The sequence below is a fragment of the Spermophilus citellus genome (genome assembly GCF_964194105.1).
Source record: "Spermophilus citellus genome assembly, chromosome: 3".
NCBI classification, from domain to species: Eukaryota; Metazoa; Chordata; class Mammalia; order Rodentia; family Sciuridae; genus Spermophilus; species Spermophilus citellus.
This window is the reverse complement of record NC_138184.1, coordinates 77196234-77329325: the sequence shown is the minus strand read 5'-3', so window position 1 is coordinate 77329325 and position 133092 is coordinate 77196234. Positions and strand designations below refer to the sequence as shown.

At 50.5% G+C, this 133092-nt stretch overlaps 3 protein-coding genes across 6 annotated transcripts; 1 reads left to right on the top strand and 2 right to left on the bottom strand.

The window, feature by feature from the left end:
* Positions 1 to 12033: 12033 nt before the first annotated feature.
* On the bottom strand, positions 12034 to 64757 carry UBE3B (ubiquitin protein ligase E3B). 4 transcript variants are annotated; one of them, XM_081286285.1, is made up of 29 exons: positions 64585 to 64730; positions 62295 to 62383; positions 61647 to 61742; positions 60196 to 60377; positions 59928 to 60048; positions 58693 to 58752; positions 58181 to 58285; positions 56795 to 56891; positions 55221 to 55306; positions 53917 to 53999; positions 50573 to 50678; positions 50169 to 50289; positions 49059 to 49236; positions 47340 to 47503; positions 46073 to 46240; positions 40025 to 40196; positions 38214 to 38332; positions 37463 to 37577; positions 36577 to 36676; positions 30568 to 30687; positions 25498 to 25674; positions 25288 to 25398; positions 22984 to 23121; positions 22666 to 22731; positions 21231 to 21289; positions 18739 to 18921; positions 18223 to 18334; positions 15009 to 15101; positions 12034 to 14030 (listed from the first exon to the last, which is right to left on the bottom strand). In XM_081286285.1, exons 4-29 carry the CDS (start codon positions 60354 to 60356, stop codon positions 13839 to 13841), a joined length of 3207 nt encoding a protein of 1068 aa, XP_081142411.1. In that variant the 5' UTR covers positions 60357 to 60377; positions 61647 to 61742; positions 62295 to 62383; positions 64585 to 64730; the 3' UTR covers positions 12034 to 13838. The 4 variants fall into 4 exon arrangements, with proteins under 4 accessions (XP_081142411.1, XP_081142409.1, XP_081142410.1 ...); XM_081286283.1 differs by lacking the exon at positions 62295 to 62383 and having other exon boundaries at positions 64600 to 64757; XM_081286284.1 differs by lacking the exon at positions 62295 to 62383 and having other exon boundaries at positions 64585 to 64741.
* Positions 64758 to 65036: 279 nt separating this feature from the next.
* On the top strand, positions 65037 to 91441 carry KCTD10 (potassium channel tetramerization domain containing 10). Its single transcript, XM_081287211.1, has 7 exons — positions 65037 to 65120; positions 70734 to 70947; positions 79122 to 79291; positions 82486 to 82572; positions 82876 to 82928; positions 84439 to 84634; positions 89021 to 91441. Exons 1-7 carry the CDS (start codon positions 65118 to 65120, stop codon positions 89243 to 89245), a joined length of 948 nt encoding a protein of 315 aa, XP_081143337.1. The 5' UTR covers positions 65037 to 65117; the 3' UTR covers positions 89246 to 91441.
* Positions 91442 to 92278: 837 nt separating this feature from the next.
* On the bottom strand, positions 92279 to 130669 carry MYO1H (myosin IH; the record flags this gene model as incomplete). Its single annotated transcript, XM_081283379.1, has 31 exons — positions 130514 to 130669; positions 128097 to 128212; positions 126721 to 126919; positions 125776 to 125856; positions 123342 to 123521; positions 119947 to 120045; positions 119070 to 119183; positions 118706 to 118777; positions 118020 to 118139; positions 116458 to 116525; positions 115806 to 115911; positions 115442 to 115522; positions 113272 to 113363; positions 111415 to 111509; positions 108216 to 108262; positions 106171 to 106251; positions 105596 to 105701; positions 104781 to 104898; positions 103113 to 103226; positions 101735 to 101811; positions 100075 to 100143; positions 98826 to 98910; positions 97999 to 98158; positions 97243 to 97326; positions 96474 to 96567; positions 96217 to 96272; positions 95345 to 95480; positions 94955 to 95025; positions 94741 to 94838; positions 93169 to 93268; positions 92279 to 92302 (listed from the first exon to the last, which is right to left on the bottom strand). Exons 1-31 carry the CDS (start codon positions 130637 to 130639, stop codon positions 92279 to 92281), a joined length of 3069 nt encoding a protein of 1022 aa, XP_081139505.1. The 5' UTR covers positions 130640 to 130669.
* Positions 130670 to 133092: the final 2423 nt, after the last annotated feature.

The following is a 133092-nucleotide window of genomic DNA, read 5'->3' as shown; positions in this document are numbered from 1 at the left end:
CAAGTTCAAGGCCAGCCTTGGCAACTTAGCGAGACCCTGTCTCAAAGTAAGAATCAGGGCTGGGGCTGCAGCTCAGTGATAGAGCGCCTGCAGGTTCAACCCCCAATACAGAAAAAAAAATATACACATATATATATAATTTATGTATATACGAATTGCATGAAAACTCACCTTGATCACCAAGTGTCTTCGTGCTCCCATAGTGTGCACCCCAAAAAGTGCCTCGCCCACCCTGCCACATCCAGCCAAGCTCCCTGGAACCTGGTATCATTCTGGAGAGGAACAAGGACGCCAGCCAACCTGGCAGAGGGTCTGCCACGTGCTGAGCCCCCAGCGAGTGCCCCACCCCTGCGGTCTCCTGAGCCTCACTGCCCCCCGAGGGAGGCAATCTAGGGGCTCTGTTTGGCAGGTGGGGGACAGGCTCCGAGAGCCAGCCTTGGACACGGTGTCGAGCCCCCCAGCCCGGCGCCTTGCTCCTGCCGGCCGCCCCTTGACAGTCCCCTTCATCACGCCCTGGGCTGCAGTGAGCAGGGCCAGGTGCTAATAGATCCTGCTGTCCCATCGCTCAGCCTGGTTTCCCTTAACTGATATTTCATGGCCATTGTTAATGTGCGCTCTTCACTGAGTGATTTCCACAGCCCCAACTTGTAACACTTCCCCATGACAAACGTCCCCAGCTCCGAATCCCTCGTCCGTTGCAATGTCACCCTCGCCTCCTCCCGACACCTCCCGACAGCCCCTCCAGTTTTATGATCGCTCTGTCCCAGCGATCACTACTGAACCTTTAAGGATCCAGACCCATTTCAAGTTTAATTGAATAAAATTCCTTGTATAATAAATTCCACAGGAACGCTACATAAATCTGGGCCTGGAAGGATTTGTGGCTCGTCCCTCCCCCATGACGGGGACCTGAGCATCTCGCTGGCAATAGAGGGCCCTCGCTGTCCTGTCTTGATCAGCCAAGGAAGCGAGTCCCCTTCACCGTCCGGTGGGAGTGTTGCTGCCCGTGCTTTGATCTGTTGCTTTTCTTCTCTGACAGCCCCTCGCGGAAGATGGTACTTCAGGCCAAGGAGAGCAAGGGATGGGCAGGCTGGGGACCAGGAATGCAGGGGATGTCCCTTGTGTTCCATCCGCTCCTCAGAATCAGAGTTTCCAAAGTTGTCATTCATGTGTCACCTTTTTTTGGATGGGGGACTACCAGGGATTGAACTCAGGGCACTCGACCACTGAGCCCCACCCCCAGCCCTATTTTGTATTTTATTTAGAGACAGGGTCTCACTGAGTTGCTTAGAGCCTCACTGTTGCTGAGGCTGGCTCTGAACTCACAATCCTCCTGCCTCAGCCTCCTGGGCTACTGGGATGACAGGTATGCACCATCCGGCCTGGCTGTTTGTCACCTTTTGAATTCCAACAAAACTCCCTCACACTCTCCCTAGATAGAAGCACACACATGCTCGCACATTTTCATACCCATTCCTGGAGTCCCCAGGTAAAGTAACCCAGGCCATGGGAGCATGGTGGCACTTGCCTGTAGTCCTGGCTGCTTGGGAAGCTGAGGCAGGAGAATCTCTTGACCCCAGGATTTGACCCCAAACTGGACAACACAGCAAGACCCTGTCTCCAAAACAAACAGTGAAACAGCCCGCGACACCCTCTTCAGGAACTTGGTGGAGATTCATGGGCCGCCTTCTCCAGCAGCCTCCTGGAGGGACTGACGGAGCCCAGCCCTGAAGGGTGAGAAGAGGAGCACTTGGGCCCGGCAGGGAGAGACCTCTGACGCTTGCAGAACTGTGGGGGCAGCGAGCGACCCGCTTGGCCTCGTCCTAGTTCCATGATTCTGGGCCAGGCACTCCGTCTTCCTCACTTGTCTCTCCACCTGTAGAACAAGAATGATGGCATCCACCGTCACCCAGGGATCACTGCGAGAATTTAATGAGGTAGTATTTACCAGGACTTAGCAGCTCCCTGGCAGACATTAGCACTGATGGTCACAGAGTCCACTTGGCCCCTTCCATGGGTCACCTGGAGCAACTCGTTGGCCACCCATCTTCTACACTCGGGAATGATGACGTCAACTTCCAGGGCTGGGTTTGGGGCTCAGTGGCAGAGTGCTTGCCTAGCATGTTGCCTAGCCCTGGGTTTGATTCTCAGCACCACCAATAAATAAATAAAATAAAGGCCCATTGACACCTAAAAAAATTATTTTAAAATTGTCCACCTCCAAAGGTTCAGGAAATAAGTCCATGGGTCTGGCACAAGGTAGCAGCTCAAAAAAATTAGAAAGCTATTGGCGTTGAGTTGTGTCTTACACTTTTCTGAGCAACGCTGCCCCCATTTAATGGACGGAGAAACTGAGGCCTGAAGAGAGGAACTTGATAGGTAAATATCAGTAATAACCTCAGATTGAGCCCTGATTATGTCCAAGTATCTGATCGAGGACGTCACACCCCATGGTTGGTTGGATTTCCTCGAGGACAGCCAGCCTTTGAGTCAGTGCCCGGTACTTTCAGACACGACGTTCATTCACCAACTGCAGCTCATTCCAGACCCCCCTCCTCTCCCTCCTCCTCTTCCTCTCCCTCCTCCTTTTCCTTCTCCTCTCCCTCCTCCTCTTTCTTCTCCTCCTTTCCCTCCTCCTCCTCTCTCCTCCTCTCCCTCCTCCTCTCTCCTCCTCTCCCTCCTCCTCCTCCTCCTCTCCCTCTTCCTCTCCCTCCTCCTCTCCCTCCTCCTCCTCCCCCTCCTCCTCCCCTTCTCCTCCTCCCTCCTCCTCCTCTCCCTCCTCCTCCCCTCCTCCTCCTCTCCCTCCTCCTCCTCTCCCTCCTCCTCCTCCTCCTCCTCTCCCTCCTCCTCCCCTCCTCCTCCTCTCCCTCCTCCTCCTCTCCCTCCTCCTCCCCTCCTCCTCCCCTCCTCCTCCTCTCCCTCCTCCTCCCCTCCTCCTCCTCTCCCTCCTCCTCCTCCCCCTCCTCCTCTCCCTCCTCCTCCTCCTCCTCCTCCTCCTCCTCCTCTCCCTCCCCTCCCTTTTCTTCCTCTCCCCTTCCTCTCCTTCTTCATTTTTTAAGTTGTGGCATTGCTATGCTGCCCAGGCTGGCCATCAACCCTTGGGCTCCATCGATCCTCCAGCCTCAGCCTCCCCAGCAGTTGGGACCACAGGGTCACACGGCCACCCCTGGCAGAGCTGGGTTATGTGTCTTATTCCTCAGAGTTCTGCATGGCCATGTACAATCATCCTTCCTTTGAGGGGCAGGGAAACTGAGGCTTTCCCAAAGCCACATATCCACTGGGTGATGACAATGGTTGTGACGATGTCATCGTAGACCAGTGGCAGTTTTGGAGCTCTTCTGACACACAGAGCTTTTAACCCCCCGACCACAGCAAACCCTGACAGCCATCCCCCGGCACGTCCTCCCCACGACAGCCCCCTCAAGTGGACATCAGCATCTTTGTGTCCCAAATTCAGAATCTGAGGCACAGAGACATGGCACTTTGGCTATTGCCACACAGCAAGAAAGAGGCCAAACTTGGGGACCAGGAGAGACCCCCAGTGCCAGGAGGGCCTGGTGGAGAGATGAGAAGCAAGTGCCAGTTCCTGGTGGCGAGGGGGTGAGGGCACCCTGGGAGCTGCCTGAATAAACAGCACAAAGACATCCGGCTGGTTCAGGACGCTGGGGGCACAAGGTGACCTGTCCCGACCAGCCCCACCAAACAGCTCCCAGCGGCTGCTCCCAAGGCCCGGTCGTGGGCCGCCATCGCTGGCCATCTGCACTGCCCACGTCCCTCCCCGGCTGGCAGGGGCCTGTATTTGCGATCACCTTGGAAGGGTCGGGCAGACATATGTTGCTAAGGGTCGTTTATTCTTGTTTATAAAATTTATGGCTTAGCCTCCATTACCCACTGTCGAAACGGGAAGGATCGGCCCCAAAGCCTCTTGCCGCATGACTGCCTCAGACGTGGGACATCTGTCAACTCCGTGGGAGCTGTACGGGGGAATGAGCGTCACCATAACTCAGAGCTGGTGTCCCACCACGGGGCCTGCAGGAGTGACAGCCTGTCGGGCCGTGGGAGGCACGAGGGTGGGGCTGCGGGTGACCCGTCCAGGTGGCCTGCCCCAGCCAGGCCACTGACATTCAGAGTTGGGGAGGGGGAGAGGAACTTGATTTCCATGGCCTCGGGTCCAGATGCAGGACCCCAGCAGCAGGAGAGAGGTCTGAGCCTGCGGCTCTCCACCTGATGACTCCGGGGAGACAGAATCGCGGGCCCTCGCGTCTGGTTGAGTGGGACGGAGACGGGCACCGAGCCCGGGAGGGCGATTTGGCAACATGACTGAAAGACCCAGAAATGTGCGGGAGAATTCATGAAGGAAAGCCCTGAATAAGGACAAGGAAACATCAGCAGCCACTGGAGACGGTGGTGCCGGCAGGTGACGCTATGGGAGAGTGGCCCCAGCCCTGAAGTGCAGAAGAACGGTGACAAATGATCTAAGCATCATCCAGATCCTGGGAGAGAAATATGGAAACACAGAAACATCTCCAGGGTCCTTTCCAGATGTTAACGACACTCACCTCTAAGGGATGTGACTATGGGGGATTTTAGCCTGTTTCAGTTTTTCTGAAGTTTTTAAGTTTTCTACTATGAAATTAGGTTAGATTTGAGAAGGACTTACCTGTGTAATAAACACAAGTAAGTGTTTATTACACAGGTAAGTCCTTCATCGTCCTCCCTGGGATGACTGGAGACATAAGAGGAGCCCCTGGAAGATAGAGTCCCCCAGGCTCCCCACCTCTGCCCAATGGACGGGGGACCCTCCAGGAGCCAGAGCCAGGGGACTGACTGTCCAAAGTTGGAAGGCTGGAGAGCAGCTCTGTGCCCGCTGCAAGGGAGACAGCTGGCACCTGGCCTCCACCCCAGGGCAACAGAGGAGGGAAGGGAAATGACCCTGGAGGAGCCCCAGGGAGCGGTCACACCAGCTTCTCGGCAAACTGCGCAGTGCCCGCCCCGCCCTCCGCCTTCTGTGGGCGGCGCTCCTCCACCCACCCGTGGCTTGAGAGTAGGCGGCAAACTGTCCTATTAATTCTGACGTGGACTTTCATCCTGCAGGGTCATCATGAGGTCCCCAGACACAGAGGCACCCTGAAGGCAGACTATGGGCCCAACGTGCTGCAATCAGCATGTGGCAGAACCAGCACTCCAGCCGGGCTTCTCTATCAAAATCCAGCTTCCTATGACCCAGTTATTTCACTCCTTGGCATGTACCCAAAGGACTTAAAATCAGCATACTAAAGTGACACGGTCACAACAACGTTCATAGAAGCTTAATTCACAATATTTAAGCAATGGAATCAACCTAGGTGCCCTTCAACCGATGAAGAGATGAAGAAAACGTGGTATTTATACACAGTGGAATATTACTCAGCCATAAAGAAAAATGGAATTATGGCATTTGCTGGTAAATGAATGGAACGGAAGACTATCATGCTAAGTGAAACAACCCAAGTCCAAAAAACCAAAGGCCAAATGTTCTTTCTGACATGTGGATGCTGACCCACAATAGTGAGGAAGAAAGGGAAGATGGGAGGTTCACGGGATTGGGACAGAGGGGGATGGGGGGAAAGGAGGGGAGATGGGAATAGGAAAGACAACAGAATGAATCGAACATAACTTTCCATGTTCATATATGAACACATGACCTGGGAAACTCCACATCCTGTGCAACCACAAGAACAGGAAGTTAGACTCTAGGTACATATGATATGTCAAAAATGCATTCTACCATCATGTAGAACTAAAAAGAAAAAAAAAATAGATTTAACCGCCCCCCCCCCCCCCCAGCTTCCTGTCTCTTCTGTTCTGCTGGGAGCAGGGAAGGGCTTATCCCAGGAAGGAAAGAGACACCGATTCCAACTGAAAAAGCCCCAGGCTGGGCCTGATGTCACAGGAGGGAGGCTGGTGACCCAGTGGTAATGCCTGCCACGGCCTCGGAGGGAGGAACTGGAGTAAGTGGCGAGCTCTCGACATTTCAGCAAAGCCCTACTGATTTTGAGGGAGGGGAGACTCCCGAGGGAGACGCGGGGTACTCCAGACTGCCCTCCAAGCTCACCCCTAAAAATGGCCCTCCCAGCCCGAGGCTCCCCAAAAGCGCCAACTAGCAACAGAGCAATTTCTCAGCGGTCTGAGGTGCCACATCAGGGCCATCGATCTCTGAGAGCCAAACACTTATAGATCTGACTAATTAATGAGGCGCCTGATGAGCTCACCATCATAATTCAATATCTGAGTCACACTCTACAGGAAAGCATGCAAATCCAAGACTCGAGCCACTGGGACATGGCGTGCTGTCCCCCGCTGCACCCCCCCCCCCGCACCTCCATCCAGCCTCTGCCCTCTCAGTCTCCTCCCTGGGTAGCCATTCCAGAAGCTGCCTCCCTCTGGCTGCTTTGACACCGCCCCTAGGGTGCTTCCCTTGAGGTGGCAGCATTTTGGGGGACTTTTTTCCAGGGGGACATTTTTGGGTTTACAGTTTATAATGCCCTCCAGTCAAAGACCACCAAAGAAACCCCGGACGGGTGCAGTGGTGCAGGCCTGTCATCCCAGAAACTTCGGAGGCTGAGGCAGGAGGATCGTGAGTTCAAAGCCAGCCTCAGCAACTTAGTGAGGCCCCAAGCAACTCAGGGAGACCCTGTCTCTAAATAAAATATAAAAAAGGGCTGAGGATGGGGCTCAGTGGTTGAGCTCTTGGGTTCAATCCCCTGTACCAAAATAAATAAAATAAAATAAATAGATATAAAAAAAGAAAAGAAAAACCTGGTAGGTGAAGAGTCATAGTATTTTTTTCCAGAAAACACACACGTCAAGGGGAACTATGGGGCGTTAGGAAGAGGCTGTAAGAAAGGACTTGAAGATTTTGACACATGTGGGTGACTTGGGAGGGCTCAGGGAGGCTCTGGGTTGGACGGTGTCAGGGAGCAGGGCTAATCCCAGGGCAGGTGCCCAACAGTATTTACAGAATGAATGTGAAAGAATGGTACAGGGCTCAGGGCAGAGCTTGCCTCGCATGTGTGAGACCTGGGTTCGATTCTCAGCACCACATATAAATAATGAGTAAAATACAGATTCAACATCAAAAAAAAAAAAAAAAAAAAGAATGGCCTCAGTTCCCAGCCTCGGCTCCTCTCTTCCTGGGTTCTCTCTGAAGACTCCTGGGTGCGCTGAGGGAGAACAGGTCACTGGTTGTCCTGAGCCCAGCTTCTGCCTCTGCTCCCCAGGGTCCCTGGCGTCCCTCTGCCTATGGCCTGGACTCCAGCCCTTGTCTGCCCATACATTTCTTTTCTGAGGGGCTGAGCTGCCGGCAGCCAGGGACCCCATCTGAACAGAAGGCCCTCGTGGAGGTTTAGGGTGCAAGCGTCCAAAAATCCAGCTTAATAGTTTGAGCCCCTCCTGGTGCACATGGTGAGCTTCCGGGACAGGCTACCCAGCCCGTTCACCAGAGACCACTGTTCTAGCAACCATGAGGGAAGGCCGGGACTCAGGCCACTGAGCAGTGGCACATGCACTGTCACTGTTATGGTGCCTGGGGGCTGAGGGACAAGGCATTCGTAGAGGAGACCCCTGTGGTATCCCCTTCAACGAACCGTGTTCCCATGTGCAGCAGAGAAGTCGGAGTCTGCAGTGGACTCCGACCGTGTCCCTCCTGGGTCCCTGTTCCTCCCGGCACCCGCTGAGCTTTACAGGGTGGGCGGGAGGGGTGCAGCAGAGAAAGGGGGTCCTGTGCTCAGGCACATCCCAAGTCCAACTCGGCCTTGCAGCTGAGTAACTGGGGACCACGGCTCCTCTGCCACCTTTCCTGGTTTCACAGGACATGGGAGACCAGAGCTCTGGGGTCCTTGGCAAGTCCTTTGAGATCCTGTGGGAACCATTGGCGTAATGCGGGTCGCCAGCAGCCCTCCCGAGGGCCGCTGGGTTGGGGGTGCGCTGCAGATCCGTGGGCTCCAGACAAGGGAGAGAGCAGCCCGGGCTGTGCCCCAGCTGGCCCTTGCCTAGAAGGCCCGTCACCTCTGTGTGCACTCAGCAGACACCAGGTGGGGGGTCTCAGTGGAGCAGCCCGGGGTTTGGACCCAGGCTTCACCATTCACTGACTCTGGGATCCCTGACGACAGATGCCATCCCTGGTGCCCACAGTGTTCGCGGCCCTGGCAGCCAGCACGGCCTGGGATGGGGAGGCCTCCATGTTCATTTTGTGGATGACTGAAGGCGAGCCTGGGCTCCCTGGGCTGGCTCCTGGATGGAACTCTTGCCAGCTGTCCAGCCCATCTGGCACCATCTGTGACATGACACAGCCATCAGCAGGCGGCACACCAAGCCCTTGAGTGCCCCACACAGGGTGCTGCTCCCTCCTCAGGGCAGGGTCCTGGGTGGACAGGACAGGTCAAGGCTGGCCATGGGGCAGCATTTATTGGGCCAGGATGGTGAGGCTGACGCTCAGGTGTGGTGGCTCACGCCTGTAATCCCAGCAGGAAAGCGTCACAGCGTGTCTTCCCCCCCCAACTCTAGACGCGCCCGCCTGTCCAGGGGGACCGCTCTCTGCCTGTTTCCATTGACTTCTAAAGTCCAGCTTGGAGAGGGCACCCCAGATTCCCCAACATCCAGCACAGACCCTTCCCCAAGGCAGTGAACTCAGAGTGAGGGATGAAAACTTGCGATCCTCTGGCCTCAGCCTCCCGAGTGACCAGGATGACAGATGTATGCTGTGCACCTGGCCAGTAGAGACCCTTGTTCACCTTTCCTCAGACGAGGAGCCTGGCTGAGTCCACAGAGACATCTCCACCACTACCCCATGCTGTGCAGTAGCGGACAGGTGCTGTTACCAAGTACTGAGGAAATAAGGCTCTGGGAGTTAGAAACTGTCCCAGGGTCACTCAGTTGAACTGAGCCAGTTTATGATGCCACATTCAGGGTTTATCCCCGGTTCCTGAATAACCAGCCAGAATGCCGGGCCACCCTTGGTTCTCCAAGTGTGGCTGTGCGCAGCAGCACCGAGCCTGTCACATGTGGATTCCAGTGAGCCGGGGTCGCCCTGTGACTCGGGTGCACTTGGGTGTTTGAGCAACACTGCCCCAAACACCCCAGAGAGGGGGACTGGGGGCTTGGCCATACTGGGAAGAGGAGGACTGTCCCATGAGCTTGGGCAGGCCATGTTCTGCACCAGTGTGACACAACCCCAGGACTCCAAGCTCCCAGCAGATGGGCCTCTGGGGGCAGAGTCACTGCCTGTCCCCCACACTTCCTCCAGGACCTCTGGTCACGGGGAGGCAGTGAGTGAGGTCCCTTTTTGGTCGTGAGGCTTGAGTTGCAAAGATGGTGGCCTTGGAGAGATCCTCAGGGACAAAGAACCAGAGAGAAGCAGGAAGGGCTCTTGTGGCCAGAGAGGAGCCACCCACCTTGCCCTTGGTGGCCCTCAGGCTCCGCCCATCCGCGCTTCCTGACTGGCTTCCAAGAGCGACCCCAGTGCCTTCTCCCCTCTGCCATCCAGCCTGGGGGTCCTGGTCCTGGCACTGCACAAGCTCTGGTGACGCCGACCTCCTGACAGGCTGGCCGGGGGTGCTGCAGGAGGGTCGGCTCCTGAACGGGCGGAGCGCGGCCTCAGAACAGCCTCCTTCACACACCGAGGCCTGGAGGCCAAGGCACCCATTTCCAGCACATGGAGGTTTGAAGAGTGTCTTCCTTTCTTCCGTGTCCACTTCCCTCGCCCAGAAAGCACCAGCCTTAAAAAGGGGCCCTCAGAGAAGGCGGCCTGCCGCGGCCTGCTCACAGATCTGGGACAGGGACATTTGTGGATCTGGAGCAGAACTCTCAGCAGTGGCGCTCAAGCCTCTGCCTCCTCCATCGCCACCTTGGAGCACGGGGTTTCTGGCGTGGTCACTGGGGGATGGTCCTGCTGCCTTGGTGGGAGGTCTGTCAACTGCCCCAGGACCCTGCTCCCCTCCCGAGGACCCCGGGACCACTGGCTGCCAGGGGCTTGGAGAAGCATGAAGGAGAGGTGCTGGGAGCTCAGGGCACAGCAGGGCTAAGGCACAAGGGACCCACAAACCTGGGGTTGAGTGGAGCTCGGCAGAAGCTCCCCAGGACGTCCTGCTGTCCCACCAAGGCATGGGAAAAACAAAGCAGAGAGGATGTCTATTTGGCCCCTGTGATGACAGTACTGGTGACAGTATTGGCAACTACGATCACTGGCGGCCTACCAATAGCACAGCTGGGGCTTCTCGGCCCTTTCCTACTGTCACAGCATGGCCGCATGGTGGCTGCCACTGGGCCTGCTCATGGGAGAGGAAAGGGCAGCGCAAGGAGCAGGGCCTGCCCAGGAGCCAGCTGCGGGTGCTCCAGATGCCCTGCTCCGAGGCCTGCGCACCCGAACCCTCAGCGGGTGCTCTGGAGCCAGAGCGTGCTGTTACGCACACGTCTTAACAAATATCAGCTCAGACGAGGACAACATGGAAACCACTTCATTCTGACCCCTGCTCCAAGGGCTGGGAAGCAGGGGGTCCAGCCTGAGCCTCAGCTCAGCATGTCAATCTAACCCGAGGGTGTGGGGGGCAGCAGTGAGGCGCCCCAGGGCCACACGAGCCTGCATCGGGCCGAAGCGCCCCTGCTTATGTGTCCACTCAGATGATGCTGTGGGCAGTGCAGGGAGGGGTGTGACGTCCCTCCGTCCTCATGAATCCCAAGGAGACATCACAGAGGACTTTCTCCACTGCTCTGCTGTGGCTGGGGTAGCGACGAGAGCTGCCCTGGAGGCGTGGTCAGAGCCTGATGGACAGGGCCACGGCAGCCCGGGCCTCCTGAAGGAAGAAGGGGCAGGAAGACTGTCCTGGAGACGCTCGTCTGGCCCAGGAACTGAGTTGGGCAGTCTTACATTTACCTGATCAAACTCCAGCGCTCCTGATCAGGCCCAAGATATAAGGAAACAGCACTGAGCTGGGCTTGCAGGTCGTGGGACCAGGAGTAGGGAGGAGGTCTGCACCTCTCTGACTCTAGGCCCAGTGCACGGAATGAACTATTTTCTAGAGTCTCTCAGTCATTCTGGAGTTTGAAGAGTGACTTAAGTTTTTAGGTGAATTTAAGAAGTTTTAAGAAGTTCCAGGAAGTAATCCTGAGACCTAAGGGTGCCCTGGATTTATGCATTAACCAAGCTCCCAGAGTGCCTACCCGCTCGCCCACACGGCCACCTCAGGCCACAGCAGGGCCAGCGGTTCTCAAACTGTGTTCTGCCTGGCTGCTGGGAGGCACTACAGTCCTGTCAGCATACTGAGACAAAACCCCACTCATTTTCCCCAGTTAGGAAGACAAACTTCCTCTTTGCAGAGATGGCTTACAAGGGAAGCCCCAGTATCATAGAAAAGAGGTGGGTTTTCAACTGGAAGCTGCTGCCGTGTCGGGGGCTCTGCAGCCGCTTCCTACCAGGTGCTGATGTTCTGTGGGAGAACACTCCTTGGGGAGGGCGGCGCCTGCCTCTCAAGGCCCTACCCGGGTGTTCAGTCCTGAGGTGCTCCCCGGCCAGGGAGGGCAGAAAGAACTCGCTGGGATCCAGAGCGGGGTGAGGGGAAGAGCCACCCAAACAGAGTCAGGAAAGCCACAGGTTAGAACAGGCTCCTTGGGCTGAGCGCGGGCGGCGCAGGGGAGGGCAGCGAGCGCGGGCCTGGCTGGGCAGCTCCCAGGAGCGGCTGCCAAATCTCAGCCCGCCTGCACCTGAGGTGTCTGGACTTTTTTTCAACAAGCATTTCAGCTTTTGTAAGTTTCTGTCACTGCAAGGACACATACCCAGTCCAGGGGTGATGGTGGCCTTCGGGAAGGAGGCAGAGGAACAGGCCCTGAGGGTGCTCCTCTGCACGGGTCACCTCCGCTAGCAGAACTGGAGGTAGGCAGGACAAGGGGCCAACGCTCCTACCAGGCGTCTTCCCGTCATGTGGGATGTCTGTGCTTCCGGGGCCCAGCGACCCTCTTGAGCCAACCAGGCACCCAGCTACATAAAAAGCACAACAGGCATCATGTGCTCAAGTACAAATTTAATAAAGCCTCTGACATGTCTTAATAAGTTACCTACAAAAACAAAAACCCACAACATTTTAGAGCCATCAAGAGCCATCAAGGTGCCAGTGACACCAGCTATAAAAGTAGACTCAGTGTTTTAGATAGTGCAATGTCCCAGCTGCTGAGGAGGAACGTTTAAGTGGAACCACCAAATACCCTCCTCGTCACACAAACAGGTGAAGTTGACATTGGTGCTTATGGACCACTCTTCAAGCCCCCACTCTGGTTCTCAGTGCAAACAAGATGGGCCCCGTCTCCCTGGGCAGGCGACACGCCACCCAGCACCTCCACACACAGGGCACAGCTCCGAAGGCATCAGGTCCACAGGAACAGAGATCACCAACTAGTCTTAAGCCATGATGACAATTTGTGTCTTAAAATTCCTCACCACCTTTTCACCAAAGTGAAGCACACACCGTCCCCCAGAAGCCCGGGGCTCCTGCAGGCCTGATGCAGCACCTGCGGAAGCCCTTGGGGCGGGCAGGCGCTGGGGAGAAGGCCGCGCCTGCTTTGCTACCAATGTGCAGGAAGGCGCTGAGCGGGTCGACACTAAACCAGCGCCTGGAGCAGAGGGCCCGGGTGCTCCTGGCTTCTACTCTGGCTTCAACTGGGTGGTTGGGACGCAAGAGGAACGTGAGGAGGTGGGAGGGTGGGTGGCTGTCACCACAGACCACTCCCAGGGCCTCGGCCTCAATTCCCTGGATCTGGAGAAAGTTCTTGGGATAAAGGGGAGAGGCAGGCAGAGGAGCACAGCAGCTGGAAGAGGAAATGAAGTAAGAAAATGAAATGGAAATAGAAAGGAAACAGGGAAGTCCACACAGAGGCGGAGAAGAGGTAAGTGATGTCCTCGCCTCCCGAGCCCTCAGTGCACAGGCTGCGCTCCCTGCCGAGGACGAGGGGCGGCAGGACCCAGATGCTCAGGAGCAAAGCCACTGCCCCTGCGGATGGGAGGAGTCCCTCAGGCCAGGGTGTGCTTCCTCATTAGGTAACAAGTGGGGGAAGAAGCCATGGACCTCTGGGCCAAGAAGGCCATGTGACAGCCCTGGGTGCCGGAACGAAGCAGCTCTCAGGGCCAGTGGGCTCTCTCCCAAGCCAGGATGCCAGGTGAATGCATAGGACAGGAGCCTGCCAGCGAGGCTCCCTGACAGCGGCCTGCTGAGGACTCCCGGGAAGGCTGCGCGGGCGTGTGGCTTCAGCTGGGAGTTGGGAGCACCTGGACTCCCGGTGCTCTGGGCCTCCTGGGGCAGCAGCTGGGCCCAGGCGCCTGGGCAGAGACTCTGTGGGGTGCATAGAGGCTTGGCAAGGCCTTACCTGAGTAGGGTTCCCAGAAAGGAAGGAGAGGATCTCCTGTGTAGGGGCGTCGTGTGCTCAGACCCATGAAACCACTCCAGACTCAGTTCCTGGGGCTGCTCCACATGCAGCTCACTCAGAGGGTTAAGAGGGGAAAGACTCCAAAGAGACCAAACTACCAAAAAGAAGCCCCTTTGCAATCGTCAGGCCTGGGCCTCAGGCCCCTGGAAAGTAGGAAAGAGGACCCACATAGGCAGAATCGGGAGGTTTATTCTCCACACCCCCTTCTCCTTGGCATTGCCGAGAGCGCTGGTAGCATCGCCCTGTGCGTCTAGAGTTCTTGAGGCCACAGGGGAGCCTCATGGCTATAGAGGGTTTGGGGGCCGATGTCACCTGATGTGTTGCTCCTGTTCCCAGGGCGTGCTGCCTCCAGGAGCCCGAGACGGCAGGAGGGCAGGGCCGGGTGGGAGCTAGGAAAGCTCAAAGCCCGTGTTCATGCTGATGGCGTAGCGCAGCTTCTCCCGGAGGACGCTCTTCTTGCTGTAGTTGGGCAGCTTGAGCAGGTTGAAGCAGGTGGAGGAGGTGGGCAGGCGGCCCCCGGGCTCCCGCTTGCGGATAGTGAAGAAGCCCCGAAGGACACTGCCCAGGGTGTCTCCAGTGTCCTGTAAGCACACACCATAGTCCTGGGTCGAGAGGCACCTGGCAGGGCCCATAGCAGGGAGGGGACCTGGGTAGTCCCCAAGTACTGGGGTAGAAATGGGTGCTGTCCTCTGGGCGGGAAAACACTGCCCTAGGTCAAGCCCCAAACTCAGGACAACCGAGTTGAGAGGCCGAGGATCTGGAGGCAGGCCCATTCCCCAGGGCTCCAGGGGAATCCTTCTGAGTTAGCTCTCAGAAATGGGCCCTCTGCTGCCGGCCGATGACCACTTAGCCAATTTTCAAAGAGCAGAACACTGGACAATTACTCTAGGGAGCAGAACATTTCTGAATGCAGACTGACATCTCCTGCCTGGCCTCACCAGGACTGTGGCCCATGGCAGACGAGAACGTGCGTCAGTTTTCCCTTACGTATGCAGGCTGAGGACTGCATCTGTCCTACATGAAGAAGGGACAGGTGCTCAGACTGTGCATGAGGAGAAGCGGCCACACCCAGAGGCCACGGGGCTTTTTTGGAATGGGATCCCATTAGACACACACAGTGGGCAGACTCACAACACAGAGCAGCTGACCCCAGGCCACTTGCCCAGATACATATGGCCAGCAGGCAGAGGATCCGGTGTGCTAGCCTGTATCTGTCCATGTCCTGAGCATCCGTCCTCACCCACACTGCCCCTCAGACACGGAGCCCTGGCCAGACCAGCAGCCACTAAAAACAGCACATCCCCACCTCCACCCAGGTGCCCATCACCAAGGAAGGGAGAGAAAGGACTTCCAGACGGTTGGGTCCCACTGCAGCCTAGGTCTGCGGGCGCCCTCTGGCCCTCAGGCCAGGAGACCTGTGAAACCTCACCAGCTCCCAGGAGCCCAGCCGTCACCTTGCTGATGTGCACAGCAGGGGAGGGCCCCACACAGCGAACACAGCAGACCAGAGGGAGGTCAGGGAGCACCGCCCCAGACCGCTCTTTCCCCTGTTGCGGTACCTGATCATCCGACACTTCTACGCAGCGGATGGAGAACGGGGGCTTGAGGTAGGCAAATCCCAGGAGCGGGGGTCTGGAGCAGCTGGTCACAAACTGCAAGAGAAGCCGGGGTCAGCGGGCACAGGAGCACCTGCTCCCAGTCACCTGGGCACGTGCACCCTCTTGGTCACTGCATCACTGACCACTGTTGAACCAGGGGAGGGGTGACAGGGTGCTGCTCTCTGGGATGAAAGCACATGAAATCCTCCTCACCAGACAGCACTGGGAGGACAGGTGACTAAGGGGAGCTTAGGAACAGCGCCAACTCCCACTCAGGAAACTGGTGTGACATCCCCAGGAGGCAGGGCTCAAAGAAGATTGTCATGCAGCCAGGAACAGAATGGTGACCGACACCCTTCCTTAGACCATACAATGGCAGCACTGAGAAGGGCCAGGCTGAAACTGATGGTGCTCCGTGGGTGCCCCCGAGTTGGGGCCTCTGAGCTGGGCACAGGGAGCCTGGTGTGAGTGGTACCAGTGCTTTACTCAATGGCACTCAATGGACACCCTCAGTGTCCTGCTGGGTTCTCAGCCACACGAGGAGACCGTGGGCTGCTCACCTGAATGCTCTGGCCTGCTGGCATGCACAGTGATCTGAGTGGGGCTCCTGCGGTCCCCCTCCAAGACACTCATCTGCTCTTAGCACACTAGGAAGGACCATGACTCTGGAGCCAGCAAGGCTGAGGAGCAAACAGGGTACCCGGCACTGGCTGTGGGCCCTGCGGAGGGCAGCCATACTTCCCTCCACAGCCCGGACTCCAGGCATTCTCCAGACAGCAGCGCCTGTGTTAGAGCCCCAACCGCGCTGGCTCCTGTCTGGACAGATGCATCAGAACAACCTGGAAGTCCGTGAGGGAACTGGCCCCTCCTTAATTCAACAGTGACCAAAATGCTATTTTCTAGAGGATACAGGCGTAGGCTACTTATGACACCAAGCCTGGCTCCAAAATTCAGTGGCCACTTTGGAGTTTGGGTCTTATAAATATGACCACTTAAACAACGTAATGCAGGGTTGTGAGATTCCTGAGATCATGCAAAGACAGTTTTAGTATGCCATACTTCAAATAGTTAAAGGTCTTGAATATATTTCTATTCTGATTTATCTATAAAACTACCACAGCAGCTGCTGCTGCTCGTATGTGGACTGCATTGCTGTGCTTCCCTGCTGTCTCCCCATGCTGTCCCAGGCACTCCCAACACAACCTCATCCCCTCACTCCAGGGATACTGCACTTCCAGAATGCAGGTGGTCCTGTGCTAAGGATGAGGGACACACAGCATCCGCACATCCAGCCAGGGGGCTCAGCACTGCTGCCTGCTGCAAGCTGGGGCTGGCTGCCATAGGAAGGCCCTGGTATTCGGCTCTAACAACGTTAAAAGACGCACAGTCAGGGCTGGGGATGTGGCTCAAGCGGTAGCGCGCTCGCCCGGCATGCGTGCGGCCCGGGTTCGATCCTCAGCACCACATACCAACAAAGATGTTGTGTCCGCCAATAACTAAAAAATAAATATTAAAAATTTAAAAAAAAAAAAAAAAAAAAAAAAAAAAAAAAAAAGACGCACAGTCAGCCGGGCACGGTGGTGCACAAGTGTGATCCCTGTGACTCAGGAGGCTGGGGTATGAATTCAAGGCCAGCCTGGGCATCTTAGAAGTTGTTTCAAAATAAAAAAAAAAAAAAAGGGTGGGAGTATAGCTCATCAGTAAAACACGGCTGGTCTCAATTCCAAGTACAAAAAAAAAAAAAAAAAAAGAGAGAGAAGCAAAACGCAGAGTCCCATCATTGCAGAGTGCAAGTCCCGTTTCCCCCACCTGGCTCTGCAGCCTGTGTGCAGTCCCTGCGAGGGAGGCTCACACGCAACCAGGAGTGCGGGTCTGGTGACAGGCTACTCAAATGCACACTCATGCCCACAGTGTGGGCCAGCGACTGTACAGCAAAGAGCCCCCAGCTGTCCTCTCCCCAGAAGAGGCAGGGCATGAAGCCCTGCACACCGGAAGCCAAAGCATGGGAACGTGAGCCAAAGCTCCCAGAGTCAACTTCTGGATTCATGTCCCCCTTCTGTCTGGAGTCCCTGAATGAGAATGGAGTGAGTGGGAAGGTCTCGGCAGGAATGAACTTTCCCTGAAACGGACCGACCAAGGAGAAGGAAAACCAGCAGCCATTTGAGTTGGTGGCGACAGTGCCACAAGCCTTACCAATGGGGCCACACAAGACTGTCTGAGAGGGGCTGGGGTTGTGGAACACTTGCCTAGTATGTGTGAGGCACTGGGTTCAATTCTCAGCACCTCATATAAACAAATAGATAAATAAAGGTCCATCAATAACTAATAAAAATATTAAAAACAAAAGGCTGACTGAGACCCAAATGAGGAAAATATTTCAAGGCACTTAATTTACTGCCAGAGTCTGGCAAGGTGTTCACAGTATGCTGCCAGACAGAAACACAGGAAGCCAAACAATGACTCCGTTTTCATAAAAACATACATACATAACACAGAACAAGTCTGTGTGCCACCCAGTGTTCTAAAGCACCTACACTCAGCGGATGTCAGTTACCAAAACACAGTGCGGTGGGTCTGGAGGGAACACTGTGAGCATTCACAACATTCACAGGCACCAGAGCAGGGAACTGGCCAAGGTCAGTCCCTCTGTTTGCAAAATATATACTGATACCAGACTGAGGAGAGTGTTCCCTGGGGACACCGAGTGTGTTGCATGTACATGTTTCACTACTGAGAAGAAGGGGACAAAGAGGTCGTCCTGGGGAGGCAGGAATGTAGACCATTTAAAATCCTACATTACTGGACTGTTCAGGACTGTAGGGCTTTTTAAACATCCCTTGTCCGTCTTTCCTTAAGGTAACAATCGTCATTTACTTCTACACTGAAAGGAAAAAGGAAAAATGATGTCAGCGAGGCCAGCTGACAGGTGAAGGGAAGAGGGAGCCCTGAGCCCAGAAGGCACATTGGTGGCCCGTGCAGGGACTGTTCCACAGGCCTCGACTCTAAACCCCTCTCTGGCTACTGCTTGGTAGGCTGCCTGGGGAAAGGAGGAGCTGGTGACATGAGGTCCTCCTAAAATCCCACCTGTTCCAGTATAAATTGGTATCAGCTGCCCTGGGCTTATGAGACTATCCATGCCCCCAGGAATAATAAAATACAGGTAATAATAAAGTACCTTCAAAAACATGGCTCTCTCCTCAGGTGTGAAATCAGAGGCCAGAATATCCCAGAGCCAGATGATGACCCTGTGACTTCCATGAAAGCCACCGTAGTACACCGTGTGCTTCCTGAAAACAACCAGAGAGGGCTCAGCAGCACGAGGTCGGCACCATCAACACAGGCAGGCGGGGCAACGCAGGCGAGTGGCACAGCCGCACAGCAAGCCTCGGCAGAGCACAAGTTCACGCCTCGGTGACCCCAGCTCCCTGGAAGCTCGACGGGCACAGAGAAGCCCTGAAGCCCAGTGGAAGCCACCTGAGATCCCAGGACACCATGCTCCAGAGCTCCGGAAAGCCCAGTACCTGGGCAGACACGTGGGTGGGCTTTCCTCCAAAGCGGCCCCGCCAGTGCAGGGAAGAGGCGGCGGTGTGGCAAGGGGCTCTGGAATTCTCTCCAAGAGGAACCCAGTGAAGGAACTGCTTGCCTTCTAGAAGGCCTAAGAATTTCAGCTTTCCCTCCCCACCACCCTTACTTTAAATCTTCCAGATCAATCTCTGCGTTGTCACCGGAGATGAGACGCTGCAGCTCAGGGGTAGAGAACATCCGGATCCACTCGGGTTTGATAATGGAACGGAAACCACTAATGAGGGCGGCTGTCTGGTTTTTGATTTGGGTGTGCATTCGAAAGTGTGCCATCAGATGGATGTAACTAATTCTGTTAACAAGGAAGAGAAAAGAACGGGAATTAGAGGACATGGCAGGCTGTAATCAATGCACTCAAGGATGAGTCTGGTCATTTCTGAACCATCTTACAAAACACAAATAACACCAGAGCATTCCTCCAGACCAGTAACAGTGACAACCATGGTGACAGTTCTCCTGAACAGTACACTCTGTGCCACTCTGAGTGCACCCAAGGGCATGCTCCCATTCACTCACCCTGAGGCCCCTCCCACTACATCAGGAATTGAAGTGAGATTCTCACAGGTAAGAAGAGGGTCCTTTTGTACCAAAGGTACTTTTAGGACTTCTATTTAATTTCAGCCTCCTGGACACAACCAATTATGATATGATTAAGTCCTGCAACAAACCTTAAAGTAGAGAAAAACGGTTTCATGTTGAAACCTTAGTGCAAACTTGCTGATCCGGCCCAAGAGTCTAAAGTCTTGAGAAGGCAGACCCGCAGGACACTTCCCACAGATGCAGTCAAGTTACACCTCAGTTCAACCTGGAAATCAGAGCAACTGCCCAGCTGAGGGGGTCTCACGGGTTGGCGTTTATGAACACCTGGTCTCATCCAGCACCGCAGGGGGTGATCTGAGCAGGCTGAATGTACTCCAACTCCAACAAGCTGGCTGGCACCAGTGACTCAGGGCTTAAAGAACATGAATCCAGCCCAACTATGACTCTCACAAATTTCAAGTAAGCATAGTTCAAATAAATTGGTTTTGCCCCATCATGCTCAGGTGTGAGACAATAACATTGAAAACATTCCTATTTTAAAAAATCTGGTAGCACACCTGAACATTCACACATTAAAATATGAGTCTTCCTATCACTGCCACTCCTCCCAGGCAGTCTGTGAAGCAGACTACTGATACTGTTTCAGTTTCTGGGGCGGGTGAGGGCAGGAGCATGGGAGACTTCAACACCCAGTAAGTGAGCAGGGGAAGTTTCTGGTCAGTCTGCAGGACTGACTTAGGCTTCAGGCTTAGAACACAGGAGTTGGTGAAATGAGTTTCACGTTAGGCTTCACAGCAAGGGAGGAGTCTCACTCCAACTCAGCCTGCACAGACCTACCTTCTTGGCCAGCGTCTGCACGCCACGGTGTACACACAGCTCAAACCATCATCCCTATGCTATGGCTCCCAGCAAAGGTGGCCCCCTGGGGGGCCACACCCCAACCCATACCATGTGACCATGGCTGTCACTGACAAGTCTTTCTTTTCAGCCAGACATTCTGGAAGCTGTTGTAGGCAGACATTTCTCAGATAGCCCTCTCAAGAAATGGTTACAGGTGGCGTGCAGGCAGGACCAGGACCCCCTGCTCTTGGTGACGCTCCAGTCTGGTCCAGTCTCCTCCCCAGGGAAGTCCCTTCAACCTGGGCTCTTGGTTCTTTCAAAGTTTTCAAACTGGTGCCCCATGGCCAAGCGGCAAAGCTGGTGTATTTCAATCATGATGAATCAGGAGTCTGTTCTTCTGACTATTCTGACAGTTGAGATAAAAAATTCCCCAAACATGCAGACTGACGGAAGCACCTAATCTGAGAGAACAGGATGCTTGGGAACACTGGGCTGTAACAGCCATCTGATCCAGATGACTCACCAGGTGGGACTGAGCCCTCACCTGTCACTGAAGAGACTCATGCCCAGATTAACAGTTCAATCCCAGCTGAGATGGCACGAAGACTGACAAGAGGGCCAACTGGCAGGTCATTATTTAATTAGGCAAGAACAGGGCTGGGTGGACGAGAGTGCACTGAGGGGTTTTGCTTCTAGGGACCCAAAGGTTTGACATTTCTGACAGATTCCTAAAAAGCACGTTATCTGAGACAACAGCTGCGGGGCCTCAGCTCTCCCTCGGTTCCCCATGTCTGTGTCTGCTGCATCTGAATTCATCACTGCGTCTTCTCAAGAACAGCATTTTCTACAACTGTCACAGGCTGTCATTCCTGTGTGAGCTGTCTCTCCAAGGTATCCCTGCCTCTGTGCACTCCAGGTTCAGGAGCGTGTGCCTCAGAACTCATCTGACTGCACCCAGGGTCACCATCACACTCCCACCAATGCCATGGCCTGGGTGCCTCTGACCTTAGAAGAGCTACCGCAAAAAATAAATCACCAATTCTTATTTTGCAAATCAAATTTAATACAATTCTGGCCTATGAACTGTAACCAGTAAATTCCATTATGATATTTATGGCCTCCTTCTACTTCAATCTATCTTAATAAATTCTCATGTAAGCCCAGAGAGCCAGAATGAAGTCTTTTCAAGTGGTGACCTTAAAATCTAATTGCTATACTCACTTATTTTCATTTGTAACAGGAATGGTCTTCCCTCCAGGAATCAGTTCATGGCAAACAAGCTGGGGAGAAGATGGAGTAATTACTAGAGAGAATTCTAATGTGGAAGTAAAGCTGAAAGGGCCCGACACCAAAGTCCATAATAATGATGGAATTAAGATGGTATGTGTTTGGTAGCGATCATTTCTCACAAAACCTTCAGGCTAAACATCAACTGCACAGGCAATATAAAAGAGTTCTTCTCGTCTGATCTTTCAATATTTGCATGAAGGCTGCGGCATGTCACAGAAGAAAACCTGGTGGGCCCCGGCAGGATGTTAAATAAATGTTGGTAAACCATACTTGGGAATACTGTGCAGCTATTAAAAACTATGGGGAGTGTATATTTATTGAAAAGGGACAAACAGACGGTATGCCAGTATACATGGTGTGAAAAAATACTCATATATATGCCCATGGGAAAAAGTCCAGGGGGGGGACACAGGCCTGCAGGGAGCCCCTCCAGGCTCTGTGTTCTAGGTGGTTCTTATCTTCATGTTCATATTACAGTTGAATTTCTTGGTCACGTTTCACCTGTTTCCCACGGAGGGTTTTAGGGAACACCCTGACTGAAAGCCAGCTGGGAGAATCATTCTGTTAGACAGCAACTTCTTTCTTTCAAAGCAGAGTTCAGTGGTCAAGTGACTGTGGGGACTGGAGGCCCACACACAGAACCAGGGTTCCGGTCTCCCAGGCTCCTCAGACCCTTGCTCAGCAGCATGCTCAGAGCCTCTGCGGGGAGGGTGGGCATGCAGGCTCCCACAGTCCAGTCAGGATTCATGTTTGGTAGATGATAATTTTGCAAGATAAGCAAAATATGGCTCAGGGACATGAAGTGACCTCTCTGAGGTGACACAAGCCTCAAGTCCAAGAAGCCAGCTCTACACTAACTAGCTCATGGTGTGTCTCCAGAGCAGCCCTCAGACCTTGTGCACAAAGAGCCTCACAGGTGTCTCCCCTGGACACTACTGGAATGGGCAGAGGACACTCCAGAGACAAGCCAAAAGGAGCGTCTGTGGCAGGAACAAGCCCACTGCCACGATTTCCTCTTCCTCTTGATGAATGCAAACAAGGACAGGGCTGCTCCTGGAGACACTTCTTTGGTGGCATCTCCCAGCTTCAGGTCATAAAGCTCCCTTTGCAATGGCCAGTCCTCAACGTGGAAAAGCAACATTAAGTGTGGGGACCTCCTCAAGGGATGAGCACACAAGGTCCACATGGAAGTAAAGGGGGAGCCTTCCCACCTGACCAGGTGGGAGAAGGGATGTGGGAGGGGACAAGAGACCAGCTAATGGGCAGACCTTGGTTCCTGGATGTCTTTCTGAGGGAAACACAAGCTGGGCGGGTCTCAGGAAGCCCATGGAGGGCAGGAAGGAGGCCAGTCAGGAAGGTAACCTACCTGACCCATGACGTCCTCATCATAGGATAGTGTTAGGCCCAGGTCAGCGATGTCCCCATCATAGCGCTAAGGGAACAGAGAAGGGGTGATGTTAGAGTCAAGGAGACCTATGCCTCTCGAAGAGTTCCAGGAGCCTTCCCTGAGGTGCTGCTAGGGCAACATTAACAACCAGCTGGGAGCGAGGGCCACTCATCACCCCTTGAGACAGGGTGCCAGAAGAGGAAGTGGGGCCCCCAGCAGTTACAGGGAGAGACCATGACGTCAGGGTGAGGCTGAGCCCTGGGAGCTTGGCTCAGTCACCAGCCATTCTGCACCAACCTTAATAGAGGTGAGGTTTTTATAGAACTCTGAGTCCAGAGAGGGAAGTTCATCCACGGAGCTGTAGAAGATGCTATGGTGGTGCCCGAGCAGCTGGCTCAGGAAGAAGGAGGCGAAGGGCACATCGACCACGATTCCCTGTGGGACAAAAGACATGAAACTTGTGACTTCACTATCCAGGATTCTGGCTCAGTGACCAGACTACAGCATCTCTAGGTCCCACCTCAGTCTTCAACTGGAGAGCTATGCCTCTCCATCATTTAACAAACACAGCTGAGGGCCCCTGGGGACTTCGAGTGCAGACTTTGAAGCCATACAGCCCAGGGATGAGATCCCAGCTCGGCCATGCCAGGCCAGTGTGTCGGCTTTCTCACTGTGAATGGGCTCAGAGTAAGTCTCTCAGTACAGGACTGAAGCACAGCCTCAACCTCTGCCAGGCTCTCTGCAGCTACAGGACAGAGCTGGGCTGTGGGCACAGGCAGAGGGCACAGAGACAGGCTCTCAGACGCTGGCAGGGAAGCTTCCAGGAAGAGGAGATTCTAAGTTAGGACTAGAGGAGCGCCAGGCCCTCGTGTGAGGCCACAGGCACGCCGTGTGGGTTTATCTGGTCACAGCCCTGCCTGGGGGGAGGGCAGGCGAGCCACGAGGCCAGACAGGAAGGCCCTGTAAGCTCACTGCCATCTGTGTTCTATCTCTAAGGCTCCAAGCAGGGAAGTGACAGGTTTGCACTTCACGTGGGAAATGGACTGGAGGAGGACAGGAGGCAGGGACACAGCTGGGCAGCCACTGTATAATGTCACAAGAAACGTGTACAGAATGAACTCTGACAAAGGCTGAAAGGAATGGAGAGAGGCATGTGGACTGCAGAGATTCAGAAGGTAGGGTCACTAAGATTGTGACAATGACCTGATGAGATCTAACTGATCTCATCACTGCTGTGACTGTCAGAGGGAAGGGAGAAGGCGACAGAGGTGAGGCCTGGGAAATGGGGAGGCTGCTCAGAAAAGGCAGAGGCCAAGCTTCTTGGCTAGCCTGGGTTAGCTACAAGCAAAGTCATGGCATGTGCCCAGGTGGCCTCTAATGTCTGTTTTTAAGATGGGAAGCCACTGAGTAACTGCTCCCATTTTGCAGACAAGGAATAAGAGGCAAAGAAAACCCAGGCCACCCCCCAGCACAGGGCAGGAGGACTGGATGGTGTCTGCACAGGGACTCAGATGGCTGGGGTCTGGGACCACAGAGGTGTTCAAGGAGAGAGGGGGAACAGAGGCACGGAGTCAGAGCAGTTTCCCCATGAGGCCTCCCTCCCGCAACTTGCCCAGCTGTCGAGGGTGGTGGTCTAGAGTCACGGGGGAGATGGGGCAGCTCACGTCTTTGTGCCACACCAAGCTCCCCAGGGCCAGGGCTTGTGATGAGGCCAAAAAGACTGGCTGCTGCTGAATTATCCTCCCTCCTGGGGAGCAGGTCTCTCAAAGCCTAGAGAAAGCTGAAGAAAGTCCAGCCTCTCCCGACTTGTTGTCAACAGATGGGGATCAGGAGCTGTGCGGGGGCCTCCCCTGAAGCCAGCAGAAGCCACCACGGCCCTTACCCCAGGGGCCTGAGCAGCAGAAACTCAGGATTCCTCTCAATGATAAAGGGGCCAGGGTAGGGTGCTGGCGCTGAAGGAGGGGAGGGCTTCACCTATGCTAACTCACTACAGAGGGCCCCAATCCTGCGACCACAGGCACACCCAGCCTTCTCACTCAAGCCTGCAGGCCAACTCCAGGAGCCTTGGGTGGCTCTGCAGTACTTGCTCAAATCATAAAAGATTTAAAAACTGGGCTGGAGGTGTCGCTCGGCAGTAGGGAGTAATCACTAGCATGCAAGGTCCTGGGTTCCATCCCCAGCACCACAAAACCAAAACCAAAAAACTATCAAAGCCCATAAAATGCTGCTTTCCTACAACACAGACCAAGCTTCCCAGGGCAGTCGGGCTCGGCACATCACCCCTCACACCTCAGGGAACGGAGCTGGCCTGGGTCAAATTCTACTCCTACCACCATCTGGACAAGGGCTTCTCAAGCCTCAGTTCTCTCATCCTTCAATAAAGAGGACGCAGAGCACAACACAGGGCTGCTGAGGATTCGAAGAGACAACACATGCAGAAACCCAGCATTTATGTCAACCCCCTGGTTCCTGCCCCTTTCCTGGAATCCGCCCTGATGACAGGCTGTTCCCATAGCCGGGCTGACAACATGGATGTACGTGAAGCCCCCGTCCTCTCACACCTCGTTTCCCATGCTGCCTCCCACTCCCTACTGTGCCTACCTCATACACAGCCTTCCCCAGCATCTTCCCCACGAACTCGAAGAGCTGCAGGTAATTCTCGTGAATATAGGATGTGGGCGAGGGGTACAGCCTCTCATCCCCACTGGTGGTCTGTTAAGCAAAAGGACAGGGGGTGCAGAGGTCAGTGCCCTGTTCTCATTTCTCATCCCAGGTCTGGCTGCTGCCAACCCCACCTGCAGCCCCAGCCACCTTGAACAGATTAAGTGCTGGGTCAAACACCCTCTTGATGATCTCTTCCAAGAACTCCTTGAAAACGCCATCCTGATCGATCCCAGCCTCGTCCACCCCGAGGTCGTTGACGAACTTCACGCGGATCACGCCCTTCATGGCATGCTGGGAGAGCTGCCGGAGCTGCTCATAGCCATCCTGCCAAGACAGAACCGTGGCCCTTAGGAACCCATGGCTTGCTGCACAGTTCAGGGCTCCTCCCCCCTGCAGGAAGCTTTCCCGGTGGAACTGCAGGACACGGGAAGAACGGTCCTCGCTGGCTTTTGAATGAGAGCCTGCTAAAAGGAAAGATCTATTAGGAGGATGTGATGGCTTTGCTCTCTGGCCAGGGGAGACTGCCCTCAAGAGGATACGCAGCAGCCAGACAGGGGATTAGACAAAATGAGTCATGACAAGCTCTTGGCCATTAGACAAAGGATGAAAAAACTGGGACAAGATAGTTCTCTCTTTCCTTTTAATGCTAAGAGTATCTTTTAGTTCATGGGCAAAAAATCTAAACTTATGAAACACTATAAAATGAAAAATGCAGTTCCCACGTCGCTCAGCTCTGGTGCTTTTCCTGAGATCACACAGGACCTTGTGAATCTTGCTGAGGAATCAAGGTTATATCCTGAGGGCAACTGGGGTGGTGGTGGGGGGCAAAGAATTTAGTCAGGAAGAAACAAGGCTGAGCCAGGTGCAGCAATGCACGCCTGTAATCCCAGCAGCTCAGGTGGCTGAGGAAGGGGACTGCAAGTACAGAGTCAGCCTCAGCAACTCAGTGAGGCCCTAAGCAACTCGGTGAAACCCTGTCTCAAAATGAAAAAGAAAAAATCAAAAGGGCTGGGGATGTGGTTCAGTGGGAAAGCACCGCTGGATTCAATCCCCAGAACCAACTTGAGAGAGAGAGAGAGAGAGAGAGAGACAGAGAGAGAGAGAGAGAGAGAGAGAGAGAGAGAGAGAGAGACACAGACACACACAATGGTTTTCTGTTTAGAAAGATCTACTGGCAGCAGAGCAGGCAGATGGCAGAGGACAAGGTGGGAGGCAGAGACAAGGGTACAGGAAAGCTGCTGGGCATCAGCGAGGGCAGGGGCTGTGGGGAGAAGCGCCAGCACATCTCTGCCTTGCGGTCAGCTCCCTCAACACACAGGCACCTGCTGGGTGTAGCTCAGTGGTAAAGTGCGGCTTAGCACTTGCATGGCCCTGGGTTTTATCCCCAGGACCAGGAAAAAACCAACCAACCAAAAAAAAAAAAAAAAAGCCGTCACTCAGTCACTTAGCCCATATCCCTCATCCAGAACTCAGCAAGTGTGGCCCCAGGACAGAGTTTCAGAGTTCTCCTACTGGGCTATTTTGTTTTCTCTCTCTCTGGATTCTCACCTGTTGAGGTCGTCCCAGCTTTTAACTCGGTCATTCAGTGAATTCCTCGTATCAGAGCACTGAGGTTTTTATTTCAAAGAAGTGTTTATAAAAATTAGGGAACAGGACAGAGGACAGGGCCCGGGAAGGAGACGCCCAGCACAAGAGGACCCATCATCAGAGTGAAGCTGATGTCTTTACATACTGTCACACAATGAGTTACAAGTCAACCTTAACATGCTCCTGAGGCCACGCCACAGTCACTGCTGTAGACATGTCCCACGCTTTCCTGACATTTGTACAGACCATCTCCACAGCACCCAGCCATCCACCCATCTATCAGTCTGCTCACCTGGTCACAATGCAAAAGAGCAATCTGCTAGAATGGCAAGACTTGTTCTGCGGAACCCTTGGTGCCTTCCTGCCATACTCATTTAGAGATCCAAAGGACTGCCCTATATGTGTCCCAAATCCTATCAGGGGTCCTAGGCTCCAAAGTGTGAGTCAGGAAGAAATTACCTCTTAAGTCCCAACGGTCACCAGTAGGAACAGGAACACAGTTTTATGCACGCATACTTGAAAAGTACTTTCTATGCATATAAAGTCTGAGAACCATTAAGGTAGATGAAAAAAAGGGGGAACTAGGACGGCGCCGTGAGGCTGCAGCAGCACCGTGTCCACCTTGACAGCTGCGCCCTGCAGTGAATGAAGGAGGTGGGGAGACTCCAACATGGTCCCGGGGAGTGGCGGGGTCTTTCCATTCTGCTTTAAAGCCAGCTTCCTAACTGAACCTTCGTCAGCAGGTGTGTGCAGGGCCACAAGGACTGACCAGGATGGTACCGGGAGGCCTTCGCCTTCTGCACGTGGCTGTGCTCTGAGAACATCTGCTGGATCCAGACCTCAGGCTTGCTTCGTGAGCCCCGCATTAGCCACTCCTTCCAAAAAGCTTAGCCTGGTGCTTGCCTAGTGCAGGTGAGGCCCTGGGTTCAATCCTCAGAACCAAGTAAAAATAAATAAATAAAATAAAGGTATAAAAAATAAGGGTTGGGGATGTGGCTCAGTGGCAAAGTGTCCCTGGGTTCAATACCCAGTACAAAAAAAAAAAAAAAAAAAAAAAAGAAAGAAAAGGAAAAGCTGTAGAGAGGAATTCACAGCCTCCTCCTCTGGAACAGTTCTGCCTTTCAGGAACTGGTGTGTTTGTGCGAGGTGACACATATGCCTCCCGGGGAGATGAGGGGAGCCTGGTGCTCCTCTCTCCACTGCATCTCAATGGGCAGATGCAGAAAACACTGAGCTGGGAAAGGGAGACCTGGTTCCCGGGCCTGGCTCTGTCACTGATTCCCAAATGACCTTGACTGAGAATCTCAATTTCTCTGGCCTCATTTCTGTCTTTGACAGAGGAAGGGGAAAGGTTGGAGGAGTCTGTGTGAGGTTCTCCAGTTCTGAAATCCCAGCGCTCCAGCCCAGGCTCACTCTGTGGGGAGCTTCCTGCGGGTCCTGGACTAACCCTGGACACCTCTCAGGTGGCTGTCCACAGTCTCTGGAGGAAGAGGCGGATAAAAGCTCAGAACAGCGTGAGTCTGACAGCAGCCTCCTGATGCCCCCTTGTGTCTGTATCAAGTAAGGTCCACTGGGCGCTCATATGCTAATAACCAAGCTAGCACACCAGGAAAACGACGGGGTGACCGAATAAACACTCCTCTCCTTTCGTAACTGGACTTCATGACAAAATATGATCTCATGGAAAGGAAAGAGAAAAAGGACCGTGCCTAGAACTAAGATAGCCTTTCTCTTCTGGTCCCTCTGAGGGGCGTATTTTAAGAAGTGGGTCTTGCAAAACCAGGATGCCGAGTGAATTCCTACGAGCCAGGAGGCTCGAGCAGAGAACTGAAGAACTCATCCCTCTCAGGAGACACTAGTCTCACTTAACTCCTCCAGGGGTGGGTGCTGGCCACAATTGACTGGGCATGACGGGTGGTGGGCCTGAGTCTTCTACAGCCAGGGGAGCCGCATCTGGGTCTGACAAAGAAGTGCTGGAGAAGGGAGTTTTGTAGCATGACAAGGTTGCTTCTTCAAGCCAAAGCAGAGGCAGAAAACTGGTGGCCACAGGCCGAGTTCAGTGGGAAACATCTGTTCTTCTGAGCCCCCTGTAGAATCTAATCAGTTCACAGCATAAGAGATCTGAGGGTCACAAATGAAACCCTGAATTTTGGTCTCAAAACTTCAGAGCATTCTGGAGCCCACACCTCCATGTGGTGAGCCAGGAAGGCTGGAGCAGAGAGGGCCTCTGTGGGGAGAGGTACCTGCTCCCACTTGCCCACCCATGTCTACTGCTCCCTGACACTAAGCTGGATGAAACTTGTCACTGGGGGGGCGGGGGGGTGTTTTCCTTAGGTAGAGGTGCTCAGAGTGAGAGGTCATATTTTAGAAAAAATGGGAGTGAAAATGGAGGGTATTTCCATTTGTTCAGCATGCAAACAAAACACTCCTGGGATGAGACGCCCGTGGCCAGCTCTGCTCATGCACAGGATCTATACAGGGTCCCTGTGGGCACTTAAGTTCCTTATCTCTACTTTTAAGAATGTTAAGAACATCAACTGTTTGACACCCACTGCCTTTTCTAACCACTCCTGGTGTCAATCATCAGCGGTCAGGGAGCTAAAGTAGGCCTGCCCGTAAGGAGTGACACAAATGTGGTGCAAACGCACTGCTGGAGGAAATAAAGACATGGGAGGAAGGGCTGCTGTTTGACGCCATGTGCTGGTGGCTGGCTATGTGGCCTGGCTGTGGTGGGACCCCTTGACTGTCTCACTCTGGCAGAACATGCAAATGAGGAACTGCGGCCAGAGTGTGATAAAAGTCTGCAGAGCAAACAGCAAATAAATCAAGCCAAGCCCTCCTGGGAATGGAGACTGGCAGTTCAGCCATCAGTGCCCTTGCTGGCAGGACCAGCACACACAGGCAGGATGCACACATGCGACCCAGGGGAGGGTGAGCTCCGACAGCACAGCTGTGACGGGGAGGCCTACTGACCACGACAGTGCTCCAGCAGTCTGCAGTCAGTGTTAAGAGTCCTGTTTTGCAGGGCATATTTCTTTGTGACAGGCTTCCACAGGCCTTGCCACTCACATCCTAACAAATCATCATATAATTTCCTGACACACAGGTAAAGTACTTGAGGACAGAGTACCAGGCTCTAAATTATATGAAGTCTCTGCTTAACTCTGGAGTTCAGAGTTAAGGACTAAGGAGGGCAACGATGCTTCTACAAAGACCCCCAACTCTGTGTGGCTCAGTGGGTGTGTCACAGCCTCTCCCCCTCTGCTGCATTCACAGGTAGTGGCCTGGGCACTGTACCTGCTGGGATGATGAAGTCTGAGGATGGTGGGGTGGTCGCTGCAGCTGAGATCTGTCCTCATTTCAGAGACACCAGGAGTCTGATGCTCTAGCTAGAGACCCTCACAGGGACCCTCACTATGGGTCCCCAGCCCTGAGGACATGTTTAATTGAGCAGCTGTTCTGAGCAGTCAACAGGAGAAACGACCCCTTTCCCACTCTTGGAGTCTTGATTTCAGAGCCACGAGACCAAGAAGTGATCACAACAGTTCTGAGGCAGTCGGCCATCCACCCGAAACCCTCTTTGATGGGAGCACACTTCCGTGATCAGCCTCTGCAGGACTCGCCACTCACCTCCAACATCCGGGAACGACGGATAGTTATGTGAGTGACGTGGGGGGAGGCAGAGCTGGTTTCCACAAGCCCCAGTTTCTCTTTCTCCTTAGTAACCATGTTTCGGAACAGGAGAACTCTCTGAAATGAGCAAAGGTGAGACCAGAAAAAGAATCAACAACTAATGTTTCCATAAAAACCACTCCACAAAATTACTGAAATTTAAGTCACACAAAATTCAACCAGAATGGGATGGCTTGGTGTGTGCTGCTGGTCAGGGGAGTCCTGTGAGATAGGAAATGTCCCCGATAGCACTTTTGGGAATTAGAAATATGGCAGAACTTGGGCCAAGGGAGGAGTGGTGTGTCTAATGCTGTAGTCCAGAGAGGAGCAGAGCAGGAGAAGATTATTCTCCTGCAGTCAATAATCCACAGCAGGAATCTGGCGGCAGAACAAGTGAGAGGCTGCTTTCTACAGCCACACCTGCCTCAGAGGAAATCAATACTATGAATTTAAAACACAGCAACAATTCAAAGACAATTTTTCCTACTGTCAGAATGTAAAAAATGATCCTTCAGTAAAAGGTCCCTTGCCCACTGCCTGCCTCCTCTGTGCCCTCAAGCACACAGCACTGCCCCACCAGTAATATTTCTCAATTATCACTTAACTAGAACCCTTTCTCCTCAGCCTGATGATTGTGATGAGCCCCTTTATTGTATTTTTCCCCCTAGTACTGGGGACAGAACCCAGGAGCATTCTATCACTGAGCCACATCCCCATCCCTTCTTATTTTCTATTTCAAGACAGGGTCTAGCTATTGCTGAGACTGGCTTGGAACTTGTGATCTTCCGGCCTTAGCTCCTTGAGTCACTGGGATTATAGGTGGGCACCACTGTGCCCAGCTTACTGTATTTTTTGCTTTAAAGAAACAGGATCTCACTATGTTGGCTAAACTACTTGAACTTCTGGGCTCAATCAATCCTGTCTCTCAGCCTCTCAAGTAGCTGGGACCACAGGCACCCTCCACTGTGCCTGGCAATGAGCCCCTTCAGAACAGCATAATTCATGACAGCATTCACCTGCAGTCAGCTGATTGGATATACACACCAATCACAGTGGGTTTTTCCTTGTTATTTCCTCCCTTCCCCCCGCCCCTGTCTCTCTCTCTCTCTCTCTCTCTTTCTTCACCAGGGATTCAAGACAGGATCCCCACCCCTTTTAATTTTTTTTTAATTTTATTTTGAGACACCATCTCAATAAGATGGTTAGGGACTAAATTACTGAGGCTGGTGTCAAACTTGCAATTCTCCTGCCTCAGCCTCCTCAGTTGCTAGGATTACAGGTATACACCAGCACACCTGGCTTCACACCTGCTTTTTTAATAATTTGGAATTTCCCTAAAAATCTGGAGTTCAGTAAATATAAAAAAGAACACAAAAAATTGTAACAATGGTACAGGATCCACCAGGGGGAGGTTAGTTTGTGTTATTCAACCCTTTTATTAATGCTAGAAAATTATAAACAGAGTTATTAACAGAAAGAGCAGCTGCCACGGGCAGCACAGGATGGGAGGCACGCGGGGGTGGGGTGGGGCTGCCGTTCACCCTGGCACCCTGGGTTTAGAAATAAGGACCGAAGTGCTCTGAGCAGCACCAAAAGCCTTAAGGGCTACAGGGCCCATAGAAGGGAAAAACCCAGTGAGGGGGGCCCTCGATATGGCCAAAGAACATGCCCACCTCTCCCTTCTGTGGTGGAGCTGCTGTGGGACTTTCTATAACAGGTTCTGAGGTCATATGGAGTCATGTGGTTTGTGACACACTGCTTCCAGTGACCTGAATCTCCAGCATGACCACCTGAACAGGGGCTCTTCCACGGAACATGAGGTGAAAATGCGGGTCTCCTCCAGTCAAACCAGTGTGGCCCACGGCATGACTCAACACTAAGCCCGCCACATCAGTAGTGGCCTCTGGAGTTCCTTCCACCTGGGAAGCTCTCGATTTCCTCAGGGTGTGGAAGGAGGCCTGAGGCACCCTTATCCAGCTTCAAGGGGCTGGGAGGCCTCGGAATCCTCGGCAGACATCTGGGTAGACACCACCCCCATTTTGCAGATGAGGGTGTGGACTCAACCAAGGTCATATGGCTGGGGAGCCAGATTCAAATCCAGAGCTCACTCACAGACCACCACCCCACACAGCCTGGCCCCCCACCTCACTTAGGTTTTCTGGGCTAAAACAAGAAGGCAAAGTCTCACATACCAGTTGGGAGATGAGTCACAGGTAAATAGGTGAAAGCAAGACGGTGAGGACAGAGAGTGAAATGCTGGGGGTGAGCAAGGCAGAGCTGAGTCTTTGAAAAATGTTAAGGGAAACAGCAAGTCACCCACTGGAGTAAGAACAAGAAAGAGGGAGGGGTGCAGTGTCAAAGGGCGATGGCACAATGGCAAAGCTGAGATCCTGCTTCCCTCCTGGGCACCCCAGCAAGACCATGTCAGTGGCAGAGGGCAGCCTACACTCCCAAGTCAAGTGGGAAGTGAGGCTGCAGATGGGAGGAGACAGCAGGAGAGCCCTCGCCACTCGGAACACAGCACGCCTGACCCTCCCAGGACTGTAGGACAGGGACCAGGAGATGAGGAAGGGTCCTGTCCTCCCAAGGAGGAAAATTTTTTTTCCATTTTTTTATTGGTATGTTGTAATTATACATAATAGTTGTGCATTATTATTATTATTTAAAAAATTATTTTTTAGTTGTAGGTGGACACAATACCTTTATTTTTTTTATTCATTTCTATGTGGTGCTGAGGATCGAACCCAGGGCCTCGCAGCTGCCAGGTGAGCGCTCTATGGCTGAGCCCCAGCCCAGCCCAGCGCATTATTATTTCATCAGTACATTATTATTATATCTAATAATCACTGTTACGTATTTGTACATACACTATGTATATAGTTCAAGGTAGCTTTAATTTCAACATCTAGTTACACTACATTCTCCTGCTGTCTCCTCCCATCTGCAGCCTCACTTCCCACTTGATTTTGGGAGTATAGGCTGCAAATAAAACATCATGTTATATGCATGACACAACAATATAATATGGTCAATATCATTCCCCAGTATTTCTCCTTTCCCTTCAAAGGGAGGAAACTTTAGGAGCCACGGACAGATAACCTTAATGATGACCTTAAGCAAAATTCCCCCCCCCCCCAAAAAAAAGTCAGCATATGGCTTGGACTCACAAGTCACTCCAGCTCACCTCAGCGTTCCCACACTAGGTTGTTCACGGCACCCCTAGGATGGCAGTATTTTTTTTTTTTGGCCCTCCTAGACCAAAAATGCCTACTAGACCAGTTCATTAGGTAGTTAGGTGCTAACAACTTAAAAAGTATTTCTATTCTAAGAAATTAGTAGTTGTATTTTAAAAATGCACATAAATTGAAATATAAAACATTTTTATCTCATTCTGAAAACCTAACTTTGCAAATATGACATCATGGAAAAGAATGTAGTGTGACTGAATGTTGAAATCATAAGCTACCTTGAACTAGTAGTTCACGGGTGTTCCACTGCATTCCCGAATACTTAACACATCCTTAGGTAACTCCAGTGCCCCAGCACACCGTCTGTGGACATAGACATGCAGCAAGAAGACTCCAGTCTATGCAATACGCAATGCCAGGATCAAAGCCTGAGTTCACAGACACAGGGACAAGCTGAGGTGCTGTGTTTTAAATCAGCCACCACCAACCAGGAGATGAGAGGTCAGAGACTGCTTTAAATGAGGAACAGCTGGAGCAGCTAAAGCCACTAGGAAAACAGAGGACTCAGAAGCAGGACCTGTGTGCAAATCTCAAGAGATTTATTCCACAGATTAAAGATGCCACCCCTGCGGGTGGTTCAGAGACCAAGAGTAGAAGTTAGAAGTAGATCAGCTTCAGATGAGGGAGACTGTCCCATCACTTGGAAGAGTACAGCCACAGAATGGTCTGCAGGGCTGTGCCTTCCCTATGGGAGACAGGCTCAGGGGTCCTGCTGAGGGATTCCCTCAAGGAAGGTCCCTCATTCCTGAGAGTCTGTCAGGTGCAATAAGAATTTTAACAGCCACACTGTTTGCACATCACTGCCTGAGGGGAATGAATAGCAACCACAGACATTAAAGTCAAGGTCAAAACGGTATGGGGGGGGGGGTGTTGTGGTTTAAGTGGTAGAGCGCTTGCCTAGCACGCCTGGGGCACTGGGTTCGATCTTCAGCACCCATCGCATAAAAATAAAATAAAGATAGAACTAGAACTAAAGGATAAATATTTTAAAAATTAAATAAATAAAAACAGGGCTGGAGTTGTGGCTTAGTGGTAGAGCGCTCACCTAGCATGTGCAAGGGCCTAGGTTCGATCCTCAGCACCACATAAAAATAAATAAACAAAATTGCCGCCGCCTGGCTGGGCACAAATCACAAGCCACTCAAGCAGGAACAAACTTTATTTCTGAACTCCATCAGCACACTCCCCGGGAACTCCCCTGAACGCCACCCGGCTCCTCCAGGAACACACCACACACCAACCGGAACTCCCTCCACCAGAACTTCACCAACCAACTCGAACTCTCCAGGAATCCCCCAGAGCGCAACCGCGAACTCTGCAATCCCCGCGAGAGCTCAACGGGAACTCTGCGAGAACTCAAAAGTACTGGCAAAATCCTAGGTGCCATTCCAACTCGGCTGTGGCTCTCAACACAAAATAAAGGTATTGTGTACAACTAAAAAATAAATATTAAAAAACAAATAACAACAGTATCAGAGCAGTGAGAATTAAGTATCTCTGAATTCTGAGATTTAATATACAAAAATGGGATTTATGCTCTCTAAAAATATGTCTATTTTAAAAGAAAGAATCAAAAAAAGGGGTAAGAAAAGAAAGGTACCTCTGGACTCTGAGGAGTCTCTCCTGAGACAGGCACAGTATTGTCACCCACCAGCAGTATTGCTGAATGCCAGCTCCTTCCCAGGGATTCGAGCCACGTTTCCCATACGGCCTGGAAGCTCTTGCCAAGGTACGCAAGCTTTCCCAATTCTCTCTTGTCCCCTGGAGTGACACCACACTCTCCTGGATCCCTGTTTCCTCAGATTCCTCCTTCTCTCCTCTCAAGACCTATCTGATTCCCTACCTGCCTTTCCACACTGCAAGCTCAGGCGGGAAAGCTTTCTCCAACTCAGGCCTACCTCCTGAGTGCCAGAGCCATCAGGAGCCACAGCCACATGCACCCACTCACTCAGAACTGAATGCACCACCATATCCCAGACCTGCCCTCACCTGTTTCTCCCTCAGGGAGCAGCCCACCCAAGCACCAAGCACCAAGCTTTAGGCACCAAGCCAGAGCTCAAGAGTATCTCCATTTCTCCTTTCCTTGCTCTCTGAATGTAATCAGGCTCCAAGGTCTTAGGTGCTGGCTCCTTAAAAGTCTCTTGCCTTGGTCATCTATCTACTCTGGAGGCCTCTCTCTAATGCAGGCCAGCTGGCTTTAATGTCCTCTACCTCCAGTCACCTCTCTAGCTCTGTCTTGGCACCTTCTAAGCTTAAAACCCTGCAATGACGTTGGCTAAAATCTAAGCTCCTAGCCTCGGTTTACAAGGCCCTTCCTGCTCTAACTCCTGTTAACTCCTCAGCTGTTTCTTGACTTCTTCCAGCCAGACCAGCTGTTTGGCTTCTCTCTCACCCTGGACCTTTAAGTCCTGTCCACTTCTGTCTTGGAGCCCTCTCTAATCCCTTCCCCTTACTGAGAGGAGTCAGGTTCCTATGCCTGGGCTCCCATGGCACCTAGCCCCGTGGCACACATCCCACTCCACCTAAATGCCACTTCACGTTGCCTTCTCCACCCGGCACCCTCAGCACTTGGTGTAACCTGCCACAGAGAAAGAAATGCCATCGCTGCACTTGCAAAATCAGCCACCTCACTCCGGCGTTCCGCACCGCTATAACAACGAGGGAGTCAGGGACCACGCGGGACAGCAACACACCAGGAGCCCAGCTGAGGGCAACTCACGTTTTTGTGAGGAATGACATGTGGGATGTACTGCAGGATCAACTGTGCCCGTTTTCGGTCCTTATCGAGTTCTTGGAAGAGTACACTAGGCTTGAGATCCCTTAAGAAGAAAGACAGGTCTGGGGTTATGAAAACCGTACACTAGTGCAGGGTTCACAAACCACAGCATGCAGGCCAAGCTGGCTGCCTGCCTTTGTAAAGTTCTGTGGGAGCAGCACGTACTGCCTATGGCTGCCTCATGCTACAAGAGCAGAGGTAGTGGCTACAACAGAGACCTGAGTCCACAGGGCCTAGAGCCATTTGTCCCTCTATGCCAAAGTCTGCGAAGCTTTGCTCTAGTACCAGAGCTGCAATGGTAACCTAAAAGTTGATGCATCCCTGATAAAAATGTGGACATGCTCTTAAGTTTAGGTGCTGCTGGAGGACTGCTGCCTCGCACCCTCCCCCATCCAAACCCTCAAAGCACTTTTTACCACCCCATTGTTCAGGGCAGCTGAAGACCCTCTCGTCCCAGTCTGAATAAGAAACAGCGGCCGAATGTGATCTGGCTTTGTTGCCATTAATTAACTGACCCTCCTGGTGTAACAGAAGTGGCTGCTGGGATGCGTCCCAACAGGAGCTTTACAGAACAGCAGCTCTTTCCACAGATGAATGGCCAACACGGAGGAGAAAGAAAAGGCCCTCCATCCTGGAACAGGAGTGGCAAGTGCTCGGGCACCTGCTGTGTGTATGTTGTGTGTGTGTGTGTGTGTGTGTGTGAGAGAGAGAGACAGACTGTGAGACAGACAGACATGGCGGGGGGAGAGAAGGAGGGAGAGACTGAGACAGACAGACAGAAATGGAGGCCCCTGGCTGCCGTGAGCCTCCCCCGCCCCATGGTGCTCACTTTCGCAGCCAGTGGTCCTCAGGCGCGAAGCGGCGGCGACAGTCCCGCTCATAGAGCACCATCAGCCACCCATGCACAGACTGGAACAGCTCCAAGGTCTCGCCCTTGGCGTTCTCTGCAGGGCAACAAACAGGAGAGTCACACTCGCAGGAGAAGGGTCAGAGCTGGAGGACCTGGAGGACGGCTTGTTTCCTGCGGTCCCCAGCAAACCCTGACCTCTCTTGCTCTGAATTTCTATAGAATGAAAGGAATAAAAAGGTCCCTGGGAAGGTCCTAAGTGTCTGCAGGGCCTTGGTGTCTCAGACCCTCATGCTGGCTCTCACTAGTCACTGTCCAAAGGTCCTTTGCACTGAACACCTGGGAACACCACAGGAGGGGGCGCTCATCTGCAGTGTGAACTGGCACGCATTGCTTATGCTTCCTCTCTTAAAGAGGTCTTAGTAAGAGAGAAAACTTCCAGTTATGTGAACAAATTGGGTCTTTTGGAGTGCTACTGGGGAATGAACCTGGGATGCTCTATCACTAAGCCACACCCCCAGTCCTTTTTATTTTTTGAGATAGGGTCTCGCTATATTTCTGAGGCTGGCATCAAACTTGTGGTCTTCCTGCCTCAGCCTCGCAAGTTGCTGGGTTTACAGGTGTGAGCTACCATGCCTGGCTTAAATGTGAATTTTTATTAACTTTGGTACATAATAGAAAAGCCTCCCTGGGAGCAGCCTCAATAAAATGTTGGCGAGCACCTCCACCTTACCTACAATTCCATCCCAGATCATCTTAAACACGAAGGAATTCAGGAAAGAGGAGATGGTGACCAGCTCTTCTAGTTTGAATGAAATTTGTTCTTCATAAACTTCAATGTCATCAAGGATCCTAAATCAGACAAAATTATTTAGAATTTCCCACAGAGAAAGGGAAAGAAATAAGATCTTTCTGACAATACAATCAGGTTAAGAAATAAGTTCTAACTTTCAGAGATACTTCCTGTAAAGTTAAAATGATCTAATATCTAAGATGGGCTTCAAAGACACTGGAAGAGGAGGACAGGGAGGGGTTCGGATGAAGCAAAACTGGCCATGAGCTAAAGCTGGTGATGGCCACGAGAGTTCGTTATTGCTTCTACTTTCTATTTATTTGAAATTGTCTATACGAAAAAGATAAAATACAATTAAAGGGGGGAAAAAAAGCCCCACTCTTGCAGTTTTTCTTTCTTACAAGGAACTGGCTGTGACACTTCCTTCTTTCAAGCCTAAATTCCTGCCTCAATGTGCCAAATTCCTGTCTGATATGAAGGGCTCTTGACTGAGTGTCTGTTCCTCCTCAGGAAGGCTGCAGAGCTTCATTCCACATTGAGGACAGACACTAGTGGTACTTACTAAGTATACGTGAGTGAAAGAATGTTTGAAAGAATAAATGGATGAATGAACACGAGACACAGTTCTAAAAGAAAATTTACTAAAACCACTCCATGCACCTTCAGAATGTGACTTACTTATCAGATTACCCTGTACTCAGTGACTAACCATTAAGGGTGTCTTTCCTGGTCCTTACAGATACTGCTCTCACCTCCACCTGCTCACTCAGCCTCCTCACGTTGCCCAAACTGCCACTTACGAGTCCCCTAACCCTTCCTGCTATGGTCTTCTAGGCTGAACTTCATTGCTTGAGGTCCAGTCTATATTAAATTAAGAGAACGTGGGATTAGAGGAATGCCAAGGACACCAGGAGACACAAAAGCCCAAACAGTCAAGGAACTGGATGAGCCTCTTATTAGTTCTCCACTCACATCTAGTGCTGTACTACCTGACACTCCTTTTCTCATTTGCTCTTTCAGATTGCTAATAGTATCTCCATGCTCCTAGCGAGGCTCACAGAGGTTAGGCAACCTTCCCAGAGCTAGTTAGGTAACAATGACAACAATATCAGCCAACACACACTGAGCTTCTCCTCTGTGCCAGGGACTGTGTGATGCACTTGGCATTGATTACCTCTAAATCCTCACTGAAATGCCTACATGTATACATGAGGAAAATGAGTAGCAGAGAGATTGAATTCCTTGCTCCCTTGCCCAGGGTATCCTAGTAAATTGCTGAGCCAGATTTTGCTCCCTGGTTGACTCTGGAATTTTCCATTAATCTAACTAGTATAGTAAATAAACAGTGGAGCTATGATTTGAACCCATCTCCAGGAGACCCCAGAGTTCACACTTGGGGGTCCCACCCAGTTGTCCTGAAAGGATGAGAACTAACAACTGCTGCACACCCCATGCATGCTGCCTGCTTTGTCAATGTTTTGTTGTTTACATTTTTTTTGGTGTGTTCTTGCTGTGTCATCTAGGTGGTCTTGACCTCCTGGGCTCAAGTGATTCTCCTGCCTCAGCCTCCCAAATAGCTGTCACTACAGTCATATGCCCCCATGCCTGGCTCTTGTCTAATGCTTATACTGACCCTGCCACATAGGCCCAGATGTATGCAGTGATCCTATCAGCAGTTCCTTGCCTCCTGACATTGTAGTTTGGTGTCCTGAATCCTAGGAAAGTATTCCGCCCCCCAGCAGTCAACCTACGTGATGAGGTGCCGGGAACAGTCACAGAACAGCATCAGCATGGCCAAGAGCTGCTTGGACTCTTCAGTGTCATTGTTCAGGCATTCCAAGAAGAGCTTTAACCCTCCGTGGGGCCCCAGCTCACAGATAAACGCCCACAGTTTGGGCAGCAGGTCATCAAGGTAAGTGAGACCTGGAAAAGGATAGAGAAACCCAAGCTTCAGGTGGGGGCTCCATCTGGTCTGTTATTTCTCCTTCCATTGGGAAAAGGAAACACTTAAGCTATTAGTGAACATTTACTGTGCATGAGAAGAAGGTGCAATCAGGAAAGCGGTGTCACCCTGAGAATCACAATGATAGTAACAGCCAACGTTTAATGGTGCTTCCTGAGTGCAGATAACAGGCTCAACACTTTGCACGCATCGTCTCCTTTCTGCCTGTGAAGTCCAGTGTCATCTTTGTTTTATTTTTATTTTTTATATTTATTTTTTAATTCTCGGCAGACACAACATCTTTGTTTTGTATGTGGTGCTGAGGATCGAACCCGGGCCGCACGCATGCCAGGCGAGCGCGCTACCGCTTGAGCCACATCCCCAGCCCCTCATCTTTGTTTTATAAGGGAGGAAATCGAAGTACAGCCAGGTTAAATAATTTGCCCCAACTCACAGCCAGCAAGTGTCAGAGCCAAGAAAAGAACCCAGGTCTGATTTAGCAATTATATTTTAAATCAGGGATCAGCAAGTTTTTTTTCTGGAAAGGGCTAGAGAGTAAATATTTTTAGGTTTGTAGGCCAGATGGCCTCTGTTGAGACAAATAAAATTTAGCTAAACTGCTAAATTAAACTATTGAGCAAAGAACGACTGGCACATGGGGCAGGCCACAGGACCAGAAGAGCTTCAGAAAGCTCTGCTTTGAAAGCAGGCAGGCAGGATTTATTATGACTCAGCTATTCCTTATTTGAACACCTTCTGATCAGTTGGCTGCTGTGGTTGACTGAAGATTGTAGCTATGATTGGCTTAGAATCAGCAATTTGTTACCAAAGTATTTTCCCAAGTCAGGCTTTCCGTTAATTTATATATTAAGTTAGGATATGTACAGTTCAATTTATGGTGGCCTCCTCTGGCCAAGTTTTAGTTCAACAGTCACAGCTACTCAATGCTACTGCTGTAGCACCACAGCAGTTGATATTACACAAATGAATGGATTTGGTGGTGTTCTAATAAAAGTTTATTTACAATTCGCAGGCTCACCCACATTTAGCAAAGTTCTCCTCCCGTCAACTTCTATTCCTCTACATTACAAATAAGAAAGCAGTGAATGACTGTAGCAGAGACACTCTGAAGTACCGCACAAAATCAACCCAGGGGAAGCAAAAGGTGAAGCAGAGGACGTTCTAAGCCTGCTTTCCAAGGCCTACATCACTAGTATATTTTAATTCCAATAACGCAGCTAGTGACTTAGAAAGTCTGGATCTAAAATTCTACATGTCCCTGAATATATGGTGTGTTCCTCAGAAATGCAGTCACCTACACTGGAGCCCTTATAATGCCTCTCATTTTACAGGGCACTGTCTGTAATTTAGTTTGAATAAAGGGCTATCTGGGGAGGATACAAGAGCCTGGGGAGGGTGTGGGGTTCCATCAATGCTACTTAGGATACTGAGAGGTGAACTGAAGGAACTGTACGGGAGTCAAAGAAATGTACCATCAAGCAAGTTACTATTCTTAAAGGTTTGACCTTACACTTGCAAGGGAAGGAGGGTATTGTTATAAAGAAACCTTTAAAAAGTAAAAGTTCCTTGACCAGGTTAGTGGTTGCATAGGTTCCTAGCTTATAATTAGTTTTTAGGTAGCCCAAGTTATTCACACCAAAGAACACAGGAACCTTGCAGGTTAAAAATAGAGAAACAGTAGAGGTCATAAATATGCTTATACAATGAAACCTACAGAACCCTAAAGAGAGAAATTGAAGAAGACCTTAGAAGATGGAAAAATGTACCCTGTTCATGGATAGGCAGAACTAACATCATCAAAATGGCGATATTACCCAAAGTTCTCTATAGGTTTAATGCGATGCCAATCAAAATACCAACGGCATTTCTTGTAGAAATAGACAAAGCAATCATGAAATTCATATGGAAAAACAAAAGACCCAGAATAGCAAAAGCAATTCTAAGCAGGAAGTGTGAATCTGGAGGTATAGCGATACCAGAGGTCAAACTGTACTACAAAGCAATAGTAACAAAAACAGCATGGTACTGGTACCAAAACAGGCGGGTGGACCAATGGTACAGAATAGAAGACACAGAGACTAATCCACAAAGTTACAACTATCTTATATTTGATAAAGGGGCTAAAAGCATGCAATGGAGGAAGGATAGCATCTTCAACAAATGGTGCTGGGAAAATTGGAAATCCATATGCAACAAAATGAAATTGAATCCCTTTCTCTCGCCATCCACAAAAATTAACTCAAAATGGATCAGGGAGCTAGATATCAAATCAGAGACACTGCGTCTGATAGAAGAAAAAGTTGGCTACGATCTACAAATTGTGGGGTCGGGCTCCAAATTCCTTAATAGGACACCCATAGCCCAAGAGTTAACAACCAGAATAAACAAATGGGACTTACTTAAACTAAAAAGTTTTTTCTCAGCAAGAGAAACAATAAAAGAGGTAAATAGAGAGCCTACATCCTGGGAACAAATCTTTACCCCCCACACCTCTGATAGAGCCCTAATATCCAGAATGTACAAAGAACTCAAAAAATTAAATAATAAGATAACAAATAACCCAATTAACAAATGGGCCAAGGACCTCAACAGACACTTCTCAGAGGAGGACATACAATCAATCAACAAGTTCATGAAAAAATGCTCACCATCTCTAGCAATCAGAGAAATGCAAATCAAAACCACCCTAAGATACCATCTCACTCCAGTAAGATTGGCAGCCATTATGAAGTCAAACAACAACAAGTGTTGGCGGGGATGTGGGGAAAAAGGTACACTTGTACACTGCTGGTGGGGCTGCAAAATGGTGAGGCCAATTTGGAAAGCAGTATGGAGATTCCTGGGAAAGCTGGGAATGGAACCACCATTTGACCCAGCTATTGCACTTCTCGGACTATTCCCTGAGGACCTTAAAAGAGCGCACTATAGGGATACGGCTGCATCAATGATTATAGCGGCACAATTCACAATAGCTAGACTGTGGAACCAACCTAGATGCCCTTCAATAGATGAATGGATAAAGAAAATGTGGCATCTATACACAATGGAATATTATGCAGCACTAAGAAATGACAAAATCATAGAATTTGCAGGGAAATGGATGGCATTAGAGCAGATTATGCTAAGTGAAGCTAGCCAAGCCCTAAAAAACAAATGCCAAATGTCTGCTTTGATATAAAGAGAACAACTAAGAACAGAACAGGAAGGAAGAGCATGTGGAAAAGACTACAGTAAACAAAGACGAATGGGGGGAGAGAAACGGAGAGAGAAGGGAAAGCATATGGAAATGGTAGGAGACCTTCAAGGATACATAAAATTATAAGAGGCTATGAGGGGCAAGGGGGAGGGAAAAAAAAGGGAGAGAATTGAACAACAGCAGGGGAGATAGAGAGGGAAGATGGGAGGGGAGGGGAGGGGAGGGGGGATAGTAGGGGTTAGGAAAGGTAGCAGAATACAACAGACACTAATATGGCATTATGTAAAAATGTGAATATGTAACAGATGTGATTCTGCAATCTATATTTGGGGTGAAAATGGGAGTTCAAAACACAATTTGAGTCTAATGTATGAAAGATGATATATCATGAGCTATGTAATGCTTTAAATAATCTCACATTCTATGATGGGACTCATGATATAGACTAAAACTCAGCCTCACACACTGACTCAACAGGGCTGCATCCTGGGCAGCTGAGACAGAAAAGGGAAGCTGTGCCCAGAGAGTGGTGTCAGGAGCTCCAGGGCCTCAGGGCATGTGGGGAAGAGGAACAAAGGTCTTCATAAAGTAGAATAGAAAAACAATATGGTCAACATAACAAATGTTACTTTCTATAATCTGATTTAAGATGTGTACAGCTAATAGACTGAATGTCATCCATACACTTCAGACTAGTTTATTTTTATTCTTGAAAATGTGTCTTTTCATATTAGCCAAGAAACCTTAGTTTTGGATTTTCTCACTTGGGAAAATGAGCTTAGTTGTGAGCTCATCTTAAAAGCTGGACATGGATGTTAACCTCGAAATCCTCTCACCCAGGATGCTCCCAAGCCCTCAGGTGCTGTGGGGCCAGGCAGGGTCTGGAACCTTCGGAAAGCCTTCATTCTATCCCTCCGCTGATGGCCCCCTTCTGTCCTCAAAGGCCTCTGGACACCTTTGCCTGCAAGCCTAGCCAGCAGCTCACACTCGCCACAGCCTAGCACAACTTCCAACTTTCCGCAGTCCTCACCCCCGCTGCCCTGTCCCATGCTTCCCCAGCTCTGCAAATGGTGTCACCATCCACACAGGCAACACCTTTGGAATCTTTGGTCCTCATGCATCAAGTCCAGTCCCCCAGTAGGACCCACAGAGGTCCCTCTTCAGCACATCTGCTTCCATCTTCACTACCACCACTAAGCCACAGCACTCGACCACAATGACCTCGGCCTCAGGGGGCATTTGCCCATGTTTGGAGACATGTTTGGCTGTCACAACTGGGGAGGAAGGTGCTGCTGGGCCAGGGGCTGGTGAGCATCCTATGATGAACGAGAGCCCCTACGATAAAGATCATCCAGCCCCGAATATCAACAATACTGAGGCAGGGAAACCCAGTCCTAGCCCAAGCCAGCATCATGCCTTCTCATTTTCATGGAGCCAATTTTATACAGTCGACTTTTGGGTACTGCTGGTCTCCCAATGCTAGAATATGATTCCCTCAGGGACAGAGACCTTGGCTGTCTTGTTCACCTCTGTATCCTCAGTGCTTTGCACATATGAGTGCTCTATAAGTATTTGAAGAGTGAATAAAATGTATGAAAGCCAAAAGCAGCAGCAACTTAAGATTTTAAAAAGTCATACAGTGCAGTGGAGAAGTTCTGATCCTTCTGCAGTTACCAGTTTTCATGGCTCACAAGGACCCTCTGGACTTGTGGTTCTGATGTACACTAACGAACCCCTCAAAGCCCTTGCTGCTCTGTGCTCACAAAGCACTTTCTTCCTTGCTCAGGTAGAAAATAAAGTGTTGAGCGTCCCCATGCAATGAGGTATCATGCAGTCAATAAAAATGAAGTTTTTGAAGAGTTGTTGACATGATAAAATGTTTGTAAAATGATTAATGGAAAAGGAAGGATAAAATATATCAGTTTCAATATATTTATAACTTATGTATGACATGCTTGGGCATGAATTGTGGGATTAGGAGTGGTATTTTTCCTGTCTCCCTATATTTTCTAGTTTTTTTAAAAAATTTTTTAGGGGCTGGGGATGTGGCTCAAGCGGTAGCGCGCTCGCCTGGCATGCGTGCGGCCCGGGTTCGATCCTCAGCACCACATACAAACAAAGATGTTGTGTCGGCCAAATACTAAAAAAAAAATATTAAAAATTCTCTCTCTCTCTCTCTCTCTCTCTCCTCTCTCACTCTCTCTTTGAAAAAAAAAATTTTAATATATGTATATATTTTTTTAGTTTTTGGTGGACACAACATCTTTATTTTATTTTTATGTGGTGCTGAGGATCAAACCCAGCACCCCGCGCACACCAGGTGAGCATGCTACAGCTTGAGCCACATCCCCAGCCCCTCGTTTTCTAGTTTTCTACTCAGAAAGAAATAACATTTTAAAAGTTAGACTTCATAACTAAAATAAGAGCCAGGTGACAGGAACAAGATGGAAGTACTATGACTAGGACTGGCTTGAGCTATTTAACCACGGTGTACCAATCTCTAGGAAGAAAAAACTCAGAAACACCCTCCTTCAACATCTATCTTCTGCATGAGGAAGCCAGGAAAGAAAATCAACTTTTTCTAAGAAAACTTGTCTAGCAAATTGGCGAGATGGAAGCAGCAGTCTTGGGCCTCCAAACCTGTGAGAATCTGCAGGCGGATCTGGGTGAGCGTGGTCAGTGAAGTCTGGTAGAGGACACAGATGTTGCAGACCTGCTGAACCTCTGCAGAGTCAACGCGTTTGCCCCCAACAGGCCTGAGGATATTCCGAACCGATGCAGACTTCTGAAATGCACGCTTGAGGAGACCTGGCGTGGAGAAGATCACTGTGAGCAGAAGCTCAGCCATCTGCCAAACCTCATCTGGTCAAGGGAACAGCATTTTGACAAAATTCCAAATGTATAGCAGGGCCAGGCAGTGAGGCCGGTGCTTGGAGCCAAGACATTTCTCTGGGATAACTTAGAAAAACATTAATGATTGGATTTTAGGTACCATCCAAATACCTCCTCAGAACATCAGAAAATTTCTGATTAAGCCAGATATATTCAACTCTGAATATACCATGGGATTCTTTGACTGTATTACCTAATTTCAGAAGTTGCAAAAGGAAAAGTTCAGAGGACTATATTAGGGGAAGAGGGTGCAGGGTAGGGGGGCCAGCTGAGTTTGAATTTTCTGAGCCTTGGGAGGGAAGTGAGGCATAACCTCCTCAAGTGCTGACATTTGGTTCTGAACAGTATTCTACTTTGTTAAGCCTTCCCATTTACATCCTGCTGAAGTTATATCTACTGAGCCTGTGCCCACTAACTAGCTACAAGACATGGATGTGTAGTGCATGGGAGGCAGAAGAAAAGCCACCCTGTACCGAGAAACTGCTGTGGGCAAGTAACTTTATTTGTAGATTCTGTGTTGGTGTCATTTCCTTAACTTTGATCAGAGCAGGCAGCAGAGAGCCTTCCATGGTACCCACTTCTGACCCTACAGTTGGGTACTGTTGAGGTGTTTTATAAGGAGCTCCACGTGGGAGATTTATTTTATAATTAGGACCTTAAAACAGCTCTATGTCCCCTAAGATATGGCTCCTTTCCCTCTTCTGGCAATATGAAAGTTCAAAGGGACTGCAAGACCCCGTTCTCTCTGGCTACTAGAAGATTCACAGCCAAACTGAAGTGGCCCTCATGGAATGTGTACCTGTGAACATTCTTCTACACACCGTTACCTAGTTCTATCTCCCTGGCCCTTGCTTTCCACTTGTACGGGGTTCCTGGGACTGTTCTGCAAAATGTGGACCTGACTTAAGCAGATTTAGGACCTCTGTGGGAGAAGATAGAACACCCCCAACACAGAGCATCCCCCTACGCAGAAGCAGGGGCTGCCTTCTGGCCCAGCAGAGCCCTGGCCACTCACTCTTCACTGGGAGCACGGTCTGTGGGGACGCCGGCTGGGCGGGGGCTGGCTCCTGGTGCTCCAACAGCTTCTTGCTTAGGATGTCACTGAAGAAGATGCGGATGAGAGGCACCCCCCACAGGAACTGCAGCTGTTTGGTGATCAAATACATTGACTCATTGAGGCTAGGAGAGAGCAAGAGAACAGTGCATTAGTGCCTCTGCTGGCCAGGACAGGCTTGCTCAGCTCCCCTCAAGGCCATGCTCTTGAGGTGTAGCTCAGGCCTGGACTTGACAAAGCAGAAAATTAAAAAAAAAAAAAAAAAGTGGATCCCATAAACCATCACCAAGGTCCAAGTGTGGTGAAGGCACTGAACCTTGTCTGTCACTACACCCAAACCTGTGCTGCCATCAGCATTACTGCTTCCCCAGGTCCCCAGGCTCCACACGCCACGGTCATCTTGGACACCCACCACCCAGTAGGCAAAAGCTATCTCAAGTAGCTGCACTGCCTGCTTCCTCCAGGCTGGCTGCACCCAGTGGCTTCACATCCAGCAGACATGACACCCGAGTGCTCCCTTGCCTCTGGAGCTTCTGTCCCCACTTCAGGCTGCACCCCAGCACCACCCCCTGCCTGGCATCTACTGGCATGCCCCTGCCACTCAAGACCCTAAGACGGCTCCTACCACAGCGTCATGCAGGCGACAGCCACCAGTCACTGGGCATCCACCAGGCCAAGCAGCAGGCATGCGTCACCTTGTTCAGTCCTTTAAGACAGCCCTAATGGACGGACTGTGATCCCCCCACATCTCTGATGAAGAAACTGAGGTGAGGCAAGTTGTTCAAAGGCCCTCAGAGAAGAGCAGTGGCCACCAGTGGCTCTCCGCCTACACCCCACCCGGAACAGCCTCCAGGCTCCAGGCACAGGTGCCTCGCTGCCCAGGTGGGCTGTTGGGGCAGGTTCCTCGGCAACGATCATTTTAACTAGTCAGGACTCAAAAATACCACTCAGGCACAAGGAAGAGGGAGCCCTTCTCTGAGACCTCAGTTTTCTGCCTCAAGAGTATCTGCCATGGACACCATGCAGGGGTGGACACCACGCAGGGGTGGACACCTGAGAGGAAAGAGCTGAGCCCAGGCACTCTCTCCACATTTGAGATGCTCCCTTCTTGATCTCTAGTCTTCTACTCTAGTGTTCCTAAGGTTTTTGAGTTTGTTTGTCTTCAGTGCTGGGGATTCAACCCAGGGCCTTGGGCACACTAGGAAAATGTTCTACCACTGACCGGTACCCCAGACCTGCTTTTGAGTTCTTAATTTAAAATTTTTAAATTCATATTCCAATCTCTTGAAAAGGAGGTGATTTTATCCTTTTAAGTCATTTGTCTTGTTTCAGCATCTCCAAAATATGGCTGTCTAGTAAATCAATAAAAGTGATATTGAAGAAGAAAAACTATTGATAAGATTCATAAATTTTTAATGAAAAGGACAAAATGCAAAATCATATGATCTCATTTTTATACAAAACTATTGATGTAGGAAAACACTAAACAGATGTTCGTTCAGGTCATCTTTGGATAGTAAGATTATGGGATGTTTTGTTCTCATGATCGTATCCCTGTTTTGTTCAATAAATACATCTTATTTTTGCAGTAAGAAGCAAAACAGAAGCTGACAGACAGAAGGAAGGAGGGGAGGTGACATGGAGAGAGCCAGAAGGGAGCACCATGTCTCCAGGACTTACCCATAATCCACAGACTGGGAGAACCAGCCAAGGACAGGGTGCCAGTGGGTCAGGTTGGATTTCTTCTGGGACACGTACTTCTGACAGTAGCACAGCATCTGGGTGAGCAAGCTCACAAAGCCGTCCGTCTCCTCCTCTAGCACTCGGGGGCTGAGGGAGCCCAACTGCAGGAGGTTGCCTATGAGGAAAGAAGGCCAAGTGTGAAGGGACGGACAGAAGCACTTCGGTGCCTCCTAGTCCTGCTCTCTGTGGCTTGGGCAGCCCTGCTACATGTGCAGGAAGATTCCAGGGAAGGGCTCTTGCCAGTGCCGGGGGCTGCAGTGTGGAGGCCAGAAACAGGCCAGCCTGACTTCAAATTCTGGCTCTGCACAGGTGAGCTGTGTGGCTCTCGACCGCCTCTCCTTTGTCTCATCACCTCTAAGACTAGAACATGGTCTCCTTTCTATGAAGACTACATGACGTACAACAGACATCATGCACACAGAGGCACACGATAGTTAGTTAGGGGTACACTTTAATATCATACAAATATTTAAAAATCAAGAGAGAGCCAAGAAATGACAGTAACTGAATGTCCTGGGGAAATCGCTGTTCTCCAAGGTTTTGCAGAGTTCCTCATTATCATTGTGTGAAGACTTGTACAGTATATTCCCATTAAAATTTGGCCCCAAGGACTTTTCCTAGGTAAATTTCTTCCCGTCAGGCAATGCTAATCATGCATCTCCACTGTTTCCAAGTGCTTCCATCCACAAACCCCTTCTCCATCTGCAGTGACAGCACTGGAGAGCAGGTGATGAGGTACAACTCGCCCTAAGCCCTGCCTGAGCACGGCCTTCCTTCTCTCTGGAGGTAAGACCCACAGAGGCAATTCACCATATTTTCATTTTTCCCTTGGAAAGCCCAGGGCTGAAATCCAAGGTTCACTTATGATCACTTACCTAGCTTGCTAGGGATATGTTCCGTGTGATTTTTAACTTTACATGAATATTTTAACCTGCTGCATTTGTGTACATGCTTTTTATGGTAATCATGTCTAGTTGTTACTAAGTTACACCCAGGCTTCCCTTGATGGCCAGCACCAGTTAAACCCCGCTGCTGTGGGGCACTCACCCATCAGGCACAGTGTGTGGCAGCCTTCTAAACTTTCACAAATGTCCTGGCATCGGTCTCTGTCTCTTAAAAATACGATGAATTTGCGAAGCATGTCATGAGATTCTAAAACAGTGAGACGCTGTAAACAATGGCAAACAGTTAAAGTGAAAACTGCAAGGAAATTTCCCAGCACAGCACGAGCTTAATCACACGCAGACTGTTCCCCAAACAGCAGAACAGGTCCTCAAGCACCAAGCAGAGGAACCTGCTTCTCTGGGCTACTAACCTGAGCGTGTCTACGCTGGCTATTAGTTTAGAAGAAAAATCAGGAGGAGTGAGAACATAGCAATCCTTTTACTAAATTGTGAGGAAAAAAGCAAAACCAGAATTGGTTTGGGGGGAAACTCACAGAGCCCACTTACCTCAGGGGTCACTGTGCTGAGATGAGTCACAAGCGCAGGCACAGACATGATGTGGATGAGGAACGGCCGAATCAGATTGTCTGAAAATTGTGCAGCAATCACAGGGCTAGACACAGACAGATGGGCTTACTGAGACAGGTACGCGGGCACACCCGAGCTAAAGAGCAAGCCTGCCAACGCCCTCCGACCCCCAGAACTGCTTCCCGGGGCTTCTAGGAAAACTAAAAGGTGAAAACGGGGACACACCGGAAGAATGGTTAAATCAGTGATGGTGCAGTCACATGATGCAGCACTTTACAGCCATGAAAAAAGGAGCCTTAAAGTTTTACTGGCATAAGAAAATGCCCATATGCAAAAATTATAAAGTAAAGCAAGATACAAAACAACATAAATGGGAGAAGAGGGGCTCATGATGGGAAGGACACACAAAAGGGCTTCTAGAGTCCCAGTGTAACCCATTTCCTCAATCAAGCACTGCTTACCCAGGGGTCCACTAGGTGACAACACCAAGAACTCACCAACTAAGCAGCTTATTTAAATGAATACATATGGTCTGATATTAACATTTAAAAATATAGGCACAATACAAAAGGTATATTAATTCAAAAAAATTGGTTTGGGGGGAAACTCCAAAGAGAGTCAGACCAAACTCCAAGGAGACAGATCAAAAAATGTTAATGATGCATCTCTGGGTTGTAGAATCATGAGAAATCTTTTCTTCCTTACACTTTTCTGTGTTACCTAGGTTTTCAGCCATAAACATTTATTACCTCCATAATCAGAAAAAGATAAATGCTAAAATAAGATCATGACTTCTTTCTCACAACATATCCAAAAATGAATTAAAAGCAGATCACAAGTTTCAATGATCTAAATGACCTAAATTTTATAGCTAAAATTATAAAATTCTCAGTAGAAAGCACAGAAGTCTAAGGTGATACAATGACTTCTTAGTATGACACGCAAAACAGAGACAACAGGAAAAACACAGATAAAAGTTTTGGGATTCAAAAGACACTATCAAGAAAGCAAAAACCTCCTGGCAACAACCACAGAACTCCTCAGAGCTTTCAGCAGGAAGGTGGGCTGGGGTTAGCAGGAACCTGAGGGCCGCGGCTCTTCCCAATATTTCCTCCTACACAGAGTGCGAGGAAATATTTGTATATCATGTACCTGATGGGAGCTCACACAACTCAGCAATAAAAACAAACAACCCTTTTAAAAATGGACAAAGAATCTAGAGGGACATTTCTTTTTTTTTTTTTAATATATTTTAGTTGTTGATGGGCCTTTATTTTATTTGCTTATTTATATATATGGTGCTGGGAATCGAACCCAGTGCCTCACACGTATGAGGCAAGAGCTCTATCGCTGAGCTACAACTCCAGCCCCTAGAGGGACATTTCTTTAGAGAAGATATACAAGTGGTTAATAATCACCCAAAAAGGCGGTCAACATATTACCCATCAGGGAACTGCAACCATATTAAAGTGAGGTTTTGCTGCAACCCCACTAGGATAGCCATCCTCAAAAAGACAGATGACGACAGTGTGGTGAGCACATGGCGAAGCTGAACCTGTACACGCTGCCGCAGCCACTCTGGAAAGTAGTTTGGCAGTCGTTCCATGAACCCGCCATTCTACTCTAGAAATACTGTCAAGAGAAATGAAAGCTCACGTGTGCACAAGAACTTGTATGGAAATGTTCACAGCAGCAAAATTCATAACAGTGCAAAAGCACAAACAACTCAACGTGGTACAGCCCATACAACAGATTATTTGGCCATAAACAGGAAGGACGTGTGGACTCATGCTACAGCACAGGACGAGCCTTGGACACATTATGCAACGTGAAAAAAGCTAGTAACAAAAGACTGCCCACTGTGGGGTTCCAGTGTGTGAAATATCCAGGAGAGGAATCCACAGGGACAGGAAGCACCATGACAGGGCCAGAAGGGACAGTGCCTTCTCTGGGGCTCATGCAGAAACCCAAGACTCCACCTACAGAAAGCTATGCTCCAAGTCACTCAACCTGCCAAGACCAGGGAGACCAGGGCAAGGTGCAGGAGGACACCTGAAGGACTGCAGGGTGAAAACGAGGTCAGCCATAAAGTCCACTTTATTCCAGGAGCTGGGCAGACCCGCAGGAGAAGCAGAAGCCAGAGCCGGCAGGCCCGTGGCAGTGCACCTGGCGGGGCTCAGGCTCTGGAAAGGCTCCCATTTATTCAAGGTGTGCATATTGTTCTTAGACTATAAGAATGTGAACACTGTGTGAGGCAGGGATATTCTGTTACAGCTTAACGGAGAAGAAATGTGGTAAAAGGATCAGTTATGACCGCGTTGACTAGCCACACTGGGAACTACGATGGCAGTGTGGTCATGACAGGCCATGTGGCCCACAGAGTGGGACATATTTACTACCTGTCTACAGAAAACATATGCCAGCACATGCTGTATACCATCATTTCCCAAAGTGGTGCTCCCTGGGAGTTTGACATGCTCTGCATCCAAACAAGAGGCAGGGACATTCAGTGCAGATATGCCTGGACTAACATCAGGTTAAATAGGATCAGGACTCCTGGTGACAACCACAGGACTCCTCAGAGCTTTCTGCAGAAAGGTGGGCAGGGGTTAGCAGGAACCTGAGGGCCATGGCTCTTCCCAAGCTGATGGACCTCTCCCTAAGTCAGTAACCCCTCAACAGTTTAGGAATATTTTGGACCCATCAATGACACAGCAGGTGTAATCTCAACAAGGAAATCTTTTGTTTCTTATGTATTTCACATCGACAAACCAATTAACCCATTATGTCCCATTGTCTTTTATTGTGACACACCTACAAAAACTTATGCTGATCCATTTATAGGTGTCCCATAAAATTTTTATTGATTTTTATAGGTGTCCCTTATGTAGGATAATGGGACATATTCAGTTAAGCGAACACAAATGTCATACCTCTCTACTCCTCTGGATCCCAGCATTTCCAGCCTCTGCTCCTAAAACCACTCCCTTGGCCCTTTTCCTCTGCTCCCAGCTGGACCTCCTCCAGCTCTCATAGGCTTTTTCTCTTTTTAACAATTAAGAACCCAAAAGTGATCATATCTCAACCGCTGGCAGAATGAACACAATTTGTTTCCCCTCAGATCACTCTAGAAAATTATTTATGGGTAAAGACTAAAGTCCAAGAAAAATCCTGGGCTGTCACACATGCATTATGCTCAGGAAGAACAGCACTTCCTGTGAACCCCGACGAGGTGGACAAGGCCACACCTTAAACCCCGCCACCAGAGAAGAGTCGAGAGGAGGCACAGTCAGAAGCAGCCTCCCTCTCGCCCCACTTCTTACCGCAGTGCCAGAGAAAAGGCTGCTGTTAAGGTGCCCTTGGACAGACAAGGCCGGGGTCTGGCCAGGCCTCTGGTAAGCAATACCTGAAAAGAACATTTAACTGGTTAGGGGACAGTACCAACTTTATGTGAGTTTGTATATTTAAAAAACGAAAATGAGTGCTTCTGATAAAAACACTGATTTGCAATGTCTCCTGAAAAGGAAGGAGAAAAGGTGTTGGGCATGGAGGTTGTTTTCTCTACTCTCCCTGCTTTAAATGTTAATATAAAAAAATAATACACAGTTAAAATTTTTAATAGCTAAGCTGGGCACAGTGGCATACACCTGTAATCCCAGTGACTCGGAGGCTGAGGCAGGAGAATCACAAGTTCAAGGTTAGCCTCAGCAACTGAGTGAGACTCCAACTCAAAATAAAAAATAAAAAGGGCTGGGGTTGTGGCTCAGTGGTAAGTTACCTCTGGGTTCAATCCTCAGTACCAAAAATAAAAATAAAAATGTGGGGAGTTGGGCATGGAGGTATGCACCTGTGGTCTCAGCTATTTGGGCGGCTGAGGCAAAAGGAGCCCTTGAGCCCAGGAGTCAGGACCAGCCTGGGCAACACAGCAAGACTCCAGGTCATTAAAAAAAAAAAATTTACAGTTAATAAAAAGAATACCTGGCTTAAATTTCAAGATGCCATGGCAGTTAGAAGCAGTTCAGAGTTACAGTGTCGAGGAGAAGCCTCCTCTACTGAGATAAACTGTTGACAGACCACCTTTTGCTGGTACACCACCTCGCAAGGTTGTCATAAGAACATGCGACCAACTCAGGAAATGGCCCATCGCAGTGGCAGGCAGTAGGGCGGGCAAAACCAACGTCACTTATCAGACCCAAGAATTTCACAGTATTTCTCAATGGCAACTGGGCTTCTGATAATTCCTGGGAGTATAAATTGGCACAATAAGGTGCAGAGTGGACAGAAGGCCATTTGAGGACACAGAGCTAGAAATATAATTCCAGATACCAACAAAGCAGGAACCTGAGGGAAGAAGCCTTGAGGCCTTCTTGAGTTTAGATTTCAAGAGAATTGATTTTCTCTGCAGCCAAAAATATAGAGCATTAAAAAGATCCTAGGTCACTGTCCTCCCTAAACTTAAACCACAGGTGACCCATAGTAGGTGGAAGATACAGAGGACACTGGGCATTAGCTCTTCCTGAAAAAAGTATTTCTGTGAGGAGGGCGTAAGACGTGCCGAAACCAATGTAAAAATCCCAGGTCAGGATTGGAGGGTGGGAGCTCACATATTAGGGAGGGGGCCACACACCTGCAGCACAGAGTAAAACCCATGCTGGTTGAGATGTCCCATTATATTTGCACAGATATGGTTCATGGCTGGTCGAAGGTTCTCACCTAAATGAAGAAAAAATAAAAAAGTTTCTTGCATATTGTGACCTGTTTATGTGGGACAGAAAATTTATGCCCTAGTCCCAAGGCCATGAGGAAACACAGTACTCTCTGGCTTGCTGCCCCATTCCCTTGGGTCTGAACCAGAGCACAGGAAGGCACTATCTGGAATTCTCTCTCTCCTGGAAGGCATGACTCAAGTTCTACCTCTTGGGAGCTGGTCCTTTTCTTCCCTTCCCTTAGTGAGAAGGCACATTGCTGAGCTCCTGTCACACCTTCTCCAACTGTGTCCCATGGCGTGGCACTTTATACTTTCCCTGGGTGCCTCCTGTGCCCACTGGGACACAAGCTTCCTGGACAAGTTCAGAACTCAACAATTTTTAGACTCCTCCCAGAGTCCAGAATGTTCCTAAAATAGGTTCTCCTTGCTTACCTGGGGTTTTTGCAGTCTTCTGTTTCTAGTTTCTACCCCTCTCCACCGGAACTCCACCTCTCCCCAGCTCTAAGCTCAGACATCACTCCCTTAGGAGAATCTGAGCCCCAGGGTCCCAGGTGGAACCCTTCCCAATCCCTCTGAACACTTTCATCCCCTCTTTCATCCCCATATTTATTGTCATTTTACATACGGTTATCTCCTGGTATTTATGGGGGATTGGTTCCAAGACCCCCTTCCGACATGAAAATTTGTGGGTGCCCAAATCCCTTACATAAAATGGCACAGCACTCACATATAACCTACACACTTGCTCCTGTATACTTTAAATCACCTGTAGATTACTTACAAGACCTAATACAATGTCAGTCCTACGTAAATAGTTGTTATAATGCATTACTAAGGAATAATGACAAGAAAAGAAGTCTGTATGTGCTCAGTGCAGATGGAATTTTTTCTAGTATTTCTGACCCAAGTTTGGGTGAGTCCACAATATGGAATATGAGATACGGAGAGTAAACTGTACATGAGTGACTTCTATTCAGTATGTTTCATCACCAGACTCAGCACGAGCACCTGAAGTCCCCAGAGGGCAGTGATCGTTTCTGTTTTGCTTATCACTACATGGCCAGTGCCTAGCATGGTGTCTGGCACATAGCAGGTTACTTGCTGAGTGGACAGATGACATGAATATATGAAGCACTTAGGGAGCAGTTTTCAGGGAAGGGGGCAGCTTTACAAAGCAGGTTTCATGGGCAAAACACAATTATTTGCTAACGATTTTCCAAAATGAAATGATAAGGTTCACGTGACTACCATCCTTTGCAGGCTGAAGCACTGGGGAAGTTACAAAAAATGAGATCAGAGGTACAATGTCTCTAAAAATAAATTCAGACAGGAGAAGAGTGTGACACACACTACTAACACACTGTCAGGGGCATTCCTACCAAGGTCTTTTGGGGCTTGTGGTGGCAAAAATGCTTCTTATGAAGGAGAAAAGGTGCTCTGCACTCACTATGGAAATGACAACTGGGAAAAATTTGAAAATAAGTTCTACAGACCTTTTCCCCGGAGGATTTTCCATGTTGAAGTGTCTGTGAAGGTGACAAGCATCGTGAGGTACAGTGTGATGAGTCTGGAGTCTTGTAAGATTTCAGGCTGGAAACAACAAAAGGGGCAAGACTGACACGGGGCCTCCAGCCCCGAACGGCAGAGCATCCATGTCACAGCTTCCCTAGGTGCCCTCAGACAGGAAGGAATCAGAATTTCATAGCTGTTCTTTTCTCTTGGAGCAGGACCACCGTAGTCTTCGGCACACTACTGCTTGACCACAGTATCAAATACTCCTGGGAACTGAGAGTTGCCTTTGGGCAACAAGGCGACGAGGCATGGCTTGTCCTAAGGGAATCTCTGCCTGTGTGTTTGAACACTCAGCAAACAGCAGACACTGAACCAGGCCTAACAGGCTCTGCCCTGGTCCATGGCTCACTGGCTGTGGGACCCCGGGCATTCCTTAACCTCTCTGTCTTGGTTTCCTTATCTATGACTAGAGATAGTAATATTTATTTTCCTCAGAGAGTTGTTATGAGGATAAATGTATTAATGCACACAACACTCCAAGAACAGTGCCTGGCACACAGATAATTCTATGTACTGTTGTTGTTACAATGATAGTTCACTGGGCAGGGCAGGGTGTGTTCAGGGTCACATGGGAATTCAGCAGCCGAGTTAGGACTAAATCACAGAACTTCTGGCTCCAGATCCAGTGGCTTTTCTCCCAGCATCTGCTTTTGCACATAAAGTTACGTTTTCAAAGTAGAAGGGTTTCATTTCAAAGAGAAAGCTGCTGTGGGACACAGACACAGACAGCAGTAGGAAGGTCTGCCTGCTCCAGTGGAGGCAGGGGATAGTCCATCTGCTTAGCCCTGAGGCACTTCAGTGGAAACCCAGGACCCCAAGGACCAGAGGCTGAAGACCTCTGCTCCACGTCCTAATGCCTCACCTGACAAGATGCAGGTGGCTTGCTGCTGGCTTGCTATTTTTAAATAGACTATAACCAAACATCCTTTTCCTTGCTTAGCCTATTGGATTGCCCGCTGCACTCATGTTGGGCTTCTATTACTTTTAACAGGAGGCCCAACTAGTACAATGACAGACCACAAAATAGTCACAGTATCAAAAGGATGGGAAAGATGACAGGATTCCCCGGCATCAAGACTGAGGCAATAATGAGTCAGTGTCCAACATATCATACCCAAGAAGGGCTCAAAATGATTACATGTCTCTCCCAGGACAATGGTTCAACTAAAACTTCCTTGCTAGACTCTGATAGATCTTCAAAGCTATAACCAATGAGGAAATGATGGGAGCTAGAGAGTACACACTAAATGCTGCAGGGAAGAATGACAGATTGAGTTTTAGTTTGTGTGTGTGTGTCTGTGTTTTACCTTGAGCTGCTCAAGAAACTCACAGCAATACCACAGAATGTCCTTGATTTGTTTAATCCATAGGAGAGTGAGATCCTTGGAAAGAGCGAGGGATACATACCACACCTACAAGCAGGGGGAAAAAAAAAAAAAAAGGATGTCACGGGCAGTTACAGCAGTCATTCTACATATGGCGTAACAACTAGAACTGGGTCTATGAGCTAGGTCTAGTGCCAGATAGGACAATGGAGAAGAACGGAAAAATAAGCAGCATGTAGGACTTATTTTTATACCAAACTCAAAGATAAAATAGCTTAGGAAGGGAATTCACTATCCTGAGTAAGATGCAAGAGCAGAACATAGCTTCTTGGACAACAAGGACAAAGGAATCATTTGCACTTTATCAGTGTTTTCCGATCTATTTCTTATTTGCATGTGCAAACAAAAGCCCAAACATTCAACAGGAATTTTCAGAGCCAAATGAGCTAGCCCCCAGGAGTTTACGGAGATTTTCTAGCCCCCAACCCACATACCTTAGGTTCATTCTCAAGATCCATGCTGCTCAGGATACAACGGCACAACTTCTCGAGTCTCTGCAGAGGCAGAAATGAGCTTATAAAGTCCCACAACTACAAAAAGTGAGGAACAGAGGGGAGCACACATTTGGTGGGCACCTGGCTTGTGCAGCTTCTTACAGATGTGGAAACTGAGGATCGGAAAGGCAAAAGACAGGCTCTTAATGAGTGGCCCAGCGGCTGGCTGAGCTCTACAGATGTGCTTAAAGGTTGGTGTCTTTGACATAAAAATCCAGAATGAAGCTTCTTTTGAAAAACAAAATCCATCTGGAAAACTGGGCTTGGAGTCATGCAGACTAGCGGCTTCCTCCTAATTTGGGCCTGCCAATTGGACGTTAGGGGAGCACCGTGGACACGGACATCTGCCTTGTTGTACCATCCCTGATATGCAAAAGGGAGAAAAGTGGAAACCAGAAAACGCTTACACCAGACCCGTCCTTAAGAACGGCATGACCTCAGAGTTCCTCCTCTGTAAGATGGGGACTCCCTCTCCACAGGCTAGTCTGTCCTCATCCATGAGACAGGAGTTCGCTGCCTATGCACCCTCTCTCTCCTGCTGGGCTGAGAGCACCTCAAGAGTAGACACTGACTGTATTGTTTCCTTCTAGGGCCCCAGTGGTATCCTTAGTACTGTCTCCACTGTCACTACTGCTTTACTGGGATTATATTTTCCAGCTGATCATTCCAATCCCAAGGCACCAAGTGGTGTGTTTTGTTTGGTTTGTGGGATGTTTAAAAAATTTCAAATTAGCTACGAAGTTTTACAAAGTAAGCATTAAGCATAATGACCCATATCTCCAGCATCTCTTAAAAAAAAAAAAATCAGAGTATGGGTCAACCACTAGTGGGCGCCTGGTAGCAATGCTCTCTTGGATGTCCTCGCTAGAGCAGCCTGTCAGTCACTGCTTATTATGATTTGTATTTCAGACTATGTTTTGTCCCACGTAGAGCAGCCATCACTCATATCCTGGCTCCTAAATGCATTTGAGTCCAACCTGTGCTTGGGACAGCCAATGAAAAAAAGGTCCCAGAAGCACTGTTCATAATCCCTACAAAATAGGTCCCAAGAAAACAAAGTGGGCAAAAATAAGCACTTCACAGAGCTGCTGTAAGAATGAGTTGACGTTTATAAAATACTTACAAAAAGTCCTGGCATGTGGGGAACACTATGTATGTTTGTTATTAATATTTACCTCATTATCCTCTCTCATTTTGAACAAGAACAGCAGTTTCCTGGCAATCTTGAAAATACCAAGTGCGCTTCTTTTACTGGACCCAGAGTCATCTGCTTTAAAAAACTCATCAATCTCTCTCCTACGGAGGGAAGGATTTAAAAAAAAAAAAAAGGCATGTTAAAATTCACAGCATCTGGAAGGCTCCTCAAGACCCATAAGAGAAAACTTATCTATTTCCTGTTGGTTGGGAGTGAGAGAAATATGCGGGGAAGTTTCTGAACCCCACCTGATGTCTTTGTGCAGTCGATTCCGACAGAGGAAACTTCGGACATGGGCCTGAATCTCCACAGCGGCTCGCTCTCGCTCTTTCTGCACCAGCCTTTCTTCTCGTGCCTGACGGGCTCTATCAATGAACCACGCTCTCGAGGTCTGAGAGACAGTGAACATGTTTGCAAACTTGCACAAACCCTGCAAGGAAATAGCAAGAAGGTGTGGTAGACTGTGTGAAAGACACACACACAAGAAAGGGCTCGAACAGAAAGGGCTCAAGTGCAAAGGGTGGGCAAGGACCTGGGCAGCAGGAGAGAGATACTTGGGATCCTCTAACACCTTCCAAGGGGTTCATACCTCTCCTGGCACAAGTTTCAACTTCATATCATTTCATTTCATACAACTCACCAAGACCAAGGGTGTTATATTCTGTATTAATTTTCTTCAGAGAAAGAGCTCAGTGCCTGGCATACAGTACAGGCAGGCTCTGTATAAGTTTAACAAGTAAACAATCCCATCCATAAAGGTCCAATTCACACCAGGGAGCCTTTAAGTTGAATGTTTCCAGATATTTGAATTTTCTAGAGCAATCCATCATGTTTGGGAAGCCAACAACAAGCAGTAAACTCCTATTTTGCCAAGACTTAAGGGAAAAATCAAATATGATTATAGTCACTGTTATTTTAGTTACCTATTCACTAAACAAATGATTCCTGGTGCCTATGTGGTCCCAGCACAAAGAAGTTTCATTTTTAAAGAAAGGGACATTTTAACATTAAAAAAGTGAAAGGCATTGTACATGACTTCAGAATGCATGATAGTCCACTAAATTGAACACATCTGACATCATGTGTCACTTATTCTGTGGTCCTTACTGTTCTCATACTGCCAAGAACCAATGAAGACTTTGAGCAGAATTTCTCCTGTCCACTGACAGGTGCTTTCCTGGACAGAGGCTTTAAAGTATATATGATAACTATCATCTGACCATGACTGTTCATCCCCCAATGGGTGGCTTTGGCTAGCAGTCAAAAGCACACAGCAGGGACCCATGGAGCCTCCCATACTGAGGTGGCATCTTTACAGCTTGACAACTCTTGTCATTCTACCTAAACTAAGATAAGAAATGCATAAACTAATAAGAAACGAATGACTCAGAAACCCAGACTTTTGGAAAACCATCTCTTTACCAGTTTCGCTCAAAGCAGTACCCGTGAAGAAATATCATCCAGAATAAAAAGTTCAGGCTAGGTCCCTGTCTCGAGAACATATCCAGGGACTTCTGAAGCCCCCTTTCAACACTGATTCACACTTGTCAAACAACTTCAGGGCTCTGCTAGCATGTGGGTCTATCACCAGCAACTCCTGAAACGATGAACAAAGCCTGCCCAACCACTCTGCTAAACAATCAACAGCACCTACTGTCTTCTGCGTCACTCACTCTTCCCACCAATCTGGAGAGCTCACCTGAGGACCCGCCTGTGTAGCAGAAATGCTAGGTAACCATTAGTGATCTCCCGAAGGACACACAGCCAAGGATGCTTCAGAGGAGCTTGCTATTTTCTGAAAGATAAACAACAACAACAAAAAAAATACAGGGTTAGAGTCAAATTTCATAGGTGTGGCATCATATATCTTCCTCACTGAGTAAAATACAGTGCCCACTGGTTTAAAAAAGAAATACTTCTGTCTCATCCAAATGTTAGACTCTTTCCCCAGTCCTCACAATTTGTAGGAAATAGATTGAAAACAATCTCAAAGAAGTTGTTGAATCAAAGTTTTCCATGCTCTGTGATGTTAAGCAAAAATAACAGAGAGAGGTGATGGAATGTTAACAAGTCACTGAAGCTGGGCATGTTAGAGCATGCCTATGATGCCTGTGACTTGGGAAACTGAGGCAGGAGAAGCATAGGTTCCAGGCCAGCCTTAGTGACTTAGCAAGACACTGTTTCAAAATAAAAAATGTAAAAGGACTGGGGATGTAGCTCCGTGGCAAAGTACCCCTAGATTCAGTCCTGCCTCCCTAAAAGCTATTGAACGTTGACATTTCTGAACAATATATAAATTTATGCCACAGAAGTGAAAAAAATTGCTTAGACTGGGGGTGGTGCTCACCTGTTATCACAGCAGTTTGGGAAGTGGAGGATTTCAAGTTCAAGGCCAGCCTCGGTAATTTAATGAGGCCCTAAGCAACTTAGTGAGACCTTGTCTCAAAAAAAAAAAAAAAAGGTTGGGGATGTGACTCAGCAGTTAAACAACCCTGGGTTCATCCTTGATAGGAAAAAGAAAGCAGGTCAAAGCCATGAGCATAATGGTGTGTTCTCCCCATAACATGTTCTTTATTAACAGGGGAGACACAGGGATCAGGAGAGGGCGTCTCTTCACAGTGGACAAACAAAAATTTGCATGCAAATTGTGCTTAAGTATCTATCAGACTTTCTCAGAACTTTCACTTCTCTGGGGGAAGGTCTCCCAAGATTAAATCCCTTCCTTGAGATTATCCTCTCAGCAATGTCACTAGTTCGTTTCTGTTTATGCTGTGTAACAGTCTATTACAATTTTCCTCACTCTTTCCTGTATTCCTCTTCCATTTGCATGGTGTGTACTATAGCTTATTAGTCAAAGAAAACAATCAAGTATTAGGTACTTATTTTGACAAATGCCACAGATAATAATTTAAAAAGATGTATGCAACGTGATTAGAATAAATAAGAAAATATTTTCAAGGGGTATCTCAAAACAGCATATGAGTTTTACTGTATTGTCATGAAGCTTATAATCCAGTTAAGGAAACAAAAATAATAGAGGGGAAAAATATAAGAAAAAAGGAAGTTATAGATAACCAAGATCATTCAAAAAGCAAAGTTAAGTGTCCTCTATGTATCAAGTCCTTTCTTCTTTTTTTAAATTTATTTTTTTGTTGTAGTTGGACATAGTACCTTTATTTATTTATTTATTTTTATGTGGTGCTGAGGATCAAACCCAGGGCCTCACATGCGCTAGGCAAACGCTTTACTGCTGAGCAATAACCCCAGCCCATGTACCAGTCCTTTCTAAGTATCTCATCTAAAAGACAGCAATTACAGGAAAGTCCAGCTTAGATCATTAGTAAATGGCAGTATCACGGTTTTAATACCAATAGGGTTCTGATTCTGCATTACCTCTATATTTCCACGAGACCTGCTCAAAATTAGTGTTTCCTGGATGAGGTCAACTTCATGGAGTACTACAAAAGCACATGACAGTCCAGAAAGTATCATTCCCAAGTTGAAGTACTATAAGTGCCAACTGCTGAGTGATTTTTTTCCTGAATGGTGGAAATAGCTGGGCTGCCAAGTTTAATGACCATTTGTTAAGGGAAGACACTACACTAAATATACAGATATTTATCAACCCTGTATCTTCAACAGCTGCTTCTTATTAGGTCTCCATAATCTTATTTTTTTTTTCTTTTTAAAACTGGGGATTGAATTCAGGGGCACTTTACTACTTAACTACATTCCCTGGTCTTTTAAATTTTGAGTTAGGGTCTCACTAAGTTGCTTAGATTGGCCTCAAACTTGCCATCTTTCTGGGTCAGACTCCTCAGTTGCTGGGATTACAGGCAGGTGCCACCATGCCTGCCTCAATACTATAATTTCTTAAATCCAAGAACAGTCAACAAAACTTGGAGAAACTATTAATAATACTGGGTATTATTTACTGAAAGCTACAGCCTATTGCCTAAACTAATAGCCTAGGTGGGATGCTATTATCAATCCAACCTTCCTGTGTGTGTGTGTGGGGGGGGAGAAAATGTACAGAGGGGACATGACCTGCCAGAGCCTCTGGGATCCTTTATTTGAACCTCAAAGCAATAGTTATTGGTAAGTAGACAAGATCCAGGCCTCCCCATTTACACAAAAAACAAAGTAAAGAGAGGTTGAGAATGAGAGCTGCCCATGGGGCTAAACTAGAGTCCAATTATAAAAAGGTTTCTCTTTATTCAGAGCTGAGTGTCAAGCAGGATACTAAAAGGTAATATAAAACATTCTTGTGAAACAATTACTACGTTTGACAGAGAAGGAAAATGAGGGTCACCGAGGTGAGTGGACTCATACAAAGTCACACCACAAGCGAATCGGGTTCGAACTCCAGTTTAGGTGACCGACCCCTGAGGCCCAGCACGTTCCCTTAATATCAGCAATCACACTTTTCGCCAATAATTACTATCTTTATAAACGCCTATCGCCTCGATAACAAGTGGAAAGAGCCACGGGGACGGGGGAACACCCTGGAGCCCCCAGAGCAGCTGCAGAACCCGCCCCTCCGACCTGTCCAAGCACGGACTCGGCCCCAGAACACCTCCCTCAAAGTCCCCGGCCCCACCGCCCAGAGAACCGATGACCCTGTTTCTACTCGCTACCCGCAGGTCGTAGACCTTTATCCGCTCGAGGCCCCAGCGCTCTGAGTCCGGGCCACAGCTGCCGCCGCCTCAACCCAACACCCCAAAATTCTGCCAGACCCGGGGTAGCGGCCGAACCCCGACCGCCATCTTGCCCCGGGGTGTTCGCTCTCCGAACTCCGCCTGGAAGCCAGTATCCGGTTCCTGGAAACAACAGTTCCCACGAGCTTATTTGCCCGGAGGGGAAAAAAAAACTCCCTGCGTCTTGTCCTCTCTTCTGGCAGCTGAAAAAGCGGCACATTCAGGAGTTGGATAAATGCCTGTCCCAGAGGAGAGAAGATGGAAGCTATTATGTTTGAAGAGATGGCAAGGAACGCGGTCGACGTCTGGGGCCCCAGCGGACGCTTTAGGAAGGTGCCCTCTGCGGGGCGGAAGTGGGGTGTGGACAGCGGAAGTTCCCGCCCAGCCCCGCCTCCGCCCCCGGCTCATGTAAGCTGGGTGTTTCCTGCCTCTCTCAGTCCGGATTTGGAGACTCCGTCGTCCACCAACTTTTCATGGTAGGGAGGGCGGTGCCCATCCTGTAGGGTCTCTGGACGGCCAAGAGAGCCGGACAACGGCCGAGGGGGAAGGGATCGCGGGGAGCGGGAGCTGTGGCCGTGAGAGGAGAAGCGGCCTTGGGGGGTGGGATGGGGGCGAGGCCGGATGGGGGAAGGGCCTTGGTGGCGAGTTGGCAGGGGCGGGGGGGTCTCTGGCTGTCGCGGATCCGGGACAGGCTGCTTGGGCTTGGGGAGTAGATGCGTATGTGACTGAGTGGAAGGTGGCGTCTGGGGTGCTGGTGTCTGGGTGCTGTTTGAACACGGGAATAGAGTACTATGGGAACAAAGAGGTGTCATTGTAAACACATTTGAGGTGGAAAATGAGAACTTGGGGCATTGCGAAGGACAGTGGTGGGGTTCGGAGAGGGTGAAGTGGGAGTCCTTGGAGCAGAGCGTTTGGGGGTCTTTGAAGTGGTAGCTAGAGTCGCTGGGTTTGGAGGAAGTGGAGAAGGGGCTCCCAGGTTGGTCTGAGGGCACAGGCAACAGGGAGCCGGCAGGCGGGTGTGCAGGTCATTGCTTGGAATTCCAGGCAGGGATGCCAGTGTCTGAGGTCAGGGTACCTTCACCATGCAGTGGAGCCTCAACTGGCACTTGGGCACCTATCCAGTCATTTCCTTTGAGGCCCTAGGTGGCCACACCTCAGGAGCCGAGTGTGTCTCACATTGCTGTCTCACCTGTGGGAAGGTTTCTGTTTACTTGGGATCCTCCAGGGTCTGTTCCTTGTCCTTGGGTGGGGGTGACCAAAGATCAGCTCAGATCCTCTTTTTCCTTGTTTGTCACTTCCCTAGAACATTGCCATCTTTAGGGAATATCTCTCCCTGAAGAAAAATGAGTCAATCTGTGTTCCTTTACAATGTGCTCTATTTTGTGCAAAATAAGGGCCATCTGAGCCAGTGGTTCTAAAACTGGTCCCCAGACCAACAACAGCATCACTCCCTGGGAACTTGTTAGAAATGACCAAATTTTCGAGCCCTATCAAGATGGTCCAGGGCCAAGGCCCATTGATCTGTTCTCTTAAACACTATAGGGATTTAGAGTAATGATTTCCTGATTTGAGCTCTGAAATGAAAAGGGTGTGTGAGTTGGAGTCAGAGGGCTTATGGTTTTGATTATAGTTTTCTCCCCTAAAACGTGGCATTGATGGTAAAATCTTCCTCACTAGACTGTTGAGAGAACAGTCTCTCATTAAACTAAAGATGGTTCATGTTTGTGTGCTAAATGGGAACACATTCCACGGGACACTTGGAATTGGCAGTAACTGTCTTATAAGCAAGTTTTGGATGTAAAATAACGCCACAGTTATGTGACTGATTCAACTTAGTTTGGTTGAAATGGTACAGCAGACTTTCTTGAGTTGTAGTAATGCCCTCAGTTTGGAGAAGTGTCAGGCCTAATCTAAATGAAGTTTCTTAAATTTCCCTGCTGTAAGGATCCCCACACTCATATTTTTTCTTCACAACCCCCTTGATTCTTAGATCAACCTGATTAAACACTTTACTTAATGGTTGAGCTCTGGTAGCTCCTGAAGAACTTTTGATATCGTTTGAGATCTGAATCATCTGAAGAAATTTTTACACTCTAGTTACAGAGCTGCCACCTCTACCCTTCTCAAAGATTCTGATTATCCCAGGCAGATACCAGTGTTTATTAAGTACACCCAGGAGATGGATTCTATTAGCCAGGGTTAGGAACAACTCGTCTTAAAGCTTGAAGGGTAGGAGGGAAACTAAGGACTAGGTGCCAAGTGCTTTACTTTCATTCCCTGCGGGGATTTTTGAAGATTATGATTTTAACACTCCATTTTACAAGTTAGGAAACAGAAACTTGGGTTAAATGGCTCATCTGAACATCATGCAGGCAGTGGACTGGGATTGCCATCCAGGTTTGTTTCCCTATACACACGAATGAGATAGTAATACAGGAATTTGGTACTTTTTTTTTTTTCATACTGTACTTGCTTGGGTCTCCGTTCAAGACAATGATTTTCTTCCCTTTAGCTGATTTTTATTTTTTTCAAGCATGCATACAGTTACTTCTTGCTTGTAGCTCTGAAGTGCGAAGGGGATCTTGCTTTTATTTAGGGTGCTTTGGTTTGTTTTTAAGTGAGGGTCAGAAATTCACGGGGCCAATAGAGCCAGAAGTTGGAGAGCTTCTCTAAGACTTAATTATAGCCTAATTAAGGGTCTAGAACATCTTAAAATAGTGGCTTGCAATTCTTGGCTGCACTTTAGAATCATTTGGGGATTTTTTTAATTACCATAGGTTGGACTCAGACATCAGTATTTGTAAACTCCCTTAGTGATTCTAATGTGTGACTAGATAGAGAGCCACTGTTTAGAATCTGCAACAGTATATTCAGGGCAGATGGGAAGGAGAGAAGCCTAGACTTACCCATCTAACTGGAATAAACTTCTGATTGAATAGAGTCCCAAACCAATATCTCAAGTATTAATTACCTCTCTGCCTTGTAACCAGTTTTGTTTTCTCCCGTTCCACGTCCCCAACCTCATTAATAATGAAATCAAAGTTTTGAAAGGATCAAAACAGCAGGGTCCCTCTAGAGATGCAAGGGGAGACCTGGCAGTAGAGAGGGTTGCTGTGAGAGGTTTATTGTCCACTGCTTGTGTCCCCAGTTCACTGAAACTCGAGCTCAGGGACATGAACAGAGCTCAGGCCCTCTCTCCAAGACCTCTCCTGGTATTGGGCTGACTGATGAGAGCTCTCCTTGATTAATCTAGAGTCTCTGGCTCCATCAGGGTGGCTTCTGCCTTTATCTTATAGTAATTCAGTCTGTCATTAAAGCTAGAAAGGGTCTCTGGAGAGAAGATAATTTGAGCCTTTGTGAGCATTCCCAAATAATCACAATTTAAGTGTTTCCTGTTTGTGTGATGACTCTGAGCCGGGTTGTGCTGAGTGCTTTGTGTCTTTCCTGTGGCAGGGAGGGGAGACTGGTGCCCCTGTTTGATAGATAGAACTGGATTCATGCATCTGCTTGTGTTCCCATCACCACCACGTGGCTGGGCTGGGGACTGAAACTCAGATCTGGCTCCTAACCTTTAACCACACATTGCCTTCCACCTTTTTTTTAAGAGATATATATTATACATTTAAGGAAGGGGGAGGGCCTTAGCTCTAAGTATACCACAGGTGATGGGCTCCAGGCCAGCCAGGATTTGCCCATGTCCTTCCCTTGTTCATCACTGATGCACCTTCTGGCTTTGAGAAGGGACCAACTATCTCTGGACAGTGGTATCTGAAGCCACAAAATGGAAAAAAAAATCACAGCTGTCTACTAACATTTCAAAAAGTCACGAGGTGATAGAAATGAATTGCTGAGGGGGCTTGGAGGGTCCTTCTAGAGCCCTGGAGTATTCTGTTTTGACTGGACCAGGACAGCACAGATGTACAAATTGATTACACGTCATCCAGCTGTACGCTTAAAATGCACTTCATTATACACAGATTACCTTTATGAAGGTACTGGACACCCAGGAAGAGTGTACGAAGTATACTTTGTCTTTTTTCTTCATGGTAGCTGCCTTATAAGATGTTAGACCATTTTCCATAAACATATTTGGGGATACCAGAAAAGTATTTCCATTTGGGGGCAAATTTCCCTTACCCCCCCCCCCAAAAAAAAGACTCCTCAAACCACATAAGCCTCTTTCTCTCCAAGTCTTCAAAAATTGGGGAAACTCGTTATTCCTATAAGCTACTTCTGTCAGCACATGGACAGAGATTTTCTGGAGGGTATGGTGGCCATCACTGTTAGTGTAGGGTCTCTGGGGACTGATTTCAAAGGGAAGCTAGAAGGGAGAGGTCATTGCTTCCTCGTTGCTTCTTTATGTCTGGCACAGGCCACAGAGACCCCAGGTGAGCTCATCCTGACCTTTGAAGACTTCCCTTCTTGTATGTTTTCACTTGAAGGAGCAGGAACAGTTTAAGAAAACACTTACTTGCAGGAGGCCGTTTTGTTTTGCTCTGCAGGAACCTCACTCAAGTTCTCCGGCCCCTCTTGTGCGGCTGGAGTTGGCCAGAAGAGTTGGGCAACCTTGGTTGGCATGTTGCCTGTGGCTGTAGCTCAGTCATGGCCTCTGCTATTATAGGTCGGCATTGTTTCATCCCCTATCCCATTTAAAAAAAACAAACAAAAAACCCCAGCATTTCTGTTCTAAGTGTAAATGTAAAAAACACGTTGCTGTCCCTGGAAAAAAATAGAAGGCATAAAGAACATAAAAATGATCATTTTTTCAGTTTAGTTCAAAAAAGTTCTGTGGCCTCAGTGCCCTCCAGTCAAGAACTCACCAGGAGTATACCTGAGGTCACACACAGCTGTGTTTGGGTTTGCGTCTGGGTTTGCGTGTTTGTGGCACTGAGGAAGAGCTAAGGCATCTCAGAAAGAGCAAGTGGGACTCTGCCCTGCTCTGTGTTGCAAGTGGCTAATTCTGTGATTGGGTCTCAGAGACTCCTGTTCTGGAGGTGGGAGAACAGAACTGGGCCAGGTCTGCCCTTGGTAAGGAAGCAGCAGTTACCTGCATTAGGCTGGATGGGGGATGTTTGGTCGTTTGTTGTGGATAACGTTCATGTTGTTTTCTGTGTCCAAACATGAGTATGGAATGGTTTCGTTCTTGTCTTGCGGCAACACAGTCACAGAGTGGTCTCCTCACAGTGAAGTGCTGTGAACCTGGTCATGTGCCGTGGGAACACTAAAGCCTCCCTGTGAGGGCTAGGCCAGCGTCTGGAGGTCAGGGCCACTTTCTCTTTCTCAGTGCTGGGCCCCAGATTGGGATTATACCCAGCTCTAGAATTTTATCTATTCGTTCAAAAAATGTTTTCTTGGAGTCCCTGCATCCGGGCTGCAGTCTCTCTTCCCAGGCCTGCTTAGCTCAGACATTTGTCTGTCCATTTCTTTGGCTGAGTGTGCACAGGAGCTGGCAGTGCTGTCGAGAAGACTCACAGTTCTTCTTTTGAGGACAGCACTAGTCCAGGAGGCCTCTCGTTCCGTAGAAACCTGCTTCCAAGAGTTTTTGTGGTTTAGTGCTCGGAAACACTCCCTCTACCCCAGAAGTGTTAGGCTGGGAATTGGGATCCCACTCAACTTCTTGTGAGCTTCCTTCATCTGTAATTCAACTGCAAGATGCACTTGTAATTGCTTGTTGGTGTGTGGCAGTCGGACAGGTAGAGAGACCCATGGAGTGTTTGGGGCCAGTTTGGGATACAGTGAGGGTGTTTATTTGAATGGGTATTAGGCAGTCCCTGTAACACAGGGTCAGGGCAGACCCAAGCCTGTGGAGTCAGCAGCCAAGGCCAGTGCGTGAGACTCTCTGTGTGCAGGTTAATGCAGACCGGGAGATGCATGCCCCTCTCCATGGGACAGCCAGTGCCCCAGCTCCACCAGTGGTTGCCCTCCTGACCCAGTTGGCCTCTGACTTTAAGAGAAGTCAGAAATTCAGATTTTTGCGGTGAGCTCTGAGTTGCCAACATTGGGAGCACCATGCAGAACCCACTTGGAGGCCAGGTTTAGCCCCTGGGCTGGAAGGGGTGATGGGGTGACCTGTGTCTTCTCACTGGCAGGAAGAGATGTCAGGAGAAAGTGTGGTGAGCTCAGCGGTGCCAGCGGCTGCTACCCGCACCACTTCCTTCAAGGGCACGAGTCCCAGCTCCAAGTACGTGAAGCTGAATGTCGGGGGAGCCCTCTACTACACCACCATGCAGACCCTGACCAAGCAGGACACCATGCTGAAAGCCATGTTCAGTGGGCGCATGGAGGTGCTCACCGACAGTGAAGGTAAGCCACCGGCCGGCTGCTTCTGGTTGTGCGTGTGTGTGTGTGGTTGGGGACCTATGTCTGTTTCACAAAGCCAATATTAAATGGGCAGTTGCACACACAAGTATGACTTGCAGCTGTGTTTAGCGTTCTCAGAGTGTGTAGGGAGCCCTGAGAGTCCCAGGGAGACCCGTCTAGTTTGTGGGGAGTGGTCAAGGCAAGACTTCCCTAGGAAGTGACATTGGAGCTGAGACCTGATGAATAGGAGTCACCTGGGCAGGGACTCTTAGAGTCTCCATCTGGTTGTTGCTTTGCTGCGTGCCTTTGAGAAAACCTCTCCCAGGGCCAGGCCTTGGCTCGATTCTTTGCAGAGTGCAGGTTAGCCTAGCTGTCCTCGATGGTTCTCTTCCTGTCCTGTGACTTCAGAGTGACAGTCATCCTTGGAAGAGGCATAAGTAGTTTCTCTGGAACCCCATCCTCCTAGGACAAAAGCATTTGTCCTGACAAAAACTCACAGACCTGGATTTGAGCCCTGGCCCCTCCATTAGTATTCAGCGATCCTCACCAAGCGGCTGAGCCTTCTGATGCCTTTTTCCTTATCGATGCCCAGCCCTCAGTGTGGGGGCTGTTGGCCCATAAGAAGGATCTGGAACGGGCTGGGGATGTGGCTCAAGCGGTAGCGCGCTCGCCTGGCATGCGTGCGGCCCGGGTTCAATCCTCAGCACCACATACAAACAAAGATGTTGTGTTCGCCAAAAAAACTAAAAAATAAATATTAAAAAAATTCTCTCTCACTCTCTCTTTAAAAAAAAAAAAAAAAAAGGAGGATCTGGAACATGATGTTCAGTGTATGTGCTGCTTTTTTAAAGGGAAGTCCTGTTAAAAAAAAATAAAATTTTAAAAGTGTTCCACCTGAATGAAACTAAGCACCTAGCAGGCATATGTCCTTACCTGGTTTGTAGGTTATATGAAGTTTCAAAACACCCCCGTCCTTTATTCCTTGACCTGAGAATGCTTTAGACTAGGCCAGGCCACAGCATAGCTTTACCTATGTTTCTGAGACTGGCCTTCTGTGCCAGTTTTCTCCACTCCCCACTTTCAGGGATGTGGCTTGGGAGAGTGGGAGAGTTTGGACACGTGCCTGTGAGACCGAGACCCTAAGCCTGGCATGCCACGTCTCACTGTCTGACCTTAGTGGAGACAGCTAGCCAGTCAGGTGTTTCCCACTGCACCTTGGAGAAGACCAGACCGGGGAGTGGGGCGGGGCACTGGCTCTGCTTCCCGGTGAACTTGGGTGAACTTGGGTTTCCCGTCAAGCAGCAGGTAAATCAGAGCCCCAGGGCCACTGTTGTACCTCACCGGAAAACACTTGGTGTTTTATGAGTGGGCGGCTCCCCTGGCTGGCCACACCCTGCATTGCCTGGGAAATCTAGACAATAACCCCCAAGCAGCAGGAGGAAGCAGAGGATCTGAGAACCCAGGATTCTTATGGTTTTCCTTGGGGCCCTGCCCAGTCTCCTGGGCGGGGCTTAGGAAGAACTGCTGAGCCACTTGAAGGCCAAGTGGAAGCTCTTCTAGAAAGCCCTCACCTGGGCAGTCTGTGGCCATGTTACAAATGAGATGGAGTCTCCTGCCCCATCCCTCAGTTGCACAGAGCATGACAGTACCAGCAGGACTGCTCCTAGAGATGCTGCCGAGGAACAGCCTCGCCCAGTGCTGCCTGCAAAGCCCAGCACCTCAGGAGAAGCAGTGTCATCTCTGACACACCGGTCACATACGTCATAATGAGTCCCTCTTATCAAGAAAAAGCTCTTGACATGGCATTTTATGGGTGTTATTTCACTTAATCCTCATTGTGACCCTTTGAGTGATTTGGAAATCGAGGCTGCCTTTCCAAGGGGGGAATTGGCATCGCAAGTAAAAATGGTTTTTTCAAAAGCTATGGGCGGGCTGGGGCTGGGCTCAGCAGTGGAGCACTCGCCTTGTACGGACAGGACCCAGGTTCGATCCTCAGCACCACATTAAAATAAAGAAGTGCAATAAAGGTGTTGTGTCCCACTACAACTAAAAAAAAAAAAAAAAAAAAGGCTATGAGGCTGGAAATGCAAATGCCCGCCCCAGGACTCACTCTTGTGACATCTGCTGCCTGTGGTTTGACACGGGCCTGGGTCCCCAGTCAAACCACTGGAGTGTGTGACAGCCTTATGGGTCACGGGCTGGTTTTGTGCTAAAGCCCTTCAGGGGCCCTGTGAGGGCCTGAGCTGTCAGGTGGAATATTTGGTCCTCGGCCATCATCCCCATCAGGCAAAGCAATCCTGTTGCCCCAGAGAAAACCCTGCACACCTGACATGGGGCCTGCTTGTCGTGTGGGAAGCCCTCTTGGGCACGACGAATACACTTCCTGCATCTTACAGCTTCACCCTAGCCTGGGGGCAGCTGTCAGCTGTAGTGAAGTTTGCCACAAACAGCAATGTCAAGTGCACTCGATTAGCAAGCTCTACTGCTAGACTCAGTTGCCTAGGAAAGAACAGGGGCTTTGAAGGTCCAGAGCAGTGTGGTATCATGTTGCCAGACATCTCTAAAGGATGCCTGAGAGAGTGACTGTTTCAGGAGAGGACCTGGGCTCCATCTGGGTGTCGGGAGGCGCTTCCATCCCCTTTTGCCCTCTGGCCATCTGCTTGTTGGAGCGTGTACATACAGGTAATTCCTGAACAGAAGAACGTGGGTGGAAGTTAGACCTGGGTCTGAGTCCTGGCTCTGCCACATGATAACAATCACAGCTGACATTGATGGAGTTATTTCCAAGTGTCAGGCATTTTGTGCTCATTTTGACTATTTGCCATTTATTGGAATTGTGACATGGGGCAAGTGGCCTTTTCTCTTAGCCTCTTTCCTCATTTTGCAATGCTGGGGATGATGCTTTGCAGGGCTACGGGGATTGAATGGGAATGTTAGAAGACGCTCGAGGCTGGGCATGGTGGCCCACACCTGTAATCCCAGCTACTCAGGAGGCTGAAGCAGGAGGATGAGAAGTTTGAGGCCAGCCTCAACAACTTAAAAGAGAACCTGTCTCAAAAAAGGGGGACGGGGGGCTTCAGTGTAGCTCAGTGGTACAGCATCTGCTTAGCATGCACTGGACTCTGGTTTTAATCCTCAGTACTGGAAAAAAAATGCAGTGCCAGATAAATTGAAAAAAACTGATCAACGGGTATCATTATTGACATTATTGACGGCCTTAGTCCTCCCTGGGGTGGGGGTGTAGAGAGAAGAGGGAAGAACCCGCTGAAGAGAAGCAGAGTAGGAGGGGATGGCCCACCTTGTCCTTCAGGAGTGGTGTGCTCTAGTTCCTTCAGGGGTGGCTTTTCTGAGAGGCCACTGTGGCAGACAGCAGGCTATACCCCGCAGTGCTGTGATTTTTACCTGAGCTCTTGTCAACCTCACCGGGTCCTGTGGATTTGTGGGGCCTTTCCTAGTAAGAATTAGATTTCGTGTTGGCACTGTCCTGCAGTCGCCTGAGGTCCCTGCGCCTTGGTATGGCACTCCTGCCACCACATGGTTTGGGTCTCGCCTAGAGCTCTTGGAATTAGGGAGCGCATGAGCTAGATTGAAGAAGAGCCCTAGGAAACCACGCAACAGGTAGAAAATGCCACCTGTTCTGATGGGTCCTGTCCCCACTGGTCTGTTCACCTGTCTCCCTGCCAGAGGTGACCTCTTAAGGGTCACTGATGGATCTTAACCTTGTCATCCAAGGACTTCAATACTGATACCTGGGTCCTGGCCCAGAGAGCCAAGTATAGCTGGGGCGTTGAGACCTTGAGGAGCTCTCCAGATGACACTACTGTACAGGGTTGGGGACCACAGGTGTGGCTCTTTCTAGGTATTTTACTACAGCTGTTTGTCCCTATATGACGTCCTGCTGGTGTGCTTTAAAATATTGTATTAACGGTATACTGTGTGTGTCTTTCTTTGTTTTTGCTTATTCAACATTATGCTTGTGACTTGGAACCATGGAGTTTGATCATTTCTCTGTGGTGGAGTTTCTATTCTAGAAACTTGGGGAAGGCGACAGAGCCACATGCTGTTAGTGGCTGTATGCATTGCTTTCAGCGTCCACCATGAAGAATGTTAGTGCTCCTGAACATTCTCCCTTGCACACGTTTCCCAGCCTTTGCCACATCGTGGCGCGTGCAGAGGATTCTGTCTTCACCTTGGTAGGTGAGGTAGCTCAGGAGTGGCAGTGTTAAGAGCTCACCCACTCCTGGGAGCTCTGCCCCAAAGTGTATTCCCAGAGGGCAAATTGGGACCAGCATCTTCAACTTTATGAGATATCGCCAATGCCCTCTCAGATGGCGTGTCAGCTTGCCCTCCTCACAGTGGCTGGATTTTCGCCAGTACTGGGCACTGGCAACCATTTAACCTTGGTCAAGCTGGTGGTTTTGATATGATAACCTGTTTTATTTCCCATTTCCTAATTTCTAGTGCATCAAGTATCTTTTTATAGTTGTTGGTGGTTTGGGTTTAGTCTTTGAGCTGCCCATGTCTCATTTACACATTTTCATACTATTTTGCAGAAGTACACACTCTGGATCCTGTTTCTTTGTGGTTGTGTGTTGCTTCTCTCCCAGCCTGACTTGACCTGTCATTGCTTTTTTAATTAAAATAGCCTTTTGAGACCTCAACATTGTCCTTGCTTTTTACAGTCAAATTTTTTGTTGTTTTGTTTTTTGTTTTGTCGTTTTTGTTTCTTCCAGTGCTGGGGGTCAAACCCAGGGTCTTGGGCAAGCCAGGCAAGGGCTCCATCACTGAGCCCCAGCTACACCACCTCAGTGGTGTGCAGACATAGGTGACTTCTCTATCGACCCATGGGACATTGGCAGTGTCTGGGGATATTTTTGGTTGTCACAGCCTGGAGTGGGAGTGCTGCAAGAAGCCCAGGTCAGTCCCTCTCCCCCATATCAGTTATCCAGTCCCAAATGTCAGCAGAGCCAAGTTTGGAGGCCCTGCCCCCAAGATCGGTGTTCAGGAATGAGGCGGGTTCCTGGAATCTGAATTTGGAAGCAGCAGCTCAGGTAACTTGTAAGACTGAGCAAGCCTGGGAGCCACACAAATGTAGAAGTGTTTCCATGTGGCGAGGAGAGCTCTGTGAACTGTCCCCAGAGGAAGAAAGGAAAACCAGGGACGAGACCTCCCAGGGAACGGGGTGCGAGGCGAGCTGTAGGGGTGGGAGCCGGGAGCCGACCCCAGCACCCCTGGCCCCAGAGCAGCCTTCTGCCCTGGCACTCTGGATGCCACACACACTCCCTCCTGGGTTCTGGAACTTGCCCCCTCCAGATGCTGCCGCTGCCCTCTTCTTTAATGACAATGTGAAGGTCTCATTGTCAAAGACCTAGAGCAAATTTTAGTCTGCCAACAGATGCGCTGTGTGCGCTCTGTGCATCTGGCGCCCTGTCCTTGTGCTGACCCTTTGGGAAACCCTTTTTTAGAAGAAACTGCTGCTGGGCTAAGGTTGTGGCTCAGTGGTAGAGTGCTTGAGGCACCGGGTTCAATCCTCGGCACCACAGAAAAATAAACAAAATAAAATAAAGGTATTGTGTCCATCTAGAAATGAAAAATATATATATATATTAAAAAAAAAAAAGAGGAGGAACTGCTGGACAGAGCCTGAGTGAAATGCTGATGCCACCTGGCAGGTGATGGCAGAGCTGAGTTCCAGCACAGGCAAGGGCTCCTAGCCACCGTGCAGTGCTGCATGATGTCCCAGGGCCCAGCCATCCTGCCCTCTGGCCTGGACCCGGAGACCTCCTTACCAGGACAGATGCCCCACTGGCAGGAGCTGCTCGACGTCCGTTTGATTTTGTGAGCACAGCCCTGTGAGCTTTTCTAAGGGTCGGATTCCTGCTTGAAAGCAAGTCAGAGTGCTGACTGAAGCCTCATGGAGAGAGCGCCTGAGTCCTGTGCCCTTATTTGTCCAAAGTATGATTCCTTCGCCACAAGCATTTCCTGATGACATTCTTGAGCTGGAGCCCAGTGTCACGGTCGGCCTCTTCATTTATGGAAACTCTGGGCTGTCACTTGGATAATTGATTTCGGGGCCCTCGCTCTTGTCTGGCAGCCAAGTTGCCCACACTTCAGAGGCGGAATGTGGACGGTCTCTTCCTGACAGCCGAGTTGAACTGGCTGCCATTTCTCTTAAGCCCAAGGTTCTGCCAGTTCCCGACTTGTCCTGATGGTTCTGGTTCTGACCTCCCCACTTGAGAGTGTCATGACCCCCCTGGGACTCTCTCTCTGTAGAAACACAGGGAGTGAACCTTCCCCAAAAGATCAGTCGGGAAGATGATACCATCTTTCCACACCTCGACAGATTTTTGGAAAAAATATCTGATCCTGGGTAACAGGTCACAAGCTGGTAGCCCGTGGGCCCAGTTCAGCCTGGACATGCATCGTGTTTGTCCTGTGGTCCTTGCTCAATTAGTGACTTTTTCTTTGTAAGTTACTTTACAAAGGAGATTCACAGAAGAACCTGGTTTCTAGCCTTTCTTGGAACAGCAGGGTGCAGGCAGCCCTGGCCCCCATTCCTGCTGGCCACCCTTGGCCAGAGGTGAGAACACCCCTGGGTGGGGGCGGGGCCGCGCTCCAGCTGCTGCACTCATTTCTGCAGCTTGCAGGGCCCTGTGGGCAGCTGAATCAGGAGGATATTAAGTCCATATTTTGTTGCCTCAGATGTGGAAAGAAGCAGGGGGTGGGGGGACATGTGGATGTCACGGTCAGGGCAGGGTGAGCGACCATTGCCAGCAAAGGCCTCTTCCTTTCTCAGCACTGGGGTGGCTCCAGGCTGTGTCTTCTGGTGTTCCCTCCAGCTGGCATTGTCCACTCGGGACACCACGGCGGGTGGCAGACCAGGTGGAATACCTGGGAGGGAGGAGGGCAGCCCTTTCACAGAAGGCCCAGGGCCAGTGAGCTGAGTTGTGTCATAAGTTTCAGGAGAGGAACATGGAAGTAGTCTTGTTACCAAACTCCCGATTATTGCAAAAAAAAAAAAAAAAAAACGAGAAAGTACACTAAGGTGAGAGGGGCTAGGCAGGGGCTGGCTGTGGGGAAGGGTATAGCAAGGTGGACAGGCTGTGCCTTGGCATGTGAAAAAGGCAGATTCGCTGCTCTCCACTTGTGCTGCCCTCTGCCTCTAATATCCAGGGCCCAGGGATTTGAGGAGGACTCAAGTGGGGGGGGGGGGGGCAGGAGTGCACGTGTCCTCCCCTTTCCCCAAACTGGGAGCAGAAGGGAAGGAAAGCGGGGAATCGGAGGCCTGGTTCTGTTTAGGCCTCCTAGCCACCCGGTGCTGGCATTTTGTCCCCGTGAGGTGGGGCAGAGTTGGTGAAGCCCCTTGCCTGACGTCATCCCGCTGGTTGGCACGGCTGAGGCTTCACAACTGGCTTCTTTTTATACTCCTCATTGTCTCTCAAGATGGTCTTTCTCCATCGCCGTCTTCCCAGGCTCAGTTCTAGCTGTTCCTCCAGATGTCCCACCCAGGAGCGCGGCACTACAGGGGAGGGATCTTGAACCCCCTCAGGCTCTCTAGTGGAAAAGCAGCAGCTAGTGACAAAATTAAAGAGAATGTTGGGAAACAGCAGGGTGGTCTCCCTGGCCCCAGCCCCTCAAGAACTTTCACTGTGCCTGGTTCCGGTCAGCAGGTGGGAGTGGCACGCTTCCCTTTCTAGTTAAAGCAGGTTCCATCCCCTGAGTGTCGGGCTGCTTGATGGCCATCTCCTGAGTTCACCATGTATGTCTCACTGCTGTCCCTGGCCAGTAAGGGCTCGTGTCAGGAGTTGTAGATAGGATTTCCTGTGGTCTGGAGAGTGTCTGGGTTACCCTCGGGAGCCTGAGGTCACGTCACAGTCTGGAGACGAGTCTGTGTTCTCCTAGTAATGACTCTACTGCTGCAGAGTCTGACTGGCACCTCCCCAAGAGCCTTCCTCCTGTCACTGGATGGTCATTTAGTCCCATTTGATCCAGGGGCAGAGGACCGCAGGAATCCGGGGTTGGGCCCCACAGGCTGTGTCAGTGCTGTCTGCAGGAGGCAGCTGTGGCTGCAGCGCTCTGCTGCTGCTCTCAGGAGGTGGAGGGAGCCAGGAGACACCTAGTTCTGCTCCCTACCTCCCGTGGGAACAGTGCCACATAACCACCCCCTCCCCCTGCAGGCTGGATCCTCATTGACCGGTGTGGGAAGCACTTTGGTACAATACTCAACTACCTTCGAGACGGGGCCGTCCCCTTGCCTGAGAGCCGCCGGGAGATCGAGGAGCTGCTAGCAGAAGCCAAGTACTACCTGGTCCAGGGCCTGGTGGAGGAGTGCCAGGCGGCCCTGCAAGTAGGCACCCCCTTCCCGCATGGGGGCACCAGACATACCTGCCTTCTTCATTTCCCTTCCTCAAAGTGGGGGCTGTTCCTCCCTCAGTGAGACGTGGGCATTCACCCTGGGCCTCTCCCCTGCAGTCAGAGAGGCCTTCCTGCATTGCCCAGGCCACCCAGCTACTCCCTGTCTCAGTCCCCATGGTGCTGGGTCGTCTCACATGCACATGTAACCCCTCAGGGTGTTAAACTGGACCATTTTCTGGATCCACTTGGAACTTGTTCTGGCTACATTTATCATTGTTGGGAGCCCAGCAAAGTCTTTACAGACACACGCCTCTCACTCCTTGGCTGGTCTGGAGCAGGACCATTGGAGTCAAGTCTAGCTGGAGTCAAATGCCACAAAACAAATGCTTCTAGACATGGCCGGTAGCCTTTTGTTTCAAGCACAGTCTGCCACAGCAGAGAGTCAGAAGCGTCCCTTTGGGCTGTCAGAGGCCCACGTGTGTGTGTGGGGGGGGGGGCAAGGCTCTGGTTTGTTTCCCCCATGCCACATGGCTGTGTGTGACCCACTACTGGAGCAGCACCCTGATGCCAGGCTCCTGGAGGCACTGTCCTTGTCTTAGAGTGGCAATCCAATGAATCTAACAAATGTTGCAGCATTTGCATCCTTGACACTTCACTGTTAGATTTGTTAAAGTGAAGCACATGTCTCGTCGAGGAGGTCAGATGGGACTGCACGGTCGCTGTGGAAGACACCACCCCTCATCCCCAAGGCAGCCTCTTTCAGCAGTTTTTTGTTTTGTTTTGTTTTTTTAATATTTTTTTAGTTGTAGTTGGACACAACATCTTTAATTTATTTTTATGTGTGTGCTGAGGATCGAACCCAGTGCCTCATGCATGCCAGGCGAGCGTGCTACCACTTGAGCCACATCCCAGCCCTTTTTGTTTTCTTTCTTCTTATTTCCACATCACTTGCTTGCACTGCTATGTGTGGGCTTTGCAGTTTTCTGGGTTAGCTACGGGCATTACTATAAAAAACAGGGATTTAGCTCACACACCACCCTCCCCCCACCAAGCCTTCTCCCAGAATAGTTTATAATCATTTTGCTTGAACCAGTATTCAGCGTTTACCTTGTGCAGTGTAAACATGGTTAACAGTTCAGCCACAGCTGATCTGCTGGCTTGGTTTCCCAGTTGCTCATATTGGACGTTCAGACACATCCCGACACATCCCGGGGCCTGTTCCTCTTTGACGTGGACGCAGCCCTCTGGGGTTCTTTCCATTAGGCTGAGGCTCAACCCTCAGGGCTGCCCTCCTCTCTCTCTTTCCTCCCAATAGCTCTCACTTTATCTTTCTGTTCTTTCTTGGCCATTTTTAATTTTTTTTTTTTACTTGTCATTTCAAGCCCTCTTGAAGTTCTCATTTCTGCTGCTCTGTTCCCGGGAGCCTTTTCTTGTTCTTTGAAAGCCGGTTTCCACAGCCTGCTGACTTGTTCCCGAGGCTGCTGCATCTGCTCTGTCTTGCTGATGATGCTGGTGAAGTTTCCTTCCGCTCCCTTGTCTTCGGACTTCTTCCCCTGCTTGTCACCTTTTATGTCGGGCTCTCACGTTGGAGAGGCTCCCTCGCATATTCTGACGCTCTTGGCTTCCACTGAAGCTGAAGAGTAAGATTCTGGGAAGGGAGGGGCAGCCTTTGTTGTCACTGGCTGGATGATAGGTTGACTTTTTCAGCGGGGATACAGATGTCAGACTCGGGGTGCCTTTGGAGGACGCGTATGGCGATGCTCCCTGGAGAAGTCCTCCACTCCCCTGCTGTGTGGTGGGGCGCGCTTGCTGGCTGCCTCCTGGAGTCTGAGGGAAGAGGCTGGGACTCTCCACACCTAGCATGCAGTTGCTCACCTGTCCCCACTGTGTTAGTCAGCTTTCTCACTGCTGTGACTAAAGGACCCAACCGTCAAAATTGTGGAAGAGGAAAAGTGTATTTGGTGGCTCATGGTTTCAGAGGTGTCAACATAGAGACAGCAGGCTCCATTCTTCAGGGCTGAACACTATGGTGGAAGAGTGTGGCACAGGGAAGCAGCTCACATGATGATCAGGAAGCACAGAGAGACTTGACACTCTGGATGCTACAAAATATATCCCTCACAGCCATGCCCCCAGGAGCCACCTCCTCCAGCCACACCCGCCTGCCTCAGTTACCACTCAGTAAATCCCATCGGGAATTAATTCATTGATTGGGTTAAGGCTATAGCCCAGTCTTTTCTCCTTCAAACCTTCTTGCATTGTCTCACATGTGAGATTTTGGGGAACACCTCATATCCAAACCATAACACCCACTTTTAGAATAGTAACAGTCCTGTCCCCTCCTATGCAAACCACTCCAGAAAAAAAATGGGCCTTCCTTGCTGAGAATGGTGACACAAATCTGTTATCCTAGTGCTCGGGAAGCTGAGGCAGGAGGATCACAAGTTCAAAGTTAGCCTCTGCAACAGTGAGGCCCTAAGCAACTCAGTGAGACCCTGTCTCTAAATAAAATACAGAACAGGGCTGGGGATGCGGCCCAGTGGTTGAGTGGCCCTGAGTTCAATCCCCAGTAGAGAAAGGAAAAAAAGGGGGGGGCCTTTTTCTGTTAGAGGAGAGGGAAAGGACGCAGATCTTGGGGTCTACCTGGTGCTTCTGTGACGTGCCAGCAATCCTCTGCCCTTGCTCCACTCCCTCCAGCGTTCAGAGCTCTTCTCCAAGGACTCTCTGGGCTTCTCTCCTGTCTGCCAGTTTGACTGTCACTTTCTGCATCTCCATGGTCACCACTCACCTGAGACTCCGGGTTTTGACGTCTCTCGTCTGCTGCCCTGGCGCCTGTCATTCCTTTCCTCCTCTCTTGTCCTCTGAAGTCATTAGAGTGGGATCGTAGGAGCTTTTGATTACCCATGTTTCACCTGCCTGTTTGGTTTTGAGTGTCATCTGGGTGGAAAAAGTGTGTCATTGTTAGCATTCACTCAGCACCTCAGACTTGAACAGCCTTGGCCCAGGACTGTCCAGAAAACGACTCCTCGTCTTCCCCATCCTAGTTCCCTGGTGGGGAGAGTCTTCCCCTCCTCCCGCTGCACCTGACCCAGCTCCCTCGCCCAAGCCTGGCTTTGCCGGGCATCAGCTTAAAAAATCCAGTGCCCGGCAGGCCTCCTAGGCTGAAGGCATGTTTTGTTTCGGCAGAACAAAGAAACTTACGAGCCTTTCTGCAAGGTTCCTGTCATCACTTCATCCAAGGAAGAACAAAAACTCATAGCAACGTCAAATAAGGTATGTTGGCTGCACTCTCTTGGGCTTTCATTAGCCACCCAAAACCACAGGGATTCTTCTGCCTAAGTTCCGAGATCAAACCGTGTGTAACTGCCTGAGCACGCGGCCTCGAGTGGCTCCAGAGCGGAAAGCTGCAGCTCATCTCGTGTCTCCCCGCTGCTGGGCCACACAGTCCCCTCCAGCCAGCAACCTGTGCTTAACATCTCTTTGCCTCACGGCAGGGTCCTGGCCTTGGGGAAGTCTGCAGCTCCTTGCCCCAGCGGGCCAAATAACTGTCTTCTTCCTTTTTCCAACAACCCACAGCCCTCCGTGAAGCTGCTCTACAACAGAAGTAACAACAAATACTCGTACACCAGGTAAGGTGGCCGCCAGCAAAGACACTGGCATTCGCTAGGGAACACACCAGCCAGGCCAGCCCCTCAGGGTCCCTGCAGATGAGGCTCACCCCTGCGTCTCTGGAAGGGGGTAGAGAGGTGGACAGTAGCTACGACTGTGAGATCCAGTTTACATGTGCCATAAGGTTCACCTTTTAAAGTGTATACAGTTCAGTGGGTTTTCAGCTTCTCCACAAGTCCTGCAGCCTTTAGCACTGTCTAGTTTTAGGACGTCTTCATCACCCTAGAAAAGAAACCTTCTACTCCTTAGTAGTCCCTCATCATTTTACCTCAGCCCCCCCCCCCCCCCCCCCGCCTTAGTAACCATGAATCTACCTTCTGCCTGTGGATTTGCCTGTTCGGGACATTTCATCTGAATAGGATCAGGCAGTATATTGTCTTTTATGACTGGTTTATTTCCCTTAGCATAATGTCCTCAAGGTGTACCCATGCTGTAAAGTGAATCAGTGTGTCATTTCTTTTTGTGGCCGAGTGATTGCATTGTGTGAATAGACCACATTTTGTCCACTCATGGGTTGATGGGCGCTTGGGTCATTTCTGCTTTCTGGCTGCCGAGTGTAGTGCTGCTTTGAACGTTCATGTGTAAGTGTTTTGTGTTTTCATTTCTCTTGCATAAATACCTAGGAGTGGACTTGCCAGGTCACATGGTAACTGAGCTTAGTCATCAAGGACCTGCTAAACTCTTTTCCAAAGTTGCTGCACCCTTTACAGTCCCACCAACAATATGTGTGGGTTTTTAGAATGCCTTTTGGCTCTCTCGGGAATATGTGGCTCTAAATCAGGAATTTGATGGATAGAGGGGGAATTTCATGAGGTTATTCAAGGCCCAGGAAGTGACTTAGGATCAAAAGTCTGCCTTGGGCAGTTCCATTCTGGCTCTTCTGGGTGTCAGTGTGGTGCTGTCCCCCACGGGTGCCTATGGCCAGGGGCCCCACATCTGCAGCGTTCCGTCTCTGGTTGTGCAGGGCAGGCATGTGTGCCACTGGTCAAGAGCATGGGCTTGGGGGCCAGAGCTATTTTTTTGAGGCCTAGCTCTGCCATTTATTAGTTTTGGCCTTGGACAACTACCTAATTGCTCTTTTTTTTGGTACCTGGGATTGAACTCTGGGCACTCAACCACTGAGCCACACCCCCAGCCCTATTTTGTATTGTATTTAAAGATGGGGTCTCACTGAGTTGCTTAGTGCCTCGATTATGCTCAGGCTGGCTTTGAACTCATGATCCTCCAGCCTTAGCTTCCCAAGCTGCTGGGATTACAGTCATGCACCAGCATGCCCGGTGATAACTACCTAATCGCTCTTTCTTTTCCTTCTTTGAGCAATGTGTACTATAGTGCTTTCCCATGGGATTGTTATTAGTTGAAATGAGATGAGAAAGACAGTGACCGAATAGGATCCGGTGTGTTGAAGTGCTCAGCAAATGGTGGCAGTTTTTACTAGCTCCTGGTCACTTACTGGATGCTCTTTTGCAGCAATTCAGATGACAATATGTTGAAAAACATTGAGCTGTTCGATAAGCTTTCTCTGCGCTTTAACGGAAGGGTCCTATTCATCAAGGATGTCATTGGGGACGAAATCTGCTGCTGGTCTTTTTATGGTCAGGGCCGCAAGATTGCTGAAGTGTGCTGCACCTCCATCGTCTATGCCACTGAGAAGAAGCAGACCAAGGTAAGAGGACAGTCCAAGAGAGGGCAGTCCTGAGTGGCTGCTCTGAAACACGGGAGCACTTCCTCCACTCAGACCCAAATAAAGGAGGAAAGCTTTGAAAACGCCTTTCTGTCTATGGCTGTGGGAATGAGCACTACCTTGGGGCCTTGGAAAGATGTAAATGTAGGTCTGGGAGAAACAGTGGCGGGAAGCAAGTGGACATAGTCATGCTACACCCCAGTCCCTTGCCATGCACACGTGTGGTCAGATTTACCCCTGTACCTCTGTACTGGGCTGTCGGCGTCTTCTCTGATGCTGGCGACCCTTCTGACACTGTCTGTGCCATCCCGCCGCCGCCTCCATGCATCAGCCCACCAGCATGACCCCATCAGGTCTGGCTCACCAGAGACCAGTGCTGCTGTCAAGACCTGGTCCTCAGCTCTCTGGTCATGACCATCTGTGTGTCTTCCTGCCTGCTGACCGAGAGCTGCCCTCCGCCTGCACAGGGCCTGCATGGCATTCCTTAGTTCCCACCTGGGCCACACGTGGCTCCGACTAGGCTGGACTCTAGATCCATCTTTGTATCCTCCTCTCCCAGGTGGACCTGGCCTCTCCCTTGGCTTCTGCCAAGCCAGTCCGCAGAGCAGAGCGCACAGCAAGTGCTGCTAGACCTCTGTCTGCACCGCTGGTCACTGAGCTTGACTCTAGGTCTTCTGCTTGCCTCCCCTCCTCGGGCTATGAGAGTAGGCTTGCTTTCTTTTTCTTTTTGCTTGTAAATACACTCTACTCTTTCATTTCTCTCTCAACCCATCTGTGGGAACTCTGCTGACCCATGCGGTCAGTAGGTCTGCCTTGCCTCTCGTCACCCACATACAGCATGTTGGCCTCACATTCAGCTCGCTGTGGCTCCCACAGCTTCAAAAAGCAATAGTTCTGTGGGATTTTGGAGCTGGCCTCAAGCAAAATGCAAATGAAAGAAAATCACAGGAAAAAATCGCAATAGAAATCTGAGCCTTGTTTCATTGATAATTTGGTGAAAATTTAATTCACTCACAGAATTAGACAGGTCCAGTGATCTGCATCGCCTGTCACCCGGCTGCAGTGGCTGCCCTTGCTCCCCCTGTGGCTGAGGTCTCCCCTACACAGGATTAATTGTCAACCTGCTGGATTCATAAGGGTTCAGGATGTATCCTAAAAGAAACTGTCTTCAAGGGAGCCACACAGAGGTGGTTTTCCCTCAGAGATGGCAGACCTACCTGCTCCCCTGCCATAGCTGCAGGCCACGTCAGTCCTGCCCTGTTTGTCTTGTGGACTCTCTTTAGAGTGTGAGTTCCTCCCATAGCTGGACCTCCACGTTCTCATGGTCTGGTTTTTCTGTGTCTGGTTTGCCTCTGCGAGCATCACAGGATAATGAGCGTATTAAGTGGAAGATACTGATTCTTCTCTCTTAGAGCTTAATTGGAGGCAGAGGGATTTGGAGATGAGTGGTTTGGTCCAGCTCTTTGTAGACGAGCGGGCTGCTCTGAGCTGCCCTGAGCTTGTGTTTATGAAGCCACTCAGTGTCGGGGCCAGGGCCAGGGCCCCTCGCCTTGGCTCCTTTTGCTGTGTAGCCTGTTCCTTAGGGTTCACTGTACCCCAGGGGAACCTGTGACCGACTTTCCAGGGAGTCGGGTTAGGGTGGCCCTCGTAGAAGAGGCCACTCCTTCATCTAGCCCAACTTCTTGTTGGTCAAGTCACTGTGCAGGTGTCCTGTAGTGGTGGTGTTTTAGTAATGTCCTTCTTGGCACAGCACTCCACGTGCTCTCTGGCTCTTCAGTTCATCACGCAGCTGTCCTGTCGTGATGGGAAAGGGCATGGCTTGCTGAAGTTGAGGTCCACGCAGGTGTTTGGTACCTGTGTTGTCCGTTTGGTTCTTCATTCTGATTCACTGAAGACCAGATAATAATTGAGCACAGAATTCCACTCTCCGTTGGTCCATCTTTCTGTCCTTCAGACTGGATTACTTCTGCTGGCCTCTCCTGTCATGGAGCCCTTCCAGTGAGCTGAGGGTCCCCGGTGTTGGCTTTAGTCACTGTAGTTCTCAGTTCTAGTTGTCATTTGGCTCTTTCTACCCCGTCCCTTGCTGGGGCCTGGTGCTGCCCTCTGCTGGAAGAGCATTGCTCTTACTCTCCTGAACACTTTTACAATGGCTGCTTTCAGGTTTTTGTCAGGTAATGGATTCCAGCACCTTGTGTCACCCTGGTACTGGCACCTGTTGGTGACCTTTTTCCAGGAGCTCAGGTTTTCCTAGTTCTTTGTTGCTGAGTCATTTTAATTGTGTCCTGGACATTTTGGACGTGATGCTGCCAAACCCCCGGGTCTTGTCATTTCCAGAGAGAATGTTGGCAGTAGTTGACCCAGCTGGGCTCAGGCTGCAGGTTCCAGCCAGCTTTCCAGGATTGTGGTTTCAGCCATAGCTCAGTTTTCAAGAGCTTCAGATCTGTCCATCTTTGTGCTCGTGCTGTGGCCAGGCTGTGAGGACAGTGCCTGTTGCCTTGTCCGGTCTTCCCATCTGATGGTGCTGTGGGGGGCAGGTCCTGCGGCCGGGGTGACCCCAGGCATCCTGTGCAGCCTTAGAGAACACTTCCTCAGGCTCCCTTCCTCCCAACTGCCTGAGCAATGTCACTTCCCTGGGTTTTCCCTTCCCCTTGTCTGGCCAGAGGGCCAGGGCCTCAACTACCTCGCTCTGCTCCCCACTTCCTGTGGCTGAGCCTGTATCTGAGGTCACCCAGTGTGAAGACTGGGGAAAAAATCGGCAGGGGTTCTCCCCCAGCTGCTCAGATCACAGCATTTCTCCTCAGAAGGGAAGGTCCTTGGTCAGGGTGTGGCTCATGGAAGATTTCCACCATGCGGCCTGTGCAATGGTTTCATTAATGAGGTTCTAGGCATAAAGTTAGCTAGATGAGATCGAAATAAAACACACAGACTCAGTTACCTTATTTCTATTGCCAGGTCTGAGACGGCTCCCCTCTCTGGTTCCCTCCTCTAACTGCCCAGCAGGGCAGCAAGGATTACTCAGGGCTAGCAGGAGAGAGAGAGAGAACACGCCTGGGAGTAGCCTTTTATTGGGGAACAAGAGATTCAGGGGAGAATTCCATCCAATGAAGGTTGAGGGGGGCTGCACTCCAAGGTCAGGGTCAGTGATTGGGCCCCCGGGGTCAGTGGTCAGGCACAGCCCCACACAGACGGGTTCTCTCATCAGGAAAGGGCCGGGAAAGCTCCGACACAGCCAGAACGCCTCAGATCCTTAACAGGAGCCACCCAATCACATGTCAGAAATGGCTTCCCACAGAAGATGGCTTGCCCAGCGAGTGTGAGGGCCTGGGTTCGCCTCCTGTTGCCACAGGGAAAAAGGCCTCCCTGAGTTTTGACCCCTGCTGTGTATGGTTGCCACCACAGGTTGGCTGGGGCTAGGGTATGAGAAAACAGAGGGCAGAATATCAGGGAAGTTCCCTGTCCCCGTGCCCCAATATAGACTGTATTCACCCCTCTGGCCACGAGTGACCTTCTGGAGTTTTCTCTGTCCCAGTGATGGTTTCAGGCTGCATCAGTGCTGGCTGGGGATGGTAAACGTGCTTCTGCTTAGGGTTTACCTCCAGTACCACCTGCCCCCACCCCCACTCATCTGTGCCCCGCTGACCTCTCCGAGTCCTGCTGAGCGGCTGTGCGTCCCCTCCTGGCTTAATTGCTTCAGTGAAAACAGGGTGGGGTGGCTCACTCATCTCCCCAGAACCTCAGAATCCTGCCCTTTAAAAGCCAAGTCTTGGTTGTGAGTCACATATCTGGGAGGAGCCGTGCGCCCTCCTCCTCTTGGAACACTCAACACAACCCCTTGCCAATCAGACGATCCTGTGTGTTTCCCGGGTCCCAGCTGGTGCTTGTTCAAAAACACAGTTGCTTCACAGCCTGCTCTAAGTCGAGGTGGACATGGGTTCAGGCCACAGTGTTAGTATCAACCTCTTGGGGACGACCTCAGCGCCCATCAGTGACCCCTGCCTGATCGCTTTGTCCTAATTCCTGAGGTGGCAGAATCTCCAAGCCAGGCCTGGGACAGGTGGTACATGGGGATCTGCAGGGTGGCCACCTTTGTGTGAGCGTGTGGAGGTCCACATATGTTCACACACGTGGGAGTCAGGGTAAAACGAAGCCTGGCCTCAGAGGGAAATGGGGGGTGGGAGGCCTGTCCACCGTGTCCCCTTGGTGTCTGGTGAACATAGCACTGAAAACAAAGGCTGCCTTGACAGTGGCAGCCTTCACTGTCACCCCGAGCCTGTGGGGTGCTGGTGGCCTGCTCAGAAGTACAGGTGGGAGCCAGCTCAGGGCTGGGGGTCATGCTAACCTGCCGCCCTGTGTTTTGTGGGGATACAGGTTGAGTTCCCTGAAGCTCGGATTTATGAGGAGACCCTGAATATTTTGCTGTACGAGGCCCAGGATGGCCGGGGACCTGACAATGCACTCCTGGAGGCCACCGGTGGGGCTGCTGGCCGCTCTCATCACCCAGATGAGGATGAGGACCGGGAGCGGGAAAGGATCGAGCGTGTGCGGCGGATCCACATCAAGCGGCCAGACGACCGGGCCCACCTCCACCAGTGACCAGGCGGCCGGGCCACCCTCCCGCTCCCACCTCCCCGCCCCGCCACACTCAGACCCCCGTCAGGCTTCAGGCCCCTCCACCCCTGGGGCCTGAGGTCCTTCTGTAGCAAGCCACGTGGTTATTTTGCTGTTTCTTGACCAGGCGCCTGGGTGGCTTAGACCCAGGCGTTCGTGCCCCTTTGAACCAACCGCCGGAGGCTCTGCGTTCCAGGGAGCCGAGTCTGCAAGCCGGGCTCCCGGCCTCAGAAGAAACGTCTGAACGAGTGGAGTGTTGAGAACTTTGTCGAAGTATTTATTGTTGTGGGTGTTGACTACCTATTAGGGCTCCTTGGGTGACTGACACTCCCTAAAGGTTCACGTGACAGTTCCTCGGTGGTCCCTGCACTGCCTGCTGGTGACCCTCCACCCTGCGCAGCCTGCCTCCTGTCTCCTAGGCACTGAGCAGGCACTCCGTGACTCTGCGGAAGTCCCTAGTGTGACAGGGCTGTGTGCATGGCTCTTACTGACAGGTACAGCTTAGAGCAGTGCAGCTGGGACCTAGGGACTCCTTGCTCCCACTGTCCCGTAGCCTAGGCCTTCAGGGGATGCCTCTAGCTGCCTTGAGCTTCCCTCCTGGCTCCTCCTCTGACTCCTGCTCCTCCCGGTTGCTGTCCTTGACCCACTCCATTCCAAGAAGGTCACCAGGTGCAGCTCACAAGGTGCCGCTCCAAGGGCCCACTCCTCTTGGCCCCTTCCCCGTGGAGCTGAGCTTGTCTTCCCTTGTGGTGACAAATTAAGTGTGGCCCAGCTGCCTTGCCGGCTTGGCATCAGGCGGGGACCCCTCACACCCGCCCCAAGGGAGCTTGCCTATCTCGGGTGGCTTCCCTGTGATGAACAGCCGTCCCCTGGAGAGCCCCTTGTGTCTTTCTGATTTCTATGCAGAATACAGTGGCCGTGGGTGAACGGGTGAGGAGGTACAGATACCTTTGGGTCCCTTTTGTGTCTGAGTTCACGATTGTTGAAGGAATGTGTGTGACTGTGGGTGGGGATGTGTGCGTGTGGCCCTCGGTGGCCCAGGTTGGAGCCTGGCTGTGGCCGGTGCTTGTGTGGGACGGACTTTCTCAGTCACCTACCTCCCAGCTCTCTGTGCCTGCACAGGGACAGCAGTGAACTGTGACTGACGGATGGCTGGTTGAGACAGGTAGAGTAGTTACAGGAGAGGTGCGTGGCAGGGACGATGGGTCTGTGTGCTTCCTAAGGGACCGTTGCTGTTGTATACCAAAGGTGTCAACGTGGGCAGCCTTTGACAGGCGTGTTCCTAAGGCAATTGACTTTGTGTGTATCTCACGGGGTTTACACCTCACCTTCCTGTGCCTTTCTTTTGTATCCAACGGTGACTTTGAAGTAGAACTTTAAAGCAATCATGACAAGCCTGAAAGTCACTTCCGGTAGGCGCTTTGTGAACTGTTGTGTGGGGAACTTTTCTATTAGGCCATTTGCATTTTATTAAGTGCTGGGACAGGGAGCTTACAAAACGTTTCGTAAATATTTTATACTGTGTGAGTTTTAAACGCCAGCCTGTCACTGGGGTTAAACTTTTTTAGAAAGTTCAGGTGAATGTGAGTCCTGATGTTTTCTAGAGGAATAGAAAAGCCATGTGTGAGTTGTTTGGTGAGCGTTTGTGTGAGCGAGAGCTCGAGGCGCGTCTGATGGGCCCCGTGCCTTGGGCCCTGCTTCCCTTTTCCTCTGACTTGGCACCTATAGTTTTTCGTTGCCGCTTCCCAGGGATTTTGAACAGGTCTGTAAAACATTCCATGGTGAATAACAGTGTTGGCTGGTCCAAGTTCTGCTATCGAATACTCTCTACAAAGACCTGATCTTTCTGATGCCAGCACCCAGGGCAAAAGTCAGTATTTCCGAACCATCCGAGTAAAACAGTGGCCCTGGGACTGGTGAAGAGGAGGGTCTTATTATGTTGTAGTAGCTTAGCCTTAAAACAAATGGGAGCAGCTTTTGGTCTGTGGTGATCAAGTTCAAGTCATCTGACTGTGGTGGGGGCCTGTGCCTCCGACCGCGCCTGGCACATCCTTTGCTGCTTCCTGCGGCTCAGCTGGCTGACCTCTGCGGCTGCCCCACCCCTGGTGTCCACCTGGACCTGGACCCTCCAGCTGCTACCCGGCATCTTCATGGGACACCGATCGCCCGTCCCTCTGGAGTGTGCATTGTCTTTAGGGCTCCACCCAAAGTCTCCAACAAGTTAAGCATGCCATTGGCTTTCCCGTCTGTGCTGAAAAAGATGTGTAAGTTCTAGAAGTGGACACCTCCTTGTGCAAGCATTTGTGGGTCTATGTAAAATAAAAGTCCTATTCTGCTTCTCTTTCCATATGATTTCTGGGTCTTTTCAGGGATGTCCAGCACAATGGAGCCCCTGCACCAGGCAGTGGCCAGCAGAGCGGGCAGAGCACCTGCGTCCTGTTGCACACCTGTGGTTGCTGCGGTGGGAGGGGAGGGGAGGGGAGGGGAGCCCGGCCCTGTGGTGTGGGACTGAAACCCAAGTCCTGGGTGAGGAAGCAGAGTCGTCCTTCACCATGTGAGTGCTCACTCCCCCCATCAGAAACTGAACCCAAACCCTTGAACTTGTAAGTTTTACTTATTTAAAGCAAAATTCAAGTCTTGAAACTTTATGAAATTTCATTTACTTACTCATAGACCACACAGTATTTCATCATGTCTTGAACAGCTTAATGGAGGTAGAGAATCCGTCATCCACCCTGGGACATGCCCTGTTGAGGGGGGTTCTGTCAGGGACGCTGAAAACAACCCCCGTGGACAACTCGAGGTGGGCTCTCAGAAGGCGTCCTAATATGAGTGCCACTGGGAAGCTGGGTCGGGCTTTGCTGTGACATGCCACTCGGTCTCCGCACAGGGGGCCTTTTCCGATAGGTGCTGGCATTTTTCCTTGAACACGTAGCTAACTGGATTTTTTCCTGCTTTTCTGGTCCTTTTCTCAGTTGGAGCACAAACAGCGCTGGTACGGTCAGGCATCACACTGTATCAGGACTTCCTCCGAACAGACACCTAGGAGAGTTGCCCCTTAGACACCCAGCTGCTCCCTTGCATCATGCAGCCATCTGCACCAGGGTGGGGGGGGGGGGCTGAGGAGCCAGCCCCACCCCCCAGGGGACAAGGTAGATGTAGAAAGTGGCTCACAGGCCTGTCGGCATCGTCAGCCTGAGCCAGCTGCCGAGGAAGAGGGGCCGTTGGACTGAAGGAGAGAGGGTCAGTCTCTCGGGTGTAAGCTTGAAAACATGCGTGTCAACTGAAAAATCACCCCATCAGTTGACATTCAAAATGGTCCTCCCTTGAACTTGTTCCTAAAGGGGGCCATTGAGTTATAAAAGTTAAATCCACAAAACACTTTTATTGGTAAACAAGTTCAAGTGTGTAGGAGATACTTTGCTCTTTAAATGGTATCAAATAATAATTCTTGGTAAAAATAGGAAAGGCATTTTAATGATTTAGCCTCCAGATTTATACATCTCACTTCCAAGGAACATTAGGTCCAGACAAGCTGGTCCTCCTGCTGTGTGGACTGGGGACCCTCGGCCCAGCACGGGGCCTGGTCAGGGAGGCCCGGGTCCCTGAGTGCCCAGCCTCGGGTTCTCCCGGTAACTAAATTACGATGTCTGAAGGGGACTCCAGCACATGGGCTCCATGTGGAGACAAGTTTGAGGGGTGAGTACTTCGTGTCAGCCTCTTGTTCACTGGCAGTTAAACATGGTAGACTCTTTGTCTCCTCTAGTGTTTAATTTCATGCTTCTAGTGTCCATTTTTTTCCCTCTCAGATGTGGAATTAGGGATGGAGGGGAGAAACAATCCACTTTCTAAATCTATATTCTCTTCTGAAAGGCTTCTCTTCCCCCACCCCCAAGGCAGCCACTCACCACCGTTAACTGTCCATTTTTATCTTTATAGATGTGTTCTTCCGGTCCAGTATGGAAAACTATTGTGCCTTCTTTCCCAGGACTAATATAAAACTGTAAACTTAGAACACACAAAGTGACAAGTTACTGACACATTGTTTTTTTTGCCCCCAGCTTTTGGTCTGCAAAGTAAACTCATGTGAAATTTTGTTGGTTTCAAGATGAGATTCCTGTTTCGTCATTGTGTTTATTGCCTATTTGAGCAATCAGAAGAAGAAAACCAGTTTTACAACTGGATGATTTACATGTTTCTGTAGTTCAATCAATTTTTCATAGGGCCAATCTGATGCCTGAGGAACAAGCTACACATCTTCATGCCAGAACTTTCTTGTGGGAGGGCACCAGGGATTGAGCTCAGGGGCACTCGGCCACTGAGCCACACCCCCAGCCCTATTTTGTATTTTATTTAGACACAGGGTCTCCCTGAGTTGCTTAGCACTTCACTTATGCAGAGGCTGGCTTTGAACTCATGATCCTCCTGCCTCAGCCTCCCGAGCCGCTGGGATTGCAAGCCTGGGCCACTGGGCCCGCCTGCCAGAACTCTTACAGCCGCCTAAGTCTTGCCTCGGGTACAGAAGGACAGACAGCCCTGTTAAAGTGCCCAGCGCTCTCTCCCTGTTCCCCCACAGATCTGCTCATCATCCTGTAACAACTTGGAGCAGAGGAAAGGAGCCCTTCTCTTCAGGAGCAGTCTGCTTCTGTGGGCTGTGCAGGAGTCCGTGAGAAGGAGTCGGGCGTGGGCCTCAGCCATCCACACACCCTCACTGGCCAGTGCAGTGCCCCCTAACAGGGCATGCCGGCTAACCTCCTGTGCTTTGCTTGCCTTGCCTGTGAAATAGAGAAGGTGGCAGCAAAGGACAGGCACAGCAGTGCCCACCTGTAGTGACTCTGGAGGCTGAGGCAGGAGGATCATGAGTTTGAGGCCAGCTGGGGTGTAGCTCCATGGTAGAGTGTTTGCCTAGTGTGTGCAAGGCCCAGGGTTCCATCCCCAGTACTAGAGAAACAACAAAAGGTGACAGTTGTTTCACCGTGGAGAGAATTAGGGGGTATTTCATATCTGCATGGTAGGTATTTTTATACTCCCTAAAGAGACTAGCATATTCTTTGGTTAGTCTGTAGGCAGCCATCAAAGCTGGGGCCTGGTGCACCGAACAGGTCCCACCAGGCATCCACGGCAAAGGTGGGCTGCCGTCTGCTGAGGCCCAGTGAGCCTCCTCTTACTTGGGGATGGTGTCCGTCAAGAACCTAAGCACCTCTTTTGAAAACTCTGGAAACACTACCACTTCCTGAGGTCAGTGACCTGACCTCTTCGTTTCTCTGGATCCCAGGGCGGAGGGGCAAGGATGGGGAAAGCCCTTTATCAGGGCGGGCAGGGGACACCACTGGAGACTCCCTCCCACCCCACTGGTGGACCGTGTTGTCCGCTGTGGGGGGGCACACAGGCCTGGGCAGAAGGATTAACATCCCCATCTCCTGGGCCTGTTGGTGTTTGGACACCGAGTTACTCCCCAGGCTGAAGAAGAAGCCACCTACCTTCCTTGAACAACATTTACCATGTTCTCCTTCTTAACCAGCATGACCAGTTTAGTAACCGCCTCAAACGTGTGTTCACACTGTAAGACGGCGTCCCCCTGGTGGAGAGGAGACGGCCGTGGTTTCAGTGTCAGTGGTGTCAAAGGAAAAGTTCAGCTCTCATCCTGAGGTTTGGTGGCACTTGACATGTTAGAGGCTGGCGGCCATGCATTACCTTCTGCTTGATGTCTTCTGGTGACACATGAATGACCAAGATCCCATCACTCAGAGTACTGGTGGAGACACCTTAAGACAGAGGCAGTTAGGGGCCGGAGGGGGGCAGCTCACTAACAGACCTGAAGGGCTGCACCCAGGGCTCCCCAGCCCACCCGGCTCCTCCTAGACACTGGGGCAGAGGGGGGGGGGACCCTGCTGTTGGACTGTGAGCCCAGGCAGAGCCAGTCATTTTGTGGAAGGCGACTGTTACCCAACCTGGATGCTTGGAGCAAGAGGCCCAGGCCAGGCCCCGGCATCCTACCCTGGAGCTTCCCGTTTGTGGACTGCTTGCTCGCTGGCCCACCAGCCCTGGGTCACCTCCGGGAGTGCCTGAAAGTCACCCGCCTACCCTTGAGCGCTGAGTACTCTATCTTCTGCTTGATCTTGGCCATTTCCACCACATAAGCCGCTTTCCGAGTGAGGATGAGTTGCCGCTGCCGAGCCTTGAAGCCTTTCCTGTCATACTTGATGACCGGGACACCATACTGCAAGGAGGCTGGCGTCACCACAGGGCGGGGGACGGGGAGAGGTGACCTCACAGGGTGGGAACCTGGGAGACTTGCTTTAAGCACAGAGACTCGGCAGGTTTTGCATGAACAGATCTTTTCTCTGCCAGGCTCTCTGTGGTAGACTTGGGGGCTCAGCTCTGCCACGTTGCCCTCTGGGGAAGCGGAGGCTGCGGCCACCAGCCCCAGGGCTCTGCTCTGAGAGGCCAGCAGAGAGGAAGACACTCTGGGCTTGAAAACCCTCTCAGCCTGGGAGGAGTCCGTCCCACAGACTCCCAAAAGGGCAGGAACAGCCTCCAAGCACACCAGCAAGGCCACGTTCACGTCGGCCAGGGGGCAGGCTAAGCAGGTACTGTCACCTCGGTCATCCCCTTAGTGACCTCATCATCCACATCCACAAGACGGCCACTACACTGAGAAGACAGACCACCCACTGCCCCTCACCAACACGGGTGCTTCCTGAGTACGTTCCAGGCTGAGTCAATTTCATACAAAAAAACCAAATCAGATTTTAGGATGACAGACAAAAACCTCAAGAACAGCCACCAGTATCTAATTGCCATTCGTCACCCTGTCACTTTTAATAACACCCAGAGCAGCTCCCAGCCGCACCCCTGCGTTTAAGTAGTGCTTCAGACCCTCCGGGGAGAACAGGCGTCCCCCCCCCCCATGGTGAGGGAATCCTGCTGAAGGCTGAGGACGCCCGCTCCCGTACCTCGACTTTCTCACTGCTGATTAGTTGGAGCACCTTGGGGTGAATGTCTCCTTCATCTAGAGAGAAGCAGACACCTGAATGACCACTGAGTGCCAGCCTGGGGGGAGGCACGGCCACCTACGGGTTTGCCTTCCTCTGTGCCAAGGTCAAGGTCTCTGCGGGGGAGACTGCTCTGGGGAAGTGCTGGGGTCCTCGAGCGCCTTCCTTGACGTGTTCAGAACTGGAAGACGGAGGCACCTCGATAGAAAGGTACTTACCTATCCGACTGGTGGCAAAGGGCTGGCGTAAGCTGTCTGCGTAGCCTTCTTTCTTCCCCCTGAATATTTCACTTGTAACCACCTTTTGCTGCATCTGGTAAAACAAACGTGCCAAAATGGTAGCCCTGGGACTGTCTTAGGGACAAAGGAGCTTTAGATCCATGGTTGGCTAAACCATAGGATTAGCTGACCAAAAAACCCCCAAAGTTACATTGGTAGAGACTGGGATCGACATTTGTGTGGCTTCCCCAAAGTGGAGTTTTCAAAACTTCAGAGAGCAATTGCCCTCTTCTCAGATCAGAGCTCAGCAAACGACAGCCCCAGGGCCAAGTGCAGCCTGCAGCCTGTTTTTGCAGAGTCAAGATGTACTGGGACCTAGCCGAGCCTGTCATTTACATGAGCCTGTCATTTACACAGGGGCTACCCGCCTGCTGGAGCCGCAGAGTGCTAACTGGTTAGATTGTAACAGAGATCACAGAGATGGCATCGCTCACTAAGGTCTTCGCACTCCAGCCCTTTACAGAAAAAGCCGGCCATAGAAAGGGTCCTGGATTGTCTCCATGGTAACAACACAGAGCTACCAACTGGAACTTGAGCTGAAACTCAAGGCTCTGTGCTGGGTCCTCAGCTTGGCTGCAGGTCATGGCTGGCAACACCCTTCACTTGTAGGGGGGATGCTGGACAAAGCCTCCTGACACTAACAGTCCCCACTGCAGGACGGGCACTCGCCCCTCCTCCATCCTGCCCCCTGCAGTCGCCACATGCCTACCATGGCTCTCCATTCATCCGTCACCCCGCGGCAGTACTTGCGAACCAGGTTCCTCAGGCACATCTTCCTGAGCAGGTCGGAGGCCTGTGTGGAGAGCACACGTCCTTCCCACCCGCCTGGCCCACACCGTCCCGGGTGGAGCCACCACAGTGGAAGCTTGGAAAACACACTTGGATGCGGTTTAAGTTCAGTGTTAATATTGTGGCATCAAAGCAGCGAGCCTTCTGGGCGCTCACTTTTCAATTTTGCTTAAGTAGCGGATCACAAACTTGAACATGGTCATGGTCCCTCTGAGAAGGAGCAGGCTTGATGTTCCTAAAGATTCTCACTCAGTGGGTCTGAGGTGGAGCCCAAGAAGAATCTTATAGTGGCCTCCACTCCACATCCGGACATCCTTTTTTTTTTTTTTTTTGGTACCAGGAATTGAACCCAGGGATGTTCAACCACCCAGCCACATCCACAACCCACCCTTTTTTTTTTTTTTAAAGGGTCTCACTAGGTTGCTTACAGTCTCACTAAATTGCTGAGGCTGGCTTTGAACTTGAGATCCTCCTGCCTCAGCCTCTGAGCGGCTGGGATGACAGGTGTGCACTACCACACCTGGCCTCGGGCCATCTTTTGAGAAACTTTTTAACAATCATTGGACCTACTGGGAAAGCTCTGTCAAGGATAGAAATCATTCAAACAGACCCCGGGGGCTTTACAAGTTAGGAAGGAGACCATGTCACTTGCAACAGAGCCCCTCTTAGTCCTCACATGTTCCAGGATGCCCGGAGGCCGCAGCCAGCTCTTGTCCAACACATTCTTCGGAACATGATTCCGAAGATTCAGGATGTAATTCTTCCGCGCGAACACTATGAACTCCTTGTTGTCAGGGCAGAGGGGTCTGTGGCGATGGATGAATCCCTTGATGAACCTCAGAAGAGAAGCATTCCGTCAGCTTCCTGGCCCATTTCCTCAGAGATGCGCATTCTCTTCCCCATTTGATTCAGAAGCCAAAGTCACAGGTGGTTTAAGTGACCACGTGGGCCAGAAGCCAGGAATGAAGCCCACAGACCAACCCTGCCCCAGAGACATGTCCCACTTCGCCCATGTGGCCTTGTGCTTTCACTTGTCTGAATTAGCTGCCAATTTAAAAAGTCGGGAGGTTTTGCATAAAAGCCAGATCTCCGCTCCTCAAATGATGGAGTGATCCGCCAGCTGTGGCCTCTGTGTCTCCAGGCAGCAACTGACTGGCACAGTCACTGCCCCACTGACGTAGACTGAGGTCCAGTTCACCGCAGTCCCCATCACGCCCTACTGCCTCGTCCCAGCTCATGAGACTCTTTACCTGCCTGGCTTCAGAGGGCATTCACCTGTGTGACTCTGAACTAGGCCAAGAGAAGGTACAAATGCACGGACCGGGATCACTATCAAATGAGGGAACTCAGAGCAAAGAGGAAGAACTGAATTCCCAGCAGCTTCCAGAAAAGAAGATCTTTGTGCACAAATTCAAACCCCCCAAGAACCCAGCCACGCCCAAGACCCTCCCCTGCAGCACATCGCGTTGAGTGACCTCTGCTCCCTGTCGGCTGGGAACTCACCTTCTTATTACCTGCACTGCCCACCTTCTCCGCTGGACCTCCCTTCGAGCCAGGACTCCACGCCAGTGGGCTTCCAGTTTGGTGGCTGAAAGAGCCCATTGCTGACATTAGCGAGTGATCACAGTCACAGGTAAATACAAACGGCTGCTCCAGGCCTCATCCACCCAGGGCACGTCGGGGTCACCCCCCATGTGCCCTGCTGGTGCAGAGGTGGAAAGTCCAACGCATGTCATTAGTTCTTACCTGGAGACGCTCAGGCCAACACCTAGACCAGGGAGAGAGAGCAGGGTGCCCTGGAGGACCCAGGGAAGCTGGGAATCACACAGGGGGTTTCCCCAAGGTCTTTTTTGGGGAAAGGAGTGGCTCTTGTGATAGTATAGATTAGTCATACCACACATTTAGTCAGCCTCACCCAACGCTGGCTTTGATTTAGTGGCCAGCATTTAAAAATTGGAAGAAAATAGAATGCACAAAAATCAGATCCTGGCCAATACCTCCAATTTTTAAATACTTTTCAGATTATTTTTTGGTAATTTGGATTTTTTTAAATGCCTTTCTTTTTCCCTCGCTGAACTGCACTGTTTCTTTTACAGAAGCACAAGCAACTAGAAATAACCCACATGTCCACCGACAGAACTGGATTGTGGAACACCCAGCTCAGGGGCCAACCAACATAAATAAAACTCAAAGGCAGCACAGCTAGGCACGTTCATTTACATATTGTCTAAAGCTACTTTCATGCTACGGTGTTGAGTAGCTGTGGCAGGGGTCATCTGACTCCAAGTCTAAAATATTTGCCAAGATCTTGTTGACTGCCGACTTAGAGGAATACGACGCAGCCATGGAAATGAACCAATCACATCTGGTTGAATTCCAAAAAACAACTTAGAATGTAAAACTGTGGCCACAAAATACCAACAGTATGATTTTCTTAAGTTCAAAACATGCCAAACGAGAAATATATTGTTTGGTGATGTGTCCACAGATGGTAAAACAGAAAAACAAGGAAACGAGTACTGGAAGATTCAGCAGAGATTGCATCTTAGAAACGGAGGTTATTGTTTGAGAACGTGATGTGGTAGGCGCTTGGAGGCTGCCTGCCATGTCTGAACAAAGTGCCGGTGGAGCAAACATTGCTGGTCCATAAGGTAAGTCTGAGAAGGGGCCAGGTTTCCAGGATGGGCAGGGGGAGGGCAGGGCGGCCATGGGGCACATGCACCGCACACGCAGGCTCCTGCCGACCGCTTACCTGCCTGTCGCTTCTTCACGTATTCCTTTCTTACTAGGCGGCCCTTGTACGTGGCTTGGATTCTCGCAACTTAAAGTAAAACCAAAAGTTTTGGTGAAACGACTTTCATCTGGTTGTGTTTGCGGTTGTGACCTCCAAGGGGCACCGAGGCATGGCCTTCCCAGGCTGCGAAGCCCTGGCACAGGCTGCTGACTCAGCACCTGAGAGCAGGCCCGCTCGTGGGCCTGAGGCCGGGCTTCTCTGCCTTTCTGTTTCCTTCTCCAGGTAGGGGACAGACCCAGTGGTGGAGCCACAGGTTCCAGGTGTTCTAGTCCATCCCCAGGCCACACCCCAGGGGCAGGCAGCACCCGCACATTTCCGATAGGCTCGGGGGCTCTGAGCGTGGAGACACCTGCTGGACCACAGGTGACACGGCCACTGAGGTGGGTGGGCCACAAGACACCCCAGCTTCTCCATCCGCCATCCCCCCACATTCATCTGAGGTCCCACTAGAGGCCAGGTTCATGGAGGGCCTTGCAGATCAGCAGCACGTCCCCCAGGAGCTGGGCAGAGATGCCGACTCAGGCCCCCTGCAGCCGGCTGAGCCAGCACCTCATGTCCACCTCACCCCAGCCCTGGGTGCCGGCGGCCAGCACCTTCGTCTGAGGTCAGGAATGAGATCACTGAGCACTGCCCCATGTCCAAGCCCCCGCCCTCCTGCTCAGGAGCCGTGTGACCTTCAGCAGTTACCAAAGTCTCTGTGCCCCAGAGTCCCTGAGTACAGAGTAGGGATGGTGACACCTACTCCAAGGTTTGTCCTGAGATGAGATCATGGGTATTAAGGACTTAGTGTGCAGCTTACAGCAAGCATCAGTTACTAGTGGTGACTAGTTAGTCGCCAGGCATGGTGGCACATGTCTGTCATCCTAGAGGCTCAGGAGGCTGAGGCAGGAGGATCTCGAGTTCAAAGCCAGCCTCAGCAACATAGTGAGGCCCTAAGCAACTCAGTGAGACCCTGTCTCTAAATATAATGCAAAAATTATAGAGCTGGGGATGGGGCTCAGTGGTTGAGCGCCCCATCGTTCAATCCTTGGTACCCCCACCCCACCCCCCAAAAGAGTGGCTAGTCCATCCTAGACCAGTTTAGATTTCCAAGAAGTCCCCCGTCCCCAGTGCTTTGTAATTCCCCACCACCAAACTTTTCTCATTTATGGGCTCAGCGGAAGAGCCCTGTCCTCACATGTGCAAGACCTCAGTACCACATAAAAATAAATAAATAAAATAAAGTTTAAAAATATATTTTAAAAAAACCCTTTTTCTCATTTATAATAAACACCCTGGCCGCAGGCTTGGAAGCTATGCCTGCCAACATCAGATACTTACTGAGTTTTAAAAACCTGAAGGCAGGGGTGATGGGCTCTGGTGGTGTTAGGGCCTACCTGCCCAGCCAGGTGGGGTCCACAGGACAAGCAGGCACTAGGGCACTGGAGTGTCTGCCTGCGCCCAAGGCTGCCCGCCCGGCACTCCCTCAAGCCCTCAGTGCACATGTATCTTATCCTAATTCTGTGTCTCGTTCCTGGTTTCCAACATGAGTATCTCCAACACCAAATCAGACACCCCCCAAGCTGAACTTTCTCATTTTACCTTCTACTGCAATCAGGGCAGAAAAAAAGAATCATACCTAATTGATGTTTACTAAATTCAAAGGCATCTTCCGTAGCAAACAGGGTTCTGGGGAAACGAATGAATATTTTGGTTCTAGAAGTGAAAAGAAATGTGTGAATTGGTGGGTTACCCCTGTCATGGCTGAAGAGCATCCCCCTGAGATTCATGTCTGCTCAGAAACCTCAGAAGGTGAACTTTGGAAGGAGGGTCTTTGTGGATGAGAGGATGCGAGGAGCTCAGACCAGGTGAGGGTGGGCCCTCAACTCCAGGAAAGTGTCCTAGCAAAGAGGCCACATGACGACCAAGGCAGACCAGACTGCTGCCACCAGCCCAGGGAGGATCCTCCCGTCGGAGGTCCAGAAGGGGCGCAGCCTTGCCAGCACCCTCATCCTGGGCTTCCGGCTGGCAGAAGCGTGAGAGAATGAATTTCTGTTGTGAAGTTCCAGGCCATGAATCCGCCATGCTAACCTGAAATTGCTTCAGGCTGTGCTCCTGTGCCTTGAAGAGTGATAAGGAAGAACACAGGTCCCAGCTTAGAAGGAGACCCAGCCCAGGAGAGTGCTGGGCTCAGGTTGCCTGCCCTGCCCCACACCTGCCTCGGGAGGGAAACTTCTCAGGGCAGCCACTGGGGCGCAGTAGTGAGCAATGCTCCTGCTCCTACTCCCCCTCCCGGGTCATCCCATGAGGACAGACCTCCTAACTCTGACCTCCAGGACCTGCTTCCCTAGGAAGTGCCGTGCCCGATTTCCCCAGGGATCTGGACTGAATAGCTGATTCTTGGGACCCAGAATAAGCACCCCAAGATAAGCCTCATACAAGCAGGAGGTAGGAGCCAGCAGGGAAGGCCCGTCGATAGGTTCAAAGGCAGCTGTCCCTGAGGTGGGGGCCCTGCATTCTGGGAATGGGCCGTCTCCTTGCCTCTTGCAACCAAATGAGTCCTGACCACAGTGACTCGCAGAACAGACTTGGATCATCCCCCTCATCCTACCAAGTGGCGCCCGAAGGCTTCCAGTGTGTATAGAAGTTCTCTGCCCAAGGGTAACTTCAACTCTATTCTAGAAAGTATTTGGGGGGATGGTAAAGATGACTTCACATTGCATAGGTCCTAATGCCACCTCCAGGAAGTCATGCACCCATTTTAATAATGAGAGAATCTAGGCTCAGAGGAAGGGGGTCCACCCATGGCCCCCTCTTCGTTTTGCAAGCAGAGATTCATTCCAGCCACCGAGTCAGGTTCAGAACCCAGGGGCCCCTTAAGAACTCCATCTCCTAGCCATTGGAAGCCACGTTTAAATTGGGCTTATAAATCTACAAATGAGTCCCCTTCAAAATGAGGCTGTAGATCAGTGTGTGACAGCAGGGCACAGTCAGTGGGCAGTTTGCTGGCTACTCACTTCCCTAACTTGTACTCCTCGGGTCTGTAACCGATGTACTTGATCAGCCGTTCTACGCCCTCTCCCGGAGGCCCACGCCAGTGTGGCCAGGTGTCTGGGCACAAGGACTTGTACCTGCCAGGAGAGGAGATGACACTCAGAAGCCTTTCCTGGACAGTATCCACCCCCCACGCCATCCGAGTCTGCTCAGCTCCCTGATGCCGTGTGAAATCTCACACCAACTTCCTCTAATTCAGCTCAGCAGTGAGGTAAGTGGTCCAGCAGAGCGGGCGCCCTGTGTGTCCTCAGGAAAAAGGACATCGTTGCACCTTCAACCCTCGTAACTGCATTCCACCCTGAGGTGGGTCCCCAGGAAAAACAAAAGCCCTGTCCACACACAGACTCACGCACCAACGTCCACAATAGCCAAAGGCCAACAACCCCATGTCCTTCCAGGGGCACCAACAAACAAATGTGTCCCTCGCCAGAGGAAAGAGGACTACGGTTGGAAGTGACCGGGGACTTTCCTGCAGGGTCATTCTGACTCCAGAACCTAATCCCGCATCCTCCCCTTGCTCCTAGGCAGCAGCCCTGAAGATAACCCAGCCCCTCACCTAACCAGGGACCCCGTTCTCACCCTCACCCAGATTCACTCTTGCTCACAGAACGTCCCCAGCTGGCCTCACATATCTTACCAGTCTCCCCCACTCAAGGGCAAACTCCATAAGGCAGGGGAGGGGCCTGTCCTGTTCTCGGCTGTCCTCTCCCCACACCCAGGCGCAGGGGAGGCGCCCACTAGTGCTATGGCCAGAACGGAGGAGCCCCAGACAGCAGCCTGCCAAGCCGCAAAAACAGAGTTCAAAACCTGCAGGACCATGGAGCACCGTGCGTGTGGGGGCTGGGGGGGGGACCAGGTTGGGCAGGGACCGTGGCTCCCGCCTCCACCAGGACAAGGGTAACCAAGCCACTGGGATCTGACAGGCAAACATGGTGGGCAACGGAGAGGCCAATAATCTGACAGTTCCTGAAGCAAACCCCAAAGACACCCTGATGACAGGTTGAATGGAGTTACCGGTGACACGGCCACTGTGACCTACACACATTGCCATTCCACTCTGCTTATCTTGAGCACCCGTGGTTGTTTTAGTGGTACAGAGTCCTGCGTGGCCCATCACCAAGGCGGTGTCGGTCCAGGCACTCTGGGTGGCGGCGGGAGCGGGGTGAGTGCCCAGTGCTCCCAAAGCCCCTGATCGCAGACTCCTGAACCCCCACCTGACAGGTAGGGAAAGAGGTCCTGGCCCTAAGGAACATCATGGGGATTCCCAGCCAAGATCGTGTGTCTCCAAACCTATGCCCCAGCCCCACCCCCGTTTCCGACGGCCCAGGCACCCACCCACCCAGCACCTACAGCCACAGAGGCCCATCGTTCCCACCCCTCCCCCAGCGCTCAGACCCTCGCCGGGCGCGGCCACGCCTGCCCCCTGGTGGCAGATCCGCGCATAGTTCCCTGACGTCGGAGGTCAAGGAGGGCTCAGCCAGGCGAGTCCAGACCCGAGTCCAGGCTCCTCCCACGTGTTAGCGCTGTTTTCCTGCCACAGCGGCTGCCATCAACCGAGAAAGTGCCACCGTTGGAATCCCATGGGAGGCGACGGATTTTTAAGGGCTCGGGGTCAACGTCGCGAACTCTACCTTTGCAAGAAATGCTCGTATCTCCTGCGGTACGCAAAGCCGGCCCGCCTCACCCGCAGGTGCTCCATGAGCCCCAGGTACTTGATCTGGTGTCTGATGAGGAAGTCATCGAACTTGCCTTTGCAGAAACAGAAGAGGGAGTGACCCTAAAGGACCGCGTGACTTCATTTCAACCAACCAGACCAGGGGCTCCAGCTGACCGGCCATGGGCTGAGGCTGGCCGCAGACCCTTTCTCAGGCCTAATTGTGCTCCTTAGACGGGGAGTGTTAGAGGACATTCTGGACTTCTGGGGTCTTCTAAAAATTCACGAGATTTGGCCACCCTGGGCCCAGAGTCCCATGTGGCAACTGGTTACAAGGGGGACAGTGCCATGACCCTTGGAGATGAGGTGGCAGGGTGGGGGGCGCTCTCTAGTTTGCCACAGTCCCCTCCACTCCCTGTTGCTCACTCCCGGTCACCTTCGCTCATTGGCTCAACCTGTCTGGCCTCTGTTGCCTCTGACTGGGGGCCTCCTGAGAGGTCATGGCAAGGGCTTGGGCAGGACCCAAGTCGTGGGCCATTTTGGAAGCCACTCCGCTGGCTGGAAAGCCGGGTTGCTTCCCTGCCCCCCAGGGTGGCCCCTACCTGAGCCGGGCTCACCCTAGAGCACCAAAGGGACCCTCTCCTGGTTCTCCTGCTTTCTATCATCTAAAAAGGGAGGTGGTTCACAGACAAGGACCAGGTTCCCCGGTGGCCTTTAGGCCCCTAACCCTCGGCCACCCTGGCTCACCCCCAGCCTCTCCCCGGAGGCCAGCGTTCAGCGCCTCGGACTCACTGGGCTCCTTGGTGTCGTTGGGCTTGATGCAGCGGATGTAGGAGGGCTCCTTGCAGATGAGCATTTCCAGGAGGCTGCCCAGGCTGTTCTTAAACTGAGTCCCCACCTGGGGCCCAGAGGGCGCGGAGACGGCCCTGGTCAGACTCCCCACAGACTGTCCTGCCGTCACCACATCGCCTATGGGGTCCCCTCACCCAGCAGCCCCCGGGGAGCATCTCGCAGGAACCAGCGCCGCGGCTGAGCTGGTCGCCACCCGCTGTACTTCCCCATGCTTCTGTCAGACCCCTGAGCCCATCTACGTCATCGTGGCCGCTCCTCCTACGCCCTCTCCCACCAGGTGGAAGCCCCTCGAGGGGAGGGACCTCGCTGCCCTGCTGTTGCAGAACCCGAGCCCAGTTCTGTGCCTGGCACACAACGAATGTCTGCAAAAGGACCTGGACTGGAACCCAGTACAGAACGATGCTTCCAGAATCGCGGGAGGGTGGCTTTAAAAGCGCAGGTCACTGGAGGTCCCTGCACCCCCAGGGATTTTTTTCCCTTTCCAAATCTGCATAGGCATTTTTTTTGCCACTCACCGTTGGTGGCCTCCTCCGATTTTCTAGCTCAGCCACCAGGAAGCATTCCCTCAGGATTCTGTTGCTGGACCTGCACAGCACCTGTAAGCGGACGGAAGGGAGACGAATCCACTAAGGGACCTTCAGGACACTCAGAAGTGTGTGTGAAGCCAGGGGCGGTGGTGCCCAGCTGTCATCCCAGCAGCTCAGGAGGCTGAAGCAGGAGGATTGCAAGTTCAAGGCCAGCCTCAGCAACTTAGCAAGGCTCTAAGCAACTTAGTGAGACCCTGTCTCAAAATAAAAAATAAGAAGGGCTGGGGGTGCACCTCAGTGGTCAAGCCCCCCTGGGTTCAATCCCTTAATTTTTTTTAATTTAAAAAATTAAAAAGTGTGCATGTGATAGCAGAGTCCTCGGCTTCTTGGGCACCTGAAGATATTTCTAAGTGAAAAAGAAAAGGGAGGAAACACAAACAGACGTGGGAGGAGAGCCAGCACTTGCCCAGCAGACCCAAGGTCCTGGGTTCCATCCAGCATCACCAAAAACAAGGGGAAACACATGTACAGACGCTGTATCCACCAAGTCTGTTTGCCGAGGCGGGCTCTATTTAATTCTCTGACACAATGTTGTGAATGTGCTCAGCACTACCAAATGGTAAATGGTCAGTAGGGTAAGATCTTGTGGTATATATGTTTTGCCTTTTTTTTTTTTTTGGTACTGGGGATGGAACTCAGGGGCACTCTACCACTGAGCCACATCCCCAGCCCTATTCTGTATTCTATTTAGAGACAGGGACTCACTGAGTTGCTTAGGGCCTCGCTGTTGCTGAGGGTGGCTTTGAACTTGTGATCCTCCTGCCTCAGCCTCCTGACCCGCTGGGATGACAGGTGAGGCCACTTCACCTGGTACAAATTGTTTTTTAATTGAAACTTGTTTGTTTAAACCATCCCAATTCTAAACTAACAGTGGCGTGGAAGAGTCATTTTAGATTAGAAGAGAAAAAAATTACAAATGATCCATCTTGAAGTCAGAGAGACCTCAGGGAACTTCGGCCCCGGTTGGTGAAGGGAGAGAGGTCTCTGGGGACACAGGCTGGGGGTGGGGGTCGCCCTGTGAAGCGCGTGGCCGTGGCCCACAGAGGGGAGAGCCACAGGTTTCCTGTGTGTTAACCAGGCTGCCCACTCCTGAAGAGGGCGTCACCAGATCCCCTCAGCGATAGGCAATCTGCCAGGAAGTCCCCAGCTAGGAGGGGCCGTGCTGACTCAGGGGCAGACCAGTGGCTGACTTCAAGGTCAGCAGTCACTAGCCACACGGAACCCAAAGAGGCTGGGACTAAGCTATTTAATAAACTTAGCTAATTAAATGAAATGCATTTTGGGGGTCCAAATCAGTTAGCTGTTTCAACATAAAGGCTTTAAGAACCCAAGGTTTCTCTGGTTGGTGAGGTCTAGGGAACAAGACTGGAAATTTAATTGGCAGTTCTAGGGGTGAATCCCAGCTGCATCTCCACCTCGTGACCTGGAGCAAGCTGTGACCTCTCTGGGTTTCAGTTTCCTTATCCTCAGGTCATGTCACACCAGTATATCCTCACACTGCATCAAAAAAAAAAAAAAAAATCTCCACTGTTCCCTGTGAACCACATGCTCCTGAACTCTCAAACCTCCCTCCTAACATTATCCCTTTGGCCCATCTGGGCCACAGGGCCTTTGTACATGCTGGTCGAGCTACTGGAAACAAGCCCTCATCCCTGTATGGCTCAAAAAATGTCCTCTTCAATCACCATTCCTCGTTAACTTCCTTTATAGCACCTCTCACCAACAGAGAACTTCTTTGTGCAGACACTTCTCCCCTGTCCTCCCCAACTGGAAGCCCCACCGGAACAAGGAATTGGACTTGTTCACTGCTGAATCTGCAGCGCTGGCACCCAGGAGGGACGCCTACACACGGGAGCCAGTCCGTGGAGTGAGGAGAAAACCCAGGAGACCAGATCTACCCCGAGTTCCGTGCCCCGGGGGAGTCTCACAGGGCAGCTCACCACCCTCACAAACACGGGGCAGTGGCCACTCACTTCCTTCAGATGTCTGTACAAGAGGTCGTTGTTTTTCTCCAAGAATCCTGTAGAGACCAAAACAAAGCTCAAATCAGTGGCTTTTCCCTAAAAAAAGTACGATTCCACCCAACGGATGGCCACGAGTGGTCCTTGAGGTGGTTTCCCTGGATCAGAGCGGATTCTCTCCACCTCAGCCAGGTGGACACTTGCGACCGGTCGTCCTTTCGGGCGTCTGTCCTGGGCACCCTGAGGCAGGGCAACCTTCAGCACCTCGGCGGGTCTTGCCCACGGCTTCTCTGGGTACCAACATTTTCCAACTCGAGAAGTGGGTCACAAGTCTTCATTTCCAAACAAAGGCCACTGTCCATCAAAACTGGCTCAAAATGACAGGCGTCGGAAAAGACATCAAAAACTCCTGGAGTCCCGGGGACTCACCTCTTTGTTCTGGTAAAACATACATAACATCAACTGGACCATCTTAACCTCTGCAAGTGCCCAGGTCAGTGGCATTAGGTGTCTTTGGGCGGCCATCTCCACTGCCTGTCTCCAGAGCATTGTGTTTTTGCCCTGGGTGCTAAACCCAGGGGTGCTCTGCCACGGAGTTGCGCCCCAGCCACGTCCCTCCTCCACTTTTAATTCTATTTATTTATTTATCTTTTGGTACAGGATTGAACTCAGGGCACTCGCCCACTGAGCCCCATCCCCAGCCCTATTTATTTTGTACTTTATTTAGAGACAGGGCCTCACTGAACTGCTTAGCACCTCACTTTTTTCTGAGGCTTTCTTTGAACTCGCGATCCTCCTGCCTCAGCCTCCTGAGCTGCTGGGATGACAGCACCACACCCAGGAGTTAATTTTATTTTTAAAACAGGGTCTCGCTAAGTTGCTGAGGCTGGCCTCAAACTTGCAATCCTCCTGCCTCAGCCTCCCAAGTAGCTCTGATTACAGGCGTGGCCACAGCACCCAGCTTCCAGATCTTTCTAAGCATACCCAGTTGAAAGTCTATATCCGTGAAACAACCACTCCCCATCCCCACCTCAGTAGAAAGGGCCCTCTGCCTCCTGTCTCTGTGAATCTCCTGCTCTAGATGCCCCGTGTACATGGAAACACACGGGGGTCGTCCTAAGTGACAAGGCCCATCCGTCCTGCAGCCTGTAAGACTCAACAGTCCCCGCTGTCTGTGTGTGGCCTGTTTTGTTTATCTGTCCCTCCTGGGGTCCCCGGGCTGCTGCTGTGGCGATGCCTCCGTGAACCTGGGTGTACCCACATATCTGTGTGGACGCCCCTGACAGTCCTCTGGGGCATACGCCACAACTCACTGTCACCAGGGCCTTTCACCCTGCAGTGCCACAGGGAAATCTATCCTGCAGACATGATGGGAGAAACTGGGCAGGTGAAAGACTCAAAGGTGTCAAACAGGTGCTGCTTAGGAAATCAAAAGTGGGACGGGGCAGTGACCGTCTAGTATGTGCTAGCACATGGCCCTATGGGAGAGGGCGGGTGGCCACTCAAAAGAACCCCCGTGGAACGTGTGCTGCCATGGAGAGTGGGTGCAGGGCCAGGGCAAAAGGCCTGGGTCCGAACCTCAGCTCTACCACTTACTGGCTGTGTGACCTCGGGAGAATTACTCAACTACTCTGAGCTCAATGCCCTCATAGATTCAAAGGGGGGAAAGAAACTTATAAAAAGATGCAAAACAAAATCACAGTGAGATGCCTTCCCACCTACCAGAATGGCAGTGATTAAAAAGATAACGACAGATACTGGGGAGGACAGGGAGAAGGGCCGTCCTTCCTGCATGGCCGGTGAGAATGTCCCATGGGGCATGTGCCCAAGAGAAATGCACACGTGTGTCCACACTAAAACTTCCAAAGGCAGGTCCGAGACAGCGTTCTCACCACAGCCAAAAGGTGTGGGTGTGACGCGTGTAGGTGATGGTCACCAACCACGAGCTCAGGAGCACGTGAGGTCTACCCACGCAACAGAATAGTATTAGACCATGAAAAGGAGCGATAACACAGTGAGGCTTGGAACATTGTGCTAAGTAAAGACCCAAAGACCACATGTGGCAAGATTCCGGCTAGAGTCCTGGTCCAGGGTAGGCGAATCCGTCGAGGCAGAAAGGAGATGTGTTTTATGCCTTCACTGCTGGGGCCGAGGGGCTGAGGGGCTGAGAAACGGGCAATGAACCCTAATGCATCCAGAGTTTCTCTGTGAGGTTATGAAACGTTCTAAAATTGATCATGGATGGTGTCCAACTCTGAATATACTAAAACCCATCAAATTATAAACTTATATGGAGCAAATATATGACACATGAATATTTCTTTTTAAATATTGGGTGGAATGTGAACTATGTTTCAGCAAAGTAATTATTTACAGAATAAATAAAATGGTCTGGTTCTTCTTAAAGGCTGAGTAATATTCCATTGTGTATATATATACCATTCATCTGTTGAAGGGCACCTAGGTTGGTGTCATAGCTCAGCTATTGTGAATTGAGCTACTATACATGGATGTGGCTGTGTCTCTGTCGTGTGCTGATTAAGTCCTCTGGGTATAGACCAAGGAATGGGATGACTGGGTCAAATGGTGGTTCCATTCCAAGTTTTCTGGGGACTCTCCACACTGCTTTCCAGAGTGGCTGCACCAATCTGCAGTCCCACCAGAAGTGTGTGAGCGACCTTTTCCCACGTCCTCGCCAACACTTATTGTTGCTTGTGTCCTTGGTGAGTGCCGTTCTGACTGGATGAGATGGAATCTCAGTGTGGTTTTGATTGCATTGGAGACTCTCGTGCTCAGTGGAATAAGCCAGTCCCCAAAACCAAAGGCCCAAGTTCTCTCTGACCCGCGGATGCCCACGCATGGGAACAGAGTTCACTGGTTAGACCCAGAGGAGTGAAGGGTGGGGGAGACTTGGGGTGAGTGGGACGTGACTTTCCTAGGGCCACACAGGAATCGGGACCAGCGAAACTCCACCCGCGTTCACCCCAGGGGTGGGATCAACGTCGTGATGGTGGCACCCCGTGCAGGGGTCCTGTTGGCACCACTGCCGTGTAGATGAGAAGAGGACAAAAAAGAAAAAGAAAAGGACCTCAAGATGACGTGCTCGAACGTGAGGTGGGCACCCTGGGATGGCCCCACAGCCTGTCCTCAGTGGACAGGTGCTGGGCACACAGGCCACCCGCATGGTGGAGACCCGGCCCCTGGTACTCACCCTTGGTGCAGTAGGTGACCTCTCCCGCGTAGTGGAGCAGCTGGAACTCCATCCAGCCAATCCTCTTCCGGCCTTTGGGTCCCGCCAGCTTACGGCTGCAGGACAGACCAGACAGGACTGAGCACAGAAGCCACCGGCCAGCTCTCCAGGAACATGACAGTCTGCACGGACAGCTGGCCCCAAGCAGAGCCCTGGAGCCTACACTCTGCTGCAGACCAAGGGCTCTCTATAAGTAGACATAAATAAGCCCCAAGGAATAAACATCCTCAAGCCAGCTACAGAAACACATCCTAAAAATAACATCACCAGCGTGGTGGCACACACCCATGATCCCAGCAACTCGGGAGGCTGAGGCAGGAGGATCGGAAGTTGGAGGCCAGCCTCAGCAACTTAACGAGGTGCTGCCTCACAAGTAAAGGACAGAGGGCATGTCTGGCATCTCTGTCTCTGTCTCTGTCTCTCTCACACAAAAAATTTCTATTTTTTCCCCAATGATAATGAAGAAACAATGTCACTCTCTTACATGTTTACGTCACGCAGAGACGAAAACACTCATGAAACATCATGTTTCAGGTTCCAGTGATTCATAATTTTTGGCAGCTTGTCCTTGAAACTGGACACAGCAGCCGCGCACACATCCTAAGTGTGTAGATCCGTGAGGTTTTGCAAACTGACCAGACCAGGAAACAGAACACCCCCGTTCCTCGGGACCTCGCCCAGCCCGGCCTCCACGGCACACGTGGGTATCACTCAGTTTCTCAGTTTGGGGGCGTGGGACTCTACAATGAGTGCTCTTCTGTCACATTTGCACGATGCCCCTGACGTCATTGCCCAGGATTCTAGATCTTCAACTAAATGGCGGCGATGTATTTTCCCATTTGTGTCTGGGCCATAATTTATTTTCCCTTCTACCTTCACTTGCCATCTGTTATCCTCACAGTGTTCCACAGAGTTCTCGTAAACCCACGGCCCTCCGCCAGGCCTTTCCTGCAGCAGATACCGCACCCGGTGACCTATGTAGACCTTCACCGTGAGGTGTGGCAGGGAGACGGGACCCCGCCTTGTGGCTCAGGGCCAGTCAGGTGCTTGCCCCACGTCATGTGGCCAGGCAGGGAGTCAAAACCAGGCCTGTGTGTGTGTGTGTGTGTGTGTGTGTGTGTGCGTGATTGAACCCAGGTCCTCACACATGCTAAGCACATGCTTTCCTACTGAGCTACAACCCCAGGCCAAAGCACATGTTCTTAAATCCCCTTCTTTGTCTCAAAGATGAAGTCAAATTTTTAATTTCTCTTCTGGGATCCTGAAAACTTTTTTTTTTTTTTTTAAAGTACCAGGGATTGAACACAGGGGTGCTCCACCACCGAGCCACATCCACAGTCCTTTTTATTTTGTATTTTATTATTATTATTATTATTTTTTAACTTTGAGAAAGAGTTTTACTACATCACCGAGGGCCTCACTAAGTTGCTGAGGCTGGCCTTCAACTAGCAATCCTCCTTCCTCAGCCTCCCAAGTCTCTGGGATTACAGGCATGCACCTCCACGCCTGCTAAAACTCTCCACGTTCTAATTGGCACGATCCTGATGTGGATCCATATGAAGGCAAAAACGCTCCCTGGGTTGAACAGATCAGATTTCTACACATCACTTATGTGTTTCATCAAAAGTTTTAAGAGACACTATTTCATGCACAGAGAATGCAGGTCCCAAACGTAGCCACCCAAACAAGATGCAAAACCTCAAAAGCACCCCGCCTGGGATTCACTGCTACACGTTGGCCTGTGGCCAGGACATCTGTGTGGGGCTCTGCAGCTCTAGAGGCACACCTGGGACAACGACCTCCTCCCCGCACACGTACGTTTGGAAGTGCGCATGCTCGCCCACTTTCTCCTCCAATTTCTCCAGGAAGCTCAAGTCTGTGGCCGGGCCAGGGCGGAGACACTCTTCATCCTTCAAGAGAAAACGGAGACACTCACACGCTTCACCGTCCCAGGAGGCTGTCATCTGCCCTCACCCCCCCACCCCCCACCCCAACCAGGAGGACGTTCTGGCAGGAAGGGGGCCTTCGTCACAGGGCTCAGCCTCTGGAATTTGGGACTGGAAATTCTGCGATCCGTCAGCTCTTGCAGACGACCGACCCATGTGTTCAAGTCTTCCCGAGGGTCCTCCACAGTCACGATGGCCCCCTTACTTAAGCACTTGACCTCATTTGTTTTCTCTCTGATTACTTAGTTCCTTATGGTACTGGGGGTTTAGTACTGGGGGGTGAACCCAGCCCAGGGCTGCTCGACCACAGAGCTAACCCCCAGCCCTTTCTCTTTTGAGACATGCTCCAACTTGCTGAGGCTGGCCTTGAACTTGCAATCCTCCTGCCTCGGCCTCCCGAGTAGCTGGGATTACAGATGTGGCCACTGCGCTGGGCTCATTTTCTCTCAGTCAGAACAACATCTGCGCAGACCCTGAACTAGGAGCAAAGCTCTTATGAAAACAGTAAGACCCCCCATTCCTCAAGCTGTGTCATTCCTTACATTTGGTCCTCAATGATGCCACTACCTAATTGACCATCTTAAAAACAAATCAGCCTTGGAGCTTTTATCACAGCAACAAACCTGGGTCACAGGATGGTGAGTCGACTTATACCAAACACATTTCTTTTATTTTTTGGCGGGGGGATTCCAGGGATTGAACTCAGGGCCACTCAACCACTGAGCCCCATCCCCAGCCCCATTCTGTATTTTATTTAGAGACAGGGGCTCACTGAGTCGCTTAGCACCTCACTGTTGCTGAGGCTGGCTTTGAACTCATGATCCTCCTGCCTCAGTCTCCTGAGTCGCTAGGATAACTGGCGTACACCAATGTGCCCAGCAAGTGTATTTCTAAGAGTTCATTACAGCTCCTCTCTGAGGAAAGGGCTGTTATTACTAAGCCCCATTTAAAGATGATGAAATTGAAGCTCAGAGAGGTTAGGACACCTGCCTAATGTCACACAGTAAATCTATGTGGGACCCACGTTCATGGCAACCACACTCACCAAGCCCTGCTGTGCTTTAGTATGCTGGGTTCCCAGGGCAGTTGGTGGCTGTGTCATGGTGTAGGGTCAGGAGGGCAAAGGGGACCCATTATTTTCATTGAAAAGGAAACAAAAGATGACCCCAAATGACAAGGCAAAGAAGGTTGTTGTGGGTGCCTTTAGAATGTGTTTAAAAATCAATGCCTGAATTTGACTAATTGTGGATCTGAGATCATTGACATTCCCATAAATTGCAAGAGTCAAAACCCCATCAGAAGCCCATTCCCAGGACCCTCGACTGAGGACCTGTCACCATCCCTTGCAGAGCTTTCCTCTACATTTCCTGGATTCCTGCTTTGTATGAGCAAGAAAGCAGCCCCTCTCCAATTGCCACTCCATTTTCTGGTACTATAACAATATACCTGAGGCAGGGTGCTTTATAAAGAAAAGAGGTTTAGTTAGCTCCCACTTCTGGAGGTCTGAGGGCAGGGTGTTGGCCTTGGCTCAGCTCTGGGGAAGGCCCATGGTGGATGGCATCATAGTGGCAGGGGTGGATGACAAGACAGGAGGCCCAAGAGAGACCAAAGAGGGACCAGGCAACAACTAACCAGGTCCATGCAAGAACTTCAGCTATTCCTTCCAAGAGCCATGCCCTCAATGACCTAATTATCCCCTGAGAGGCTCCACCTCAAGGTGCCACCACCTCCCAGCATCAGCATGCTGAGCACCAGGGTCCCAGCACGTGAGCCCTTGGGGTCTCACTCAAACTCACTGGACCACAGCACCCCCAGACACCTGTCTAAACCGGGTCCCACCTCTACAGCTACGGAAGACATTTGTCTCCAAGGTCTTTCCTGCCGTCTCCCCAAGGGCAAGAGCTCAGCAGAAGAGCTCAGCCTGCTCCTTCTGGACCCTGATGGGTTGAAGCTCAGAGAGGTTAGGACACCTGCCTGATGTCACACAGTAAATCTATGTGGGACCCAGGAGAACAGGACCCCAGCCGACCCGCGTTTCTCACCAGAATGGATATGATCCCTTTGTGCCTCTCTTCTACCAAATCGCAGATGATCTTGTTGTTGAAATACTGAATGGGCTCCCACTAGAACGGCAAAGGAGAGAGTTCCCCAGGAGGACGTGGCGGGGAGGCTCCATGGCTGAACACATGGTGCAGACATGGTTTTCTGAATCTGATTTTTACATCCAAACGTCACAAGGGGAGACCTTCTGAATATCAAAGTGACCTCCCAGGCCATCGGCAGAGGAGGCCGGAAAACGACCCTTAACCAGGAAAGTCTCCAAGGAAACCTCATTTCTCAAGGAAATGGTTTTTATTTTAAGCTGGATCAAGAAATCAAATGAGGAGAAAATATCAAAACGGTTACCTCGATCCCTTCCATCTCATATTCTGCCTGTTCTGCTTTCAGAGTCCTCTCTATTAACAGCTGTTGGAGCTTCTCATTGCAGTAATTTATACAAAACTGTTCAAAACTAGAGATGCAACGGTTGTGAATGACTCATGTTAGGCAAGTAGAGCAGTGTTTACAAAGGGTGCTTACTGATTTTTAAGGGTGCTTTTTTTTTTTTTGGTACCAAGGATTGAGCTCAGGGGCACTCGACCCTTGAGCCACATCCCAGCCCTATTTTGTATTGTATTTAGAGACAGGGTCTCACTGAGTGGCTTAGGCCTCGCCTTTGCTGAGGCTGGCTTTGAACGGGTGATCCTCCTGCCTCAGCCTCCCCAGCCGCTGGGGTGACAGGCCTGCGCCACGGCACCCAGCTAAGGATGCTTTCTTAATACAGAAAAAAATAGCAAAGCCCTTATCAATAAAGTAATTGACTAAATAAATCCTGAGAGTCAAGTTGAAACAGGGCTACGATTTTCACGGCTATTTCGCTTCCGGAACAGTCCGTAATGGGGGGCTATGCAAACCTGGAGACTTTCTGGAAAATCAGTTCCAAACGAAGGTGACTAAGCCTCAGTGCCAACCGAGAGAGGAGCAGGGGGGGACAGGCGCGGGAAGCGAGCAAACTCACCCATTTTTGTCAAAGACCTCGAACCCATAGATATCCAGCAATCCAATCACAGTTTTTTTGGTGACATCCTGGTTAAAAAACACGAGCCATTAGTGGTGAGCGCTTACTCTGGATGGTCAGCATGTGTTCACCCGGGTCCCTGCACTGAGATCCAATCTCCACTGTGAGGTGCTAAGTGGGACCAGGGGCAGGTGACTGGCGTCAGATAAGGTCATCAGGGTGGGGCCCCATGACTGAATCCTGGTGGCTTTGCAGGAGGAGAGACTAGAAGAGATTAAGGGCACTGCTCTGCCTCTGGCCACGCGGTGCTCCCCACAGCCTTGGGATTCTGCCAGCAAGGCCACCCCGGTGTGGGCCCTGGAGCCTCCAGACCAGGAAGCTAAACAGAACTCTCGTCCTCAGAAAGTGTCCGGCGCCAGGTTTTTCATTATAGTAACAGAACTTTAGGTTTTTCCCCTGGTGATTCCCCAAACCCTCCGGCTGTCCCCAAAGCTGGGCTCAGCCATGAAGCTCCACCTTCTCTCACATCCACAGTGACTCATAGGAAGACCCCTGGGGACCTGCACCCACTCCCGCCTGCAGCCTGCCCAGATCCCACGGTGGCTTCCCCATCCGCCACCCGGGAAGTGACACCTGCCCCTTCTGATCCCCTTCTTGTTCAATCAAGAAAGAAAACAGACAAGGACCTAAAGACGGTCCAGGGGATCCCCATTCAGGTGAGGGGACAGGTGGCACGGGTGTCATTTTACAGAGGACAAAGCGCCACCTGGAAAGGAGAGATGATTAAAGATAACGCTATACTTCGATTGTGCCCCTCCAAAGTCCACGTGTTGGAAACACGATCCCCAAATTCACGTTACAGGTATTTTGAAGTAATTAGGATTCTATGAGGTTCCCATGGTGGCATTCATGGCTTTGTAAGAGCAAGAGAGAGAGACACACGCTCACGTGCACACACACACACACACAACTCAACTTACAGTGGGAACGGGGCTGGTGCTTGCCTACTGTGTGCAAGGCCCTGCATTTGATTCCCCCGCACCACAAAAAAATAAAATAAGAAGGAGACATGCCCTAAACTTGAGTCTGAAGAGCAGCTGTGTATTTTCACATAGACTCAAACACACTGCTGTGAAAAGCCTGGCACCGCCTGTAATTCCAGCTACTCGGGAGGCTGAGGCAGGAGGATGGCAAATCTGAGGCCAGCCTCCGCAACTTAGCGAGAGCCTGTCTCAACAGTAGGAGATTAAAAAGGACTGTGCGCAGCTCAGCAGCAGAGAGCCCCGGCCTCAGTCCCCAGCACTGGAAAGAAAATCAAATATAGACACGTGTCGTGGAGCAGGCCGACGCGTGTGTCCTCGCACACCCAAAGCCACCTGGCACGCGGCACCTGCTGTGCGCTTCACTGTGGGCCACGCCTGTGCGTTCCTGTGAGCCTGACAGGGTCCACGAGGACGTGAGGGGACAGCACCCCCCTCCAGGAGCTTGCTGGCCGTTCTTAGTCTGCACCCACGAGGGTCAGGGCCAGACCTCAGGCGCGTCGCCCAAGACGCGTGACCGACCTCGTTCACCAGGGAGGAGTTGATTCTGTTGACCAGCCACGTGAATGTCCGTCCATACACGGCCTTGGCCATGGCGTCCCTGGCGTAGACAGAGTGTCCTGGGGTCAGCGGGCAGATCACCTGAGGTGACAGAACAACGTCCCCGCGCTTCCATACCAGCCTCTAACGTGGGTACTAGGGGAGGGGGACGCCACACCCTATTGCTCCTGATCACACAGTGGCCATCTCCTGGGCGGTCACTGTGTGCCAGGCACCGTGCTGGGCGACTAAGACACGGCCACCAACACCCACCCTGGGTAGGTTCCCGGTGTCACTGGGGCAGGGGAGGGGAGGGCTGGTGGGACAGGTGGGTGACAAGTGCCAGAAGAAGGTCCATGTGGTGCTTGGAGGTAGAGGAGGGATAATCAGGGAACTTCCTGGATGCAGGGGTCCAGTGGCCCCAGAGCCTACAAGAGGAAGCGCAGGGAACAGCAGAAGGAACAGCATGTGCAAAGACCCCGGGAGGGAGGCCAAAGGGAGTTGGAGGCCTGAGCACAGCGCGGTGGCAAGGGGGACTGGGGGGTGAAGCAGGAGGGCCTGGTGGGCGGGGGTCCCAGGTAGCCTCCGGAGGCTGGGTCATGCTGTTGGCCAGGGCAGGCAGCCATGATGGGGTAGGCAGGTGCGTCTGTATCCAGAGCCATCGTTACCTCCTCTGTCTTGGCTTCGATCTTTCGGTGGGTGAGAGCATCCAGAAGGACAGATGGACAGACCCCCAGGAGCTGGACCAAAGGAACCCAACATGGCATTCAGGGACTCAGTTTTCCTCACTCAGAGAGTCCACCGTGTGTCCAGGCCCTGGGTCATCTGCCCCCGACTCCTCGTTGTGTTTTAGGGCCAAATGGACAGACAGGGTCTGTGTGCTCTGCACCCCAACCAGCACCAGCAGAAGGCCCAGGGGCTCTCAGGCACTGGCCAGCGGGGCCCAGCGGGGGGCATCCACCCACCTGGCGCCCCCTCCGCCCCTTCAAAGTACTGAGTCCCCCTCTGTCCTCTTGGAAAGAGGAACGTCACCTTGGCGATCCACTTGATCTCGTGAGTGTTGGGGACGGTGGCACAGCCCTGGGGGTCCTCCTCAAAACAGACGTTCCCCAGGTGCAGGACACTGGCGATGATGCCAAAGAGATTCTAGGAGCGCGGGAAGTGGGGGGACAGAGGCGGGGGGAGACGTCAGTGGCCACGTCACTGGTCAACAGGCAGCAGAGACGTCCCCAAGAAACAGCCCCCTCCCGGCTCCAGCCCAGCCCTGCTCCCCAGGAACGGCCCTGGGGCCACGTCTGGGCTGGAGAAGGGCCTGAGGGGGGGGGTCGTGACCAAGAAACAGAAACACGGACCTTTATGTCTCTAGAATAAGCCACTTGTGTAAAATACGTTCTAAAAACATTTTACAAAACAGCCCCCCCCCCCAGGGGACCCTTTCATTTCGAATGCCGTGGTCTCCGTTGATTTTTTTTTTAACCACCATTCTCGACCTTGAAAGATTAACGGTCAAAAGGAAAAAATAAAAGAAAAACCAGTTCCCATTTGTTCCAAAACAGGAATGCAAATAAACGAGGTCCCATAATTCTATGGGGTCTAAATTACTGAGACTGGACTTCACTGGGAGGAGAAGCACCCGGGCCCTCCTTCCACACAAGGTCGGGAACACTGGGAGGTTGTCACATGAAGTTCCACACGTCCAGCTCACGTTGGGATTTCAAAGCAGCCACGACTGGATGTTAGTGGTTTCTGTCCCCACGCACTATTTGGGACATAACTGCTGAGGACCGAATTTCACCGTGTATGTGAAGTCCATTTCCTGGGCACCCTTGTCACTGGGCTGAGTCTGGCCACCCTGGATATAACCCCACACGTCGTGCCTCAGTGCCAGGAGAGAACACCAGGCCCGTACCTCGAGGTCAGCTTTGGTAAAATCGATGACAGAAAAGGCATTGGAAACAGTTTTCCAGTCGTTCTTGTCATTAAGAGATGACTCCTTGGCACGATGACCCTGTGACAAAATTGAGCCACATAATGGCATTTGAAGGACAGTGAAGCACACACACACACCTATTCCTAAACCAAAATGATTCTCTCTCCAAACATGCAAAAGCTATTTCCATAAAGGATGGAATTGAAAGCACATAGACTTTACCACTCCAGCATAAGATAATTTGCTGACTGATACTTTTTTCAAATTTATTTGGAATTTTATTTTAAATCTCTAAGGCCTAGTGCAGCTGCACACACCTGCAATCCCAGTGACTTGGGAGGCTGAGGCAGGAGGATCACAAGTAGGAGGCCAGCCTCAGCACCTTAGTGAGGCCATGAGCAATTTAGTGAGACCCTGACTCAAAATTAAAAAAATAAAAAGGGCTGGGGATATGGCTCAGTGGTGAAGCTCCCCTGGGTTCAGTCCCCAGTACAATCAACCAATCAATCAACCACAATTCTGAGAAAATTTGCAAAGTTCCATGGCTGTGGAATATCTTTTCCTATGTGTTTGTAAACCGATTTTTCCCTGTTGTTTTTGCTAAACAAATGGAAACCATTTGTCTTAATAAATATGTGCTGAAACATGCGGGGAAATTATGTTGCTTAAATTCAGAATCAATCTTGACTCACTTAGGAATTTCCAGAAAACCCTCACTGCAAGATTAGATGGAAGGAGGTCCTCACTCAAGGAAATGATAGTTTGGCTTTTAAAGAAATACAGATTAGCCAGGTGTAGTGGCGCATGCCTGTAATCCCAGCAGCTTGGGAGGCTGAGGCAGGAGGATTTCGAGTTCAAAGCCAGCCTCAGCAAAAGCAAGGTGATAAGCAACTCAGTGAGACCCTGTCTCTAAATCAAATACAAAATAGGGCTGGGGCTGGGGCACCGTAGTTGAGCATCCCTGAGTTCAATCCCTGGTACCAAAAGAAAAAATAAAGAAACACAGATTATATGGACATTTCCATGTCATGGAATCTCACTAGCAAAGACGTGAAGAGACTTTTCTCACTAACCCTGGGAGTTGTTTTTTAAATAAGCAACAGACGGACGACCGATGTCTCAATTTTAAGAGAAAACATTCCAGACAAGTGCTTTTCATTATTTTGCTTTTATGCTCTGGGGTGTTCCCAGTTTCCTGATTGTCTGAAGATTTATTGTGGGAAAAGATTTCCTTGCCGTGTGGCGCAGACGTCACACTGTGAAAATATCCACCCGCGACTCAGTCACAAGTACAGTCAGCCCTCCGTATCCACAAGCTCCTCATCGGCAGACTCAACCAGCCCCAGATCAGAAATAATAGAGAAGAACCAGTAATAACAACTTTTTTTCCTTGTCATTATTCCCCAAACAATATAGTATTTCATGGATGTACACAGAATTCACCTTGTACTGGGAAGTATAAGTGACCTAGAGATTATTTAAAATATAAGGAAGGATGTGCTATCTGTGGGCTATATGCAAATACGTTGTCATTTCATATAGGACTTGAGTGTCCTGGCTTTTGTTATCTGTGGATACGGAGGGATGACTGTGTCCCTTCCCCCTAAGGGCAAGGTCTGCCCAAGTCACTTCCTCACTGGACACCTGTGAGTTTGGAATCAGAGAAAATACATTGCAAAGGAAAGCCAGACATTTTGCCAAAGTTATAGGACATCATGATATCGATAAAAATGATAGCCAATCGCTAGAACCATTTCAAAGCCATCAGGTCTGGAGGAACTAATACAGCCAGGAAAAAGGAAAAATCTGTAGGAATAAAGACATGATAAATTCTAAACAGGGGTGACGTGATTATTGAAGGACTAGAGAAGCCCTGGGGGAAATGATGAATGCCCACACATATTTTTATAATTCAATCTGCTCTGACTGTGCCTTGAAAATCCAAGCACCAAGCAGCTATTGACTGTCAGAAAAAATAAGTGACCTAGAGACCATCTGAAATCTACAGGAGGATGTGAAAGAGCTGAAAAAAGTGACAGTTGATGTGTCCTTCACTCTAAGAATTAGTTCAAGGTTGATGACGTGGAAATTGAGATGGTGGAATTCTTTTATCTTTGTTAGTTCCGTTCTTCAAGGGAAACTTTGGTCAAGATTTCTTTGCCCCCCAAGATTTCTATGCAACCCTGGTCTTTGTTTATGAGATTCTCTTTATCAGGTCTTGTTGTGTCTCAAACCTGCGCTCTGCAAAATGGACCTCAGTTCAAAGCCAAGAACAGAACAATAAAAAAAAAAAATTCTTGGTGCTGGGTGCGGTGGTGCATGCCTTTGATCCCAGCAGCTTGGGAGGCTGAGGCAGGAGGATCATGAGTTCAAAGCCAGCCTCAGCAAGTTAGTGAGGCCCTAAGCAACTCAGTGAGAGCCTGTCTCTAAATAAAAAATAATTAAAAAGCCTGGAGATGTGGCTTGAAGGTTAAGCACCCCTGGGTTCAATTCCTGATACAAAAAAAAAAAAAAAAAAAAATCTTGGGGAAAAAAAAATCAACGCTAGCAACATCAAATGCTACCTATGCAACCTGGGTGTCCTAGAATGTTAGCACAGCCTCCAGTCAAGTCAATGCTGCAAAATTAAATTCTGAATTCACTAGGATTGCTAATAGGGATGGCCTGAGCTATGTCCTCTAAGGTAGCGTGTTCACTTTGCTGCTAACAGTTCTCTAAGGTGGAAGGCAGGAGGCAGGGAAAGCCCTTCTCACAAGGAGATTAGAAGCAGAACGAGGAGGAATAGGCTGTGGGTACAGAAAGATGGTGAATTTCCATTGCTTCTAGACCAGCCGTTCTCCCCTTGGCTGTGAGCTTCATCATAGGGGACTATTTCACTGTCGTCCCCCCACCTCCCTGAAGTGCTGGGGATCAACCCAGGGCCTCACCTATGTACGCTCCACCTTGAGCTACGTTCCCAGCCCTGGGCAGCCCCCCAGTTCTGCTAAATGCAAACCTCGGGATGGGGGTAAGACTCAGGCCTCTGTGTATTTTGCAGAGTTACTTTTGCAGTCCTGGGGCTGATCCCAGGGCCTGGTGTGCGCTAGGCAAGTGCTTGACCCCGGAGCTACCCACCACCCCCAGCCTAGGCATCTGTGTTTCTAAAAGATTTCTCAAGGGATTCTAACTTCAGCGAGGTGGAGAAGCCCTTGCCTAGACGCGAGGGTCTAGCGGTAGGTAGCTCGCTGAGATCAAGTCAAGTAACCAGCCCGCAGCCACGTCCAGAGGGGGAGAGACAGTCCTTGAGCATCCTGCAGCAGCCCCCACAGACACCCCAAGTCCCCTCGTCCACAGGGCCCCCAGGGTCCCCAAAGCCAGGCACCGGACCGTCCAACCTTCGAGAGGTACTTATACAGCCGGGGGTCTCGCTCGAGGCCCAGGTGAGCCAGTCGGTCGGCTTCTCCGCCGGCCAGCAGCTGGTAGAAGATGTGGAAATTCCGCTCACCCTGGTTCTGATAGACGACTCGGGACTTTTCAATCAAGTAACTGATGATGTGCCCGCCGACGGGAATGCCCTGGGAAACGGAATAAGAATGGGACAGTGACGACTCAAGCCACTGGTGTCCGCTGGTGCCCAGATGTTTTAAATGTGGAGAAAGTCCCGGCTCTCCAGCTTCTACGATTCATGTTTCCTGGGCTCTACTTTAAAAGATTTCTGCCTGCTCCAAGGTCACGATACATTCTCTGTTTTAGTCTATAGGACCCTGGTTCCTCACTGATGGATTCTGATATGCATGGAGTGAGGCAGGGGTCCAAGATCTTCCTTTCATATTGATATCCCAGTCGATCAGCATCATTTACTGGGAAGGTGATCCTATCCCCACTGAATCACCAGGGTGCTTTGGCCACAAGTATGTGTGTGGGGGGGAGATCTTTCTGAACTCTATTCTAGTCCACTGGCCTCTATATCTATCCTCATGTCTTAATTATGCACATTGTCATACTTATTATTTTAAGTAATGCATCCAATAAAGCCTCTTTTTTTTCAGACCATATATAGAATTCTTGCTAATTAATAAGAAGGAACAAACAACCCAAATAAAATTGAGCTAAATACTTGAAACAGGCGTGGTGGTGCACACCTGTCATCCCAGTAGCTCAGGAGGCTGAGGTAGGAGGATTGGGAGTTCAAGGCCAGCCTCAGCAAAAGTGAGGTGCTCAGCAACTCAGTGAGGCCCTGGCTCTAAATAAAATATAAAATAGGGTTGGGGGTGTGGCTCAGTAGTAAAGCACCTCTGAGCTCAATCTTCAGGACCAAAAACAAACCCCAAAAAAACTCAATAATTCCACTTTTGAATATCTACCAACATGAATAAGTTCTTCTACTTATTAAAAGAAATGTGCAAGGATGTTCAGAGCACTGTTTGCAATAACTTCCAATTGCAAACAACCCAAAAGTTCATCAACAGGAGAACAGACAATTATAAAATGAGCAACTCCTATCAGCAAGAACATGGACAAATCTATAGAATGTCAATTAAGACAAACCAGATATAAAATAGAACATACTGTATAACTCCACTGATATCCAGTTCAAGAACCAGCCACATGAATCTGTGATTCTAGAGGTCAGGATACTGTTCACCCTGGGGAAGGGGGTTGTTATGGGAGAAGTTTCTGGATGCTGGAAATTTTAATATCTTCATCTGACCGGAAAATACACGGCTAGATAGAAATGCAAAAATTCATGGGGCTATCCCCAAGATTCATGTCATTTCCAGTTTAGGGCCTATGTGTTGGGCTGTTATGAATTTTAAAATATGCACAATTATCAAGTGTCTTTCAAAGTCTATGCACGCTGCAGGCAGGACCACCCACCAGCCTCAGGGGAAGGGCAGCCTGGGTGTTTCCATGGCTGACCTGCACCCCCAGAGAGCTGGTGTCCTTGAGAAACTTGTCTACCCCTGTGCAATAGCCCCATGTCAATTCTGAGTGCAAGGCAAGCATACTCATTCTGGATGCTCATTTACTTATGTACCATCAATGACGACTTTGGCAAAACCTCAGAGATGAATCGTGGCGAAAGCTGTGTGACTTGCAAAGTCTGAAACATTTCCTCTCTGGTCCCAAGAAAGTTTGCTGACCCCCCGCCCCCTCACAGGTAGGCACACCTACATTGTACGTTGCTTACTTTTATTTTCAAGCTTTAATGTCATCACACTGGCACCTGGTGTAGTACCAAGACCAGCCACGTTATATGAAACTGTGTTCATTTGCCATCCCCTCGGTATAATGCTTTGTGTGAATACACCACAATTTAACTAGCCATTCTCCTCCTGTTGATAGACATCAAGTCCTCTCAAAACAGGACTGCTGGCCGGGCACAGTGGCACAGGCCTGTCATCTCAGCGGCTGGGGAGGCTGAGGCAGGAGGATCGGGAGTTCAAAGCCAGCCCCAGCCAAAGTGAGGCCCTAAGCAACTCAGTGAGACTCTGTCTCTAAATAAAATACAAAATAGGGCTGGGGATGGGGCTCAGTGGTCGAGTGCCCCAGAGTTCAATCCTTGGTATCCAAAAGACAAAACTAACTAACTAAATAAAGGATTGGCACACATGGGTAACAAGAATGTGTATTTCAAGTGGCAAAATGACAGAATGGAGAAGAGCAGCCCGCAGAGGGTGCAGGTCAGTAGTGCAGACAGACGGGCAAGCACTGTCCCTAGATCTTTCACCTGTTGGAGCCGCCTTCCCACCTCAAGGTACCGCGTGTTGGGGCTCCTCCTGGCAGAATAAGAGGACCCCACCCACCCGTAATAGGAATTCCGCGTACCTGAAAGTCAAACTGGATGTCCATGTATTTTCCAAACCGGCTGGAGTTGTCGTTCCGGAGAGTTTTGGCATTTCCAAAAGCCTTGGGACACAGAGTGTCATGCACTGTCATTTAAACCCATCTTGCTTGAAAAATTCCTGGCCCCAAATAACATGCTCATCATGAAAACAGAGGGGGGGTGGGGGGGGAGCAGGGAGGACACACATCTCCTTCTACAAGGGAACTGCTTGCTCAGCTGACATTCCCCAACACCAGACCCCTTCTCATAACAAAATTGTTTGGCTCAAAGGGTCTACCGGGAAATTCCTGCAGCCAGAAACGTCTCTTATATCAAAAGCACAGGAGAGATGGACGTGCACGAGATCACCTAGCAAGTGCAGGAAATGGAATCAGAGGGATGACGGCTGTGATAAGGAACATTAGCTGGGCGCAGTGATGCACGCCTGTCATCCCAGCGGCTTGGGAGGCTGAGGCAGGAGGATCGAGTTCAAAGCCAGCCTCAGCAACAGGGAGGTCCTAAGCCACTCAGGGAGACCCTGTCTCTAAATAAAATACAAAATAGGGCTGGGGATGGGGCTCAGTGGTCGAGTGCCCCTGAGTTCAATCCTCAACCCCGAAAAAGAATTATATTAATAACAAAGACCACTGGTAACTCTGCGGGTACTTTTTGTGCATTCAACTGTGTAACCCTCAAACCCTCTCAAGAGGCAGGTGCTATGACTAGGACCGTCCTATGGATGGGTGAGAGGCCCTGGGATCCCTGCTGAAGCTTCCTGGTGACTGTCCACCCTGGATTAGGATCCAAGCTGGCCAGATGTCCTCAGCGTGACACTGCGGGTGAGAGCCCTTTCCTCAACAGTGACCTGCCCACTTCGACTGTCCTGCCCAGGCAGAGGAACTCTGCCCGGAACTCCCCTCCATGGTCCTCAGAGGCTGGTCACTTACCTCCAGCACTGGATTGGAGAGCAGCAGCCTGTCGCGGGCTATCTGTAGCGACTCGGTCATTGGGCAGGTCACTGCGAAATACTGCAGGATCTTCTTGGAGGCCTCGGTTTTCCCCGCCCCGCTCTCTCCAGAGATGAGGATGAAGTGGTTGTTGAGCTCCGAGCACATCATGCGGTAAGCGTTGTCCGCTATGGCGTAGCTGGAGAGGGGGGGCAGAGACAGGGTGGTTTCGGTGCTGTTATCCCCTGGCAGTGACAAAGGACCCTGCCTCCTGGAAGCCATGCCCTACTGTGGGCACCAGGACATTGAGCTGAGACGGACAGTCATGATCCAGTGACTGATGGAACACAAAGAGTGGTCAATTTTAAAACTCACCCAACGAAAGGGTTAAAGTGAAGGATCTCAGCAGTGGTGGGAATATGTTTCCAAATTTACCAAGTGTATTTATCTGGTGCTGGGGATGGAACCCAGGGTCTCATGCATGCTAGGCAAGTGCTCTGCCATTGGACTACAACCCTGACCCCACCAATTTAATTATTTTTTTAAATCCACCTACAGTTTGTATAAGAATAAGCCAGGTACTACGTGACGTCCCCAGGAGATGTTCTAATAACTCTAGGTGGAAATAGGATCTTGTCTGAATATCAAATAATTCAATAGATAGAATATCATCTCTTTCCCTTGAAGCCTAAAGTAGTAAGAATGTAGAGACAGGAGACCAGTGAGGTCTGCAAACTTCTGCAATAACTTTAGGACAAGAGGTGGAGGAATCAGAGAGCCTTCATCTCCAAAATCAGAGCACAGATCGGGAAGGTCTCCCAAGAGCTGGACACAGTGGGGGAGGCAGAAAGGTTTATCAGCATCGTGGGAAGTCGGAAAACTGAATTAAAGACAAGTGGGGGGGAGAACAGAAGCATCAGCCCAGAAGTCGACCAGAGAGAGAAGAAATTCAACCCAGCCTGCCAGCACCTGTAGAGCAGACAGAAGACAGCTCATCTGTGGATGAGGGTGGCCTGCTGAGGTCCCACCCAGTGGACATCCTTAGCCACCCTGATTCTCAGGCACCCACAGATGGCCCTGTAAGCAGTCCACGTCCAGAGAAGACACCGCTCTGGCCGCACTCGGGGTTCCCAACCTTTACACAAAGATTCCATCTCTCTTTAAGCTGAGATTCCAAAATGGCTGTGACATTCCAACTGCTCTGACTTATTTCCCACGTGAAATGAACACACTTCTACACGTTAACGACCATGGAGGAAGAACCTCAGGACAGGCATGGAGGGTTTGAATGGGTGGACGGTGGGTGGACGGATAGAAGGATGGACGGTGGGTTGGCAGAAGGGAGGGGGGCGGGGAAACGTGTGGCTGTTACTCACACATGCGGCGGCAGCTCAAAGAAACTGACCCCTTGGTAGAGTTCCATCTGGCTCACGGTGTAGATCCCCAGCTCCTGGTAGGGATTCACAGACACCAGGAGCGTCCCGATGTAGGTCTGGAGGAAGGGACCACAGGACAAGTGAGCAGCTCCAACAACCAAAGACGGTCGCACATTATGCTCCCCGTGTTTGCTCGGGGCTGGGGCGAGGGCACGGCAAATGGGACAGGTGGGGCCTCTGCTGCCCGGGGTCTGTTTGGGGAGGGCTGGGAGACAGCTGGGGACAGGGAAGTGTCGAGAAGGTGGCTGACGGGTAGGAACTGAGGGCGTGGAGACTCAGGAGGGCCACGTTAGCTCGTGGGCTGAGAGAAGCCTTCTTTAAGGAGGTGACATCAGAGTGAACTCCAAGATGCAGAGCTAGTGGTGAATGAGCAGAGACGGTGTCCAGCTGATGGGCAGGCGTGGCTGTCCCCACCACTGAGAGCTGGAGCTGTCATGCAAATGAGCAGCTTTATGAGGAGCACCGGAGCTGATCCAGGCCTCACCAAGTCCCCCCGGATGTGCAGGGCCACAGCACCCACCAGCCTTCTGAGACAGGGCGAGGTACCCCTACACCAGGCCGGCTTCTCCAGACTTGGGTGTCAGCCTCTATCCCTACCCAAATGTTCAAGTACTTATATTTTCAAGGTAGCCACTGACCTAAGACTAATTAGAGACCAAAAAGCTCTAAGATCTTTTACAGAAAAGATGACTATTTGGGCTCCTTTGAAAACGCATCTGGTATTTTCAGATGTTGAGTTGGTTGGTGTCAACGCTGGAGGTACCAAAGCTCTGGGTAGGACCTGGCTCCAAGGGTTCTAACCGACGCTTCTAATCTCCAGGACAAACTCGAACAGAACCGAAACAAAGAAGAGGATTCTGACTAAAATTTGCATCACTCAAATCATAGAAACCTGGTCTCAGGGGTGGAAGATTGTCCTGGAATCTATCTGTTTAAATTGGTCACGAAGATTCTATCATCCCATTTGTCCTTCATGTGAGGTTATTTCTCCTTCGCTTTTATAGAGAATTAGCTTGATTTTTTTTCCCTTTTGTACAATTAAGGGTTCTAATTCTGAAAGTTGGAAGCTATAGAATATATATTCTAAGGAACACCTTGTTCATTTCTTCTGAAAAAATGTGGTCTCAACAGCACAGGAACCATTACGAACTAGCTATGAGACACATTATTTTTAGACTTCTTCTGATTATCTAATTTACTCTTAACAAAAGCTAATAAAATCTCAAGAAAATTAACACACCATGACACACACAGAGACTCTATCAATTTACCTAGGGGGAATTCACTTGGAACGCCAATCAAATTGGGTGTGAACATAAATGGTAATAAAAACTGGCCACTACTCGATGCAACAAGATCAATCTGAGAAGAGGTTTTGAAAAATGTCACAGTGTTGACCTTTGAAGATTTACAGGATGTGGTGGGACATCTCTTATTTTCTCTCTCTCTCTTTTTTAAGTAGTTGCATCTAAGCTATTCTTGGGTCATCTGTGCAAGATGGATCTTTTTCTTTTCTTTCTTTTGGTACCAGGGATTGAACCCAGGGGGGCTTAACCACTGAGCCCCATCGCCAGCCTTTTTAATATTTTATTTAGAGACAGGGTCTCACTGAGTGGCTGAGTGGGGCTTTGAACCTACGATCCTCCTGCCTCAGCCTCCCAAGTTGCTGGGATTACAGGTGTGTGTCACCACGCCCGGCTTATGTCCCCTTTCTTTCAGCAGATTTCTTTAAGGAACGCTCTTCTCCAGCTCTCACTCCGTATAGCCGGGGGCTCTGCTCCTACCTACCTCTCACTCAGGGTGGGTCTGGTGACCCAGGCTGCCCACTCTGGATGCTCCTCATTCCCAGCCAGGGGGACTGGCCAAGACAGGCAAGTGACCCAAGATGCGGCCATCAGAGCCAATTTCATCAGCTCTGGGATACTTGCTAAACCTGTCTCCTGAAGACGAGCTCCCTTCTCAGTAGCAATACTGGGCTGACAAAATGTCACCCTGGAGCTGATGCCCATCATGCCACAAAGCAGAGAGGCAGCCCAAGACAGAATCAGGTACAAAAGAGCAGAACAGAGAGAGGGAGAAGGACGCCTTGGGACATCATCTGAAATCCTAGATCCGTTCCTGGACCCTAAAGGCTATGTGGGTCCATTCCGTTTTGCGACCATGGCCAGTGTGAGTCGAGACTCTGTCACTGGCCACCAGAAAGCCTCAGCATGAAGGATCAGAGTGCGTCTGGCAGTGATCCCTCAGCCTCCTCTAGATGGCTGATGGACAAAGTGACCCGGTTCCCATCATGGAGGCTGTGAAGGGGGGGAGAGAGCAAGCAATCGCGGGGCTCAGCTGAGGAGGGGGTTAGTTACGTAGATGAGGTTCTCGTTGAAGCGCTTGCGAAGATTGTCCACGAAGGCGGATTCGCTGGTGTGCGCGTCCAGCAGCACAAAATCCTGCACCCCGACCTTGTCGCGGGCCGTCAGCGTCCCCTCCATGTGCAGACGGATGTGCTCCCTCCTCACCTCTTCTTTCTACAGGAGACAGAACATTCCTCAGCTGCTCCTCCATTCAGAGTTTTTACTCCACGTCTCGTGCTCGGCCCTGGGAGAGCCCCGAGCCAGGGTTCAACTGCAGCCAGAAAGTTCCTATAGGCTATTTGGACAGTACGTCCCCTTTTCTGTTTAGATTCACACCTGCCACAGGGGTACCGCTGACTGCGGGGTATGGACAGTGGCCTGCTGTTTGGATGTGCAGCCAGAAGTAAAGGGCCATCCTCTATAGTCCAGGTGTGTGTAGGCTCTGCCATCGAGGCCCGTGACATTCACAGGACAGAACTGGCTAAGGATGCATTTCTCAACACCTCCTTATCATTCAGTGACACACAAGTGTGTGTCTGTATGTGTGTGTGTGTGACAATAGCAACAGCGGCTTACTGACACCGTAAAATGGTATGCTGAGGGCTGGGCGAGTATCATCTCAGGTAACCCTCATTCTGACCCTAGGAGCTGCTGTTCTCACACCCCTGTGCAGACGAGGAAACTGAGGCACAGGAATGTTGTGAGCCATGACCACCATCTAAGGGCGAAGGGCGATCACCCTGGGAGTGGCCAGCTGTAGATGTGAGGCCTGGAACCTACCACACCTGTGTCATGTAGTATATAGGACTGTGGCAACATGATCATCAGGCCTTAGGCCAGGGCTGCGAGGTCACCAAGGGACTGTGGGCTCTGGGCACGCAGGCATATCCCACCCCGCCCACACCTGCCCAGCCAAACCAGGAAAAGCAGAGCAGACCCAGGGGAACCAGGAAGAGCCATGGCACCGTCCCTCCAGCGCCCTCTAGGGGCTAAATTCACATCACATTATTGCAAAGCAGGTGCTGAGGGTGAATTTGGACCCCAGGGGCAGACAGGCAGAGGTCCTAGATAACCAACCCAACCTTGGAAACAAAAACAGAGTCCGAGGACTCACATTTCCTAGCTTTAAGTAATCAAGACGGAAGTAAAAGGCTCTCCTATATAGTCCAGGTGTTTTTTGACCCAAGTACCAAATAATTCAGTGCAGAAATGAAAATTCTTCTCAAGCAACGGTTCAGCTACTGCTGCAGACCCACAAACAAACAACAGACAGACAAAAAAAATTGCATTCAATCCCTACCTTACACCATGGGTTCAGCTACTGCTGCAGACCCACAAACAAACAACAGACAGACAAAAAAAAATTGCATTCAATCCCTACCTTACACCATGGGTCTATACATAGATAAGTATATTTATAAACTTGAGATGGATCTTAGCCCTAAATGTTAATGTAAACTCTAAAATGCCATTAGAGGAAAACAAGAGGAATATCTTTGCAACCAGAAAAAGACAAAATGTTTTGAGGACACAGGAAGAAATAATAATTAAAGAAAATAGACTTTAGCAACTATAAAGCTTCTTATCAGAAAGGCATGCTAGAAAATAAAAAGGCAAAAAATATTCAAAAGTACATAGCTACAAGGATTTGTATCTTGAATAAAGATAGCTATGGCTGAATAATAAAAAGACTATCCCCATAAAAATTGGGCAAAAGACAGGAATGCAGGGCTGGGATTGTGGCTCAGTGGCAGAACTCTTGCCTCGAACATATGAGGCACTGGGTTTGATCCTTGGCACCCCATAAAAATAAATAAAATAAAGGTATTGTGCCCATCTACAACTATTTTTTTTTAATTTTTAAAAAAGGAGTGAACAAGTTACAAAGGAAGGTAAATGACCAATAAGAACATTGAAAAGTATTCAGCTCATTTATCATCAGGGAAGTGCAAATTGAAATCACAAGGAGATACCCCAGAACGGTTAACATTAAAACAATCTGCAACACCAGGACAGGTGTGGTAGTGCATGCCGGTAATCCCAGGGACTCGGGAGGCTGAGGCAGGAGGATTGTAAGTTCAAAACCAGCCTCAGCAATAGTGAGGCCCAAAGCAACTTAGTGAGACCCTGTCTCAATATAAAAGGGCTGGGGATGTGACTCAGTGGTTATGCACCCCTGGGTTCAATCTCCAATGGTCCCCCGCCCAAAAATACTTACACACCAAATACTGGTGAGGATGCAGAGCTGGCTGAAGTGCACGTCCATGGCTGGCAGGAATGGAAAAGGCATGTGGCCACTCTAGAAAAAGGCCTGGCAGCTTCTAATGAAGTTAACCTAGGCCTCTCTCCTTTGATCCAGCAATCGCATTCCCAAGAATTTACACAGAGAAGCGTGAGCAGTGCCACAAAGAGACTTGAACTCGAAGTTCGGCCCATGCTCCGCTTGGCTCATAATGGCCCCAACTGGAAACGGTCCAGATACCCTTCAGCCGGAGAATGGAGGGGAACATCTGTATCACACAAGGAGCTCGCCACAGAAGGGACACAACGCGGACACGTCATCGCTCGGATGACTCTCGCTGGACATTGTG

Coding starts and splice junctions, on each gene's coding strand:
- UBE3B (XM_081286283.1), bottom strand. CDS start 60,356: ATGTTCACTGTCTCTCAGACCTCGAGAGCGTGGTTCATTGATAGAGCC. Junction 37,578..38,213: donor GATCTGGGATGGAATTGTAG/GTAAGGTGGAGG, acceptor GTTGCCCTGCAG/AGAACGCCAAGGGCGAGACC. Junction 18,335..18,738: donor ATTGATCTGGAAGATTTAAA/GTAAGGGTGGTG, acceptor GGTTGTTTTCAG/GAAGCACACGGTGTACTACG.
- KCTD10 (XM_081287211.1), top strand. Junction 79,292..82,485: donor AGTGCCAGGCGGCCCTGCAA/GTAGGCACCCCC, acceptor TTGTTTCGGCAG/AACAAAGAAACTTACGAGCC. Junction 82,929..84,438: donor AACAAATACTCGTACACCAG/GTAAGGTGGCCG, acceptor GCTCTTTTGCAG/CAATTCAGATGACAATATGT.